This window comes from Rhipicephalus microplus, chromosome X (assembly GCF_043290135.1).
Source record: "Rhipicephalus microplus isolate Deutch F79 chromosome X, USDA_Rmic, whole genome shotgun sequence".
Taxonomy (NCBI): Eukaryota; Metazoa; Arthropoda; class Arachnida; order Ixodida; family Ixodidae; genus Rhipicephalus; species Rhipicephalus microplus.
The window spans coordinates 25,917,167-26,053,109 of NC_134710.1; the positions used below are offsets into that span (position 1 = coordinate 25,917,167).

At 44.2% G+C, this 135,943-nt stretch overlaps 4 protein-coding genes, 3 long non-coding RNA genes and 1 pseudogene across 9 annotated transcripts; 4 read left to right on the plus strand and 4 right to left on the minus strand.

Annotated features, from left to right (window-relative positions):
• Positions 1–513: 513 nt before the first annotated feature.
• On the minus strand, positions 514–12,478 carry eca (transmembrane p24 trafficking protein eclair). The gene is made up of 4 exons (XM_037426690.2): positions 12,255–12,478; positions 11,205–11,425; positions 3,099–3,245; positions 514–891 (listed from the first exon to the last, which is right to left on the minus strand). The coding sequence occupies exons 1-4, from the start codon at positions 12,391–12,393 to the stop codon at positions 742–744; spliced, it is 657 nt and encodes a 218-aa protein (XP_037282587.1). The 5' UTR covers positions 12,394–12,478; the 3' UTR covers positions 514–741.
• A 4,506-nt stretch (positions 12,479–16,984) lies between these two features.
• Positions 16,985–19,918, plus strand: LOC119175740 (uncharacterized). Its single transcript, XM_037426691.2, has 2 exons — positions 16,985–17,329; positions 18,109–19,918. The coding sequence occupies exons 1-2, from the start codon at positions 17,094–17,096 to the stop codon at positions 19,787–19,789; spliced, it is 1,917 nt and encodes a 638-aa protein (XP_037282588.1). The 5' UTR covers positions 16,985–17,093; the 3' UTR covers positions 19,790–19,918.
• Positions 19,919–24,130: 4,212 nt separating this feature from the next.
• Positions 24,131–57,634, plus strand: LOC119175741 (uncharacterized). Of its 2 annotated transcripts, XR_005110342.2 has the most exons (4): positions 24,131–25,961; positions 36,402–36,441; positions 43,906–44,125; positions 56,846–57,634. It is a non-coding gene; the product is annotated as an uncharacterized LOC119175741 (long non-coding RNA). The 2 variants fall into 2 exon arrangements; XR_005110343.2 differs by lacking the exon at positions 36,402–36,441.
• A 2,151-nt stretch (positions 57,635–59,785) lies between these two features.
• On the minus strand, positions 59,786–63,206 carry LOC142777509 (uncharacterized; annotated as a pseudogene).
• Positions 63,207–63,243: 37 nt separating this feature from the next.
• On the minus strand, positions 63,244–77,119 carry LOC142777511 (uncharacterized). 2 transcript variants are annotated; one of them, XR_012888148.1, is made up of 3 exons: positions 75,795–77,119; positions 71,609–71,714; positions 63,244–63,306 (listed from the first exon to the last, which is right to left on the minus strand). It is a non-coding gene; the product is annotated as an uncharacterized LOC142777511 (long non-coding RNA). The 2 variants fall into 2 exon arrangements; XR_012888147.1 differs by lacking the exon at positions 75,795–77,119 and having other exon boundaries at positions 71,609–72,046.
• On the plus strand, positions 67,441–98,712 carry LOC142777510 (uncharacterized). The gene is made up of 4 exons (XR_012888146.1): positions 67,441–69,107; positions 69,618–69,687; positions 98,175–98,289; positions 98,509–98,712. It is a non-coding gene; the product is annotated as an uncharacterized LOC142777510 (long non-coding RNA).
• A 3,113-nt stretch (positions 98,713–101,825) lies between these two features.
• On the plus strand, positions 101,826–103,619 carry LOC142761712 (uncharacterized). Its single transcript, XM_075882007.1, has 2 exons — positions 101,826–102,261; positions 102,904–103,619. The coding sequence occupies exons 1-2, from the start codon at positions 102,059–102,061 to the stop codon at positions 103,112–103,114; spliced, it is 414 nt and encodes a 137-aa protein (XP_075738122.1). The 5' UTR covers positions 101,826–102,058; the 3' UTR covers positions 103,115–103,619.
• A 19,558-nt stretch (positions 103,620–123,177) lies between these two features.
• Positions 123,178–130,051, minus strand: LOC119175743 (uncharacterized). Its single transcript, XM_075882008.1, has 3 exons — positions 130,028–130,051; positions 127,821–127,904; positions 123,178–124,667 (listed from the first exon to the last, which is right to left on the minus strand). Exons 2-3 carry the CDS (start codon positions 127,870–127,872, stop codon positions 123,466–123,468), a joined length of 1,254 nt encoding a protein of 417 aa, XP_075738123.1. The 5' UTR covers positions 127,873–127,904; positions 130,028–130,051; the 3' UTR covers positions 123,178–123,465.
• Positions 130,052–135,943: the final 5,892 nt, after the last annotated feature.

Sequence of the window (135,943 nt, forward strand, 5' to 3'; positions counted from 1 at the left end):
TATGAGGATACTTTGTAACAGGCATGGACTGTATTTTGACTAACCAAACTGATGCCAGGCAAGAGACATTAAATTTCTTTCACAACAAAGGTACATGTATGCAGAGATTACATGAAACTTTGTAGAATGACAGGTTATCCCTATGTTCTGTACAACTCAGATACCTATCAGAGGCATCAAGTACAGCTTAGTTGCTCCAGTTTTTTAAACTAAGACATCTAGACAAGGTATTTTAGTATTTGATGCAGGCAAAACAGTGACATGCAGCATCGTTCAAATCACAATGCACATGCAGCTGTGCCTCTCACAAAACAACATGTATGATGTGTAGCAAAACCATTCAAGCAACATATGTCAAGACAATATAGTAGTGGTTCCATTTTTGTCCACTTTTTCATCAAAATGAAAGACTTGTTTTAGGGCATCAAAGATCTTAAATAGTGAAACACTTTCATTTGCCTAAGCCAGATAAGCCAAAGCAATACCAGTAGCACATGTATTCCACAATGAAAGTTCTTTCCCTGCTTTAAAGAACATTTATTGCAAATGGTGTCCTCACAATGTTGAAATAATTTTTACACTTTTTCCTTACTTTTTTTTGGATGAAGAAACACAGGGGGGAGGTCGCCAATTCTAAAACGCCATCAGATGTATACCAAAAATGTCCATGAGACACCAAAAAAAGAAAAAGCATTCCACACACGGAGGGACATCACTCTAGGTTGCACACGGCATCCAGTTTTACACAAGCTTCTTGGCTTCGAAAAAGCTCTTCAGGTGTCTCATCTGCCAGAATCCCATGAGCAAAAGGATGATTGTCTGTCCAGCCGACCACCACAGAACCCTGGAGTTGGTGCTCTCACTAGTCTGTCGGAAGCGTTCTTCACGGAACTGAAAAGTATCATTCGAGTTGTTGATTCATAATGACAATGACTAAAAATATGGCATTCACCCGGAAACCTAGAGCACTGGCCAAAGTATAGCACACACAATGATTCTGACATCAAGGAATATCTCAAGGAATGTTTTGCAAAGCAGCAAGCCATGACGGCAAGTGGTCCACACTTGCCATCATGGCTAATAGTGGTGTTGACTAACATTGCCCGGTTCAAATGCACATATATTCTCTATAATGTGGACAACGAGATGACCAGTGCTGTAGATAAGTTGGTAGAGCATAGGACGACGCATTATTCAAAGGTCGCAAGTTCAGTCCTTGCCAGTGGTAAGTCATCTTTTCTGACCAGTTTTCTTTCTTCACATTTACATCACAACATCCCCTATACTTTCCTTGGCATGACTAGTTGTCAATTTTCATTAATATTGTGTCTAACAAAAAAAAACGAGCCCTTAAAAATAATTCCACTTAACTATGATATACTTTGACAAAAGGCAGAGAGTACATAGCAAGAAATGAAGCATGTACATTGCTGCGGAGTTATTGAAGATAAATGTGGCAATGCTTTACATAGAAATGTATATTGTGCATCACATGTGCACCCGAGGGCAAAAGTAGGCAGACCATGGGAGCACGTGCCAAAATTGCCATTTGCGCCGTCTAGTGGTGAGCAGTCTGCAGTCAAGAACATTGCTATGGCTGCACATTCACCGGAGCAGTGCTCTCGATAGAAGACTGCTTGCCGCTAAGCAGCACACACGACAACTTTGACACGCGCTCCTGTGGTCGGCATACTTTTGTCCTCGGGTGTACCTTCTCTTGCAAATGCGTCTAATACTTATTTCAGCTATGTATGGTTAACAAGTATGTCAAGCTCTACCGAATGACCGTTCACTAGAGTGTGTCCACTTATTCCATAAGTTCCTGCGTTGGTTTTTCAAAGGAGCACTGGCACAAAACTTAGAAGGCGATATTATGAACGAGTTAGATTTATGTGGAGACATGCACAACATCTACAAAATATCTAGGGCAAATATAGCCTAGAACATATATCAACACGGCGGCAATGCAAACAAACCTACGTTGCGAGTTTAAGTTGGCTGGTTGCTTGGGCTTGCGCTACCTGCGATTTCTTCTTCCATGCCTGCGTCTTTGCGTATGCTGGCTGTCAAAGCAGCGTCCACTCACGCGCGTGGCATCACGTCAGTTTTGAGTGGTCACACAGCCAGCTGTGTTTACCTTGCTGCTGGTGTTGCTCCTGCCTAGCTTGGTGCTCTTTGAAATCAAAACTGTGACTGGGCACTCAAAAAATCTAAAAGCCTCTCTAAATAACCATCATGCACTCGTGTGAACGAAGTTTCCAGCCCTGGTAATGGATTTCAAGCTACCTATTGCAAAAAAAATGTGTCAGTGCTCCCTCACAAAAAAAAATGTTAGGACATATTATTTGCTTCTGCAAATGTGGAGCAGTGCCAGTTCCAGAAAACCAGGCTTAGTGAGGCCAAAACAAAGTCAAGCTTTCTGAAAACAATGATACTGACCCAATACAAACAAAACTACAACTGCCAACATGTGACAGATGCCTAAATGTAAAAGTTATGATCATTTCTAGCATATTGATATGCACTGCAATTGGAGGCTTCTTTCTACCATCTCCAACTTCTACCATCTACAACTACTACTTCAGACTTGCACCAGCCTGCACGTTTCCTATCCTACCATGCCACCCAATTCTCTGCCACCTCTTCTCCATTTTACTAATACCTATAATGGACTAATGGCTAACTACTTCGCCACTAAAGAATTACAATTTCCTTTCCTGGAATGCAACAACAGAGCTGAAAACGTCTGCTCTCTTCCTTACTCCAGTCTTTTTTTTTTTTCCAATCCTAGGCCACAAACAATACAATAAGCTCCAATTACTGGATGCGTCTGAATATGCAGTATACTGCTGCACTGAACTAATGATAAAAAAATAAACTAAGCTTAAACTTCCAAACAGTGGTCAACACAATGGATCATTCATTCTGTGTGCCTCCTTTGATGCATTTGCACATCTAAACAAACATTTCCTAAAAGCAGCCTTGGTTCTACATTTTTCATCAGTTACGACTCAGTTCGCTCCTTCATGCTCGATCCATAAGCATCAACTGTTGTAAGGATCATTATACAGCAGAGAAAGGTTTTCTTCTCATCTTACCCTTTGGTAATTCTGCTCCTTGGTGATCTGGTCAACTTGGTCCAAGAGCTGCCTCACACGCAGTTGTAGCTCTGTAAGTTTCTCCTTCCGTGCCACACTGCCATAGTCGACAGCATGCTCCCCAACTTGGATATCAAGGTGAACCCTCTGCAAACACACAGCACATGGAAAGATGACAGGAATGTCAACTCCAAATATGAATGGAATAAAATAGCACTAAACCACCACAAGACTCATTTTCACAGAAAAAATAATAAATTCCTCCAGTATTTCACCAAAATGGTATGTCCCACTATCTTACAAGAAGCCTTCATACCTTGCAATCAAAATGGTGCAAAGCAGGCTGTAATAATGCAAGAGCATTACATGGCTTATTGTGTGACCTGCCATCTTTGAGGAGCTGTGGCAGAAAAGCGACACACTAATTATGTTATCTTTGCATTGAAATAGAAACTTGACTGAGTTCGTAGGGCTTTATACTTGTAAACGTGTGTGACAGACAAAACGAGTAGCGCCCGTCCTGTCTACTCCTTTAGTCAATCGTCCAAAGATTGTGAGTGTACACATTTAGAAGTGCACCATCTTCACATGGGGCTGCAGTGAGAATTTGAAGCTCCATTTCCCTAGCACTGCTCCCTTCCATAGTGGTGTATTAGCCACTGCGCCACCGTTGTATCGTGCCACCATTGCTCCAGCCAACAATGAATGGCCGCGTGTTTTGATGGGCTCTTCCTGATGGCCAATTCACTAGACGGTGGTGCAGCTCACTGCACTCTCTCCACAGCCACTCACTTCCTTCCAGAGAAACAATACACCTCCGGCACCACATTCGGCAACAATTAAAGCTCTCGCATTCACACAACATAAGTGCCCCCACAAATTTAGTACCGTCATACTTGGTTCATAGTACGCGTCCCATGAGTAGCACTGACCCTGCAATGCTTTCCTGCATGAGTTCATCATCACATAGGTTAATTCACTTTAAAAATCGTGTTTTTCATGTTACAAGAGTAAATGGACGCTGTCTACTAGACTTCGTGTTGCACAAAAAAAAAAAAAAGTGGGGGTGCCATGCAACTGCTTTTTAATCTTTTTAAAAGAAGATTCTTCTTCAAAAAGAAAAAAAAAAGTTTCTTTAATCTGTAGCCTAGGGCAATGGAATTTGTGCTGTATACATAGGCTTTTATAGTCGTTTCAAATATGTACTAAGTTTTATAAGAAGTTACTTAGCTTTTGTTCTCGTTTTGTGCCATCACAATATGTCAATTTTGGTTTTCTTTGTACACACATTTTTTTTTGCTACTAAATATTTATGATTCCGAGCAATCAATGACTTATATTGCTTTACATTAACTGTAGAATGCAAATAACTAACAAGAAAGTGTGCATAGCACATTCTAATGAACAAAAAAATTGTAACGTGAGAAATCTTGAAATGTTCAGACCATACTAATTGCTTGTTTTAAGTTTGTACTAGTTATATAACTGATATCAAACTTTAAAGGGACACTAAGGGCAAATGACAAGTCATGTCATAGTGAACGCTCAAGGTACGACGTCTAAAATGGCAATATTATCAACAGCAGTGCCTTACCTACCAAGAAATTCAGCCACATGTACCGGACAACATGCATTAGGAGTGGGACATTTTTGAAATGATCTCGTGATGTGTGAACATCCAACTACAAGAATCACTAGAAGTCAAACTAGTTTCAATAAAAAAAGAACCTACTGTGCATCAAAAGACGTAATAAAATGTGGCTTGTCTATTTCTGCTTGATTTATAGAAAAAGGAACCACCTGGTGTTATAGAGAATGGCATGAGTGATGGAAAAGTTCGATTTTCAGCTAGTTAGTTAGGCTGGATAGATGGTGCCCTCAAGGGGGTTCTTCATAAAACAGAGCGCACAAAACACAGGACAGAAAGAGATCAGGACAAGCACTCTGATCTCTTTCTGTCCCGAGTTTTATGCACTCTGTTTTATGAAGAACTATGAATAACCAACACGCTCAAACCTTCTCCCTTAGAAGTGCATCCCTCAGTGGCCGTAGTTGCTACTGTGACTCCCACTACTTTCCCTCTGCCTCTAGTGGTGTCGACGGCCATGCAATGAAGGCGAGCAACACTGGGCATGGCAACAGTTGCATCTGAGAGACTGCTTTCAGGCGGGTGATTTGAAGTGCGCTAATGTGATACAGACATTTTAAACCTTGTTTTATTTCAAAATAAGCACTTTCTTAGCACAAAAGTAGCACAATAAGGTTTCTGGACACTGTTAACAATCAACATCGGCTAAACATATGCCCTTAGTGTCCTTTCCTTTAAAAAAGATGCCTGCACTCTGCACACTTTGCACCGCCAGGGTGGTGTAGGCACTCAGCTACTGACTGGGATCGAAGCCTGGCTGCAGCAGCTGCATTTTCGATGAAGGCGGAAAGGCTGTAGACCCGTGTGCTCATATTTGGGTGCACCTTAAAGAACCCCGGGTGGTCGAAATTTACGAAACCCTCCACTACAGCGTCTTTCATAATCATACGATGGTTTTGGAATGTTAAACTCACATATTATTATTATTATCTTCACGCGTTAGGGAATATATGGGCAAAATTTCATCCTGATCTAGCTATTGGAAGTACCAAGAACATGATGTCCAAACTCAAGAAGTTGCCCCAAATTGTATCCTGAGAAAAACACATTTTACAGGTTAAAAGGAGAGCTCATCTACGTCGCAACAATGTTTTTTAAATGCGAAGCATTTAAAACTTTTGGCAACTTTGAGCGTATCTATCTATCTATCTATCTATATAGCCGCTTACACTTGAGTGCTCTCGTGGTCACCCCTATAACTTGGTGTGAACCAAAATTAGCGTGGGAGGGTACGATGGTTTGACGAATATGACACGCTGGTCAAGGCGTGAATAATGACGCAATGTCGTCGTGTACGTCGCCAAACACTTCCCGCCAGACTGTGACACATACCCACGGCCCCTGGTATGAGGGTATGTGCCACAGGTGATTGACACTTAATATCTACCCTGCAACGATGAGAACACACATGGGCAGTCTTAATGCACAAGCGTTAAAAAATACCCGACACAAACCATAAATGTCAGGATCCCAGTTGAAACCGAACCCAAGCATTTTACCACAAAGCTATGCCAGGTCTCGGAACTGCTTTTCGAATAGACGCTAATCTTCGTTAAACGTCAATAGTGATTGCAGTGCTGCCTGCCCAAATTTATAAACACTACATATGTAGTCCTTCAATACAGCTGTCACGTCGGCTTAACGTCAATTGTAGTTAGTTGCCATGCGCTGAAATTGATTTATGTAGCTGTGTCCAGAGTCAGCATCCTCGTGAGCATCACTGACTTTATATCAGCTTCTGATTTTGCTAATACGCATGTTCCATTTGGCATCGTTGCGCAAGTGCAAGCAACTGGTTATATAAACACCTGCAACTCTTCAACATAAGTCTGTGCGTGCAACATTTTTACATATATTTAGCTTCATTTCATGACATTTTGCTCAATAAAAAAACTTACAACATAGTCACCTTTCCTCCGCATGCTTTGCATAATGCCGACTCCCATGTATGTTGTATCTGCCGAATTGTTTTTTAATAATTTTTTTCCGTTATGAGAGGTTGGAAATGATGGTTATTTTGAGCATGTGGCTCAGGTGAACTGCTCATGTGAAATACAGTGGCAAGCAGCTATGGTGACAATTTCCAGTAGTTTCTAGACTATGAGTGTTTTTTATTTTTAAATTTTTAGTAGCCACCTTGTGCTCTTCAAAAGTGGTATTAACCTACTTCAAGTTTAATTGCAATATTCAATTTGTTTTATCATGACAATAGAGAAACTAAACTTGCAAAATTGAATAAAAATTATGTATTTTTGAAAAAACTGAAATTTTCGCCTCGAATCTCCCCTTAAGATAAGAGGCCAAGTGATGAAATTTTTTTTAAAGCAATAATCACTAGTGTTTATTGCCTGCAATATAAAGCACATCTTTTTAGGCACATTTGAGCATTATAAAGCAAGTCCTACTTTCTGTTAATTTTGCATAATGTTATTAAAAGTATGCCTTGCACAAACACTCATAACTTAAGTTGCTCATTGAAAAAAATTTTGAAGGGACATGAACAAAGCCTTGACCTGTGCCATAAACCAAGACGAATGGGATCTGATGCCGAACTTTGGGCATTTAGTAATGAATATACATGTACTGCAATACTTTCCCTGCATCTTTTTTTTTTTCTATGTACCATCAAGACAATGGAAAAATCTAAATGCAAGGCCTCGTATGCAGTTGATTTCTTGTTAACTGCTATCAATTCAATGGCAGGCCATTCCTGACCACACTATGAATATGGTTATACCTATGAGACCTATTATGAATTCTTTAAGCTCATCTAGGCATTTCCAAGTGGCTTCCACAAAATCACCTAACCATCTTGTGCATGAATGACCTGGTTTTCTCTAAGCTTCCACTTTGGCTAGTATCAATTTTCACTTCTTTGTAGATAAACTCACAAGACATGACAAAAACAACGAAAGCTTTAGTTACGTTACCATCACCTTGAAGGAACATTATCTCCTATACCAGAGATTTTTATTCATTTGGGAGTTCAGGGGATCCTTGAAAGTCTGCACCAGCATCACCACTATGATCATCAGCCTGTCTACGCCCACTGAAGGGCAAAGGCCTCTCCCGTGATCCGCCAATCAACCCAGTCTTCTGCTTTCCGTTGCCTTGTTATACTCGCAAACGTTTTGATCTCATCGGCCCGCCTAACTTTCTGTCTCCCCTTTGTGGGTTTGCCTTCTCTGGGAATCCATTCAGTTACCCTTAATGACCAGCAGTGATCCTGCCTACGTGCGATGTGCCCGGCACATGTCCATTTTTAAAGACGATAGTCTTTCTTGGGGACCTTCGACGAAAAAATTTTGGTCTGTCTGTCTGTACATTTGTCTGTTTGTCCGCCCTAACGATACCTCAAATGGCATTAAACGGCCAACCCCATCTGCAGCGCTCACCAATATTGCTCAAGATTTAGCATTCATAGTTGCGCGATTGTCAATTAAAAAGCAATTATTGCGCATATCTGAGGTGCCACAACAACGCTTTGATGTTTCTATGTCTGCCTTTATACTAGAAGAGGCACGCACAAGTAACTCTGAGGAATGTGCTGCACTGACAGTGCAACGCGATGCTCAAAAAGGTGTTTCCAACACTTTGCTACGACGTCACGGTGGTGGCACCTGCCCGTCGTTTTGCTTTCTACACCTTATCACCTCCGAGACTGACGTGCATCTTTCTACGCGGGCTGCACGCCTTCATTTTCGAAGATAACTGCCAGATGGCACTTGTGTCTAACGTGCCTAGATGCGCACGTTCGCCTCCGCCACACGCTCGAGGCACTCTAACCAGCGCCTGCAGAATATCATTCACCGATTTTCTTGCGCAGAACGTCAAATAAACGTTTTGTTCACTCTCTCCAGACGCAAGACTATTGTCTTTTGACGACATTTACAGTGTAACATGTAGATTCGGGCCAATTTTTTCTTCTTGATTTCAACTATGATATCCTTAACCCTGATTTGTTCCCTGACCCACTCTGCCTTCTTGTCTCTTAAAGCTACACCTATCATTTTCCTTTGCATCGCTCGCTGCGTCGTCCTCAATTTAAGCTGGACCCTTTTTTGTAAGCCTCCATGTTTCTGCTCCGTAGGTAAGTGCTGGCAAGATAGAGCTGTTGTATGCCTTCCTCTTGAAGGTTAGCGGCAGATTATCATTCATGATTTCATAATGCTTGCCGAACGTGATCCACCCCATCCTTACTCTTCTAGTTATTTCACTCTCATGGTTCAGCTCCGCGGTTACTACCTGTCTTAAGTAGACATATTCCTTAACAACTTCCAGCGTCTTTCTACCTACCGCAAAGTGCCATTTTCTGCCGAGACTGCTTCACATTGCTTTAGTTTTGTGCATATTAATTTTAAGACCTACTTTTCTGCTTTCAGCGTCCAGTTCTGTAATCAAGAGCTGTGATCCATCCCCTGAGTAACTCATCAAGGCAATGTCATCAGCGAATTGCAGGTTAATGAGGTACTCATCATTTAACTCTTATTCCTAACTATTCCAATCTAGGCTCCTGGAAACCTCCTGTAAACACGCGGTGAATAGCATTGGAGAGATCGTGTCTCCCTGTCTTAAACCATTCTTTATCAGGATTATATCACTTTTTTTATGCAACACTATGGTGGTAACGAATCCCGTGTATATTTTTTCCAGTATGATTATATAGGGTTCATCGATGCCCAGATTCCGTAGTGCCTGCATCACTGCTGATGTCTCGACCGAGTCAAACGCCTTCTCGTATAATCTATGAAAGCTATGTATAGTGGTTGACTGTATTCCGTGCAATTCTCTATCACCTGATTGAAAAGATGAATATGGTCTATTGTGGAGTAGCCTGTACGAAATCCTGCTTGGTCCTTTGGTTGTCTGAACTCTAATGTTGCCTTATTTCTATTAGCTATTATTTTGTAAATAGCTAGTAGTGAACGGACAGTAAGCTGATCGGCCTATAATTTTTCAAGTCCTTCACGTCTCATTTCTTATGGATTAAGATGATGTTGCCGTTCTTCCAATATTCTGATCCGGACGACCCTCGGCACCACACTGACACACAAGCAGCATGGCTCAAAAGAATCAGTTGTTTTTTTATATTCAGGGAAAGTCCACGGCATTTACCAGATGAATTAATGGTTTGGGTGCAAGAGATGCAAGTCGCCCATACTGGTGAGATCAATTTCAGACACGACTATTAAGTGCAAAATTGACAAAGTGAAGAAAACGGACTGAATGCGGCATGTCCTGCCTGTTTTTTTCCTTGTCCATTTTGCACTAATTAGTTACATCTGATATTAAGTTTTGATGCACACATCTATCTTTCATAACTTTGAAACTCCTACCATTACTGATGTCCGTATGTTTCTGTCCTAGAACCACTATTTGATAGAAGCAGCTTTCATTATGTCATTTTTTTTACCCACTTTTTGACTTCGATACACAAACACACATGGACACACACAATATGTAGGTGCTTGCAGCATTTGTTTACAAGGGTGGTACTTCCTGCACATTGATTACAAGCACTCTACGGATGTTGAATACCATAAAATTACAAGTCTACTCAAGAAATCTAAGATAGCTGCTATTAGTCGTTGATATGGCCAACTCAGTGATTAACATTCAGACCAATAGAATAGTGCTTTCATCATAACTGTCATGATCAAGCAGTAATGGAAAAATGTACAAAAATAGAGAAGTGTCAGTAATGATAACCCCCCCTTCTCTGGCGTTCTCAGCAGCAAAGGTAACCACAGGCCAAACTACAAGTTGCAAAGGCAGCACACGTCTATTTCTCTGAACGGCCAGAACAAAAGTTGTTTATGTGCGCTGCACTTCAGTGGGACAAGTGGTTATGTGAATATCGGTATTGCAGCTGAGCTGTCTGAGTGAGTTTGAATATGTCCACTGAAGCAACATGTTGCTGATAAGATAAAGGAAACTGCAAAAGAAATATCGTAGTTTGCTTTTTGTAGCATATTCACAAAAAGGTTCAGGCAATGTGTTAGGCCCAATATTCACGAATGCAAACACTTGGTTCAAATTTCTAATCGATACCCAAACATTGTTGCAACTACATCAAGGAAGACATGGTACTACCATAAAGACTTCCAAGACTGCTTTGCACGTGCTGCATTTCATCCGCGGAGAAATCATAACCGCATTACAGCACTTGATGTCATTTCGATGTATTAATGATAAAGCAAATCTTAAACACCAAACACCACTGTCAAGTAAGTACTTGAGCTGTTTCACACACTCATAGATATCAACATCGCCACAGTGCACCATTGATAGACTGTTTTCCATCGTGCATTTACAAATAAAGCAAGGAAATGCCAACAAGACAATATCCAAGTCTGTCGCCACCACCAAAGGACACAACCACAGCTGTTACTGGATCGAGGTGCTATGTGTCGCTGTCTACTTGAGAAGACGCTCACTACTAATGCCGCAGCGCTTACCAGTTGACTTCCGCTGAACCAGCTGGAAGAATTGGAGTAGAGGCAAATGACGTGTTCACCGGGCGAATGCGAAGTGAAACTAAAGCGCCCTTCGGAGCTGTACACCTTCGACAAAATGGTCTTGTCCTCAGGATCGCGAATTTCCACGTGCATACCGATCCCGGGACTGGACTGCATGAAACCACCGGTCTTCGGATCGTACAGTTGGCACTTGTAGTTTCCTAGAATGCAGGCACAAATAATTACGCAAGTTCATCAGTAACACCGACGAGTCGTCTGAGCGGCGCTACTACAGTTAGCGTCCCGTAATGACAGCGGATATACCCTATTCACCATAGTTTGGACTTTCGTGGCGCATCGCATAGGAGTCAAGCTCGTGGCTCCGATGCTGACGTGGTTTTCTTCATTAAAACAATCACGTTGGCGTGAGCGGCGGGTACCGTAGAATTTGTCACCGACGTCCCTGGTTCTGACCGTAGAGACGCTGGCAACCACTGAAGGCGCACCGCCAAGCGGCTAACCTATGTTGCTGCTCCCCAAGAAACACGGGACGACCAGTGATGGCAAATATCTCGAAGCTAAGGTCCCGATTAGAGTTGTTATCGTGAACTATCCACGCACTACTCAAAGGAAACAACTATATGACACCCTACGTCATTATGAGACGCTAACAGTAGCACTGCCCATCTCGGCATTCGCGTGTTGCTCTGAAAAATGGGCGACGGTCGCTAGAATGACCAATACAACGACAACTAATACAAATAATCTGGGTAATTCAAACGAAGCGATTCGAAGATGCTAACCAGAATGGACTGCTGACGACTAAATATGCGAGAGCATACCGACTACCAAACTGCGCATATGTCCTGTCGTTCAACACGTCCATACGGGCAGCGAGAATACTAGGTCGTGAAGATTGCATTGAGAACGTATAAAGCATAAAACATGACCAAATAAAAAAAGACGCAGCGTCAAATAACTTCGCACTACAGTCATTCAAAAAAATAAGCAGCATCGACTGTCACGGAAGAAGCAAGCCCACAAGCTCACCAACGACAAGCGTTTCCTCGGGCACTTCTTCGATGAAGCATTTTCGTTCCGTTTCAGATATATGAAAGTAAAGTCCCAGTGAATGATGAATGAACGACAAAACTAAACACACAAGCGCGTAATACTTTGTGGACAACATCGTTCAGTCGATGCGACGGCCCCGTGAAATGGTGCGGACCGTAGTACACGTTAGACAGGCAACAAACCGGTCGCCACGTTTGACACACAGGGTGGCTATCCGACACCGCACAAGCGCATTTCACTAAAAACGGCGCGCGTAATTTTGAGCGTACGACTAAAAAGGCAAATTATTACTTTTTAAAGATAATTTTAACCTACAAAAAACGCTTCGAAAAATAGTTTTATTGAAATATGCTGGTAGTGCCTGTTCAATGAGTTTTTCTTGTTTGACGAAAGAGAGGTTGAAGCCAAGTCCACTTCCCTCTAATTCGGCCTCTAATCCTTGTAGGTACATCATGATTAACAAGGGTGACAGAGGACACCGCTACCTAAGCCCCCGTTTTACCTCTGTGGGCTTGGATACCTATTTTTCCAACTTTAGAACTACCTTGTTACTTTTATAGATATCCTTTGAAAGATTAGTGACTCCATCTTCGACACCTAGTGTGTCCAGTGTTCTCCACAAGTCTTCTTGAACCACGCTATTGTACGCTCCCTTGAATCCAAGAATGCTAGCCACAGGGGCATGTGTTCCTTTTCTGCTATTTAGATGCACTGCGTCAGTGAGAACAGATCGTCTTCCAACCTCCTTTGTTTCCGAAACCCATTCTGCAGTTCCCCCAGCAACCCCTCGTCCTCTATCCATGCCTGCAGTCGTTCCTTTATAATCATGTGCATCGCCAGCTTGTAGACAACTGATGTCACTGTTATAGGACGGTAGTTGTTTATGTCCGCTTTGTCCCATTTTCTTTTATAGATAACGGCGACAACTCCCACCGCGGCTCCACATGGTGGTCGAGAGTCAAAACTCGGCGGCAGCTCCGCCCGCGCCTACCGTGACTCCGCGCGTGTTCTGGGGCGTGACTGCATGCCATGGGGGAGCTACGTGCAGAGGGTCAGTATGCACCCGAACTCCCGTCAGTTAGCGAAAAGGCAACGATGGTCGTTCACTGACTCAATACTACGACAAGTTTCGCAAAAACCTGCAAATATGACTTCTGTTGATTTTTTTTTATTTTTTCTATTTATTCTGCAATCCAATGTGTTTAATTCATCTCACAGCGTTGCCGTAATATTCACTGTAACTATTTAATATTCATTCAACAGTTGTCTTCAGAGAAGGCAATGCCATTCCATAATTTGTACGTCTACAAAAATTATGTGTTTTTTTTTTCGAATTATATGACAATCTTGAACAGCTAGCTTGCCAGCGCTAACACGCCATATTATTCGTGTAAAATAATTGCATACGCAATGTTCAATCGCTATTACGTTGTAATTGCACCACTGCAATATTCGTGATATGATGTTCACAATAATCATTTGATGTTCAATTAACACAATTCGTGTTTTGAAAGCTACTCTTTTAGAGACTGACAACTCATCGGCGTGTCAGCCTGCGAGCACAATTTTTTTTATGAGCGGAATTGAAAAAAAAAAAAGTTGACCGACATTACAGAATTGTAGTGATAGAAGTAGATCAGATTGAATTAGCACAATGCAAATAGGCGAATTAACAGATTTTACCAAATTAAGTTCCAACAAATTATTTTATGGCATTTATATTACAGCTCCGTTTGAGACATGCATTGTCAATAGCGATAAAATTGCACTGCTCAATGTACTGCTTAAAAGACAACGCTGTTTTATGCGTTGTAGCACAGTTTACTTGCTGGATTTGCTTTCTTGTTTTGTTTTTCTTTAAAGTGCTGTCCCGTCGCGTTCGTCTAGGTACTCGGCTGCTGGCCCGCAGGTCGCAGGATCGAATCCTGTCATCGGAGGCTGCATTTTCGACGAAGGCGAAAATGCTGTACGTATGCGCCCGTGTGCTCAGATTTGGGTGCACGTTAAAGAACCCCGGGTGGTCGAAATTTTCGGAGCCCTCCAACACGGCGTCTCTCATCATTCATATGGTGGTGTCATGACATGGTCGCCCCACAATTGACGGGACACCCAACAATAGGTGTTCTGTGGTACTATATGCCACTATCGAGTCCGGTTTGGGAGCCTTCTATTGACACACATGGGAGAGATGTGGGAAAAGTGCGTCAGGTTCGAGTCTTGTAGCACGCTCATCTGTAATTGATCGTGCGACCATAGTTTCCCTTCAGGGGGGGGGGGGGGTATTGCAGCGCGCCGCCTAAGTTAGTGTCTGCGGCAAATCTTGCCCCCCCCCCCCCCCCCTTCTAATGTGGGCGCACGGCGAGGGGGGGCACCCCTACCACGCGCAGCTCTACGTCTGTAATAATAGCTGTGGCCAACGCAACAGTTTTTGAACTATCATATAACAATAAAGAATTCAATAATATTCTGTCGGTACCACGCCTTAAAATCACGATATGATTCATGTACGTATACAAATAATAGCTGTGGCCAACGGAGCAGTTTTTGAACTATCATATAACAATAAAGAATTCAATAATATTCTGTCGGTACCACGCCTTATAATCACGATATGATTTATGAGGGATGCCACACTCCGGAAAATCTTCCCAGTTGGCCGTACGATTTGCTGTTGAAAACCTATAGTCGATTGTAAAATATTACCGTGCATTTTATCAAATTTCGCGGCTGCTCGTTGGTCAGGGCAGCAATATCCTTCTGACAGCTTTTATACTAGGCAGCACATTTAATGGCTAAATGAGAAACAATTACGAAGGAAATTGACTGCGCATCTGGCGCTAGACTCGTACGGAGAAAAATGTATCTGTTTTAGTCATATTTCTGATGCCGCCAATCTATAGCTTCGAGGAAAAAAAAACATTTAAATTCATGGAAGAATGCCGCAAGGAGGACGAAATAAACCCGCCGAGTGTGCTATTGCGTCAACGGTCTTCTTATGTTGCGGGTTCGACTGTTGGCTGGGGCGACCGCATTTAGATTAGGGCGCAATGCAGATGCACCCGTCTAGACTAATAACATACTATATTATTCTAATAACGTAATTTTTTTGTAATACTTCAGAAGTCTATACGACTTAACGACGAAACGCGCTCTTCAAGTACGCTTAGAATGTTGCGAAGTAACGTCACAGTTCAAGAAGCAGGATCGTGTTCAAATCAACGAACAATTATTAGGCTCCCGCAGTTTAGGTGAATGAACGATGGTTTGATTAAAATCCACACAATTAAGCGCATGTATGTGTTTTGGCAATTGTGCAGCAGCTGATATATTGAACAGCCATCGTCTCAAGGGATCCCAATCCGCCGCTGTGAACGTGCTTGAAGAGCCACCAAAACCATGCACCTTTCTGAAAGCTGCGAGACGCGTTTGCGGCAGCGTGAGAAAAGGACCGATGCACATGAAGCGAAAAAAAAAAAAAGAGAAAAGAATGAATTCTCTCGATATCGACGCACGCCGTCGCGAACGCGTTCACTGCAAGCTATGCTCGTTACTCAGGGGAAAACGGTACAGAAGAGAGCGAGTGACGCAATTATAACACAAGCAAAAAGTACACTCTCGTGTGACAGTGGGCGGAGCAATGCCCTTATCCGATTCATGTTGCAGCCACTCACATCAATGCGCGAGAGTGGTTTGGGAAAAAAAAACAAACAAAATGAGCGGAAAGGTATTTTATAGATTTGCGCCGATCCCAGATAGCCAAGCGAGATTCCTAAAGCCATGCAATCTGAGGAACATTCGTGCAAGCTACCATGCCGATCAATTGATCGGAATAGCAAATGAACACTTGGCGTTTTTTTCTTAAGCGAAAAAAAAAAATCATCTTGCAGTCACTCTAGCTCTTGGAACTTGTGGTAAACAGCGCTTAAATGAGAGGTAATGCAGTAACAATGCAGAAGTGGACCAATTCTGCTATGCAAATCACAGACAGAAGTACATATGCTTGTCAAGGTTACGCGAAATAAAAGAGCCGAGAAGAATCTGTTTGACTCAAATTGAGATATATCCGCGTGCTTGCATACTAGACGTTGAAAACGCGCATTTTTTTTTTTTTTTTGCCACACAGAGGCACAAACCACGACCCACTTTAGATAAAAAGGCGGAATCAAGGCACCCTTACTGAAAATAATTTCCAGCGTAGTTTCCTTGGCTTGCAGTGACCGCTAATAACCAACGCTTCATGCAACGAGCCCACCCAGTTTTGTCTTCTCGCGCGTGAGCGAACGATATCACGATATTCAATACAGAGAAAGAAAAAGCACAAATGCGGCCATATGCTCCAATATAAGAGAGAACAGTCTCAGAAGCCAACTCGACGCACGCGTACTCGTACGCAACATCTCTCTGCCTGTTCTGGGCATCGTTTCGCGGACAGCGCGGGGAAGCCAACATGTCTTCCATTAAACTGTGTAAAAGCTGCTCTGCACTGTCAAATGTCGCGCGCAGCCTCACATTGCCTCGGATAGCGAAGAAACGCCTTTAATTAAGGAAAAACTAAAACACAGAAAAAAGAGCGCAGATGCATCAGCGACAATCGTGCAAGCAGTAGAAATGCGACTGCTGGCATGCTTCCTCCTCGAGCAAATATATCAAATACACGCAGCAAGTGACATCCGATCCGCCCGACTCGTATTACGCCTTCGCATTCCAAAGCTACGCTAGGTATCCGCGATGCCGTTGAAGATTGCAGGCAGTTCGTACAGTTGATCCGGCGATGGGAAGTGCCGAGAATCGGAGTCGTGGAGATTCCTCGCTGTCATGAAGGAACGCGCACGCGATTTGGGCGTGTGCGCATGCGTGGTTGCCTGTGTGGAGCCCCATGGAACGAACGGCTCACTGATCGCGATGGCGGGTCCGGCGCAAGACGGAGACAAACTTTTAAAGGGCTCTAAAATATCAGTTATTGTAGAGGAGGCTTTAATCGATGTCATTATAGTCTCTTTTAACTATGGTGGCAAGGTATTTCAAGGCGCATTGCTAGACGTCACGAAAAAGTAAGTAAATTTTGCTTCGAAAAAACCCTCCGGGGCTGTTTCCTTTTAAGCGACAACGCCAGATAGGCTTAGTTAGTGACTGCCTGTTGCCTTTAATTTCGCGACTGCACGCGATTTTAGAAGCGACCCGGTGCCGGAAAGTATTTCTTTGTGTCGTTCCGAACCCACTGGTACTAATTTTACTGGTGTGCGTCTAATATTTACGGATTTCGTCATTTTGAGGTGGTGCATGCACAATGCATAGGCTCCATGCCTTGTTCGCCTTTGCAAGGTGTTTGCACAGCGCGTCGCTCGATCTTGTCCCGAAAGTACACCCGCACTGTTTGCAGTTAACGGTTATCGCTCGCGGAGTAACCATTCTGTGTTACTGTTGAGTGATTTGAGTCTGTATCTGTGCTAGCCAGTGGTTTATTGAACCGATAGCTTAGCGTCTGGACACCTCGCTCGTTGATATGTTCCCGTCTATTCACTGTATCGTGTGCCGAATAAAATGTGGGTCGCAAAGCGTTGAAATGTAACGCATTATCACGCATTGCAATTTGTTTAAGAGAAATATTGCTTTACGTTCGAACAAAATTGCGCGCAATGAAACTTAATCTGGGCCCTCCATGTCGGCGTCTCTCACGGCGCAGGTGGTGTTTTGAGACGCGCAGTGGGACAAATAAAATGTCCATTCTGCCTTCTATTGCGTATGCGCACCAAGGGGAGCTAGTGCCAGATAAGACGACTATCATTCTGTTTGCTCGTTTTGAGATGCAGCACTTTTATGGTTGTTTCAGGAATATTCCCTTTGGCATCAGCCCTTGGGGTGGACTAGATCAAGATCAAAGGGGCAGCAGCACGCGAACGCTCGCTGAAGCTGTGGCGGAAAGAAGTGACAAATTTCATGCACTAAAGCAGAGACACACCTACTTCCAAGAAAAACCCAATGATGAACTCCCTGTGCCAAGTCGATCGTGGGCGAAGTCGCGCAAATCAACAGGGCGCAACAGCCGTGACCAAAGTGTGCGCATGCGGCGGCTACGCCCGAGACAGGTGCTTTGCTCACATTGCCGGGCAATCTGCAATGAAAATTCTGAGAATGTGCAGCTTTCAAGTGTTAAAAAAGAGTCACCTCCTGTACTTAGCTCAGTTGGTTGCTTGCCTGTTTCCAAATGTGAACCTGATGTTCCAGCACGTATTCCTTCAAAAACTGGAGTTGCAAATGACGAGGACACTATGATCATACAGACATCCCCATCTCCTCGAACTGAGGAGTCTCCAAGGCCAAAGCATGCTGTCTATGCCAGTGTGGCCGAAAGCCTTGACTTAAAAAATGCCCAGCTGCCAACCCAGGCCGGAGCAGAGGAGTTTCAATCTAAAAGCGAGTATCAGGCTGTCGCCCTAATGCCTCCTGCAATCAATAGAATGATATTGCGCAAGCGCAAGTGGAATGATGCTGAAGATCTTCCACGAAGCAGCACAGACCCCATGGAACTGGCGACGCCACACAACAAGCTCGTTCCTGTTCGAGCTGCCCTGACGAAAACCAGTCCAGTGATTAAGATCTCATTTGCGAACCCTCAAGGGAAAGGCACAGTTGTCAAAATCCCAGCCAAACTCCAGTCCACAGGTGCCAGCGACACAGATGGAGACAGCAGCATAGAGTGCTCGCCTGTGAGACCTAGAGACACAAGTAGCGCCCGGGCTGCCAAGAAGGCTCTCAAGAAGGCTCACAGGGACCACCACAAAGGTCCTGCTCTTGCTCCAGCTTCTCCAAGCCTAGCAAAGCACAAGGTCAAGCATCACAAGCACAAACTGAAGCGTAAACGGAGACATCGTGAGCCGCCGCCTGATGAGCCACGGAATGATGTAGAGAACAGCCCTAACTATGGGCTGGAAGGTAACGAAGTTGTGGAACCAGCTGAAGGCTTACTGGAAGAAGGGCGTTCTCACAAGCTGTCCATCAGCCTGCGGCGCTTGGGTGCTAAGGCATACATGAGGTGCAGCCCAAAGTATGACGACCTTCTCGCCAGTAGTGGTTCCGGCAGCGAGTGTGGTGACGTACCCGAGTTCCCCATACTAGATCCGTTGCGTGAGATGGACAAAGTGAAGCCGCTCATGATGCGCATCAGCACACACAATGTTAAGCGCTGCACCCTTGATGGGGGCCGCGAAATGGCGGTGGGTGACATAGTTTGGGGCAAGATCCATGGCTTCCCGTGGTGGCCCGGCAAAGTGCTGGCCCTGAGTGTGTCACAACGTGACAATGGAGCTGCCATCAACCAGCAGGCCCATGTTGCCTGGTTTGGCTCGTCCACCTCATCCTACATGCCATGCCACCAGCTGAGCCCCTTTCTGGACGACTTCAAGGCTCGTTACAACAAGAAAAAGCGGGGCCCCTACAAGGAAGCCATCAGGCAGGCCACGCTGGAGGCCGCTGCCTGCCAGGAACTGCCCCCAGAGTTGGCTCTAATCTGAACCTCATTGCTGGGCCATTGAGGGTCGTAAAGCACCACCCCCGTCCCGTTTTTACTTGGCTGCAATCATTGCTGATTTCTCTCTGCAAGTCCGCTGCATAACAGGGTATAGAATGTGATTCAGGGGTAATCTTGAATCATTGCAGTATACACATATATATATATATATACATATATATATATATATATATAAATGTGTTACATATATATATATATATATATGTAAATAGGCTCTATTTTTGTTTGCCGGAGAAGTAGCATTTGCTACAATGCACCACTGGCTCTGGGCAGGTTCCGTGGTTTCTAGTCACGAGGGCATATGCCATTCACGGGCAGCAGGTGCTGCCCCTCTCCGGTGGGCCCGCTGGTCCGAGCAGTTGTAAACTTGCTGCGGAATTTGTCACTTGCAGCCATTTCCCAAAGTGAGGATGTCGAGTGCCTTTTCATCTCTTTCAAGCGTTTTCTGGGCCTGACATTTGGCCTCACTTAAGTCATAGTTTTGTGCAGTAATTTGCTTTTTTTTTCATATTGTTTGTTTTCAAGCCTGTTTCCAGGGAGGCTAATGTTAAGCTGTGTTAATCAACGATGTTTGCTGTACTCCACTTTTCTACAGGTAATGTTTCTTTATGCGGTACTTTCGTTTCATCCCTCCTTGACTGCCATGTTTATACCTGTGTATTTGACATTCTCTTTGTATTCTTGAGTGTGTTGTGCTATAGAAGCTTCTTTGTGTGCCATTTCTGCATTCATTGTAAAGTTCATTTTTTGTGAATCACTGCTTTTGGTGTACTATAAACCTTATGCAAAATTGCTGGCATCTGTCGGCCGTCGTGTGCATACTGCCATGTTAGCGGCTCGAGCGTAGCGCAGTATGCACAGTCCGTGTGTGCTTATGTATACGTAAGGTGTATTGACGTGAGGCGTCTATTGGCTGATAATCGCCACGCCGACGTTAATGAGCACTGACATCGCAGAGCACACGAGCCTCAAGCATTTTTGCCTCCATCAAAATGCTGCGCCCGGGATCGAACCCGCGACCTTATAATCATATGGTGGTTTCGGTTAAACCCCACATATTAATTAATTATTGAGTGTGCCGAGCACATCGAATACTTGAAAAACGTTAACAGTCATGCGCAAGTCATTTCACTAAACGGCAGCTTGTCGCACTCCAAAAGAGAAAACGAAAAAAAAAAAAAAACATGAAACAAAGATGCTTGAACACCGTAGCTCCCTTCTCAGAATGAATTGATGATGCACTCTTGCTTTTTTTTAGCGTGTGCCATTACTGAAACGTAATAAACAAAACATTAAATGAATTGTTGGCGCAATAAAGCTCGTTGCGTAAAGGTGGCTTCTGTGTAAATTGTACGAGCAACCTTCACTTGGTAAATGGTTGCTAGCGAAAACGTTGCAAAAACTGCCTTGCTTCGGCGTGCAGCAATTTATGGGAACACGAATACAAATGCTATTGCACGTCTTACTTACTTAAAAAGGAGAACGCAAACTTGTGTTTCGGGACAGTAGCCGGAGCACACGCTGGAAACATCATCAGCTTGAAAAAATAACAAGGGGCAAAGTTTACGGCTCATCTTTCTTCAGCATTCCAAGTTCCTCTCTGTGTGCAGCAAGGGACGCAGCAATATGCCGGCATTGCGATTATCTGCCAATACACGCCGCGCTCGAGTCTCTAACATGGCATTATGCACACAATGGCTGACAGGTGGCAGCAATTTTGCGTAAGGTCTATACTCCTAATTCTCACATGGTAACTTACAACCCAGTGCTCAAACTAGTGTCATCTGTCATCAGAACCACTTGTCACTACCAAGGTAAAGGAAGGTTGTGCATTAGATTTTATAGAAAACATGTTCAGCGTATCCTGAAGTATGCATTTTTTCTGCAATAGTACAACCAAAGCAGCCGATCCTGCAGCTATCTGGGGCGCCTCGTGAAAGAGCTTGGAGATTGCTAGGGGAAACTGTTGGGAGTTGTCTTTTACTGCCATCGATTCAGATTGGTGTTCTGGCATTGGTCATGAGAAATTCTGGTAGTGCATTCAATGTCTGTTTTGTGCTTTTTGCCCGGAGGCTATCTATCAGGCACTGCAGCCATTTATGCCTAATGAACTTTACAAGAGCAAGAAGTGACTGATGACCCGTACTGATATTCTGTAATTTGCGCAGACGATCTTGTGTGCAGCTCCTGTGAAGTTAATCAAGAATGTGTTGAAGCAAGTGTTTTCCCAAAGTCGTGCTTGCATGTCTTTTGAAACCATTGGCTTCCAAAACTGACGATTAGAAAAACCTGTTGGTGGTAGCAGCTGCTGCATGTAGCAAAACTGTTCACCTGCTAGTTCAAAAGGGTTGCCTCAGTTAATTGTGGAACAGTTTTTTGGAAAGGGACTGGCATGCCAAGTACCCATTGAGTTCCATCTGTTGGTGCTTGTGGTAGCCACCCTTTAGTGTGCATCAATACATTAGGTTGGCTGGCCCCTTTGGTGTAAGTTGAAATGTTACTGTTGTGCATTTTGAAAAGTGTGTTAAGGTGGACATTTCGAAGCAGTGTGTCCTTGGACTGAATGCAATTGGGCAGTAGTTCTCATGCAACAAAGCTGGACCGCAGCAGACTCGTGCATTGTGTGATGGCCCCTACTGTGATGACGATGTTGACCTCGACTGATGTAAAGCTGTGTGTCTCCTGCGTTGCACTGACTGTGAGGGATGCCATGGTTGATTTCATGACAATTCACATTGCAGGTATGTTTGACCTTTCCGGTGTGCACAGGCTGTGTGTGTGTGCTCTTAGAGGTAATCTCATTGTAAAAATGTGTACAACAGGTACAAGTGCTTGAAAAATAAAGACTGTATTCACTTGGAACAGTTTGTCCCAGGCAAAGAAGTCATTTTTTGGTGAATGTGCTGTGGCAAGGTCTACAAATTGTAGACTTGCAGTGTGTATATGTGCCACCACACTGTTTTGAGAAAGTGTTTTGGTGCAATACTGGCTAAGTGAGTCCTGGATTCCTCTTTTTTTTTTGTGGCAGATTCGAAGGTTTGCATAGTTGGAGAGCTAACCTGTTCATATATGCCATTCTACATGGTTTAAATGTGAAATTACAGCAAGCATGTTTGACAGGCCTGTTTGTGAGTGGTCATGGTGCTACGGGTACCAATAGACAGTCTCCTGGGAAGTGTAAATATGCTTCCTATAAACCGTAATATTGTGCACCGTGTAAAGAAATTATTTTTAAATATTGTTTTAGCCATGTTCACAGTAATAACTGTTGGCATTATTGCTTTTAATGAGTGTTCACTAGCTAACTTGGTAAACAATGTTTGTTGCTCTAGTAGGATATGTTACACAAAAGTGAGATGATCCTGAATGTGATCAAACAAGAAAATGAACTCTGCCTTGAAATCAAATTTCACAATTGAATGAACTATTGGTCTTGTTTTTGGCTAAGCTCTGTTACATGCTGTTTTTTTAGATTGAAACTCCAGTTGCTGTTGAAGAAATGAGCTCATTCAATGACTGATAGTTGTTATTAGAGGTGCCTTCACTGTTGCACTGACTTGTTTAGTTGCTGCTTTCTTTGGTCCCTCTCTTGGCAGCAGCGAATGACTGCTGCCAGGAGGAAGACTAAAAAAAACATCATTTGTTTAAATCATTTTACAGAATGGTTTCACGACGTTACAGCTGTATTCCTTCGAGTGTTCCATAGGTTTTGATATAATAATTAAAGAAATAGTTTTTACGTTGATTGTTAATTGGGGCCATTTCTTTAATGCAGGGGTCTATTCTGTTGTAAATTTTTCTACAATAATACCTTTGCAGCTTAACAAACCACCTCTTGCACTTGATTTTAAAAATTCCGTGGAATGTGCTTGATGTCTCCCAGAAATATACATTCAAAATAATTTTTCAAAAAGATGTGATAGGAGCAAAGATACTGTAAGCTCCATATAATATAATATAATATATATATATATATATATATATATATATATAGAGAGAGAGAGAGAGAGAGAGAGGAAACACAACTTAGCGGTTGTCTTAATTTTATTACTAACGATTTCGACCCCACCGGTCTTCATCAAAATTTGCTAACAAGTTCGCAAACCCTGACAAAGACCGGTCCAACTACATTTGACCCTTTTGGAAAACTTCTCCAGTGTGTGTGTGTGTATATATATATATATATATATATATATATATATATATATATATATATATATATATATATATATATATATATATATATATATATATATATATATATAATTTTGCATTCTTTTCTAACACTCTTTGTTACGCCAGAGTTGGGGGGGGGGGGGGCTCTTGTGGCAACCTGCTCTTCTGGTTGCCTGCTTCTCGCCGTGTGGGTGGGCATTGACACCATCTCTATGCTTTTTTTCTTTTTCATTTTTTCTTTCAAGTGAAAATGGGCATGTTGGAGGTGTGTACCCTTATGCAGAGCTTGGTGTGCTTGCGAGTTTACGTAATCTTTATGCAACTTGTTTTGAATGGTGTGCATGCTTCAGCAGCAGGCATAACAGCAAGGCAACTAATTCTGCACCTCAAGCTTTGGGACTTGGCACTGCACAGAAGCTTTGTAAGGTTTGTGGACAGTTATAAAATGTAAAACTTGGGAGTTGCAAAGACCTCGATGTTGAAAAGTGTGGCAGTAGCATTCCGCAAACACTCATAGGCTTGCTGGGTTCTGCAGTCAATAGCAGTCTTTTCCCAGAAGTGTGCAACTTGAATCAAAGCTTATAGAGCGTTTCGCCTAATTCAGCCTATTTAACTGCAACTTCTATTATGCACAGTGACTTCAGAAAGAAGCACATCGTATCTGAGCACTGAACTTCACTTATATTGACTCTTGGCCAATAGCAGCGATTTAAACTAAGCAGTACCAGCTGTGATGGCACAATGGCCATAACATTCTGTGGCTGCTTGCAAGGGTTTGTTTGATTACTGGCTTTGGCAGTCTGGAATTGAACTTGTGACCAGTCTAGCTTTGTTTTCTCTGTGAAAATGCGTGTATGCATGTGTGTGCATGTATGCGTGTGGGAAGTGGGGGGGTGAGTTCACACAAGACAACTATTAACTCCTGAGATGCCAGGCAGCAGGCCTACTAGGTAGGCCTGCTGCCTGGCATCTGCTAGTTTCATGTCAACAAGAAATGCTATTATTGCATATTGAAACATCTTTGAGGCTTGCAAAGTGCTTTGTAGCACTGGGCAATGTTAGCTTGTAGTTATGATAGAACTGGGCAGAAGTATTCAGCCTTACTTGGATATAGGTGCGACATATTAGCTTGGCAATAAAAAGGGAATAGCCTAAAAGTTTTGCCTATTGTAGTCTTTATTGTTAAAGACTTATAACAAAGGAGGTGCAAGGTGGGGTGAACACATTTGCCTTGTGCATCATGGTTCCTTTTGTTTCTGATCATTCACCTTTCAACTATTTTGGGCAAGTGTGGCTTGTTCGCTTGAGACAATATCTGCACATGACCATTTTGAAAGAGACTGATGGCAGCATTCACTCGGCAATTTCTTTTATTTTAACAGTCATTTTGCGATTTGCATTCAGAAGATTTTGTCTAGTGACGACTATGCGTGTCTTGCTCGTTGTCCTGGAAGATACTCCTGTCATTATCGTAGAGCTAGCTTTTCAGGTGCTGATTATTGAGATACTGAAGTTTACATTGATGACTTGACGTGTTATATTTGCCAGTTACTTGACGATAACATTATTTGCAAATCATGAAAGATACAAATAGGTCGTGAAACAATAAGCTTTCGTATCCATGGGAGTTAACTTCGTTGACTTGACATGCACATAATTTTTTTTCTATCAAAACATGCCTTTTTAAGCAGAATATTCAATATCACATTGGAAATAAAAAAAGTGTTTTAGACATAACTCTATAAAGTGGTTTTTATAATACCCATGTCCATTTTCATTTTGCATTGCTATAAAAATTCTTCCTTTTTACTTGTTAGCAAGCTGGCAAGTGCAAGTAAAAAATGCGAAGCTTCACTGTCTCACTAATGCCATGCAGTGAAAGAAAGGCGTGGAATAAGCAAGCCGATAAAGAACTGGCGCATCTCTTGAGATGCACTTGAAGTCTGAAAAGCTCTTGGTCTGACTCCTTCCTGCTTTATGTAAGTATCCAGCAGCTGCCACAGGGTGTGGTGGAGCTGTTCAGCTCTAAATTGTTTGGCATTCAGGTTGGATGTGTGAATGAGTTCATTTGTAGTAAGGACAAGGGTGGCGTGGGGCGTGGGTGGCGTGGGGCAGCATTATGTATGTTGTGGTTTGGGTATTCACTGCATACTTGACACACTTAGTGTGTGAATGTTCTTGTTTGGTACAGCATCATTTACTGTGTGTGTGGCAGGAGTGGTAAAATAAGTCTTTGCATTTATTGAGTAGATAAGTGAGTTTTTCATTGCATAACATTTGAGGTGCAACAGATCTAGGGATGTGCCGAAATTGGTTCACCGTTTTTTTCACATCTTACTAGTTTGGGGTCATTTTATGTTTGTAGTGTTAATTTGTATTTAATCTTGCCTCACACATCTTCAAATTGCAAGAATTTCTTCAGCAAATGGTCCAATGGCACACGAATGATCCATAATCTGGTTCTGGTTGGGAGTGTGAATCAGAATGTGTCATAGAGGCACATTGTGCTCCCTAAAATTTGGTGCAGATAGTGTGTGCACCTTGTGTGTAATTTATTGTTTTGTAGAGTAGGCAAATGACTCCTCTAATGGCCTCTCTCAATCAAACAATCAATCAGTCACACAATCTTTATTAGTGGTGTCTAAAATGTAGTACATTGCATGTAAATAAATATGCAGGATGAGGTCCTGAGGTTACAAACTACAGGTGGGACCTCCTTTGTTAATACCATGGAAAAACTAAAATATGAAACAGGATTAACACGAATGAAGTAGGATTAATGCGAGCGTCTTTTATGTGTTACAAGCAACTAAGACATTGCTGAATCTTTATGTTAGCACATTAAAGATTATATACATACTAAGCAACTTTAGAAAATAATGAAATACATCTGTTACATATTGAATAATCACTTTTTAAAATTTTTTCTTACAAGCATGAATTTGCATATCACTTATATCAATTGATATTGAGTTTCATGATGAAATTGATAAGAAAACAAAGCTCATTTTTCCTTAAATAATACAAACTACAGGTAACAAAAGGTTATTGGATACAGCGAGTATAGTTATGTTGGGATTACACAACGAAACAGCAGAAAATATGTTGGTAGTGAGGGTGTGGTAAAGAGTATAAGTACAGTTCGAGACTGGTAGTATGCCAAGCTGGACAAAAAAAAAGGATGTGATGGCATCTGAGGTGAAGGGAAGTTGTGAGGTACATTGCATGCTTTTGCAGTACTTTTTAAATGGCCAAATGTACACTGAAAATTAATTACCCCGTGATGTAATGTAATGATTGAGATGGCTGTGTATGAATGCACATACAGAGCCTTCAGAGTACTGATGCTAAAACACATTCCTGACTTGACCAATGCCCTTATACCATATGAAGTCTTTTTATTAACAAAAAATAATATGTTGGTGAAATTTAAAATGTGTGTCACCTGCAACTTCTAAAAATGATGATCTCTCAAAGGAATGACCATTGAGTTGACAAACAGGTGGGGAATGAATGATCATTTTTTGTTCAGTGAATGAAAAAGCATAAAACAAGTTTGGGAAGGAGTAATGAATCATCTATTATTTATGCACCATTCCATGAGTGAATTTAGGTTGGCCTAAATTCTAGACACAAGAGTAATAAAATCCTAGTAATAAAAAAAAGGTTGTGTCATCAGCCAGCTGTGCGTAAGGAGCCTGCTGTGTCCGAGGAGACAATAACGACTTGCAACAGCAGTGTTTGATTTGGTGTCTTGGTCCGACGCTGCTGTAGCAGTTTCCTCTGCACTGTGAGAAGTGTTGGCACAGTATGTGTGGTCAGTGTGACTTGATGTATCTCTTACGCATTGGGAGAGATGAAAAATTCTTGAACTGGGGTGGGGGGGGGGGGGTCACTACAGCCAAAATGGGCTCGTCTTTGTCGAGGTAGCAATGAAGACAAATCCACTTGATGATACGTTGGCTCCAGCAATACCCCATGTTCAAGGATTTTTCATCTCTTCAAGTTTACATCTTCCCCACTTTATCTTTGTTTAGATTCCCACACACTGGGGTAGTGTCTCATAGTGATGGAACATGCTAGATACATTGCTGATGTGAAGTCACGCAGAGCAGCCTTTACAGGATAATGCAATTCTGAGTCAAAGTTAGTGAATGGTGTTAGAAGTTCTTTGCTCGAATTGATCAGTCATATTTGGTATTGCAGCCACTTGTTCCGAGTTCTTAGCATTGGTAGAAATACAAAGCTTTCATCTTCAAAGGAGCACTGACACAATTTTACTCTTTTTTTTTTTTGCAAGAAGTAGCTGAGGACCCACTTATGACTGGTGACCTCGTTTGCTATGTGACTGTTAATTATTTGGAGATAGTTTTATGACACCCAATTGCAGTTTCAATTTCAAAGAGCACCTTTGTACTCCTGTGCAAGTCTATAAAGGAGGTGCTTTGTGTAAAGGTCTGCAGGAGAGAGCACGGCTAAGAATCATGGCAGCCAGCATGAACTCGAGATGCAGGTGGCTGTTGGTTGTTTACGATAAAACCAAGTTGTGTCGATATTGTGAGGTGAGGTGATCTTGCTTCCAGTTGCGTGGCATGCACTTAAAGATTGATTTAATGTATGTTCCAGGCTATGTTATCCGTTGGTATTTTGTAGATGATGTGTACGTGTGTCCACACAAATCTATCCCACAAGTTATCTTTGCCTCGACATTTTCTTTCGGTACTCCTTTAAGAACAATAGGCCATGATTTTTTTCGCTTTTCTTGTTGTGACCTGTTGAAATGCGGGCAACAGTATAGTTTTAATGAACCTTTTCAGTGTTAAAAAAACTCCCCTGGTGCCAGGTGCTAAAAACTTCACGAGACAGGTGCATTTAGGTTGTGGTGAGCGTTCAACTAGGCTAATATGACTTTCGCAGTTGCTGCTTGTCAGTATGAGCTTCTGTGACAGATTTATTTGAAGCATATGCCAGCATGCATTTTTCTAGCCCTGTTTAAAATGATTGATGAAAGAACTTCTGTACCCAATCCACTGAAGCCATCAAATAAGTTCATTTCGCTTCCTCAGAATACTAACATTGCAATCATAGTATTCTTTAAAGGAAGGGTACCTTTCATAGTTCTGAATTCACTGTTCTCCGAGATGGATACATATAGCAGTACGACTACTACTTCCTTTTTTTTTTTTTTCATTTTTTTCAAATGAGCATCTTACAAGAAAATTGTCCTATGTTTGAGCATTGACATCACTTTGCTGGATGTGACAATTTTCATGCATTCTATTTGAGAACCTACCTTTATTGCAGACACCACTTACCTCAGAAACAAGGTTGATGTGTCTATCATATGTAGCATAAAGGAAACATTGGGGTGCATTAAACTAATGGTGTTAAGACTAAGGAAACAGTGGAGCTGGTGGTGTTTCCCACCTCTTTCCTCACCCTCACTAGTAGTCCACCCGTGACATTTTATTTTATTTATTTATTTGCCAAAACTGCAGGACCTATTCGGGCCAAAGTAGGAGTGGGTACATAGATGTCAATAGCAATATCAGAACTGTAAGAGAAAAAGAAATACTATACAGATGACAAAATATACAAAAATTGCCATCATCTATGAGGAACATAATAAATATATAGAAGCATTTTTAAACATCACAAAAAAGAATATTGACTAGATGAGCAATTAATTGTGTTCATTCACCGTTACCCCATTTTCTGGTAACTTGTTCCACAATGATAGAGCATGAGGAAAAGATTAGTATTGATGTATGTTGATGTGACTGATTGGTTGGCTAACTGTCCTGTTATGATAGCTATGCTAACAGTGCATGAGAAGGTCGATTATGTAATGTTCGAGTGGTATCTTGAAGCAACCATGGTATAGTTGCTAAAGGAATTTTAATTTGGAGACTATTCTAAAAGGGCAGATACGTTCTCAAAACAAGTACAGCTGGAATAAATGAACCTCAGAGCCAAGTTTTGCACCCTATCTATTTGGTTCATTATTATTTTAATACAGAGTCCAGATAAAGTATGCACATTCAAACTTTAGCCTAATAAGGGTTTTATAAGCAGTTAGTTTTATAGTAGGTTATGTATGATGTAGTTTCAATTTTACAAATGCTAACTTATTCAGCTCGTTGCTAAAAGTGTCGTCTATATGGGGTTCCCGATTTCAGTTACTTGTGAGCGTTATACCCAATTACTTTATAACACGAACAATAGTTATTGTATACGTTAATACTAATGGCTTTTATTTGTTCATAACTGTACTACAGACCGTCTTTGATGTGTTGAGCTTCAATCCTCTTTTATCACACCAGGCGCAGATGGAGTACAATGCATTGTTGAGTGTGGCTTGGTAAGAATGCTGATCAATGTCGGCATAAACAACACAATTGTCCGCAAAAAGTCGGATTTTCAGCAGTTACTGAACTGGGAAGTCAATATCATTTGTATACACCAAAAACAATATTGGTGCAAGTACCGAATCTTGCGGCCCTCCTGAGTGCACATCTAATGTGTCGGAAACACCGCCATGAAAATGGCAAGTTTGGCTTGTTGGCACAACAGATGGAAGGACTTGCTCTGTAGTGCACCAGAATAACGTACCAACGAGCCAAACTCGCCACTTTAATCAAGTTAATTTTTAGTTCAGTGCTTGTCAATATCATTTGTGTTCCTTCTATCTGTTGTGTATTTTCTTGCACTGTATTGCACCGTCATCAACTGTCACATATTGTTTTCTTGACAAATAGCACATACCAATGTTGTGTTCAATAGCAATAGTATACTAGCTATCATGACGTGGTGTGAGATTAAATGCTTTCGAGAAATTTAAAAACACTGCATCAATCTCGCCCTTAACATTTAGTGAATTTAGGAAATTGTAGGGTATCTCGGCCAACTGGGTTAGAATGGATAGAGCAGACCTATATGTCTGTTGACTGTTGTGAAGCAGTCGGTTATCTCCCAGATGTATTATAATCACCTTGAATATTATGTGTTTTAGAAGCTTTCAAGCCGTGGGTGTTAAGGAAATCGGCCTGTAATTTAATTTTAATGATAAACCAGATTTATGAACTGGGACTATCCTCGCAGAGCGCCAGTCATTTGGTATTATGCAAGCTTCTAAAGCGGTTATATGCATTGTATACAAATATTCTGGCACCCAGATTGCATATCTCTTAAAGGGGCACTAACACAAAATTTTGCGGCCCAGATAGCTTGTTGAGTCATTCCCAAGAACCTTCGTATATAATCTGGAAATTATCAACAGTGTATACAGCTGGGAAAGTATATTAAAAGAATTTTGAAGTTTGCGTGAGCCCTCGACTTCATCGCGCTATTGACACCCTCGAAGGGGACCCTGAGGTGACCCTTTACTTCCCTCACATCACCGCACTGCAGTCGATAAAACAAGTTATGGTGACGTTATAGCCGCCATTTTTTTTTTTTTGCCGCCTTTGTTTTCGCAGTCTATACTTTTTGGCGCCTGGTTGCCAGTGCGTGGCCGTGGCACATGCTTAGACAGATTTGTGTTTGGCGACACTGCAGTACCATTTCCTATTCGAAAGTAATTCATGATGCGGGCTGTGCGGAAGTGTGTCACAGTTCTGTGTGGTGACGTGGTCAAGATCTGCACACGCTAGTTGGGGACAATTGCACCCGGTTTTCGGAGCTCTCTCAAATCAAAACTGAAACTGATCGATAATGAGGGGCCTGTAGTTAATTATCTGTCGTGTGCTACAGCAAACGATGTGTCGTGTCATGACTAACAGGCCCCCAGCAACACATTGCAGCATAAAAACGCGAGGCCAAAGTTTTTGTCTCAGTACCCCTCCAAGAAAAACGTTTGAAATGCTGATGTACTACTAAAGACATGGCTATACGAGGCTTCACCCTATTCCCTGCTCTCTCTACTTGTCGCCCTCATTTCCCTTTTCCATCTCCTTGTGATACGTCGCTATGGTATGCCTTCTTTCTCTCGATTTCTTTTAGTTTGATTCCATCTCTCTTTCTCTGTCTTGCTTTCAGTTTTTTCTGTAAATTTCTTCAAACGTTTTTTTTTGTATTTCTCTCTCTGTTGTTTCCTGTCTTCTCTTTTTCTCTCTCTCTCTTTCTCTCTCTCTTTCTTTCTTTCTTTATGTATTTGTTCTCTCGTCTATCCGAGTTATTGCATCACATTCCACTCTATGACGCTCATGTTCTTGACGAAGAGAACGTTCACAGTTTATGATGATGACAGTTTTCGTTGACGACTAATGCAGGTCTTTTTTTTTTTTAGCATGAAGAGATTCACTGTAAAAATGCATGGTGGTTTGTGGGTAACGCGGTAATGTGGGTTTGTGGAAATGTAGAAACTTTCTTCTCTGTGCTCCTATCCCTCAAAGTAATAACCTTGTTATGTCCCTGGAGGCCTGTAATAAGTATTAAGAAAAGTTTATGTTGAAACTTGCTTACAGTACAGTATTCTACACAAGGGAAGAACAGAAAAAAAAGTGCTTCAGCGCCACTGAACATTAAAAGCTTGAGGACATAGGTTCTCAAGTTTTTGGATCAGGTGCAGAATGCCTAAGTCGCCTTCAGCACAGCAAACAATACGTGCGGAATGCTTAAGTCACTTTCAGGACACTAAACAAGTGCCATGCGTAAAAGCGAACTAAGATAAGCAAGGGGCAACTAGCTGTCACGGGACACAGCAGATTTTCGCCCCTCAATTATGCACATGTGCACGTGCTGTAAAATTACAAGTAAAAGCTAATTACGAGTAAAGCTGCAAACATTACTTGCAATCATTCATTTATGACGTCGCTGGAGCGCTGAGATACAGTAAATTATCATGTTTGTCAGTTTTCATCTGACACATCGTGCTCACCCCTCCTTACAAATTGCCCAAATTTTGAGGTCACCAGATTGGTAGTGAGTGTCGTGGCTTTCCTATCCCTGTTGTCCATGTTAAAAAGTGCACTACTTGACCTTGCAGTAAAAATCACCAGATTGGCAGTGGCAAGTATTCATTTGCCACCAAACTGAAGTATAGAGAGCTACAACCAGAGATTTTTCATTGACTGATTGATGCTAAAAGGACAAAATTCTCAAAAGTATATACCGTAGAGCTGGTATCATAGTACTCTGTATCCCCTTTGTCTTCGTCCGTAGCGCTGCATCAATCATGACATAGTATCGCCATGCAGATGGTGCAGCAACTTGGAGAGGCAGTACCACAAAAAGTCTGGTTTTTGTTCTCTTTCATCTAGAAAGGATACCATATTCTTCACCGGTGGTGATACGAGGCGATTGCCACGGTGAACTATTCTATTCAGACGATGTATTGCCTGCTCCATTTCGTTCTAGCAGCACGAAATAAATGAGAACGAGTAGGGGTGGAGTCACAGGTAGTCCTTATTTTCAGCTGCTTTTTATTATCCTCGTAATATTGTATGCCACCTGAATCCCCGGCAAAATTGTGAGCCTATGCTCAACACATGCATTTTTCGCATTCCGGGAGCTCCAAATTAGCCGCTGGTACTGTAAGCATTCTGACTCCTGAATTCTTTGTTGCATGTTCGAGAGATGAGAAATTCGTGAACATGTGGTTGTTGCTGGAGCTGACGTTTAGACAATCAGACTTCTCCTGTTTTGTTTGCAAAGATGCATGCGTTGTCACAGTGTGAAGAGTGGTCCCCGCAATAGTAACTGCATTTCTACCGATCTCTCAATTTCAAGTTGTTGAGACTGGCTGCACAAGCTTGGAAGATGTACCTGGAAAATGTCTGTGATAGTTTGTGTTTCCCTATATTCTGTTCATTTGTGGGGGATGATGTATTTGTTGTATAATGCGCTTTGCCAACTCTCTAGTGCCTGCATTTTCTTTTGAATAGCAACCAAGAATCTTCATGGCATATCTTTGTTATGAAGGGGTCCTCCAGATGCCCATTTTTCATGGAGGTACATTTACTATGTTTACTCTGCTCTGTGGAGCTGACTCACCCTCTGGTGCTGCCTATTGTATACCAGAGTGTTATGTCACCCACACAGACTGCATGGCAAAGGTCAGGAACCTGGTTAATTTTTTTGAGGAATACTTATTTAGTGTGTTAATAGAACACTGACATATCTTCAGAGTTGATGAAACATGTTTGCCAAAACATAACACTTACTTGGAAAGTAAAAACAGCGCAAAAATATAGACAAGAACTCAGGAAGAGACGAGAGGGTGCTGATAGTTACTGAAACTCGCTGCACAAGCTTGGACTGTTCAAGTTGTCAGAGCCCTGTCGTCTCTTCCTTGGTCCTTGTCTATATTTTGGCACTGTTTTTACTTCCTAAGCATAAACCACCAACTAGGCCAAATATGAAATTTTAATTTGTCACTAAATTTACAGCTAACATCATTATGATAATTATAAGCATAGGTTGGCGAACTCACTCGTGAGTCCTCACTCGAACCCACAGACTCGGATCGAGCCGTGAGTCTGAGTCTGAGTGAGTCCGGGTGAGTAATATTTTCATGAGTCTGAGTGAGTCTGGTTGGGTGAGTATGAGTGCGAGTTCATTTTTGTGAGTATGAGTTCAAGAAAATTTTGGTGAGTCTGAGTCGGAGTGAGTCCAAAGCGCAAAATGTGTTTCTTGAGTCTGAGTAGGTTTCACTTTATTTTGCCAACCTAAGGTTCTATCTAGTCATCTTCAGCATTACTGTCAGCTTTATCTGGATTCACATTTGTACTCGCATCTACTCACAGGTATTTAGATCAATGTCATTTATACACCATTTAAATATTTATTAATTATAGGTGTGAATTACCCCAGCAAGTCTTCCAGAGAATTTCTTGACTATTTTATCTTATGCTGCTATCTCTTCCAAGGAAAATCTTACTGGTTCGGAAGCAGTCGGAACTCGTTTTTGAAGATACTATGTCAAACAGCACCAAGAAGAACACCCATTATATGAGATATTGGTGTTAAAGAGCATTTACACCACGGCCGCAAAAAGTAATTCTAGGTTTACGGGCTCGTAAGTCGACACACTCGGACTCACTCAGACTCAAATCGAGCCGTAAGTCTGAGTCTGGGTGAGTGATGTTTTGGTGAGTTTCAGTCCGAGTGAGTCCAGCTGAAGAAAATTTTCGTGAGTGTAAGTTCGAGTGAATCCAACTCTGGAAAATTTTAGTGAGTCTGAGCTCTAGTAAGTCCTAAAGCCCTAAATATGTGTCACGAGTGAGCCTGAGTGAGCTCTACAGGTTTCGCCGACCTATGATCATGACAGAGCAATGTTTTGCTGATGTCATGTTTACACATCATAAAATTTCACATCCAATCAGCTGTTAAAAAAACAAAGAACTTATGCAATTATAATGAAAAACCACTTTTTACATGCTGATTTTGTAGAAGATTAATCATTGTGATATATGGAATATTGCTAGCCAGACAGTTTGAGCACCTTTGAGATGTCCGGGCGGTTTGATATCTATGCAAATCATAATCTGACAAATTTCAGCATTCACATGCATACAATGACTCCCAGTGCCAGATTTTTCCCTAGGTAGTGTAAAATGCTCTATGGTTTCAACACCTCAGCTATAACTGTGCAATTCTAAACACAATTGTAAGTCATGGGGTATTTTTCTAGATGATTCATAGTATTGCATGAACTGATAATGCACATATTTTCAATTAATAATTGTAGTTTTATATTTATTGATGTGTTCATCTGATGCAGTAATGGCATAATGCTCAGTTGTTATGTCGCTATTAGTGTTGTCCTGTAAGTTTCCTCAAAAGTCTTGCAGGGTCCCTTTTGTGCAAAAAAATTGCAAGTGTGAAGCTGTAATCATAATGTTACGAGTACTTGGATGTTACTAATGACAGCATTGCACCCTCGGTGTTCCCTCTGTGTACATGCAGTGCTTGCATGGCTAGCTAGCTGTCACGTCCCAGCATATATTCCCCTCAGGATGGAAAAATTAATGCATTCAAGCATATAAACAGCCTGAGTTTTTGTTGGATGGCAGTGTGAAGTGCGATTGGTCTACATGATGTTACATTAAAGGTATCATTGCATAGTACGAGGACCATATCGTGAATGCCAATGCACTTCTGGTGGCTCATTAGAGTAAGAGAGCGATTGTGTTTAGTTGGATGCGATTTTGGTCTTTGTAAAATAATATTTCCAACAGTTTTCTAATGCGCTGGGTTTTCTAGCTTCAGTATTATCATGCTTATACATGTCCAAGGCTGTGTATTTTCACTTACCGTATGTCCCATACTCTTGACATTTAATTAATATAGCTCTTGTTGTCTTTCTGGTAGGCTTGGTACTTTGACCTAATTATGTTAGGTTCAGTGGCAGTGTTTTCTGAAAAGAAGCAAAGCTTATTTCTGTCATATTTCTGAGAAATGCTCAACCATTATTGCAGGCAGTTGAATGCAAGGATGAAGTGATGGACCACAGCATAGGTACGCTCATTATGGTGGCCAACACATTCTGTAGCTTTGGTAATGCATCAAGCTGGTGCCGCCCCTTGCTAGGTGCCAGTAAGATCTTGGCAACTCTCTCTTGACTTTGCTTTACTGCACAGAGGAAAACAGAAACGATGAAAAATACAGAAAAGCACAGACTATCAACTTATCTCGGTCAGGTTAGTTTTGTCCCTGTTTTCTTCTGTGCAGAATACCAAGATCATGAATCGCCAATTTTCTCAATCCCTCCGATTGCCAACACTCTCTCTTGCTTGGTGTACACCCATCGCTTTGGTATTCATGCTGCAAAATATGTTTAAAAAGTTGTTTTCACCTGTAGTATAGTGACATATTAGAAGCAAATTAATATGTGCAGTCTTTAGGTAAAATATTCACCAAGCTAATTTTCAGTCAAGTCACCACTGCACGTGATTTCAGTCAACCTGGAAAACTGGCTGCTTTCAGGATGAGGTATTCTGGTGCCCAACGATCGATCACATGTGTGGCATCAATTAGGTAAATGAAAAATCTGTGGAGTATAACAAGCCTCTTTCTACAACTTTCATAGATTCTGAAAATGGATTCGGTTCGTTTATACGAACAGTCTGAGGAGCCTTGCGGGAGGTGCTTGACACACCTGTCCCAGGCTACAAACTTTAATTAGCAGTTCTTAATAAAGGCTGTATTTTTTTTATAGTGTAATGTCAAATGAACCTTGGACAAATCAAGTTGCATATCTTGATCAAAATGGCTATTTTATTTTGTGTGCCTCACTCTTAGTACTGAATTGACTGCAAGCTCGTCAGCTGAGCTAGTTGCTCCTTGGCTTAGGGCTATTAAATGTCTTGGCAAGTTATGTTTTTTTTTATAGATGGTGTGTAGACATCTAGTGCTTGAGTGAGCTCTGGCTTATTAAAAATTTAAGTGCGAAATAAGACATGAACAAGAAAGGGGAATGACACCACCACGGACAATCTAACGAAATATTTATACTAGCCACCCAACTAAGGCCCATGTATCCATCATATGTACACTATTCTGAAGTGCAAATACTGCATACTACTTCTAGACTTTTTCCTTAAAGGCCAACTCCGGTGATTTTCGAAATTCACTGGGTAAGTTCTCGCATGTTTGCACCATTCATGCCAAATTGCAGGCTTGAGAGTTTCACAAATTTTTTTCAAACGAATTTTATAGCTTGCCTCCAAACACTCACCTTGATTGCCAAAATTAATGGCAACACTGTGTGTGTGACGTTGAGTTTTGACTGGTGGAAGCACGGAGGAAGGAAAAAGGTGGAAGTGATGGAAGTGATGTGCCACAACAGCGTCTGCTTGTCTTCTATAGATTTTGTGGGTTTGGCCAGCGCTTCCTTAGTTGAGTGTGCGATTTCCTTTTTCATGTTGGTGGGCATGGCAAGTGGTGTTGCATTGCTGGCCACATACAATTCACCATATATTCACTATAACAGTGTAATTGTATTAGCTGATTGCCGCAGGCACAAACTTGCACAACGTGGACAGGTAGTGCCATCTGGTGGGCATTATGTGCAATCAGGCAGGTTTGAGCACAGCTGGGCTAGACTGTACCTGCGTGCTCCCTTCTTACGGCCTTCGCAATGGGTGTAGTACATGCCTCTCGCCACTCCTTTGAGGGGAGACTGCGACCCTGCCATCTTCCGCCGCTCCTGAGTTGGGGCGCGCTTCTCCACTCACCGCGCGTTAAAAAACAAGTTGCCTAATTGTTCAAGGCACAGAAATGGTTTGTTTTAACTTACTTGCGCAAGGTGCATCGAGCTTAAGTTTATTGAAAAATGTGTAAATTTAAGAGCCCGAAGTATAGCTCTTCACCATTAAACGTGTAGACATTCTGAGGTCGAAAAATAAATATTTATTGCTCAAAGCACTTGCAATAGTTGAACACTTTCAAGTAAAAAACTTTGCTGGACTTCTCAAATGTCTTGTTCACAGCCCAAAATGCTTCCTAGTCAGCTTGGGTGTGCAGGTGGAAGGCTTGTCATTTGCGTCAGTCAGTTGGTTTGTGTGGTTGACGAGGAGAATTCTTAGGAATTTTTTGGCTATGAGATCTTCAGATTGTCGGGAGTGTCTCTTGTCAACGCTTTCAGGGCAGCTTAAGATGGGAGCGCATTGCAAGTAGGGCTGGACTGCTGTTTGCAAAACTTCTAGCACATTTCTGCATGGCAGGTGTTCAGAGGCCTTATCAAAAAAGACCACTATCTTGTCGACAAGAGCTAGAAACTCGTGCCTCGGGTAGTGTAGTTCGCCCCTCTCTTGTGCTCGCAGCAGCTTGTACAGCTGATGCTGCTTGTTGTTGGTTGTCAGCAGCGCAGCGCAAGAGTCGTATCCGAGGTCTGTAATAAGCTTGGCGATGTAACTGCCGAGGTATGCTAAGTTGGAGAAGGTGACAGATGGAGACAGACAAGTCTTGTACTCCAACAAAGAGCTCAGGTCCTTATCAAGTATATTCGATATCATCGCAGCCTCTTCCTCAACTTCCACATTTTATAACTCGATTTTTTTCGGCCTTGAGATGTGCAACTAACGATGTGGTTCAGAGCAGCGGTGAAGGCTCTAGCATCCAGCATGTCATTCCTGCCGCACATTGACCGCACCCTTCCGAAGATTGCTTTGATGAGGTCACTGTTCAATTTCTTTGTCAGGACATAACTGACGCCTTGCTTCAGGAGGAATTCTGTTGTTTCCACTGTCGACCTTGTTGTACGTCTCGGTGAAGCCAGCTCTCACTGATCCGATGGAACTCTTCTGTATTTTTTCCACATATGAGATAAACTCATCCTTCAGCTTTAGTAGGCGATTGTCACTGCTCCTAAAAATGGGAGCTTTGTGGCCACGTCCATTGAATAAAGTGTCATGGATCTCAAACCATTTATTCATAGACTTCATGAAGAAAACGATTGAACTTGCTCCCTTGAAATCTCTGGCAGCACCCGCAGAATTTTACTGAAGGTGCTCTACGGCTGCACACACTTGAGGGGCGAAAACTTGAACTGCTCGCAGCATATTTATTTTTTCCTAATTGGAAGGGTAGACATGTTTCCTCGTCAAATTTTGGGTGAGCTTCATAGTCTTGTGTTTTTGATGCTCATATAATTTCTGCACAAACGCACCGCTAATCACTCCTGTGCCATCTGTAAGTTCCTGTTCGAGGAACTGGTTTCTAATGTTTTTGAGCATGTGGTACGGGTCAAAACTCGGAAAGATAACGCGGTTGGCGTCGTGTGGATGACGTACAACTGTGTTGAGGTTGCCATTACCCATGTGCTTAAACATCGTCAAGTTTGCTGAATAATTGTCCGTGACAATGCGAATGATGATAAAGCTACATGATTCCACGGCAGCAATGACCTCCTTCGTCCATGCAAAGAGGTCTCTACCGCTCAGTTGCTTCGTGAAGTAGTACGAGCATGGAATTTTGTACCGACTAGTGGTACCATGCAGCACAAAGCAGAGGATTCTGTTCTCAAGGGCTTCTTTCGCTGTATTTGCCATCCTACTTTCTGGCTTGTCCTTGAGGCCAAAGACTGCATCAGCCTTCCTATCATAGATGCACTTTTGTTTTATGCTTGCTTCATTTATTTTTAATGAGGCCATATGTTGTTTGCTGTAGAGTAGCGAGGGCTCGTGAACCAGACGGTCCTTCATAGCATTGCTCATACCGGAAGATGTTGGGCTTGGACCTATATACCTCTGAAGGGTGCACTTTGCTGGCAGTGTCAGAATCCCAGAAGTGCGAACGTGATCGTAGCGCTTTTGGGGACAGAAAGCACCACATCACACACTTCCTAACAACTTCTTCTGGGTACGCTGAATGCTTATCTCCATAACATTCTATTTGAGACAAAAGAAGCACGACCTTTTTCTCTCCTTTCTGTGCATCTGTTGCGATTTTCTTAACGCACGCGTGGTGCTTGCTTTCGAGATATGTGGACGCCTTTTCCTCTTCTTTCAAGACCTGCTGCACCTTCTCACATTTCGAGCAATGGTACGACACTTTGGAGCGTAATCTTCCTATCATAGCCAGGTATCAACTCGCGCGATGAGCATTGCTGTTCTTTGTTTGCATACAAACACTTACTGCTTCTTGTTCAGTGAAAGCATCTTGTGAAGTCGCAACATCCAGGTCTGGTTCGTTAGTCTCCGCTTTTCTCTTCCTTTGTTTGGCGTAGGGGCGAAGCTCGTGAAGCAGGATCTTTGCAGGGCTTCTTTGCACTCGCTATCTTGTAGAAAGAATAGTCCTTGAAGAAAGTGGGTGCAGAGTCGGGAAGAAGTTTTCTGATGTAGCACGCAGGCACATAGTCTACATCGCGGAAGTGTCTACTGCATACGACAGTCGATGCAGACTTGTCGTTGATGATGAGGTTCTCTCTTGCAATATTCTTTTGCCATTAAGCGCACAGTTCAACATTGCTTGGGGATTGGTGAAAAGAAACACCGGGTGTTTTCCCCGAACAGGACTTGCAATACGGAACACAACAATACACTGCTCGTACTGAAGGTTGTACGACTGTCTTCCAGAGTCGAAAAAACACTGCAGACTGAACACTGAGAAAGCTCTGAACAAAATGCAGCCGCAGTGGGCAAATACCAGAATAAAGCAAGTTTCATTAGAGGGAAAGAGAAATGGGCAACAACCTGTTTGTAGAGCCACAAGAGAATTAAAAAAAAAAAGGTGTTTACTTGCCGAAAAGTTGGGATGTCAGTTTCTCTTCCTAAACATGTACTTCCATGAACTCGGAAGTATAGCGCAGAAATGATTTGCACTAGAGATTTTAGTCCGAATGCAAGCGGCTTGCGAGCATAAGCAGCTGCATTCTTCATGGATGTGGCTTGCAGTACAAAGGAATGCAAAGGAGCTCGGGGTCTCCGGAATTAATGTTTACAAATAGTGTTAACACCTTGACAATGCATGCCACTCCTCCATGGCGTGCCGTCCAAAGGGGTTGTTCAGCAGCGAAATTCCACTTTTTTATACTTATATTTTAAACTGTTAGAGATACAAGTCACATACGTGTTTCAAAGAGCTGTCAAGCAGCAGACTGTGGCTTTTAGCCCTGAAAACCACTACAGATGTATTTGTAAAAATAAAAAAATAGAAAATAGCTATCAAAGGAACGGTGTGCTCGTCATTTCTGTAAGCAACATGTAATTGCGGCCTCGCCTAACGAGAGCAAGTGCCAAAGGTGTTTTAGTGCTCGCCTCTTGCAGAACAGATACAGTGTTGTTTATCTCTCTCTGATCATTTCCAATGTTTTATGCTTCATGCATTATTCCTCGTTAGCCAATTTTCCGCATTTTTACCGAGCTTCAACTTGTATTATCGACGAGCACATGCACACCTAAATTATATGTCCAGTTGTCTGATAACATTATTTTTTTTTTAAAGAAGAGATGATCCCTCTACCCCCGACTTCTTGAGTAATCTTCCTTCCCCCTTATCGTTAAGAACCCTTATTCCATGGTTTCACATCGACAATCTCCCTTGTGCCGTGTGCGCGGCGCAGAAGATGCAATGGCAGGGTCGATGCGCCTCTACTGCCGATGGGTGGCGAAACATACTCACAAACTCTCCCATTGTATTCGTGGAGGTTGAGAAAGCCGTAGGAAAACAAGCCCACGCAGGTGCAGTCTACCCTGGCCGTGGTTTGAGCAAACTTTTACATCACACGTAAAAGTGCACTTGGCTGAGTTTCGGTTTCGGTATTGTGACTTTTTGCTAATTAAAAATTATTTACAAATTTGTCAATCATTTTAGCTATCTGGTGTGTGACAAGAGCGTCTCAGAAACATTCAAGCACCATTATCCTGACATGGTCAAAAAATCCCCAGAATTGGCCTTTAATGAGTAACACTTCTTTGCTGGAAATGTTTAATGATGAGTGGCAGACTGTTGTACAGACTATTGATGTTTTACACAGTAGATGTATACAGTATTGTTTTGTGTGCATTTAAGAATGGTGAAGCACAGAGTGTACAAGTGGTTGGGTATGTTCTTTTCGACATAACAAATCTTTAATGAGAGAGTAAGCATTGATGCGATTCTCCTTTCTAGACTGTGTCTATGTTTGCACTGCAGTCTTCAATAATGCATAACCACAAACTAGCTCAAGTTAGCTTTCACATCTGGCTTAACAGAGCAAAATCATTGAGGTATTGTTGTCTTTGCTTCTCAGTGCAGGTCGCGTGTAGGTGTGAGCTATATAAATATATATATATATGAAGTTTCAAACAGTGCTAGCCCACTTCAACATAAATAATGTTATCTGTTTTCACATCTATTTTCAATTTGTATGCATTGTGAAAAGAGTAGCATTAGACCAGCGTGCTTCCTATCATTGTGACCTTGCAGATAAAATTTCATCACAAATGTGTTGTTTTAGGCAGATATGTCATGCATTAGAGTTTGAAATGGCTACAGTGCATTGACAAGAGCAAAATCCTATGTACTCTATAGTCTTGTTTTACATAATTCCTGACATGAGCTGGAAATAGCTTACAGCAGGCAGTGCAACACAAAAAAGTGAGGTTCCTGGAAATGCTTACTTTTTTTTGTTCATCAGAGCAATTTCACAGTTTTATATGAAGCTACAGATAAACGGTTTTTTGAATTCAGAACTATCATGGACTGCGCTTCTATATATCATGTAACTGGAAAATTCAGATATGTGCAGCATTTAGGAACTTCAAATAATCGAGCACAAATTTTGCCTGTCTACAGTGAGCACATGCAGAAGTAATTTTACTGCTAGCATTGAAATACACTTCCATTGGCAAAAAAGAACATATCTGTGCAAGAGGAAACGCTAGAGTGAGAAAATACATAAGGAATGCTATAGCTCATAGAAAAATACAGTGTTCGAAAATAGAACTTCCAAACTGTACATGAATATGCTGAACAATTTGTTTAATAAAAACGTTTCCAGTTTTGTATTTGATTAGAGGCTAAAACGTAGAGGCCCAGGCCTTGTTGTCGTAGGATTACATAAGATAGTGGCCTTGAAACTTTTCACCACGCCTGCGCATTAAAACTTTATCTACGTTGTCTTTCATTTGAGAAACCTGAGGAGTAAGACCATCGCAAGTAAAAATGCTTGCTGCATTCTAGTGCTTGTGCCATGTCAGGGCTGGAAACACTACAGCAAACTGGCAGATGCTGTGGCTTCCCAAGACACTGCACCAGTACAAATAAGCATCAAACGTGGAAACTTAGTATGTAATATAAGTATGAACATGGGTATTAAGACATACAGCTGAATTTTATTTAGGAGCAGTCGGAGGCTGTCTTGGGCAGGGGCACGACATCTAGAAGACCATCCTTATAAGCATATTAGTCTGATGTCTATTTTCGCTCCCGGCCAGGCAGATTTGCCTGGTCAGCTTCCTTTGCTAACAATGATCTCCCAATCTATCTTTTTTTGCGCAGTGGTCTGAGCAACATTCCTGTGACCCTGGTTCCAACGAATGTTGAATCCATTCGCACAAGAAACCGGCGATTGATTCAGGAAGAATTGTGGAACATTTCCGATCATTACCAACTGATCACTGAGGTGCACCAGTTTGGATGTGGAGGCATTCTGTGCTGCTTGCCTGACCAGGCCTGCATCACAGACCTACTAAGATGCACAACATTCGCTTCTCATCCGGTGAGCTGTTTTGTGCCTGCCCATTTGACCTGTGTTAAGGCACTGGTTCGTTGGGTGGACTCGAGCCTTGCACCAAGATGCTAGATATGTTTGCTGTAGCAGGAGCAGTGTCTGTATTCCGGTGTTCGTGTAACGTTGAAAAAAAGAAGCTCCCCACAGAGTCCGTGATTGTGACTTTTGCTGGCACAGTTAAACCGACCGAAATTAAGGCATGGCTTCTCAATTTTTGTGTGGAAGCGCTATCCCCGCACCCAGTTCAGTGTAGAAAGTGTTGGAGGTACGGCCATACCTTAAAAGGATGTAGATCAGATGTGAGTTGCCGCACTTATGCAGAACAACATAATACTAATGAATGTTCAACCCAAAAAGTGATATGTTGTTCATGTAGTAGATCACATGCAGCTGATGATAAAAGTTGCCCTGCGAGGATGCAGAAGCTGCAGATTCCTGAGATCATTGAACAGAAACGATGCTTCCTGCGTGAGGCCCGATCTGTTCTTTCAGAGCGGTCACGCAGATATGCCACCGCTGCCTACCGGACAAATCAGATGCTTGAGTCGTCGTTGCCCGATCTAATAGCATCAATGGTGAAAAGGGCAATGACGAAGTTGATGGATACTCTATTCGTGAGCCTAACGGAGTCAATGGCTCAAGTGGTGAATACTCAATTGACACAAGTCTTGCACAGTGGTAATTAATATGCTGTGACCCTTCACCAGTTGAGGTTACTGAGGTTTCATCTGAACCAGGCCCTTCGAAGCCAGAGCCTGGCATGCCGAACACAGGCCGTAAAATAACTGTGCCCATTGCATAGGAGTTAGATTGGAGCTCTGACTCCGGTTTCTAAGACTTACCAGTGGAACAAATGGACTTTGACTTAAGAAGAATGAAAAGACGCGCTTTTCCTGAAGCATAAAGTTCCTCAGTGAACGCCAAAGCAAATAATATTCATCGAAAAACGACTTTTCAAAAGATAGAATATTAGAAAAAGCAGTGACTACCGCTGGTATTCCACCAAAATAAAGTAATACAGTGGGATTGTCGCTCTATCTTTTCAGCAGCTACCGATTTATTTCATTACTGCGATGATTATTCCCCTGATGTTATTGTTTTACAAGAAACTTGGCTTGCAGAAAAAAAAGTGTTTTAAAATGAAAAATTATTCATAATTTCGCTTAGATTGCCCCTCTCGAGGTGGGGGTTTGGCAATATTTATATCTTCTAAAATCACTCATAGAGCTGCAATTACATATCAGACAATGATTTCAGAAAGTGAGGTTCTAGCGATAAACATTGCTATTTTCGGATACCTTGCATTATCATTAATTAATACCTATTATCCATCAGGTGTGCAAAATGCTGCCATTATGGATACAGCAGTTTCATATTGCCGGCAAGATATTGTATTAGTGGGTGACTTCAACTTTCATTATATTTCATGGGGCTTCATAACTGATTTGAATGGGAAATGTCTGTGGGACTGGACTAGTGAGAATAATTTCTTATGTACAAACGCAAGAACTCAGACTTTTATGGGCAATCAGTCTATTCTGGGCTTGACCTGACTTTTTATAGTGGTAACCTGTGCATCTCATCATGGACTACAATTAATTCTGGTACTAGTAGCGATCACATGCCTATACTGTTTGAGCTGCTATGTCCAGTAACATCCGTGATTAGGCCGTTGGTTATGCACATCAATTTCAGCACATTTGAGAAAGTATTACGAGCGGCGTTATCTAATCGAATAGATGACAGAGAACCAGATACCCTACTGCCACATCAGCGAAATCTTAAAAGACTGATTAGGCCGTTGGTTATGCACATCAATTTCAGCACATTTGAGAAAGTATTACGAGCGGCGTTATCTAATCGAATAGATGACAGAGAACCAGATACTGCCACATCAGCGAAATCTTAAAAGACTCGTTGAATAGGAATAGAATTCACCATACAAAGTTCAAAAAGCGCTTCTACCAACTATTGGTGAAATGCGAACTGCCCGTAGGCTTATAGGTTAAGGAAAGCTGCATGGAAAAAATTACGTTTCAACCAGTGCCCTCGCAATTAGAGTGATTATAAGTATAAAGTCATTATTTCTGAGAGAACCGTTGCCATTGCGAAGGACAAATTTGACAGCGAACAGTCCGAGTTTCTTTCAAAGACGGCCAATAGAAAAGCATTATTTTGCTTTCTGAGAACTAAGAAAGTCCTTCTCGCGCTGAAAAACGTGGAATCTGTGATATCAACACCAGGTGAACTGGAGACTTTTTTTGATATAGCCCAGGCTCTAGAAAGTCGCTTCAGGACTGTTCTCTTATACCAACCCCAATTCCTCTATAGGAGTGAGGATTTTTAAAAGGTCACAGCTGCAGAATTAGAAACTGTAGTAAGAACTATGCCTGATTCTGCTCCAGGTCCTGATGGTATAATGATGTCTGTAATAAAAACAGTACGCAAAATTTATCCCTCTTGGGCTACTCAAAATTGTTAATCATTGAATAAGAAAATCTTGGATCCCTCCTGATTGGAGAGTTGCAAAAGTGATTCGGTTATTGCAAAAGCAAAGTGCTGGCTTTACCTTAGATAATATCAGGCCTATAGAACTGACATTGTTGTAAAACTCATTGAAATAATTTTACGTAGTTGCGTAGATCGCTGAATGTCGGATAAAATGACAATGAGCCCGTGTCGAATTCAATTCAGGCATAGTTGCTCCATTTGATTGCGCACATTGATCTTGAAAGTAAAATACAGCTTGCCCGATATCAGAAACAATATTCTGCTTTAGTCACTTTAGACATCATGAAATCCTATGACAGTGTAGAGCAGTGGTTCTCAAATGGGGGTCCACAGACCCTAGGGGGTTCGCGAAACCATTCCTATGGTCCGCGAGACCCTCACCGGCATTTTTCTTTAAGCGTGACTGTGCCGTGTATTCATAGACTGTCCAAAATGGAGTGATGTGGCACATTTGTTTGATGTTTTTGTAGAAATAAAATGCACCTATTTCACGCTCCAGTTGTGTTATTTTACCTACGTATCTCCCGTCACTCCGCTCTGCTGCAAGGGGTCCCTCATCACTTACACCAGCCCACAAGGGGTCCCTGACCCATTCATGGCTGAAAACCACTGGTGTAGAGCCGGTGGAACTGATCGATTTGCTTCAAAATTTAGGAATACCACAGAACTTTGTGACAATGTCTCTGCTTTCATAAGTGATTGAAAATTTTATTGCTCGCGATTCGGTGTCAATTGTTCAAAATATAGGCAAACGCAATGGCTCCCGCAAGGGTCAGTATTATCACCCTTATTATTTAATGTACTTCTCTGTACTATTCTCATACAGCAGAATGTACAGGTGTGCGTGTATGCCGATGACATCGCACTTTCGCCACATCGGGAGACATTCATATGCTTTACCATATTCTACACATACATAAATAGCCTGGATAAGTGGCTGGAGGGTATTCACCTAACACTCAATACTAACAAGAGCGCAATCGTAGTGTTCGCACAAAATGTCCCAGTGAAAATTTCATTGCTCTACCGACAAGATGTTATGCCACAGGTTGAGTCAGTTAGATATCTAGGAATAACCTACACTGAAAAACTTAACTGGACTACCCATATAGAAAACATCGTTGCGAAGGGGGCATGCGCACTGGAGATGATGCGAACACTGAGCAATAAACGTAGAAAAGAGAAGCGTTGCGTAGAGAAGCGTTGGTCATGATTTATCGCATGTACATTAGGCCAATATTAGAATTCAGCTGCGTTTTGTTACCTGGTGCTTTAGCTTATAAAGTTAGACCACTGGTTCTGTTAGAACGTGAATCGTTACACTTATGTCTGGGGCTTCCTAAATTTGTTGCAAACAATATTCTATATATGAGGAATCACGCCTTCCTTCTCTCATTCAAAGATTTCATGTTCTAACAGTACAAATATTCTTAAAAATATATGCTTCAGCACAGAAGAGGTCACAGTACATTTTAATTAAGCAGCAGACCTCATTTTTTAACCACCAATAGCCTAAACAACGCTGCCCCCAAGTGATTTTTGTACAGAAACTTTTGGACCTATCAAATATTCTACCTCTGAGAGGTTCTTGTACTCAGCACTGCAGAAGCAGTTAGAGTTGAATTTGATGATATATATGCCTCTATAATGCTAAAAGTTTACCATATCAATATCTAAATGGCATTTTAGATCACTTGGCCAATCTAGAAACAAACATTGTGATAGCGACTGATGGTTCCATTTGTGATGAGAAAGCAGATGTGGGAATCGTATCTCTCTCTTTAGATTGGACTCTCTCAATATGATTACCAGTCTTTACTCCTATTTATCAGACTGAACTGTTGGCAATAGCTCTAGCATTGCGTAAACTGCCCCAGAATATATCAACAGTGGTTATTCTAACAGACTGCCTCTCTGTTCTGCTTTAAGCGCACCTAATTTATCGCGTACTTTGGAGACATCTTATTCGCTCATTCCCAGACATGTGCTGCTAGTACGACTAGTGTGGGCACCAGGCCATAGAGGTTTGGCACTCGATGAATGTGCAGATTCTCTAGCAAGGTCATCCCATGATGGTCCTGTTTTTTTCTGTAGTGCCTTCATCGACGTATATCGCAGCAGCACGATTTGAAAAACGTACAACGGGCAATAACTTCGATAAATCTCCATTGTTTTTGTCAGATTTTCCTCAGCTAAAGTTTCTTTGGGAGAGCAGGTGGTGTTCATCTAGAAAGGAAGAAATAGTAATTACAAGGCTTTGTTGCCGGGTTCCCCCATTGAACTTTTACCTTCACAGGTTAGGTATGGCCCAGTCATCTTTATGCCTTCATTGTAATGAAAGTGAATCTCTGGAGCACTCCTTTTGGCATGCCGAAGATTTAAAATACAAAGGAAAAGACTACTAGAAGAACCTTTGCAAAAGTTGGATTTGGCTTTGTCACTTTCGGTTATTCTTTCATTTGGCACAAACATATTTATTTTTAGCCAGAGGAGTGTTTTTAGTGCTCTATGTAACTTTTTACGATAGTCTAAATGAATTGAGTGTTATGTGTAACTTAAGCCATTTGGCTTTTTTTTTATTTTGTTGATCTCAGTGCTCCAATTTTTTTTTAAATCTGGCGAGCCTATATAATTAATCTGCAATGATTAAGCAAATACTTTTCAACCTGTCACCTCAATAAGTGCATTAGTTTTCTAAACAAGGCACTGCCCAACCCATGGCTTATCCTCCAAAGTGGGTGGCGCCAAGATATTGAGGAACCAACCAACTAACCAACCAACTAACCAACCAACTTTTTAGCAGCGGTAGTGGAATTTAGGAGGTGCCTGGACCAGCGCGGCCTCGGACGTCTTGATTTCCATCTTTTTGTGGTGGTTACACGAGCGGACTCCGTCCATAGCAGCACCGTCTGCACCGTGCTAGAATGCTGCTCGACGCAATGCGGTGCAGCAGCTTAATGACCGGCATACCTAGCCTCTGCCAAGGCACCACTAGGCACTCCTCGGGTACATAGTTCATTGCTCAGCGGCCCACGTCCGAACCTGGCGCGTCGCACGGTACGGCTCGGCACCGCTTGGCGATTTTAAATTGAACCAGTGGCTCCAATCATGGCACCTGGATCCTCGGCACCTCAGCCTCCCTGTACCTCGCCCGGTTCCGTGTGCACGCCTATAAACTGTGGCCAGGCGTGTATCCAGAAATTTTTTTCGTAGGGGGAAGGGGGGGGGGGGGGCACCTCTTTGATTTGGAGAGGGTACCCCCTTGAAATGGTCATTTTTTGCTCTCTATACCATGGCAAAAAAAAATTTCGGGGGAGGGGGGAAGGGCACTGGCGCAGTGTGGTACCCCCTGGACTGTGATGCACATGCACCGTTGGGGGATTGGCCAAAAATTGAGTAGAGTGGTTTTATGTCAGAACGTCTCCCTCGTCCCGGAGCCTGAGACTGCACTGGTCTGAGCCTGTCTTTTTCTTTTTTTTTTGCTTGCTTGTTTGATCTTTGTAATATAGCTCTTACCCACTTTCTGGGATCGGCTATGAAACCGGCCGTTTATTATTACAGAGATAAAGATTAGACTGTAGAAAAAAAAAACCAAAACCTGATATCATTTCACTGGGGATTATAGAAAAAAAGTTATTTTGCAGGTGATTATTTAGAACAGTACAGTGGTAGTAGTCGACTAATCATAAAAAAAGTTGTAGTGCCAAATTTTGATCCCCGAGAAATTCACATATGGCTAAGCAGACGTGCCTGCTGCTGTGGGCCAGAGAAGAGGCCCCTATAGGGAAGGAACATTTTCTAAATTAGGATCTAATTCCCAAGTTTCTGAAAAAATTTCAAAACATTTTTCTCTGTGGCTAATGTAACTGTTGTGTCGGGGTTGAGCTGGCCGTGATGACCACGAAGGAGAAAAACGAAGCGCCGCAGCACACCGACGCTGCGAGCCTCAGCCACCCAGGACTGGGGTGCGGAGCCCCAAGAGAGAGAACGTCTGCCTCAAACAACAGCACAACACAACACCACCACTTCCCCCCCTCGAAAAAAGACACTCCTGAGAAAATACAATAGAACAGTATAACCGGGGCAGAACATCGAAGAATACACAGCACACTTTGTACAAGAATACTTAGTACACGCTACACAAGAACTTCCAATTAGTCTAGAACATAGTCCGCGAAATGGCTAGGCTTAGTCTGCTTCTTTCACCAGTGGCACTTTTGAGACCGGCTTGGTGATTGCACGGCATCGCATCTGGTGACGAGATCTCAAGAGGTGGAGAAGGCGCTGGGCCGGACTCTGCGCTTGCGGTCACAGCCTCATTGCATGAAGTAACAGCTTCAGCTGCACCAAGACTTTCCGAAGCAATTTCCGGTTCAACAGACTCTGACATTGGCAAAGGCTCAATGTGACCTGTTTTACCTGGACTCACCTGGACCTATACCAGCTGAAAGACCCTCCCCCCCCCCCTTGAGAAAGAAGTATCTGAGCAGGGAGACCACTTACAAGAATATTCTGATGAATAATGCGAAGAAGTGGAAGAGTGATAGGCAGAAGTTTGAGGTGTTGAAGCCGAATTAATTTGAGAAATAATGATACAAGAGGAGTTCCATATGTTTCCATCACTCAACCGAAAGGAAGTTGGGCTAACCTGTTCCAAGACTTTATAGCTGCCTCGATATTTGGGATGCTTGCCTGGAACATGAACTTTGACTGTGTAACTGACTCAAACTTTCTGAGGCTTATCACCACGAAGATTGTTCAATAATGCGTCATTGCTTGTTGATGGGAAAAAACTGTGGTGCGAAGTTGGTGACTCGGAGGAACTGAAGTGTTGCGATGTAAAGAAACTATGTCGAGAGCAACTCGAGGTTGCCTACCATGAAGAAGTTGAGCCAGAGACACTCCTGTGGTGCCCTGCAGTGAAAATCTGTACGAAGCCAAGCATTCAGTCAAGACTTGCTTGAGGTCAAGACTTGCTGTTCCAACTGCGCAATCTGAATGTGTGCCTTCAGAACGCGATTGAATCACTCGATTTGTTCATTTGATTACGGGTAGAGGACAGATGAATTCAAATGCTGAATACGACTTTGCGAAAGAAAAGTCTTGAACTAGAGAGACTGAAAATGTGAACCATTTTCCATGTCTATTGCATCAGGAAAACCTTGTCTGCTGAAAATGAAAGACAGAAACTTGGTAATAACTTCAGAAGTTACATTTATTGTGTACAAATTTCAGGCCACTTGGAGTGATAGTCAATGACGGAAATAATGAACCGAGCATTTTCTGGAACATTATGCAAAGGACAATAATCTCCATACCGAGCTTTTACCACGGCCGATCAGGCCACAGAACTGACTGCTATGGAGCGAATGAAGGTTTGGCAGTCTTATCTGCCGCGTGACATATGTGGCAGTTCTACGCAGCATGTTCAACTTGTTTGTCTAAGGCAGGCCACCAGTATCTGTCACGAAGGTTCTGTTTAGTGCGAACAATGCCAAGATGCGATTCGTGGGCAAGTTTAATGAGCTTGTGCCGGAAAGAAGCCAGGAAGCTTCTTTCTGGCACAAGCTTTCCGGCACACAAAGCCACAGAGGAAAAGCAAGAATTGGTGCAGTGCATTGAAAATGACATTGATGAACTAGAAGAAGAATGCAAGGTAGTTATATTAGGAGATATGAAAGCGCACATTGAAGATATGGATGGATATACTGACTCAAGAGGCAAAATGCTAATAGATATGCATGCAAGGCATGATTTAATCAATTGCAACAGTCGGGAGAAGTGTCAAGGGCAAATAACATGGGAGGTAGGAAGGCTGCAGTCGACGATAGAATATGCACTCATGTCACATAGGATGTATGTGGCTCCAGAAGTCTGGGTAGTGATCACAAACCCATGAAGCTAAGTTTTGAAAGAGCAATGAAAGTGGGAAGGAGACAAAATGAGCAACTACAGGGGAATTAATATTCAGAAAGGCAAATAGAAATAGCAACTAAAGAGATTGAGAAAATAATAACCCAGGATACTAAAGCAGTGTGGACGTACACAAATCTAACTCGATTGTTTGAGTTAGAGCTTGCTAAGGTACGAGTCAGATCAACCAGGAAAAGGACACACAAACCCAAGAGCTTGTAGGATGAGGAAGTTAAGAGAGCCATAGTAAGACATCGGAAAGCCTCCAGGAAACACAGGTCTACTAAACAGAGGGGTGAACTGGAAGACGATGTCAAAAGAAAATGGGATAACTTTTTGAGCTGCAGAAGGGAAGCGTCCGATCTGATCAGTGAAAAGATTTGATGAAAGGGGGCACGATGAATGACAGAAGTAAACAAAAAGGATAGAAAGGCAGCTGCAAAGTTTTGGAACCATCTCAATTCTCTGAATGATAAGACAAGCATGGAACACAGGTTTATAACTACAGCTCAAAAGGTTAGACTAGAGGGTACGAGGCAATGGAATATATGAAAACAATGATGACAGAAAAATTTAAACACCAAGAAAGCGCTGCATGCAGCATACTGAATGAGGAAGAACGAATTAGCGTAGTGGCTCCACTGGGACAACGAGAGTGGGAAAAAGAAGAGAAGAGGGTTCCTAATAGCACATAAACAGGCCCTTATGGAATCCAATTATGCTAATAAAGAAACTAGAACCAAACTCTAAGCAAACATTAGGAGAGGCAGCAAGCAAAGCAATAATGGATGGTGAAGCCCCCAATAGGTGGAAACTAAGCAGAATGAGCATGATTTATAAAGGAAAGATGGACAAGGCCCATATAAATAACTAGCATCCTATAACAGTGACGTTAATAGTTTACAGGCTGGTGATGCAGATAGTGAAGCAAAGACTACAGACATGGGTGAAGAATGAGGGGGTGCTGGGATATCTACAAAATGGGTTCTATAAATGAAGGAGGTTGGAAGACAATCTCTTTTCATTGATGCAGTGTATTGAAATAGCGGAAAAATAACACAGGCCCCTGTGGCTGCCATTTATACATATCAAGGGAGCTTACGATAGTGTGATTCCAGAAGGCTTGTGCGGAATACTGGACACACTAGATGTGGAAGATGGAATAACTAATCTTCTAAAGTATATCTATAAAAGTACCAAGGTAGTTATAAAATGCGAAGAATAGGTATCCGAACCTATAGTGATACAACGAGGGCTTCGGCAGGGATGTGCCTTGTCACCTTTATTATTTATGCTGTATATACAGAGACTAGAAGCCAAATTAGAGGGGAGTTGACTTGGCTTCAGCCTCTCTTTTGCCAAGCAAGGAAAATACTTTAAGCAGTCATTACCAGCATTGACGTATGCAAATGATATAGTAATAATAGCCAACAACAAGGAAGATCTGCAGGGATTGATAGCCACTTGTGGTAATGAGGGAGATAGGTTAAACTCGAAGTTCAGTAGGGAACAATCGGCAATCATGATTTTTCACGATAACGAAAGCAGTGAGCATAAGATACAGGAAGTCACGCTAGAAATAGTGGATAAATACAAATATTTGGGCGTATGGATAAACAACAGAGCTGAGAACCTAAGGGAGCATGAAAGACACATAATGACTAAGGGTAACAGGAATGCAGCTGTAATGAAAAATAAGGCACTGTGGAACTTCAATAGGTATGACGTGAGAGGGATTTGGAAAGGTGTCATGGTCCCGGGTTTCACATTCGACAATGCGGTCTTGTGCATGAAATCAAAGGTTCAAGCATGATTGGAAATTAAACGTGACATAGGTAGACTTGCTTTGGGAGCACATGGGAATACTCCAAATCAGGGGGTACAGGGTGACAAGGGATGGACATTGTTCGATTGCAAGGAAGCTAGCAGCATTATAGCATTTAAGGAGTGACTGAGAAAAATGGGAGAGGAGCATTGGGCTAGGAAAGTTTTCAGCTACTTGTACATAAAGAATGTTGATACTAAATGGAGGAAGCAAACTCGAAAATTGTCAAGCAAGTATTTAGACAACAGCAGAATACCAAGCCAAAAGGAAACATTGGTTAGAAAGAAAGTGAAGAAACAGAGAGAGACACATGGAAGATTGGAATGCTTACAGAATCATCACTGGAGACCTACCGAACTTTCAAGCAGGAAATTGCAAAATAAAAGATCTACGATAATTCTCGGGGTAGTTCTCTGCTGCTTGAGGCCAGAATAAGAGTATTGCAGACCAAGACTTATCGGGCCAAATACGAAGGGGTAGACACTGTATGCAGTGCGTGTGGAGAGGAGGAGGAAACTGCTGAACACTCGATAATGTTCTGTAAAGGGCTTCTCCCTATAGTTCAGGTGGATGGCACAGAGTTTTATTGCGATAGCAATTATATGGACATTCTCGGCTGGATTTTGCCGCCGGTGTTGTTTCATGCGCCATATATGTATACGTATCTATATATATGACAACGCAAGAAAGAAAAAAAATCCAGAAAAAAGACTACGGCGCACGGAATCGAACGTGGGACCTCCGCTTCGTGAATGCGCGGCATTAACCAATGAGCCACCGAGAGGTACCACCTGCAACGTTTAAATGGCGAGCTGGCGAGCTATTTATATCTACCACTTACCGCTGTTGTCGGGCATCTCGAGGGGGGGAGGAACTATCGTGTTTTCAACATTATTAGCAAGATGGGGCAATGAGCGCATGGCTGCTCATCTCTCACCAGCAAAGAGACAGCAAAGAGACAGAGAGTGGACGCAAAGAGACAGAGAGTGGACGGCAAAGAGACAGAGAGTGGACGATCTCTCGCGCACCCTTATCTCCCAGTGGGAAGGATCATACGTCCGGCTGGCAATGGGGCACTGGAACGATTCTGTTGTAGTTACCGGGCGACAAAGGTCACTGCAGTCGTTGCACAGCCTCTGTTTGTGAAAAGGGCACACTTTTCAGACACAGTGAAGTAGCAACTGAGATGCTTATTTGCTTTCATCTGTACCTGTGAGTACGTTTCATGCGTTATTTGTTCGTGAGAAACGCAGGGCACATTTCTATCTGCTTGACATTCTGCGCGTGACCTTCCAATATGTTGCTATCGTGTTCATTGCTTCGCTTTTGCGGCAAATCTGTGACTTTTTTAAAAGCACTGGGGTTTAGGGACAGTGAAGGCAAAATAGACTTTTAATGGGTAGAAATAGTCAGCAGGAGGCTAACTGACGGGTGGCTACAATAAAGGCGCGAGTGAAATTCAATCCTTAAGCATATAGTGATATTACTTAACTTTATGGCTAGGTGCCGTGAGACCCCGCCCGACATAAAGGGCATAGCAGGATACATCCATCCATCCATCTATCCATCCATTCACAAGTGTTTCTCCCAAAGCTTCCTTCAGACACAGTGAGCAACAGCTCTGGTAGTTTCACAAGTTTCTGATCAATGCTTTGTCATGCTCTTGTGAACAGGCTGCATCACTTTAGCTGTATTAGTGGCCGATCACCGAGCGACACACATTAGCGCAAGGAATGTGACGAACACAGGAAAGAAAACCATCCTGGTCGCGGTGGTTAAAGCCTGTGTTTTTTTTTTTTAGAATGTTTGGTGTTCTTATACTCAGTGAGCCAATTTAGTAACAAAGACATTCATTCGCCTTGGGCGACACTTCAGGGCTTGGCGAGGTGTGTTTTACAAAAATATTATTACGCGTTACAATGTCATTTCAGCATTGACTATTTCACCGCACTCTTTGGTTTAGGATACCATTTTGTAACCTTGAAGTGTCTTCATATTCTAATAAACTTCAGTGGGCCTTTGCGAAAGCAAGTATTTTAAAGACTAGTTCTAAATTTTTTGGGCAAAAGTGACCAGTTTTGACTGCCCTCATTTACTATATTTGTTGCAAACACTATGGCATTGCTGTCATTATGCAAAAATGTAAAATCCAATAACATGATGCTGCTGTTTGGCTTAAAGTATCTTTGTAGAAGTGTTTGCTTGTGATGCTGTAGCACCGTTATTAGACTGTGAAACATATTGCTACAAAGTGTACGTTTTTGTTTTTATAACATGCCAAGCATCAGCACTGTGTCATAAAAATTGCATCTTGTTGCTGTACTATTAAGGTTCTTATATGAATCATCTGCATGCATTTGGGTGCCCTGTATGTTTAGCAATGTGATATGGATGAAATCTTGCAGCAGGCATGGCTTAACAAGTTCGTGCAGTATGACACGTGTAGTATTCTCTTGCAGATGAAAATGAAGCAGCCTCCGGAAATCCAGGGTCACATCCTAAACAGGCTACTTCAAGGTCTTCTTCATGTTTCACCTGCCCAAATGCACCTTGAACTAGCTACCACTTGCAAGTGCAGTTCTAGTCGTATGCAAAGGAGGAACATAAGGTCTACTGTACTTATATTGACATTGAAGTTCTAGTGAGGTTCAGATTTATAATGTAGATTGCAAATTGTCAAAACAATGCCATGCATCACTTTTTTTACTGTGCAAGATAACTCATTGAAAATATGTGAACATGAAATCAGTCATTGTTATACATGTTTATGGGGTTCAATAATGTAAAGTGCCTCTAATAAAACAGTCACAGAAGTATAGAAAGAACCTTAACTTCTTATTAGAAGAACATTTCTTTGCTCTGAACTTTGTCTGCAAATATTTCGAAGCACTCATGAGTGATGAAATATAAGGCAGCACACATATGACATGATAGAGAATTGAGCTCCAATTGTTTGGTGCTCATTATCATGTTCATTCAATTGCGTAGCAACATGAAGCACATGGATATGCAGCCAAATATAAAATAAATAGTGCCGACTCTGTAGGTGCCTTCATTATATAGCCATTTGTGTGACATACATTTATTAAAACAAGGAGCGTTTTGTCCATGCAAAAAAAAAAAAAAAAAACTGTACTAGCCTCTAATAAGCATCATTGTGTTCCCTTTTACTGACCCACTGATGGGGAAATTGTACTCATGGTATATTTAATACTTGAAATGGTGAATATTAAGAAGTGAATGAATGATATTGACTTTTGGATTTACTTTTGTTGCCTTCTCAGCCAACTTAGCGTCGGTCCTTTTATTCGGTCCTTTTATTCGGTTGTTTATTGTAATAGCAATTATATGGCCACTCTTGGCTGGATTTTGCCACCGATGTCGACGTTGGTGTCACTCACCATATATGTATACGTATCTAGAATGCAAGAAAGAAAAAAATTCAGAAAAAGAAAACACCGGCACGCGGAATCAAACTTGGGTCCTCTCCATCGTGAGCGTGAGGCGTTAACCACTGAGCCACTGAGGAGCTTTTTTTCTTTCTTTATTACCTGTGTACATACAACATTCACGAACAAATGTACATCAAACAAAGGACAAACATGAACAAAGAAAGGTAAAAAGCGTCAAAGTTAACAGACTTTTTAAAATTCCTTCATTTGTAGAAGGCTTTCTCACTACTTGATGAAGCCATTCGGCCACCTCTTGTTGAACCTTGTGTTATTCCACGAATGAACAGACAGATTTAAAAAAGTATTGCCGAATCGGACATGCATTAACATCAGCATGGCGCACCTCTATTCTAGATTACCATATACCCTGCAGGCCCAGTAACATAACTAGGTTGAAAGGTATTCCTTCGTCATTTGATGCTGGTAGAAATCTGATACCGTAGGCATCAAGAGGCAGATCCTTTTTCAAAGTCCTTTGGAAAACATCCGAGAAAAAGACTGCATCCCAGCAGTCCAGGAAAACATGTTCGATTGTTTCCGGCATTTTGCAGAGAAGGCAATCAACACCCCAAGGAACCAATAAGCCTTTTTCTTGCATCCATGTTTTCACGGGCAAGGTTCCAGTGTGCAATTTAAAGTAAAAGAATTTCGCTCTAGGTGATGCCTTCATTTTTTTTTTACACGGCTTAAGACATTCTGGCCTGGGCCTACACGGTGTAATGTTCTACATAGACGACAGGAAGAACTGTTTCTACTAGATTTTGTATAACTTCTTAATCAAAACTGAACTGAGGTATTCCAATGAAAAACGTGTTTTAGAAAGAGACATGAATCAACAACTTCTTTTAGGTAACTTCTGATGCTTGTTTTCATGTGGCCAGATGCTACCACAAATTTCGGCAACCGTCTTCCAAGCCTAAGCTGTATAACAGTACGTATGAATGGGTCTCGATTATTTCGAAAAACATTAACCGATTAACTAACTGACGAAGGTACAAATGACACAGACGAAACCCACCAGAGGGAACTTGTCTGAATAAGTTAGTTCTACTTGTTCGCTCCCAAGAAGAACCCCACAAGAAAACAACAAATATGCGGTGAAGCTTGCCCCGCCGCCGTTGTCTAGTGGCTAAGGTACTCGGCTACTGACCCGCAGGTCGCGGGTTCGATTCCCGGCTGCGACGGCTGCATTTCCGATGGAGGCGGAAATGTTGTAGGCCCGTGTGCTCAGATTTGGGTGCACGTTAAAGAACCCCAGGTGGTCGAAATTTCCGGAGCCCTCCACTACGGCGTCTCTCATAATCATATGGTGGTTTTGGGACGTTAAACCCCACAAATCAATCAATGTGGTGAAGCTTCTGTACATTCACACGTGAACAATGCAATACTTGAAGGACATACTAAAGCTTACTGACTAGAAAGATGTTACAAAAGGTCGCTCAGGCAAAAATTGATAGCTGGAAACCTCTGAGTTGTTCAGCTTTTTCTTGTAGCTCCACTGCCTGATGCCGCCAGTACGATTCACTGTCACAATAATATTCTAATGGCACACCTAGGTATCGTAGCGAAGTAGTAATCCATGAAATACCAGCCACAAATTGTGGAGTCACAGGCCATTCGCCGTGCCAGTAACCCACGCACTTGCTCCAGTTTACAAAACTACCACTTGCATTACAATAAAGGTTCACAGTTTTTATGGTGTCAGCGATACTATCATAATCTTTACAAAACACAGCCGTCACTGCTTTTCCACCTCCAAGTGACAAGAAAAGTCTTCGACGATTTCTGGGTCTGTGCGCGTATTACCGGCGCTTTATTGAAAATTTCTCTAACATTTCGGAGCCAGTATCACGCCTCACGCGTGATGACACACCATTTGCCTGGGCTGACGAACAGCAGACTGCCTTTGCAAAACTACAGCACCGGCTGGCTCTCTTCCCCTCCTGTGCTTGGCCACTTCGATGAAGATGCTGACACTGAAATACGCACTGATGCCAGCAATGTTGGTCTTGGAGCTATTTTGGTACAAAGACACGATGGCATTGAACGGGTAATAGCCTACGCAAGTCGCACACCGTCTCGCGCAGAATCTAACTATTCCACATCAGAGAAAGAATGTCTCGCGGTCATTTGGGCAATTACAAAGTTTAGGCCATATCTCTATGGAAGACCATTTAAAGTGGTGACTGACCATCATGCTTTGTGCTGGTTGACCAATCTACGAGACCCTTCAGGACGATTAGCACGATGGAGTCTGCGCCTACAGGAATTTGATGTCACCATCGTGTACAAGTCAGGCAAAAAGCACGAAGACGCCGACACGCTATCACGAGCACCTCTTCAATCCGCCAGTACTAGCACAGAAGAAGACGGCGTCTTCGTGGCAACTCTCAGCGGACCGTATCTGATGTCTCATCAACGAAATGACGCCGATCTAAGAATGATCATAGATCACTTAGAAGGTGGCACTGCACCCATTTCTCATCCGTTGTCGTGAACGTTGCCATCATTTTGCCTACGAAATGATGTCTTATACAAAAGAAACGCCGGTGCCGGTGACAGATCTCATCTTCTCGTCGTGCATGAAGCCCTCCGCGATGACTTCTTATTAGCTTGCCACGACGAGCCCACATCTGGCCATCTGGGCTACTCGAGAACTATGGATCGGGTGCGACAACTCTACTACTGGCCTAAAATGTCTGCCTGTGTCAAACGCTACGTGAAGGGATGCCGTGAATGCCAGTGTTGCAAGACACCACATTTAAAGCCTGCAGGCCATCTACAACCGATCGATCCACCACGTACACCGTTTGAATAAGTGGGGATGGACCTCCTAGGCCCGTTTCCTTTGTCTTCTTCTGGCAACAAATGGATCATTGTCGCAACCGATTACTTGACGCGTTACGCTGAGACGAAGGCGTTGCCACGAGGGACCGCATCTGAAGTTGCCAATTTTCAACATCCTCATGGAGAGCACCATGAAAGGGATTCGGCGTTCGTGGTTTGAACAGCGTGTATTGCAATGGCGTTGCGCCTTCCATACCGGCTGGGTTGAAGCCGCTCGGGACGGCGCTGCCTGGAATAGTTGGGGCCGTCATCTCCTCTGAGAGAAGTCCGAACTCAGGGTCCAGTCCACGGATCCTGCGGCTAGCACGGTGAACAGGCGTAATCACCGGTATGAGGCTTGAGCTTCTTGTACTGGGAGGGGTTCGGTGCATAGGGTACCCAGCACCTCCACCAGTTGTCACGCGTTAAGAGCTCGAAGGAACGTACAAAGGGACGCGACTGTCAAAATCTCAGAGACAAAGAAGGACGTGTCCGCTGGCATTGGTTGCTCGTCTTCCTCTTTCTCGTTCACTGGCACAGAACTGACCCACTGTTCACTGGCACAGAATACCAGGTGGCAATATCATCTGTGTATGCCAGTACCCGTACTTCAGCTGCTTGTAGGTTGTACCCTTCTATGTTACTGCTTTTCATGGCTTTTTAGCAAAATGACTCTATATAAATTGAGAATAGAAGGGAAGACAAAGGACAGCCTTGTCGTACATGTCTGACATTAATTTGTTTCCCAAAAACTTTGTTGATGATTAGCCATGTTTTACATCCAGTATATGCCATTCGAACTGTATCTCGAATTACTTTACCAAAATTGACATAGCCTAACAAATTTCGTGAGGTACTCGGTCAAATGCTTTTTGTAAATCTATCTGGATGATTGCGATGTGATCGTTTGTGGCATCGCAGCAGTCCAATACGCTTCGTGCCTTGTGAATGTTAGTGAATATAGTGTGCCCTTAAATTCCACATGTCTCGTGATCACCTACAATGTTATTATTAACTGTCTGCAGTCTCCTTGCTAACACTTTAATCGAAATCTTGTAGTTGATATTTGATGGACTGATTGGCCTGTACGATTTCACTTCACATAATTTAACTGCGTCTTCAGTTTTTGGAATTGATATAGTATGAGATAGCAGAAAAAAAGGTGGCAAAACCTTTATGTATAAAGCTTTGTTATAAATGAATCGGTTATAAATGAATCGGAAGCTTTGCCCCCATATGTTGCACTGACATAACTGATAAAGCCACCTGGAGTCTCGCTTAATAGCAATATTGCCGTGTATGTGTGCTTGTAATGGCTGCACATTAAAATTCTGGACTTCAGACCCTTTGGCCTTTCACACGGTATCTCTGTGCATATCAAGCACCATCTGTGTGTCTTGGTGTTCTTTTAAATGCATGGTCATACAAGCCGTGACAGCTTCTTTGCTTGGCAGAAGTATTGCATGTTTGAGAATACCGACCAAGATCATAATAACTTCCTTAAATATATTTGCCACTGTCGTTCGATGAATTCCAAAAAGCACAGCTACCAAGATGAATGATGTGTCATGGTAGAGTTTCATGAAGCACAGGAAAGCAGCGTCCTCATTAGAAATGCAGAAGTTTCTAGCGTTTCCCGAGAGACGGGCTTCAGTAAGCATTTCACAGATGTCGTAGAATAGCTCGAAGCAACCTATTCCACTCATCAGTGGAGCTTTCTCATTTTCTACTTTGCTAATGGTGATTAGCTGTTGCCTGCTGGTGATACGAAAATTCAGTGTGTTCACCTGGACTCCTACGCCATTCAAGTGCTGTAGCTCCTTAGGAACACCTGTTAAGAAACAGAAATAGGGCAGACACGGTGCCTTCACATACAGTAAAGGTATATGAAGGCACAGAGCATATTTTAAAGGACAAAACTTACTAGCTTCAACAGCTTCATCATTGTGTATTGTTTCAAGAACTTCGAATGGCATGCTTGCTTCATCTTCATTTGTAGAGGCTGGTAGGAAAATAATGCGAGCCTTAAGAGCGAGCAGGCTCAGTTGTCACACTACGTGGATTTATGCGCCAAGACTGCCTTTATACTTGCAAACAAATTTGGAACAACCTGGAAACTAACGCTACACTGCCGTAACAAGAGGGGCTGGAGCTTGGAGAAATAAGTTGTTTCCCAAAACTAACAAATGGACAAAAGGTTATCTCTGTATTCTTTTATATGTACTGTGGTATTCCAGAATGCATCTGAGCAAGAGAGAGCGAAATATATTCATGGGAAACTGGAGAGATTTGCCTGGTTTTTCACCTGACAGGCTTCAGTTGCCGAGTGATGACAATGATATACACAATGATAAACACGGATAACAGTCACATAACACATAAAGTGGCTCACACGCACTGCAGTATTTACAGCGCGTGTGAGTGACTTTATATGTTATGTAACTGTCACGCAATGCTTCTGTAGCAGGTAATAGCAACAGCGATGTGACCGTTCCACTCTATACATTCAGCAGGTACAGCTTGTTGCAAGGTTAATATTATTGCAACGCCAGAGGTAAAAAATTATACTGCATACTCACTGCATGGTTCTCCCCCTTCTAGCATTTTCGTGAACATTGCTTCACTGTTATTGGCTGACAGGGCTGCAAAAGATTTGACATATTCAATGATGATAATTCAGTTTCTCAGAACACAGCGTGTTACAAATGAATATATCTTTTTGTGCAGTGCATCACTAGTGACAGTGAACATGAGGAAATGTTTAATAATCCCCGAGTAATTCTGCCTCTCTGGCATTCACAAATAATGCATGGAGTAGTTAGTGTAGTTTGTGTAGGTCAGCTGTTTGCATTACTGTTTTGACAGCTGCTTTGATTGGTAAGAAATGGCATCTAGAAATGCAAGGTCACACAAGCCCGCGTTGTATCGCAGCCCAATGTCTATTGCTCGTGCATTGTCTGATGTGCTTCCTTTTATGCCAAGCTTGCTGTCATGTCGCGATATTGAGGCCAACCAAGGCCCTACTGAAAAGGACCTTTTGGTGAAATTGCTTGAAAGACAGAGTAGCATAATGACTACCATGAATCAAAATAAGATGGAATCTGACATAACCGATATGAAGGATAGACTGGGCAGTTTAGAGATTAGCGCGTCTGTTTTAAAGTCCTTAGCACCTGAGCTTGATAGCATGAAACCAACTTTCACTGCCTTGGAAACACAAGTGTCATTTTTGCAGAATAAGTTAGATGATCTTGAAACTAGGGGTCGTCACAATAATTTGATTATTTATGGAATACAAGAGAATGACACTGAAACATTGGAAAGCCTAACAAAAATACTGCAAAAGAACTTATTCAAGAACAAGATAGGACTCCGTGTTAGTGGCAACAAAAGGTTCCACAGACTAGGCAAAAAGACTGGCAGGAGCCACCTAGTGATAATAAAACTTGTGGATTATAGTGAAAAAGTCACCATTCTTAAGGCTTGCTCAAAGCTGAAAGGGACGAAGCTTTTTCTAACAAAAGACTTCTCATTCAGCCTAAGCCAAATCAGGAGGAAATTATGGCATTTGAAACAGAAGAAAGAAAACAATGCTAAGGTCAAGTTAATTTTTGACAAGCTGAGTACAGATGGTATAATGTTTGGTTGGGACGAAACCACATATAAACACTTTTCAAATTTTTAAAAGGAAAGTACTTGTTAATGTCAGCAGCTGGCCCCTCGCAATATTTATCATGAATTTCTACAGTGTTGCCAATAAAACTGCACAACTAGAGAGCATGTTTTTACTAGAGCCAGATATAGTCGCACTAACTGAAACTTGGTTAAGCGGGGTACATTTGCCAGTTAATTTGTACCAAGAAATTATAAGGTGCTGCGTAAGGATCGCGACAGAACAGGTGGGTCAGGGACATTGCAGTACTGTATAAGCCGTCGATATTACTACATTTAATGCCCGAAGCTCCAGATGTAAAAAGCATCTTTTGTAAACTATACATGAATAACCTCAAATACGTTCTTGGAACCATCTACAGGCCTCCGAATTCCATTGTTGATTACTTGGATCGCTTGTCAACCTATATAAATTCATACATATTAAAGATGACAAACTGATTGGCGATTTCAACCTGCCAAATATAAACTGGGGAAAGTTTTCCTCGTATTCAGCTCAAAGTGCTGAAAATGTCATGGCTGATCTAGCTTATGAATTTGACCTGCTCGAAGTTGTTAGGAATTCACAAGAATTAAAGATCATCCAAGAACCATTCTTGATCTATTCCTTCTTAGCGGTAGCATAAAAAAAAACATCTCATCTTCTGTAATACCAGGTATTTCAGACCATAAAGCGGTTGTTCTTACACTTAACAATGTCTTGACCAAACAAGGTAATAAAGCTCAATCCTTTCCTAAGTTTTCACGAGCACAGGATGAATGCATAATTTATATGCTAGCTTTGAATTACGATCACTTTGCGAGCTTTAGTTGTGTGGTTGACCTCTGGCATTTTTTCAGGAGTTTGGTTCTTGATTGTGTAGAGCGTTTCGTTTTTAAAATAGTGAAGAAGTCTGAGCGTCGCAATCCCTGGATTACGCGAGAGACATTACAAATGAGACAGAAGTTTCAGCGGTTGAAAAAGAAACAAGTGAAAAGGCATAATGATGAGCAGTTGCAAGAAGCAATTGATAAGCTGTTTTCAAAAGTTGAAGAAAAAATTCTCAGAAATAAACACTACCACCACAACACATTATAGCTAGACTCTATTTAATCATCTTCCGAACGGTTCTGGAGCGTTGTGATGCCCGCTTCTTCATCTTCTGACTTCTTTTTTGTAAGTGGTAAAAGTGTGCTTGTTGAAAAAATAGTGTGTGCTGAATATAATGACCATTTCAAAAGTGTATTTACAAGTGATGATTGTTGTCTACCATGCTTCTCTCCAAAACTGTCTTCCCTTCCTGATCTTGCTATTTTGGAACATGGCATTCTAAATTTACTGTTAAAACTTGATATAAAAAAGAAATCCCCAGCACTTGATGGTATCACGAACTGTGTTTTAAAGTGTTCTGCATGATGGTGTGCAAAATACTTGCATGTTCTGTTTACAAGATCTGTCAATGAAAGAACATTACTGGAAGAGTGTAAAGTTGCTAGGTGAAGCCTTTGCGTAAATCAGGGGACGAAGCTTGCATAAAAAACTAGACTAATTTAATTAACTTCAACTACCTGCAAGTTCTTGGAGCATATCATTTACAAATGTACAATTAGTTTTCCCAATGAACATAAAGTGCTAACAGATATGCAGCATGGTTTTAGAAATGGCCACTCGAATATCATGCAGCTCGTTGAGATTGTACATGACTTCGCTAGCACTATGAACAGGGAAGAAGGAATGTCATTTATGGATTTTAGTGAAGCATTCGATAAAGTTTCGCATGTTAAACCTTTCCAGAAGCTGCGAGCTGTGTGAGAAAATGACAAAATTATAGGATGGATAACAGCCTATCTAAGTGGCTACCGTCAATTCCTTGATGGCGATGGAACAGTGTCAAATATAGTTCTTATCAAGTCTAGCGTCCCACAGGAATTCGTCCTAGGACCACTTTTCTTTTTTTTATATATCAATGATGTAGTCGCTAACTTATCCATAAAAGTCAGGCGTTACGCGGACGACTGCGTGCTATATAAGGAAGTAACGACTGAGGAAAACGACGATAGCTTAAACAGGTATTTTAATAAGGTAGTTCACTGGTGTAAGATGGCAAATGTGCATCAATTTTGAAAAGACCGTGTACATACGGGTCACATTAAAAAAGAAGCCTCTAATATATTCCTATGGCACGGAAGACCTTCTTTTGTCAGAAGTTACTCAATATAATTACTTAGTCCTCCACATAGCAAGTGATCTCTCGTGGACAAAACACCTTCAGAAAGCGCTAGGAAACTGCAGGCGTTAGTTGTTCCTTTTAAGGCGTGCATTAAAATTGTCCACACCAGCAGTACGTTTGTTGGCATATGAAACACTCGTCCGTCCTGTTTTAGAATAAGCCGTCAGCATATGGGACCCGCTCACTAAAACTGACATATAAAATTTAGAAAGCTTACAGAAAAAAGCCGTTAGATTCATCTACAATACGTAAGGCCACACTTCAGTCACTAGCCTCTTATCTCAAAGTGGCCTACCTGCTATAAGTTTTCTAAATCTTGTATGTAATCTAAAATTCTTTTTTCAGTTGATGAAAGGTCAGTACAAGATAGACACATCAAATCTTGCATGTACGACAGGTTACGCTACTAGGCACACACACTCACTAGCCGTTGCTCCATTCACTACACGTCTCAACTGTTACAAGTACTCTTCCTTTCCAAGAATGATAGTCGATTGGAATAAACTGACTGATAAAACTGTTATACACGACTCACTATCAGAATTTGAGTCACACCTTCATTAGTAATCAGTTTTCTTGTCCAGCCGAGATGTTTCATGAGCTTTTGTTTCTTTTTTTTACTTGTGCTAATGGATTCTTTGTTCGATTTGAAATTTGTTGAAATAACGTCGCTTGCCTTTGTTTTTCTCTAAAGCATGTGTATAAAGATATTCATATGTTCGATTCTCATTGTTATTTTTCTGTTGAGTTCACCTGTTATGTACTGCGCTGCCAAGGTCTCGAAGAAAAATCACAGTATCTTTAAATAAATAAATAAAAGCAGGAGGGGGCGAGGGGTTGTGGGGCAGTTGCTGGTGTGGTTGGAGAAGGGGGCAAGTGCCGCTTTGTTGCACCCTGTGGCGGATGCAAATTACGACTGCAGTCAATGCCTCTTAGTTTTTCTAGGAGATGTTGCTGCAGTTTGTCCTAATAATTTTGGTTCAATGAGATAGACATCACGTAGCAGCCATCATTGTGAATCACACAACGTTAAATAATTATCACTGGTTTGTTATACAGTGCTCAGGGCCGCACTGTGGCAAAGGCACGCTAGTTTCTGTTCTCGCACGCGGCATAACAAAAAACTCAAGGAGCTCCGCTTTTCAAAATTGCTCTCACGTGAAAACCTTCAAAGAATGTGCAGCTTTTTGTTGGGGCACGCGGGCCCTTCGGGGTGCAGGATAGGTAGTAACGAGGAAAGCAACCAGGGGGACTCTTTGACAGGTGGTATAGAGAGATACGATTCCAAAGTGGCACCAATATCTAAGACACATAGAGTCTGGGGGAGAAATTGACGTAGGCACAAGGGCTGAGCAAATTCAGTTGTAGGGTATATTAATCTGCAGGGTTGAAGGATAAGGTTGAAATGGGGAGAGATAGAAGAACTGCTGAGGGAGGAGAAGCTGATAGTATATGGGTTTGTAGAAGCAAGTCTTAGGTACATGAAACAACCATCTAGCAATCTGGACGACGCATGGGAATATTGTAATAAAATAGAAGGCAGCAGAAAGGAGGGAGGTATTGGGGCATTCATTCATAAAAGTGCAGACTGGCAAAGGGTCAAGCAAGAGTGTGGGGAATATTTATGGCTAAAAGGGAAAGTGGCAGGGCAGATCATGCTCCTGGGTTCAGTATACTTGCGGGCAGAGTCAAAAGCAAGAGAGGAAAACCAAGAAATGGCGCAGTGCATAGAAAATTACATTGATGAACGAGGACAAGAATGCGAGATAATTATAATAAAAGATATGAATGCGCACATAGAAGATATAGATAGAAAGACTGACCCAAGAGGCAGAATGCTAATGGATATGCAATAAAAGCATGATTTAATCATTTGCAACAATACCAAGAAGTGCGAAGGGCAGATAACATGGGAGGTAGGAAGGCTGCATTCAACGATAGATTACGCAATGATGTCACATAGGATGTATGATCGGCTAAGAGTGATGAACATAGATGAATGTGGGTCCACTAGATTTGATAATATTGTGTAATGTAATAATTCTTTCATAATAATTAATATTTTTTGATAATATTCGGTGATAAGATTTGATAATATTCTGTAAAGGGCTTCACCCTATAGTCCAAGGTAATGGCGCGGAATTTCTCAAAGCATTGCGGTTTAGGGACAGTGAAGGGAAAATAGACTTTGAACGAATAGAAATAACCAGGAGGAGGCTAACTGATTGGTAGCTACAATCAAGACGCGAGTGAAATTCAATACTTCAACACATAGTGATAGTACTTAACTTTATAGCTAGGTGGCGTGAGTCGCCGCCCGATATAAAGGGCACAGCAAGATAAATCCATCCATCCATCCACAAGTTTTTCTTCAAAAGCTCCCTTCAGCCACAGTGAGCTATCTGCGCCGGTAGTTCCACAAGTTTTTGATCAGTGGTTTGTCATGCTCTCGTGGACAGGCTGCATCACTTTAGCTGTATTAGTGGCCGATCACCGAGCGACAGATATTAGCACAAGGAATACGACGAATACAGGAAAAAAGACCGTCCCGGCCACGGCAGGTAAAGCCCGTGTACTATGCAATGTTACTGCACATTAGAGAACACCAGATGGTTAAAAATTTCTTAAGCCCTCCGCTTCGGCGTGGCTCATAATCGTATCGTGGTTTTTTCCCGTAAAACCCCAGATATTATTATTATTCTTAAGAACGATCTGCCAAAGTGGAATAATGGCTAGGGTGCTCGGCTGCTTACCGCAAGGTCTCGAGTTTGACCCCAGCCGCGATGGTCGCAATTCAATGAAGGTGAAATGGTAGAGGCTGGTGTGTTGTGTGATGTCAGTGCTCGTTAAAGAACACCGGATCGACGAAATTTTCGGAGGCCTGCACTACGGCTTCCCTCGTAATCATATTGTGGTTTTGGGACATAAAACCGCACATAATATTGTGAACGAAGAGTTATATTGTATCTATATCGTTGATTCACTGTGATTTTCTTTTTCACGAGTTAATTTAAGCCTAGTGAGATCTAAATTTACCCCTGAATACGGACGATAATGGGCTACATTTGCAGATTTCGAGGTATTTTTGTGACAAGGGCATGCTGGCGAAAACAAAGTTGTTGGAGCAAGCCAAGAGATATTGTGAGTAGCGAAAAACTATGTTTTTCTGTTTCCCTCTTAAAGAAAAAAGAAAAAAAAAACCTCTGCATGTGTATTAGATGTGCCCCGTTAGACAAGTGTAGTGTATGAAGTGAAGCAATGTCTATGGCAAAGGTAGTTATGCACTACAAACTACCTCAAGAATTAATTGTATGAAGGCAGATGGTTTTACATACATACAATCTATTAGATACATGTGATGAGTGTGGCTGTCCTATTAAGGACAGCCAAGCAATTTGGGAAGCAGAAGATCCTCGTCTTGATGTCGCTCGTACGACAACTTTACATTGCATTAATAATGTTATTGGGAATAATTAAAATGTAGTGGCTCTAAATTCAGTGTCAAGCCAAGATTCTTCTCGGAGCAACTAAATGCTGTGCATACACAGCCCTGATTGGACAAGAAAGCACTGCCTTTGGCTGCACTGTCAACAGCTTGTGAAACGGAGTATAGATTGGAGCAGAGAATAAGCTTAAATTCTGCTTTGGAGCGATCTATTTTGATAGGTCAATATGTAAAGTGTGGGAAAGTATCTGAAATAACATGGTTTTGAAATCATTCAGCAATGATAGCCATCTACTGCCATGCCAAATATAGAGTTGATACATGTCTCAAGAACCTGTAAACGTTAGCTATACACAGCCACTATAATCTAATATATATACACAAGGCTATATGTGACACACACTTAACCGTTGCCAGCAGGAAAATTGAAAGCAAATAGAGGAGAGGAGAAGACAGGAAACAATAAAAGTGAAAAAAAAAGATGATGTGTATAGAGAGACGAGAAAAGGTGGCTACCGGCTTTCCCTTGGTGGGTCAGCTCAGGTGTGCTCTCTACGTGAAGCCGGCCAGGGGTATGTTGCCTCTTCCAAGGGGCTTCGAAAAGGTCCGAGCACCCAGTTTCAGCTTAACTCCCACCACACCTTTCCTCTAGACTCAACCCACACAGCTAGGAGTGAGAGGGTGTGTCACCAGTCGCTGTGATGTCATAATTTTTACGGCATCTACTAGGGCCAACATAGTTCCTAATCGGTAAAGACAAAGTACATTGTCTGCCGGGAGAGCCAAAGACTGAACACACCAAGTTTAAGAAAATTTCATCCAAGTTCCAGCCTGTCTGCTGCTTGCCTGCACATAGTCTTACGACTAGTTCCATGATAATAATAATATTCTAATCTTTAAAGAAATATTATTGCTCATATGCCCTCCCTGCTGTAATCTCTGATGAGATTGGCAGTATTGTTAAATAAATAACAATAGTTGCTGGGGTTTAACATCCTAAGACCAAGATAAAATTATGAGCGATGACGCAGCGGAGAGCTCTGAAAATTGCAACCAACTTTGATTTCTCAACGTGCACCTAAATCTAAGCCCACGAGTCTCAAGCACTGTCCCTTCGATTGAAAATACGGCCACCGCGGCCAAGATTTGACCCAGCCGCGGTGAATGCGTTGCGCCAAGGTAATAATCTGTGCGTGAGTAATTTGTGCCAAGGTAATAGAGAGAACTAAAAAACATGTCAGGGAGATGAATGAAACTGGTTTGATTAGAAAGGCAAGTCACTTGTGCATCAGCACACCTTTCACTATTTTATCATCCGAAGTAACAGTTTCTGAGCATGTACACTTGATGTTGGCATATCAGTTTTGTGATGTCATGAAAGAAACTGATGTACACTTGATGTTGGCATATCAGTTTTGTGATGTCATGAAAGAAAGTGCCAAAATTGTGGAGTTTTGTGAATAAATGATTAGTTGGATGTAAGGGCTTGTGTTGTCATCACCTCTTTCTGTCCATTTGTGCACATTTAAGTGTTCTGATCTGATACTGTATTGCAGCCAAATTGATGCCCCTTCCCTCCCCTCCACTCACATACACAAAAAGCTTAGTCATTCTTACCGATGTTTTGTTCCTTTCTGTTATGCATACCCTTTCTTGGAGTCTCCATAAAGAAGACTTGCAGAAATTGGGGCACCTTGTCCCATTGTACTTTTTAGGACACGACCTGTGAATAATGTGTTTTTTTAATAAAGCCGCAGTCGCATCACAATGACAAGAGCAAATTATACTTGGACTGTTTGAAGTAATAGCACCCTTGTGAAGGAATGTTGTAGCACCTGAAAGTTTAGCTGGAAGCTTATCGATGGCTGCAAGAGCAATGTTAACCCCATATCTACTTTCTTTAGCCCGTGCATTAAAATATGCGTTTCTTTTTTAGTTTACTCCTTCCCACAGTTATGTTTGAACTTGATTAACTGATGGACTTTACTTTTTAAGCATTCTGCGGCGGCTACTCAAACACAAGGCCAAAAACACAATAATTGTTTTGATCAAAGGTTTAGCAACAGTTTTTATTATTAAGGGGAGTACTGCCAGCACAGATTCTCAAATGCAGAGGCAATGCCTAGAAAATGTTTGGCACCACTCTGAGGCTTTCTTTTTTCGCTAATTAACCCAGCCCTGTGCTTGCTGCAAGTTCATTATCCAGGAAAACTTGCTATCTCACCTGCTCACCTAACTTCTTGCTTCCCTTTTTTACAAGCATAATATCCTCCAAATAAATGCACAAAAGCGTAATCTGCGCATAAAGGCTGGCGTTAACTTTATGCAGACACTATTTCATGATTGAGGACCTGAGGTACGACGTGGCAATGCTACGGTCTAAAACAATAAAATGCTTAAATCAAAAGATTTAGCAACAGTTTTATTATCTATGGGAGTATTGCCAGCACAGATCCTCAAGTACGGAGACAATGTCTAGAAAATCTTTCACATATTTCTGAGGCTTTCCTTAAGAAAATCTTAACTCTCCTCCATTGTTTGCGAAATGGTTGCCCACTAGAAGGGCACAGTGTGCCTTTTCAGTTGACAGTCGCATTTTCACTGTATTGTTATTTTCGGTTCTCTGTCCCTGCATGTCTCACCTTCTTTCCTGTTGAATTTCGGTAAACTAGCTCAATTTTCTGTGGTGATGTGCATGCATTAAATATAAAAACAATTGCATTACATGTGAACGTTGTGCACTTTCTTAACATAGTACAGGTAATCTATACTGCAGCCCTATCACTATCGCTGCAACGAGCACTGTTGTGTTGGCAATGATGTGGAAACTAACTCAATTGAAATAATTCAGAATTGATGTCAATTACAAGATTTAAAAAAATTATGAGGAAACCAGGGTCTAAGAGCAGCCGCATCACAATGCTGGTTAGCGCTACACGCTAACCAGCATGTAGCTCACGAAAGGAAGCGGTAACGGTTGTTCAACGACGGTGTTCCCGTCGATGGCGGTGCTCGAAGAAAAGAAAAAGCAGTCCTGTGCCGAAAGTGCCTTCACTTACGCCGCCACCGCTACAACCACCGCCGCCACGACCACAGAGACCTCCCCCGCCCCCACCACCTGGTGGGGTACGTCCAGAGGTGCCGGAAGACACTGTGGTGCAACAGAGAACATCCGGCTCTAACTGGCCCGCTTTACCGCGGGTACACGTGTCTACGGAACCACAATATCGACAGTCAACAACGGATATGCCCCCAGAAGCAGTCAGTCCGCCCAATAGGTACACGTTTTTTTCTGTATTGAGGTCATTCATGAGTGTTATTCGCACTCTATTAGATAGTCTACAGATCCCTGCCGATAAATGCGCGCTGCAAATCTTGGACACACTAGAACGAGTTCTTGCCGGACTTCAGTAATAAGATGGCGCACCATAGACCACATCAGCCTTTCCGAGAAAAAGTCAAGCGTGCTTCCATAATTCAGTGGAACGCAAGAGGTCTACAGTCAAGAATGCCTGAGCTCAGACAATTCATTTTCGAAAGTAAGTTTCCCATCATCATCATTTGTGAACGGAATTTTTCAAAAATACCTCGACTGTCGGGATATGAATCGTTCGTTTCTTCATCGTGCATTGAGCGAAGTCAAGTTGCTGTGTACATCCGTAAAAACTCACGTTCTCCAAAGAGTAGAGTCTCACAATGGAAAACACTGCGTGTGTCTATATGTTAAAAAGAAGAAGTTGGCGTTTACGCTGATAGGCGCATATATAGCGCCGTCACGTCGACTAGATCTACAGATATTAAATGGTATATTTACAACGATTCCAGCACCTTGGATATTGATTCCAGCACCTTGGATATGGACAGCGCTGTCTCCTGGACATTTTCAATAAGTCTTAGTATGATGGAATGGTGCCTAATGAGTGGAAGTGTAATCGTCTGGTGCCTTTGCTGAAGCCCGGAAAGTCTCCATTCGATTAGGCATCATACCGGCCTATAGCACTAGCAAGCTGCGTTGGCAAGGTGATGGAGAGGATGCTGCTTATACGCATGGAATGGTACCTGGAACATTATAACATCTATCCTGATGCTATGGCTAGATTTCGACGAGGTCGGTCCTCAGTTGATAGCGTTATTGACTTAGTGACCTCTGTTCAGCATCAGAAAGCTCAGAAGCGGCTGTCGGTAGCTCTGTCCTTAAACGTGAAGGGCGCCTATGACAACGTGACCCATGAGGCTGTTCTCAATGCTCTTGAAGCAGCTGAACTTGGAGGTCGCGTCTTTCGATGGGTAAGAAGCTACCTCACAAAGAGATCCATTTTCGTTCTAACCGAAAATGGGTCTACGAATAAGTATTTTACAAGTCGTGGGGTGCCACAAGGCAGTGTTTTGAGTCTGACTTTTTTCAACCTGGTTCTCGTGGGGCTCACCGGAATGCTGCCACAGATGGCTTATATATCTCTCTACGCTGATGATATCTGCATTTGGGTGTCTGGCGTGACACGGCCTCAAGTGCGCGCAAGAATACAGGAAGCGGCAACAATGACATCGACATACCTTCGCCAGCAAGGTTTGACTATCGCGACAGAAAAATGCGCAGTGGTGGCGTTTACACGCGAACCGATGTATTTCTACCCATTGTGCATGGATGGCAGATCAATGCCATATAAGAGCACTCATAGATTCTTAGGTTTCATCGTAGATCGTGAGCTAACCTGGAGTCCGCAGGTCACATACCTGAAGAAAAAGCTCATTGGCATTGAGAATGTATTCAAGTTCATCGCCGGAAAATCATGGGGCCCATCCGTGCATTCCATGTTGCAGCTTTACACAGCCCTCTTTCTCGGAACTTTCCGGTACAGCCTTCTTGTCCTGTCCAACACGTGCAAGACTAACATCCGTGCACTGCAAAGCGTACAAGCCCAAGCACTTCGGACATGCCTCGCCTTCCAAGATGCTCATCGACAGTGTCAACCATTGTTATTGCACAAGAACAACCGGTTACAACGCATATCATTGTCGAGACGCTGAGAGCGCACATTCGGCATTTATCACGGCTACCGTCACATCATTTGGCGTGTTTGACAGCTCGGAGGCCCCATTCTTCGTACTGCGGTATTGTGACAAAACATCAGGACATACTACCGCCTGGCTTCAAACTTGCGATGCATGCAGAAGTTGCACTATGGAGTCTTCGTCAACCTGACGTGCTCTTATCAGTTCCTGGAATCGTTAAGAAGGCACGCATGTCAACGCTAGCCCTGAAGCAATTGACTTTGCGCCTGTTGGACGAAAGGTACTTCGACCGCAAACATGTTCACACCGATGGCTCCACTAATTCCAACAGCTCTACAGGAGCAGTGGTTGTTCCATCTGAAAATGTGTTGCTTCAGTACAAGTTTTCTCACACCATGACGTCGACAGCAGCAGAGCTCGCAGCACTTCAAGGTGCAGTAAAGTACATTCTTCGGCAGCAACCTAACCAATCTTTTGCGACTCCAGGTCAGCCTTACAGTCACTACGGTTTGTTATGCAGCACGAGTTACACGAACAATCAGTATATCAGATAAGGCACGACTACCACGAAGCGCTCAAGGAAGGTCACGATATTGTATTTCAGTGGTTGCCGAGTCATTGCGGAATCGTCGGCAATGACCGCGCAGATGAAGCTGCTCGATCGGCTCATGACCAACACCAGCGCACGCCCATACCGCTCTTGAGAACGGATGCTGCAAAGCTACTACAATCACTTGCTCGCCGTATAACTCTCCTACAATGGAATACGCAGGGTTTCTCCAACACGCACCTGTATTCGATCGACCCAAATTTGCAACTTCGTTTGCCATCCGGGCTCCCACGATGCGCTGAAACTTTACTGTGTCGCATGAGGTTGGGCGCGGCATTTACAATTTCGTACTTTCGTCTCCTTGGAATGGCGAGCACTTCGGCATGCAACATCTGCGCCTGCGAGGAAACGCTTGAGCACATTCTATGTCATTGCCCAGCATATACCAGACCGAACGACGTATTATGGAAGCCAAGCTCTGTCAGCTGAATTCACGGCCGCTTACAGAAGAGAAGATCCTGGAACCTTGGCCGACGTCTTTCCATACGCGCAAACCCACGAAAGCCCTCTTGTACTTTTTAAGAACCACCAGACTTCACGACCGCTTGTGAAAGAACTGTGCGAGACCGTGCTGTGTAATCTCGAGCTGACTATTCATGCTTCTCTTTCTTACTCCTCTTCTTTTCCATCTCTTTCCGTTCTATTATTTTTCTTTTCTCCCACCCCAAGTGTAGGGTAGCCAACCGAGCCCAGCTTGGTTAACCTCCCTGCCTTTCCTCTCTTTTTATCTCTCTCTCTCTCCCTCTTCACCTTCGCAACAACTTTAAAATCTATATAATTCCAACTTGTAAATAAGCGCGCGGTAGAGATTATCACAGGCGTTCGAAAGGTTATACTCAAGGGGGTTGGAGAGCTCGCAATGCCTACTGGGACATTAAAGCTGCTGACGGCAGCTTGTAGACCCGGATGACGTTTCCAGACTAGAAGGAATAATAAACGTGAAGTTTCACCTGCGTCTTCCCCCGTTCCCCTCTGTTCGTCGAGTGAGAAATAAAACGAGCTCCGCGATGGATACAAAGATGAAAACGAAGCGATGACGTGCTCCTCGCAAAGGCCTGCCGTTGGTCTCCCGGCTTTTCGGTGGTGAAGAAGGGAACAGTTCATTGAATGCAACATCAGGGTTATCTGGTCTCCGCTGTTCGCGACTCCAAGTGAGCGCTCGCCACCTAGCGGCCACGCTTGGAAACGGCTCTAACAGGGTCAACCTTGAAAGCAGACGTGTTACCAGGTGGAGCACGTTGAGAAGCAGCCGCATTGATTGATTGATATGTGTGGTTTAACGTCCCAAAACCACCATATGATTATGAGAGACGCCGTAGTGGAGGGCTCCGGAAATTTCGACCACCTGGAGTTCTTTAACGTGCACCCAAATCTGAGTACACGGGCCTACAACATTTCCGCCTCCATCGGAAATGCAGCCGCCGCAGCCGGGATTTGAACCCGCGCCCTGCGGGTCAGCAGCCGAGTACCTTAGCCACTAGACCACCGCGGCGGGGCGAGCCGCATTGTTCCTTGCTTTTCGACATGCAGCTCGCGCGAGCCTGAAAAAGAAAGGGATATCCAGAGACCATTGCAGCGGGTTGCAATGCGTGGCTATCATGGTGGAACGATGGCAACGTATCACTCTCTTGCTTCCTGACGGATCCGGACGATACGCGATGGAGAACTCCGCACAAAAACAGCAACAACATACGCCTTGGGAAGATGGTGGCGGACACGGTGTTTGTTTTAATCAAATCGCTCACGACGACATAATCATCCTCGGTGAGTACCCCATTATTTAGCTTGTGTACATTCTTATCAAAATTCGGGCTTCTCTAAGCACCGAATATAGTCTCGCTCATATAAGCAAGTGGTTGGGGAATTCGTTGCATTTCGTGTGTGACTATTTACCGCATATACTTGTTTTCTGTGTTAATGGTAGTGCTAGTCATTCCCGAATCGAGCTCCTGTAATCCTTCCTCCCGAACAATCTTGATTTATCATGTGTGCGTACGTGCGCACACAAACACAAAGGTCGCGCGTACGTAGCGTGTGCGTATATATGTATGTTTGCACGTAGATACATCATGTCCGTCCATTCGTAAGGTGAGTAGTGTGCGTGCATATATTTGCTTTGAATATCAACAACTGCCGACACGAACAAGCAAATGTTAGGAAGCACACGACCTTAGTCATTAGAAACCTAATAACATGGATTGGTGAACGGAAAGAAAGGAACGCTCCTATTACAATCGAAGCTACGGTTCGCCTTACCTCCTTTCCGTAATTATCTGAATGACATGCGTATTCAGTTCACTACTCCTGCTGAAGTAATTTCGATAATTATTGCCCTTAAAACTACTAGTATTAAAAGAAAAGCGGCGCACAAAAAGACGGAGACAAAGAAGAGAACCACACACAGCGCTGCACTCACAACTGAAAACTTTCCGCCTTTTTGTGCGCCGCTTTTCTTTTAATATGAATATACACCAACTCGCCCAACTTTCTATTCTGTTAAAAATACTAGTGCTGGTCTTGATAATATTAAAGTTTACCATAATAAAATTATTGCATGATCCATTGCTCATGATCCATCATCAATCTCAATTTCAAAACTGCTGTTCTTCCCCGCGAATTTAAACGCAGTTGCGTCAAATCTGTTTTTTAAAGATAATAATGCAGTGTTAAGGAATTAGAGACCAATTTGCGTTATCCCATTTTTAATAAAAATATAAAAAATAATCGAAAAGTCGATGAGGAGAAGGAATACACTATAATTGAAACCAGCAGTTTGATCGGCTGGGCCTCCCACATGCGAACGACGAGGTCTTGCCTCTTCGCAACCTCGCTGGCTTGAGCACAGTGGTATAACTCTTCTGACACTTGTCAATTACCTTTTCAAAGGCGATTGATCAACGTGATTTTCATAGGCCTACTTACGGCCTTCGACACTATTAATCACCCCATTCTCTTAGCAAACTCGATTGTGTTCGTTGATTTCAAGTACTTCGTACTCGACTATGATGAGATGGCAGTGAGCCGTCCTTATGGAGTTTATGAAAAGTTACTCACGATTTAGAGTACGACGTACTCCACTATGGGAGAGCTTAAAGCCGTCCCTGAGATATCTGTTTAAGCACGCGAACAACGAACCGAGTGATAAAAGACAACGATTTCACGCAGCGAAGCCGGGTATCTAAAAGCGGTCTTTCAAGGTGCTCTAGTTCAAAGCTGACTTGTTTTCGCTGTTTTACAATCAGTAATGTTCTCTTAGACCACAAATTCACCGGTGGTAAGCCGTTGTTCATATAAGAAACATACTTTTTATTGAGCTGACTTGTATTTACGAATATTTGTGGGGTTTACGTCCCAAAACCATTATATGATTATGAGAGACGCCGTAGTAGAGGGCACCAGAAATTTCGATCACCTTGGATTCTTTGACGGGCCCCCAAATCTGAATACACGGGCCTACAACAATTCCGCCTCCACCGGAAATGCAGACGCCGAAGCCGCGACTTGATACCGCGACCTGCGGGTCAGCAGGCGAGTACCTTAGCCACTAGACCACCGTGGCGAGGCGACTTGACTTTACATTTGTTGTCTGTGTATAAACTTATGCCAATCTTCTTTGATGTAGCAACTGAGATGTTGCGTTAGTGTACAACTTTTCACAGGTGCACTCTCGAATCAGTGAACTGCAGGCATGGAGGAAGAAAAAGAAAGGAGGGGGCAATGTGTCCCACGAATGAAGTCAAGTAGCCAAGTTTAGCCCGCCGTGTCGGCCCAACATGTGATGAAAACGTCAGTGCCTGTGGGTTCATTACCCTCGGTAGTGGCCCACTTTTGAACCTCCTTCGTGAGCTGGCCGGTCTGCGCCAAACAACCGCATTTTCACACCTCGGCCAGAGGGCGCTGCTCCGCGTGCGTTTCGCCATCTTTCTATCGGTCGGTCGGTACCCCGCCTTCTGCCTGCGCTCTCTCAGCGCGTTGACACGCTCTGCACCCGCTCTTTTCTGATCATCCTGTACGTGCAGCGTCACCTGTGACTCTCTATGAATGTTTAAAAGGGGTATAAAAACGTTTTCATGGTGTGATTACCACCAGAAACGCGAGGGATTAATCGACAACGTTAGCGGGACCAAGCAATTAAGTCTTCTAATACGATGTCATTGAACTTGTCATATATGTGCGTGGCGATGGTGAATAGCCGCCTTTCTTTCACATTTGAGGTTTTTAGTTTGACGTTTTTGTGGTCCGCCCCGCTCCGGGAGCACCCGCGAAGCCGCAGCGGAGCGGCGGCTGATTTTTCTCTTTTAGTTATTCGTTGCCGGCAGCGAAGCGGACCTTCCACAGTTGCAGCACCCTTTGGTCGTTTTCATCGTCGGTAAACAGAACAAAAAACATTTTTTTTTCACGTATAGAAAGCAAAACAATAACGTGTAAATTATCTTTTCATGAAGTATTTAGAAATCCACTTTCAATGTATTAACCATCTATTTTTTTGACAAACAAGCAAGCTCTGATTGGATAGTAGCCGCTCAAAAGCCAGCAAGGTTCCGTTCCAGATCCATTGCAAGCATTCACTGTAGGTCCGTTCGATTCGCCTGCACCACGTGAACCAGTTCACGAGGTGCTGCACCTTACCATTCGTTTCAGCGGTGCAGCATTGACGACCGCTGAACCCTGCCCTTCGTTTCGAAAGGTGCAGAAAAGGTGCAGCACCGGTTCACAATTTTCCTGCACCTCCTTCGCTGACAGTGCCGGCTTGGTGCAGGCGCGCGTGCAGCTGAGCAGACGACGCAGCACTTAGGCGTAGGTGGCTTAGGCGCCGTACCCGCCTCTACAAATGCGGTGTGTTTTGCCAAGATGTTTGCGCTTCATAAACTGCCCGCATGTGCGTTTCGCCATAGGTCGGTGTTTGCTGAATGGCGTAAATTAACCGAAAAGAAATAAGGCCAACACCTTGTCGGCACATCGTCATTTGTTTCGGGTGTCGTGCTGTGCCTGCACCGCTGAACTCACGCTGCACAATTTCTGAACTTCGCGTGCACAGCCGTGAACCGGTTCCGACCGGTGCAGGTGAATCGAACGGACCTTGTGTGTTCTTTGCGCTTTTGACGCGTGTGTGGTGGCGGCGTTTTTATTTTTCACCGTTGAAACTGTGTTTTCGCGGCTTGCGCCGGGCAGGTGACGGCGAAGCTGCAGCACTCGCGGAAAGCATGCCATCTCCGGAGGAAGCCATCTTGAAATGAACAAAGTTGCTGCACGCACGAGAGAGGGCGCCCGCGTTGTCCCCCTTCCGCTTGCAAAAACGGCAGCGACGCACCGCGCTCCGCTTAGGCTGCTCGTAAGCTCTCGTAGTAGGTAGGTAGTAAACTTTATTCACCCAGTTGACAGGAGAGAGTTGGGGACGGCTTCAAGGGCCGGTCCCTTACAAAATCTAGGAGGAGTCTCTAGTCCGGGACCCCTGTGGCTTCTACTGCAGCACGCGCTCGGGCCACTAGGGCACGCTGGTCCTCTAGGGTCGAGCAACCGAGCAGGGCAGCCTCCCAGCTCTCTCGGGTAGGGAGGGAAGGGGAAGGAAGTGGCGGGACCGCCGGATTTGAGGGGCATGCCCACACCATATGGAAAGTATCCGCGAACGGATGGTCACAGTGCGGGCATTCCCCAGAGAATGCCGGATTGAAATGTTTGAGTATCGCCGGGCACAATACTGTATTGGTATAGAGACGGAGGAGCCAGCGCTCGTCCTTCTTGGGCAGGCCCGATGCTGGGGGTGGGAAGCGGAGCCTGTTCGATTTGTACATAGCGGTGATTTCTCTGAAAGAGGTAGCCGGATTGGGTTCTGGAACATCAGGCGATGGAGGGCGAGGCGGGTCCCGGTAATTAAGCGCGCGGGCCGAGGCATCTGCAGCCTCGTTTCCAACTAGCCCCGTATGAGCAGGAGTCCAGATGACGGTGCGTGGATTTGGGCGATCTAGATAATAGCATCGTTTAAGGATATCGGCGGCGCGATCATTGATGCAACCCCATGTGAGATTTGGGCACGCCCTCCGCGAATCGGTAATAATTATCCGAGATGCGGGGTCCGCTGCGGTGAGGGCTATGGCGACCTCCTCCGCGTGTGTGATGTCCGGTGCTCGAAAGGTGAGCCCTTGAATAGGTACGTTTTGGTGAACCACAGCGGCCGTGTACCACCCGCTGTGGTGGGGGCCGGATGCGTCCGTGTAGAAGACTCCCGGGCATGAGCCATACCGTTGCTGTAGGGCTGTAGCCCGCGCTGTACGCCGCCCATCGTGAGTCCCATTTGTCATGTTTTGGGGCAGAGGCGGAATGATCAGTGCACCACGCCAATCCTCGGGGATCGCGGTACGCTCTTCCACCTTGTGGGTGTTGGAAATGTGGAGGCGGTGTAGGAGGTTGTTTCCATCCTGAGACCTACTAAAGCGCAGGTACTGGTTATTGAGATGAGCCTCTTTAAGTTCCCCATACGTGTTTGTCATGCCCAGGTCTGCGAGACGTTGGTTCGACGTTGAGATGGGGAGGTCTAGGGCACGTGTGTAAATTTTGCGGAATATACAGTCTAGTGTATTCTCGTCGCATTTACGCAGACGCAGGTAAGGTGTCGAATAAAGGATCCGGCTGGTCACGAAAGCGTTGGCGAGGCGCAGAGCAGCACGGCTCTTGAGACCTCCTCGCTTGTTTGAAACCCGGCGGATCATGCGGCCCACCTGATCCCCCACAGTGCGTAGTTTGCGCAGAGTGGTGTCAATTTTGCGGTGTTTGTGTATGAAGAGTCCCAGGACTCTGATTTCGTCGCGTTCCGGAATGGCCCTGTTACACAAGGTGAGTTCAATTTGTGTCGTGTCATTCGGTTTGGGGCGAAGATGCACGTATTCCGATTTGGTGGGTGAGCATTCGAGACCGCAGCCGCGGGCGTAGCTGTCAACTATCGATGCGGCATGTTGCAGGCATGTCTCGATGCTACCAAGGGAACCCTGAGTTGCCCATAGCGTGATGTCGTCGGCGTACAGAGCGTGCTGCACGCCTGGGACATCGTTTAGCAATGAGGGAAGGTGAGCCATGGCAAGATTGAACAGAAGAGGAGAGAGGACTGCTCCCTGTGGTGTTCCGCGCGTACCGAGGGGGTACGGTCCATGCTCCTTGTCTTGAATACGTAGGTATGTCTGCCGTTCTATGAGGAATTGGCGGACGTACCTAAAAGCATTATGCCCACAGTTTGTTTGTGATAGGTTGGTAAGGATGATGTCATGGGTAACGTTATCGAAAGCTCCCTTGAGATCTAAGGCGAGGACTACCTTGTCGTCACTGGGATGTTCGACCGGTTCGACAACGTCACGATGGAGTTGCAGGAGGATGTCCTGAGCAGAGCGATGTGGGCGGAAGCCGTACATAGTGTCTGCAAAAGTGTGTCGGGCCTCTAAGTATTCAGAGAGCCTGTCCCGGACCATGGCTTCCATAAGTTTCCCTACGCATGAGGTTAGGGAAATTGGTCTGAGATTGTCGATGTTTACAGATTTGCCTGATTTAGGGATGAAAGTTACTAAGGCCGTTTTCCAATCAAGCGGTAGGGGTTCGCGCCCCTCCCAGATCTAATTGAAGTAGTCAAGGAGGTGAATGTACGCCGAGTCAGGGAGGTTGGTTAGGAGCCGAACCGTCACTCGATCCCGACCTGGCGCTGTGCCTCGTTTCATTTTGGACAGGGCCGCCTTCAGATGGTGGAGCTGAAAGCAACGATCCAACTCGGCGTTTTCCGTGCCTGCATATGAATACGCCGGTCCGATGGGGTCCTGTTGGCTACAGAGATATTTGTCTCTGAGAGCCTGTACCAATTTTTCCGCGTCACCCGCATAGGCGTGAAGCGCGCGCTGAAGGTGTTTCTGTGTTTCTGTGCGTGTTTGGCTAGGGTCGATGAGAGCCCTAAAGAGACGCCAGGTGTTGCGGCTTGACATCTGTGTGGCGGCAGTGTTGCAGCGCTCTACCCAGTTTGAGTCGGCGAGCTGGGCCGCGTACTCGTCGGCCTCTAGGGTGAGAGCCGCTATGCGGATTTTGAGCTGTCGGTTGTGTTTCTGTCGGCGCCATCGGCGCACTAGGCTGTGCCGAGCCTCCCAGAGATACAGGAGGTGGTTGTCCACCGCCGGCGTGGCCTCTGAAAGTTGAACCGTCTGCTCGATTTTGTGGAGTGAGTTTACGAGATGTTGGGACCAAGTGTAGTATCCTTGGTGAGCTATGGGGGTCGGATTGGAGTATACCAAGCGAAATTTGGTCCAGTCTGGAAGTTTCGCTTGGTGGTGGGGACGAGTAAGGGGGTGTGTCCGGATTGTGGTAATGACAATGCAGTGGTCACTACCGAGGGTTTCCTCGGTATTGAGCCAATCTGCGTGTTTGATGTTTTTGGTGAGTGTGAGATCGGGACATGTGTCTCGGGTAACAGAGTTTCCAATGCGGGTTGGGTGTGTGGGGTCCGTCAGGATGGTTAGGCCCATGGTGAAAATGAGTTCCGCCAATTTCCGACCACGTCGTTCCTCCCGACGATAACCCCAGTGAGGGCTGGGGGCATTGAAATCGCCTACTATGACTAGTGGTTCTTTGCCTGCCACCGTGTGAGCTTTGCTAAAGATGTTGGGCAGTTTGGGTGAACTGTAGATGTTAAGAATGTGTATGGATGGGTCCTGCTTCCTAAGAGGGAGGAGAGTCACCATAGCATACGAGTAAGCCGGGTTGCATTCGAGATCCACCAAACTGGCGGTGTAATCTCGATGCACGCAAAGTGCCGTTTGCGCGTCCCTTTGATACACGGTATAGTTCCTAAGGGCGGCGTGTTCGCCCGGTTCCTGTAGGGCCACTACCGCGGGTAATTGGGGATAGGTTTCTAAGTGGTGCCGGAGAGCAGCCCGCTTAGTGCGAGCCCGAAATCCCCGGCAGTTTCATTGGAGGATTGTGAAGGGGTCCGAATTAACGCTGGCGCGGCGTGATCTAGAGGCGTTGCCCGCCATCATGGGTATTAGAATTTTGGGTAGCCTCCAGGAGAGCAGAGAGATCCAGAGGTGCTCCACCGCTCGGTCCGGGGCTTGCTGCTGATGTTGCAGTCAATATGGTAGGCTGCCTGTCAGCCTCAGCCCTTTGGGGAAGTGGCCGGGGCGTCTGAGGTTTATTAACCCGCTTAAGTTTTGGGGTGGGACGATGGGTGCTGGAAGCGAGTTGGGGCAGCTGGGCCACTATCATGCCCGGGATTCTGGCGAATACGGTTTGGAGGGCGGCAGCCAAGCGATCCTCGATAGTAGTTACTATGGAGGCCACCTGGCCCTCCAGGCTATTTAGACGCGCCTCAATCGGAGCGAGGAGTGCCGTGGTGTCCCTTTGTTCCGAGGGGGCACTATCCATCGCTTCCGGCGCCTGCCCGGAACGTGTCGAGTTAGATGGAGGCGGGCGGTTTGCGAGTGCCTCCATTGCACGGGTCAACGAGGCCACTTGGGCCCGGAGCTGTTTAATTTCGAGTTGTTCCCGTGTGGGGGCGGAAGAGGTTTGAGGTTTGGGTGGGTTCGGGGGGTTCCGGATGGGGAGGCTGCCCCGCCCGAGTCGCTCACCTCGGGTCCTTGTCGGACGTGAGCGGCCCATGTGGCATCCCCTTGGGCAGCAGGCTGGATTCCGGGTGACGGCGGGTGCGGTGTAGGGGAGGCAGGTGGGCCCTGGCTCGAGGTGGACCTCGCGGCGGGAGGTCCGGCCGGGGTGGGGCCTCGCTTTGAGGGCCCGGGAGCCCCCGCGCCAGGATGCGGGGGTGGAGGAGAAGGTTTGGTGGCAGGAGGCTGGGCCCCCTGCGGTGAAGTCCCGGTGGTCAGCCTGCTTGGCTTCCGTGTTCGCCGGTGTTTGCGTTTCTTGGAGCCGGTTTGGTTCTTAAGAGTGGATGGTTTTGGTGGTGGTGCCCTGTAACGTTCCTTACAGCACCGGTCCCCGGTGACGTGGGGTCCGGCGCATAGAGCACACTTCGGCGTGCATTCGTGAGGTGCGCGAGCACCATCTATGAGTGGCACTGTGTTGCCACAGGTACCACAGAGGTCCGGTTTAGGGCCAGGGCAAGCGTCGGGTCGATGCCCAACTGAGCCGCACTGGTTGCAGGCTGGTACAGTTTTTCTGTATGGCTGCACCGGGATCAGCAGGGCGTCATAGGTGACGTACCTGGGCTTCACCTTTCCTGCAAAAGTGAGCCGCACCTTGTTGGAGGTGCCCAAATGCCGGATGTGCAGTATTTCGCCTTCCGGCCAGTAGAAGCGTTGGCGAAGTTCGGCTTCAGAGTCAGAGCTGCGCACTGTCACCACTCCGTAGCAGGAGTCCTGGGTGTCCGCGCGGAGATACCCGAACAGGGGCACCGGTCCGACGGATGAAGGAACTGTCAGTTCACCAATTAGTTTGTCCGCAATAAGCGGATGTGGGGTGTAGGCCAGGATGAGGTTTTGGTCCTGCACCATCACGACTGTGACCAGCCGGTTCGCGTTCGCTCCGAGGTGGGCGATTAGCGCGCTGCCGGCTCCGTTCTCGGGGAAAACGGCAGTGAGGGAGAGTTGTGTCCGTGCTTTCAGAACAACAACAAAATCAGTTTCCTTCGGCTTCGGCAGTGGCCGAGGCTGCCACGAGGGCCGCCTCCTCCCCTGTTGCGGGCCCGCGGAGCGCGGCGCAGGCGGCGGAAGTGTGGAGGAGGAGCGGTCTGCCTCGTCGACAGCCGTGGTCGGGGAGGCCGCATTGGCGGACGCCGCCACTGCCGCGTCGCTCGCTCGCTCGCGTCTCGCCACCGCGGCAGCAAGCGCGGTGCCACCGTCGCCATCTTGCGCGTAGTTTCTGCTTGAGCCACCAGAAGACGCCACTAAGTCACGTTTGGAAAAAAGGGAGGAAAATGCACTCTCCGCCGTCGTAGCATGCAGTGGCGAAGAGCCTGTTCCTGCTGGAACTAATCCATTCTTTTCGGGGGTGCCGCTGCTCCCATATCTCCTTTGAAACGTTTCAAATGTGCGTGACGCCCTCCCCCCCCCCCCGCTCCCCAATAACAACAACAGCAACAAAAAAAGGCACGGACCCGAGAGCCTTTGTACTCCCGTGCAACTGTCCCGAAAAGAGGTGCCTCTCTCTCTCCTGGTAACGTATAACTATTTACAATAGAACGGCGCTGAACCGCGCTGCCGCAAGGGTTGCTGGAAATAATGGTTTGGTTTCTGAACCGACTCTTTCTCTTACTCGCTAAAAAAGAGTAGAAAGAAAAAGAGTAGAAAAAGAGTAGTTCTCCAGGAAGTTCTTCAGTGGCCCTGAATACCGGCAGTGTTGGGTCGCGTGGAACAACGCCGACCTTGTGCACGTGCATAGTAATTATAGATTTCTCCACTGTCAGCAGCTTTGGTTCGACGGTGAATGTAGTGTGGGTGTCGCGCATGGTCCGCTTGATACTTATGTCGCTACATTCAGAAGCTACCCAGGAAGCTCCTTTCCACTACTTCCTGGCTATCATTACACAAAGCCCCTTTTCCGTGCCTTGCAGTGAGCCAAAAATGGTGATTTTGTATGCATGAACGACAGAAGGGCTTTGCCTTTTTGCTAGCGAGAACACTATGAGCCTCATGCATCCCAAAACAGATGTATGGGGCGCAGGTGGCTATCAGTGGCGCCTCTATAGGCGGTGCACAAGGCGTATACACGAATGCGCTGCTCAGCTTTAGCGAAACATATGAGAGACAATTTTTTCATCTATAAAACGAGTCCTCCTAGCACCGCACCGAAGAGCGCAAGTCGTAACACAGATGCGAATTGCGTCCTTTTGGGAGTATTGAATAATAAAATGCGTAAGGGCTCTTTCTCAGCGAAACCCAACCTATCTGTATAGACCAAGAGTCGACACCCGAAAACTAGCTCAGCTTTTCCAGGAGGCTGTCCAATAAGGCACACGGAAGCGATTGTTCTTGTACTAAAATTATAATTTCATCCCGCAGGTTGGCTGCTAATGGCAAAGTCGGGCAACATTGGGCAATGTGCATTATTTTCAGCTGTCTAGATAGCAGCAACGTAAAGTAAGAGATAAATAAAACAGAACACAGAGAGAGACGGCGGAGTTGAACGAAGAACGCATTCAGTGCGAAATCTCCACCGAAGCATCGAGAAGGTTGGTCCTGACAAGGACCGTTTTTTTTTTCTGGCTTTCTTGCTTCTGCTAGAGGTGGTGGATATCGCCGCATCCTTTTTCGCCATCTTAGGAAACGGCACACTGCCATGCACGGTTGTAACACCGGGCACGAGTGTCTTGCGTTGGCGTCCGCTGCTCCTATTCCCTGTAAACACACAAACATGATACGAACTGCTGAAATAATGCTTTTTTCTAGAATGGGCTTATATTTCGATGTTGTTAGAATCACTGCATAAATATAGTGCAGTGGTTGTACCATCAGTTCCGCGACATTTCTCACAATATGCTTCAAATAAATTACAACATGACAGGCGCAGAGAGAGCTACTTTTTCAGGAGCTCAGATAAAACGTTAAAAAAATGTCTTTAGGAACGGTGTTTCTCGGGCATCAATACAAATTGCTCCGTGCTATGAACAGCGACGAGTTAGGCTGGTCTAGAAAGTGAATTTGTTTCAATGCTATCACAGCAAGTTGATCCCAAACAAATCACACTCGGAATAGCTGACACAAGGAAACGCAGCGACACGGAAAGATAGTTACCACTCATATTTTGATAAGGCGCGAAGGGAAGATCGCCGCTTATATTCCGCTTTATACCGTTGCAAGCTCAGTTACTTACAGGCATATTTAGTCCTTCTTGTACTAGGCTCTTTTGGCCTTCGGTGCTTCTCCATTCTTCGTTTTCTCCTTAGCCTCAATGGCAAGTCTGTTCCACTCCGGACGGCGCACGTCCATGGACCGAGCAAGTCTGGAGTCTACAATCTCTGGAAGGATGCAGTCCTTGTAGAAGCGCAAAAGAAATGGTTCCATTTTCGCTCTCCAGAAAGCATCATCCCTGCGTATTTCCTGCACGTGTATACCTTTTGTGGTGTACACTACAAAGTCACAGATAATCCGCCCGGTGATGTGCAGCTGGCCCTGCACTTGATAAAAATAGCTGTGCGACCTAGAGAGAACCGGAGCGCCATCTCTTTGTTTTTTCTCCGAGAAGTTTCTTGCTGCTTCCAGTGGTTCATGTTCCTTGTACTTCAACGGGCATTTGACTTCCACAATTCGGTCTGTTCCAACCAGCCCATCCGGGGTAGCTGCCAAAAGCCCGTGTTTCAGGTCAATAAAAAGCCCACATGGCTGAACAACCGTTTCTTTTTCTGTTGCATACAGTTGGAGTGCAACACTTTCGTGTTGCTTCCCGTGCTCTGTTGCGGCGGTTGTGAAGCCTTTGGGTTGAAGGAGCCGCTTCACCAGCGCATCACAAGGAGTGCTGTCTTTCCTTGTGCAGACAGCATAAAAATTGGAGGCGGTGAGACGGAGCCTTCTTTGCTCGTGCCATTCGGGACTGCTGGCTTGCCCACGCGTCTCTTCTTCGATGCTTGCTCGCTTGCTGTCATCCACCTGTAGGTCCTGCAGCTGCCTTTCTGTGTTCGCAGACAATACGGCAGCCGACATGTCTGGCTTTTGACAACTTGGTCCATAATGGGGTGCCGAATTGCTGGCTGCGTGATTGCCGTATCTGCGCTCACGGTGGCCGCTCTCCTCAAATAGCCGCCTTTTGCGTGACATCGTCTGCCTTTTCATTTGGAATCTCCTCTGCGTGTATTTCTTTAGGGTTGCAGCTGGGCTTGTGCAAGTGACAGCCTTGCTTGCTTTCACGTGCCATTCAGGTCCCAGTTGAAAATGAAGCCCCGCACCTTGACAGCGATGCTCATAGGAGCCCTTCTGGCAACGATTTATCTGCTTTCCTCCAGAAAATTTAGCCACAAGGGACATAATGGCTTCAGCAAGATTGCTCGTGTCATCTGTGATGAGACGGTCTGCTTTGTCCGCAATCATGTTGGCTGCAGACATCAGCTTCACTTGTTGTATTTTAGGAACTGCTTGATACACGTTATCTGCCTTGCTTCCATTGCAAAAGTAGCTTTTGCAGCCATCGTGACTTCCAAAAACATGTAGCGGCCCATTCCTGAGGTCTGAAGCTAGCTCTTGAATAAGTCGTGATTTTTCTTTTTCCAGGTCTTCTGTGCTGCCATTGCAATCGCGCAGAATTTTGGCGTAGTGGCTCACAGCCTTCCGAGCTCCATTCTTAATTCGCTTGATTCTAGGAGCCGACAGCAACGAGCGAGTGCCCTTGCTTTCCTTAGCGATGCTATAAAGTCGAGAAGTATAGCACTTGACCACATGATTGGCGCACACGTTTTTCTTTATGAAACGGCCATATTCTACTTTAGTCTGAAGCTGGTAGTATACTGACGAGTCTCCGTCGCCAATGAAAGTGCGATACTGCACACCATGCATTTCAGTGCTTCTTTGGAACCCTTCCACAAGAATATCGGCCTCCATGGCGCCAGAGCTTTGATTCCAGTTTCTGTAGCATGTGTGCTCTTTCGTCTGGCCTTTCTTGGAATAATATTCGCAAGTGCTGCACAGCTTGTTTCTCACGCCCAAGTAAAGCAGCTTTTGCGTGCGCTTTCCTACGATGACAGCCAGACCTGAGTTGGCAGAGTACCTGTGGCCATGACTCCTGTGGGACCAACCGCCATCCACAACTACGGTGATCCATGGGGTACTGCCATCCTCGCAGAAGTGTCCTGCAGCCTCTGCGAGCCTTTTCTCTTGTTCGCCAGCCTCAGTCATTTCCTTCAGGAGGGCTACCTTCCACAACTGAAAAACAAGAAAAAAAGACGGCAGAGCTTTCAGCTATGTCTCAAGTTACCTTTGGCGGCTACATTCGCCTCTAAGCACCACATTTTGCAGGGTACTAAAAAATTGCTACAGTGTTGTCATTTCAATGAAAATTACTCGTTCGTAAGTGGTGCCCTAGCAGCCGCGAATAGTATTGAAGCGCAAAATGACATCGACTCCCTAACCGAGGGCATGAAACGGAAGCTTACCCACGATTCGTTTGATCGAGACAAACTATCCCTGAAAGCTTTCAAAGGCGCCGACTAATATGAATGAAGATATATTTGCGGTGACGCACCTAAATATTTCTTCATCTTGTCGGCGTCTTTCTAAGTTTTTACCGCTGCACAAGTACTGTATCTATGCGAGACTATCCTCCTCACACCGCTTTTCACCGTTTTCTGCGTGGATATTTGAATGGGTCTACGCAGGTATTCTCCTGAACAGCATTGTAGCCACCTTACAGAATTCAGCAAGTGGTTCACTCAAAAGTATAGAGGAAAGGTTGCGCTTCTAAGGCACCTTGTGAATTAAAATACTGGGATACTGGGTGATTCATCGATGTCTTGATGTATATACATTATAGCAAAATGTGTCTCTTACCTTGCCAATGCTTTCCTCTCGCCGCAGGAACGATCCCTTGCTCATTGCAGGAATTTCCATGACGGACATTGCCTCTTCTAGGTGCGAGTGTCCAGAACCTATGCTCATAAAACCCCACACTGCAGCATCATTGACGCCTAGTGCCGTCTTTTCTGTTAGGGGTGTTGGCTCCGCTACAGGATCAGTGGTGACCTTCCTGTTTTCGGCGCATCCATTGCACTTGAATGTATATTCTGACCAGAAGCCTACTCTACGCTCTGTCTGCAGTTCAAAGAACCCACCATGTGGACTGGCGCAGCGATGGTTGCCGAGTTCTTGTATGGCCTTTATAAAATGAACAACTGAGACAACTCTTCTTCCAGAGATGTTCATGCATTGCGACGAAGTTTCATTCGAAGCATTTGAAAAGCAGAGATTTGGCAAGTGCTCGTCCACCCCTAGGCCGTCCCAGTAGTCTGCAGCAACCTCATCACAGACGTCAGCAGTCACTTCCGTACGAGGAATGGTACCCTCATTTGCAGTTCTCGCTCTGTAAAAATGAAATAACAAACCATTCGATACTCAGGATAGAAAATAAGATCAGCATTTTCATTGTTGCGTAAGCGCGTCATCGTGCTTGTTTCCATTATCGTACAGGAATAAAACTTTTGTAAACTTATCTGTCGAAGTGAAGTGAGAGCAAAAAAAAAAAAAAAAGGCTCACTGTGCCCGTGCCATGCATATGAGCAGTATATGACATACCACTGCGAGAAAGGTACGAAAGAATGCAAGGCTTACCTTTTCGTTCGCAAGGTGTTGAGATGTTTTCTGCGTTTCGCCGATAGTACCGTTGGCTTTCGCGAAAGGACCTTTCTCAGCTTCCCCATGATATGGAAGCGCAGTTTGACTGCAGGGCTCGAAGGCGCCAAATCACGCAATGCTTCAGTATCTCGCAGGACGCACGTCAAAGACAAGTGAAACACAGCGTTGAAAGCCGCAAAACTCACAAGCGAGCTACCACTCAACCAGACTGGCTGAGTCGACGTCGAAGTGGTGGTGATGAGTGTGGAGAACAGACGCTTATTTATGCAGCCCTTGAGGGAGCATGGCGTAGCGTCTCGGAAGTCCCGATTGGAGCACAAACACTAATAGATATATGGATGGAGAGGGAGACAATTCGTTTCGTCTGATTTGTAAATGGATTTGTGTCTCCAGTTTGAAAGAGGTGAGAATAGTGACACCCCCGCCGTCACTGTTCCCACTCTCAAGAACGGGTTTTGTTCGCGAATTCGATCCTTCTCTAGAATCCTACACTCCCAGGAATCCCGGTAGCTTTTTCAGCTTATCCCTTTCTCACAGACTGGAGAAGGCTGCAGGTGCCGAATAGACTTCAGCATCGAGCGGAATTTCCCATCCTTTCGTCCATGTGCTTGTATACTTGAGAAAGATACAGTTTTTATCATCTAGTTCAGATAAATTCACAACAGTCGCAGTTCCGTTTTTTCACATTAGTATTCGTAGTAGTCATATATCGATGCTTGCATAATGCACCCCTTTATTGTGTATCGCTTAGCACAAGTGCGTCCCACGTAAAACAGAAAGCCGTGCTTCATTTGCAACCACCGCCTAAGCAACTAAATTGTTTTATTCACAAGCGAACACGTGAAGCAAGCAATGCAACTCAAAGAACACTGCTTACATGTGACTGTATACTTTGTAAATAAGTGATTGTCACTCGGTGAAATAATGAAGATACGTATATGCGTATATATAAATTCTTTACTGTATGGGTTTATTTCAACACTTTAGAGCTATCTCTCAATCGGCCATGTGACCATGTCTATTTGTTTGGTTGCTTCCCCAAGTATACTCCACTCATACAACTATCACGCAAACAGCAGCACTTTCCTGGTGTGCTTCGGAAATAACTTTTATGGAAATGAATTTAGAGCGAACCTTGAACAAGAACTCTAATAATACCATATTCGATTAGATTTCTAATCGAAAAAGGAGGTATTTAATTAAGTTGATTTGCCTTTGGCAGTATTCGATTCAATGTGGAAAGTTAATATTCGCGCTCCCCTACAAAATAAACAGCACAGTACACATGGTTGGGAAAGTTTAGAGGCCTCATCTAGCGCGAAAAGTGCCCGTCGCCATCTACGTGAGTGCTACAAAAAAAAAATCGTTGGTTGACGTCACCTTATGACGTCACAGATCACCAAAATTTCACGTGAAATATTCAAACACACATACACTGCCAGACACTCGTCACCTCCCTGCGATGGGAATGCGCGCTTCAGATAATGTCCTAGGGGCTTCAAAAATATGGGGAGGCAAGGTCCAGTTCTTTGTGTCCTTCAAAAACGCTTCTACAGTCACCTGAGTACAAAGGCGAGCAACCAAGCAATTCCTGGAATCTTTGGCACAATAGCCTAACCTGCTGGCTATGCATTCCTGATGTACAGTGCAACACGCTTTATTCTTTTCTTCATTTCTCTCTCTCCTTCTCTTTCTTTCTTTTTCAGCAGGATTTAGCCACTGAAGTCTAAAGAAGTCCATCCGTGTTTTGGCGGCTTAGTTATGTTTAGAAGCGCCACTTTTGACGAACGTCGGAACTGACGTGAAACAACGTGATGTTTTTTTTTTGACAGATGGCGCTACCGTCAAAAAGTGTTGGCGAGCTTTATTATTTTTGAAAAATCTTTTGTTTCAAGCACTGCTTCGTAAAGTTAGTGAGTACTGGTGATTACAAGACACTACATGGTCCTGCTAATGTGCAATACTTGTTGTGAATTAGCCTACAAAAGACAAAAAAAGGAAACTTGCACGAACCTGGCAAGCAGAAAAATGAGCTAAATTCACTGCTGTCCTACAAATTTTCTAATTAACTTACGACAATTTTCTCTTCATAGAAACCTAGGGAAAGGCTTGCTGATTTATTATTGAAGATTTCAGAGTTTCAGCTTGGATAGTTTTGTCCCTTCGTCGGTAATGCCTGACCAAGTAGCGCCATAAATTGCCGTATTGAAGGAGTAATAATTCAAGAACTGTTCATCAGAACACAAAACAACTTCGCGTACACATAATGTACATTGTAGCCTGAAAACCCATTCAATATTGTTGTTCTGCACAAAATAGAAAAAAAGTTATTTACTCATAAACTTTCATTCTTTTGCCCATTTTTATTAGAGCGTGCATCAATTTCTAATTGCTTTACTGGCAATATCTCTTCATAGAAACCTTGCATAACGCTTCGTTAAAAGGCTCAACAAATTTCATTTCGTTATGTTGGACAGTTTTGCTGCACTGGCAGTACAACGGAGGCTTGTACAGCAAAAACGCTGTTTTTTGCTCACACTGTTTTAATTGCCATGAAATAACACTCCAGACTAGGCGAAAATACTAGTTGTCATTAGAAAGCGGAGAACGTAAACTTTCTAATGCAATAAAACTCATATTCTTCCATTGAGCAGAGCAAGCACAGTGAGCCAGTAAACAACGACTAAAATGTCGAGCTCTTGCCACTGGAGTGGGACCGCCACCTTAAATGTTCTGGGCAGCTCCGGCCTGCTGTCCGAGGGAGAGATGGTAGTCCACATCATGCTGTGGGGGTCGTATCCGGTGTAGGTGTTCGCCACGGTGACGGTCGTGGTGTGGGACCGATCGCCCATTTTGCCGGGGGGCGCCATAGCCAGTAGGCCGAGCGGGGCCGCCTCCGGCGTCGTAAGCGGACCGTATTCCCTGCTCCGGTAACCCGCTTAAAGCCTTAGCAGAGGGCGCATGCGCACTCGCGCTCCCGCTCCGCTTACCTGCTAAGCCGAGCGTAAAAACGTCAAACTAAAAACCTCTATTAAAAGTGAGGTGACGGGGCGAATTCTATATTTATTTTACCGGTAAAACGCAAATTTGCTGCGGCAGTCGTGTCTTGTCGGAGTTGTCGGAAAATCACCCCCAGGCGTTCGCGTGCATATGTATATAGCGTTCGTATTTCGATTGCTTCGATGCCGAGTTGGTCGTGCGGCTCTAAATTTATGAGGAGGTCAGTGTGAATAGCCTAAACTTCCGTCTCCCGTGTTGAGTCGCAGGTACCATATTGCAAGGCACAGTGTTAGGTTTCATAAGAGTTTCACTTATGCCGAGGTTTTCATTGAATGATGAAACATCGTATCGTAAGTTCAATGCCACTTTGAATTTCTTACATCTTCTTTGAAAGCACATAGATGCGCACACAAAAAAAGAAATTTCATGTCCACTTTGACTGTGGATGTTCATGCTTCCTGCAGTGCATGTTTCATTTCGGATAATATCCATCCTGATCACGCAGCAATTAATTCTAATGTGGCTTTGATTGTTTTGACAGCTCGCTTGGTTATTGTCATATTACACAATTTCCACTAGGATTGAGCATGTTTTTGCTTACACCAAGCATTAACCCTGATAACCACGTCTAATTTTGGGACACAATCGATAATGTTACAGCTGCCTTGGTTCTTTCTTGAACTCGTTTTTATAGCTGCCGATGTACATCACCCGCGGTAAAGGCTCATGCAATAATCTAATATTTTACATGACAAAACCATATTATCATTAAGAGGCCAAGCTCCGCCGCTTTTCCATTTGATATGTTTGTCTCGAAAAACCAGTGCCCAATCTCGAAATGTAGAGCAGTTTTCTTTTTGCTGCAGCTTCAGCTTACAAACGCACTTCCTTTCCGTATGAGCTCGGTCATCACGTTTCCCTAAATGCCCTGTCTGCCATTCTTCTTCGGTTAATATTTGGTAATAGTGAGCACGACAAAAATGTCTTGAACAAGACCGCGGAAGTATCGACGAACTGCCACAATCCACTCTTGACGCCCCTGCTTCTCGCACCATTGGAAATGGTAGAACTTCACGGGCAGTTTCAAGCTCTTCGGCGTTGTTGAACTTTTGTAGCAGCTCACAATACAGCAGGAGTGCTTGCCTGTTTTCCTGCATGATGAAGGAGCGACGTCGATGCGTGCAAAATGGGAAATAAAAGCCCCAAAGAGTACGTTTTCCCTGCTCGCAATGGAAAACCAAGCAAGAGCGGCCTTTCATAGCAATTGGAGCTTTGCCCTGTCTTCGCTAGGCCGGCGAATGGCGCTGCGCTAACTTGAGCCTGCCTTCCGAAGTTACGACAAGTCTCGTTACTTGCGTTATCTCACAGCAAAACATCCCGTGTTGGGCCGACACGGCTGGCTTCGAAACGGGTTGGCTTGCCAGGGCTGGCTGCGTGACTTACTGCTTCTTTATTACTTTTAATTTCCTCCATGACTGCAGTGGTTGACGGTATGTTCTCGCTGTTGCCATGGTGCCTTGGGCATCGTATGCCATACCTGCACACATGGTACGCTTGGATGTAGTATGTGTTATAGGTGCCTCTCTCCGATAACAAGATACTCTCGTGTCAGGTCAATCTATGTATTAGAAGAATAGATTACCTGGTAATCACTCTGTCGTGTACGAGTGCACGAACAGTCAGCCAAAGAGGAACGATTTGGGTGAAATTGTGTCTGCCCTACAGTACGCCACGGGATGAGTGCAGGTGTGATATGTTCGCGTGGCATCGCTTTCCATCGTCGTCTGAATTCGCGGAAGTAGCCAGTGTCATCCGTAAATCGAAATAACCTCCGCGTGTTGCAAATTCTGCAAATGCCGATGCTGTAATATTACCTAACATAGTTATAACACATGCACATAATTCATGAATGAGCGGAAGCTTGTAGCTAACGTGAAGTTTCAGCTGCGGACGACAGCGTCCACAGCCACGCGCTCCCCTGCTCTAGGTAAGTGTGCTTACGTCTGTACGTGATTCTCTGATGGTATCGCACTTGCTGCTTTATATAGTAGGGACGACGAAGCACCAGCTTTCGCCGACTCAGAGTTCCTTCTTGCCATCAATGCGCGCCGTTAAAATGTTCAGACAGCAACTCGTCGGTCAGTGGCAGTGATGCTATCGCACAAAGTAATTCAAGCAAAGAAAAAATTGCCGGACACAGGCATTATCAGGGATCTCCCACCAACGGTTAACGTGCCGGCTCACGTACGCGCAACCCAAGAGGGTTATTTCGCCAAACTTGCACCTTAATTGATATGTGGGCTTTGGCGTCCCAAAACCATGATATGATTATGAGAGACGCCAAAGTTGGGGGATCCGGAAATTTCGGCCACCTGGTGTTCTTTAACGAGCACCCAAATCTGAGCACACGGGCCTACAACATTTTCGCCTCCATCAAAGATCCAACCGCCGCAGAAACTTGCACGTTAGATGGCGCGTATTTTAATGGGGAGAATAATCAGAAGCAGTTAAGAGAGATTTTCGCACAATGCTAAAAGTGGAAAGACAGAGAAGAAGGAAGGAAGCAAAGGTAGAAGGCAGAGAGGTTAACCAGAAAGACATCTGGTTGGCTACCCTACTTCGAGGGATTGGGAAGGGGACAAGAAAGAAGGAGGAGGGAAGAGAAAGAAGAGAAAATGGAGATAAAGGAAGAAGGGAAAAGAAAGAAAATAAAGGGGAAAGGATCAAAGAACAAGGAACGTAGAAAGAGAGAAAGAAAGATAAAGAAAGAAATAAAGAGAGTAAGAAATAAAGAAAAGCGAGAGAAAGGAAGTAAGAGAACGAAAGAAACAAATATTGCTTATATTTATCGCATATTTGACAAAATCAAACATTGTAATTTTTCACAACGCAAAGTGTCATATTAAAAAACACTGGTGCATTGCCTTATTAAGTAGACACACATTCTATGCTAGGACTTCATGCATACTTCACCATTTGTATTGATAACTCAGGCCTGATTACTTCCTTTGGCAGCTTTGCATTGAGAGCGTCAAACAAGTCGTTCACCTCTTTAGTGAAAACTGCAGTGTCTTTGCTGTTCTCTGGTCTGGGGACCCCTTGGTTCCTGTAAAACTCCAACCCTATTGCTGTTCCACGGCTGAGAAGCTGCAATTAAGGGTACAACAGTGAGACACGTTAGCACTATTGCACTATGCTGTTTCCACACGGCAGCAAATTCAACAAAAGTAGTGTTAACTAATATTAGAAATGTTTTTAGTACCATTCCTTTCTGTGTCATTTCAATTGTGCCTTCTCACCTGTGCAGCAAGGCGTACATTCATCTTGCGCATGCAGTCTGGGTCAATGTGGGCTTGCGTCAATTTCGGCACCACACGAAGCTGCTGATTCTCTTCTACTCCGTGGAGCAGGCGGTAGTGATGGTAGGCGAGTTTGCATTTTCCAGCTTAGAAAAACACGTGCAAATGAATTGCAGAGCATGTATAAGTTTTCCTTTTTATAGCTTATCTGTGCAACGTTGTGCTTGTGGAGATGGTTGCATGTGCACTTAGTCATGTGTGGCGCATCACACAAGAAGTGCAGATGCTTCCCAGGAAGGCAGGGATGCTTCACTTTGTTAACCGCAGCTTTCCATCTTCCAGATATCCCGGTATGCGCCCACATGTCCTTGTTGCTCCCGGCACCATCACTGACTACTGCAATCACCACCACGTTTGGATGAAAAGTTCAACGACATCCTGGAGCACATGTCTGGCATGGACATCACCTGGTGCAGCTCCTTTGCTGGCGAAACTGGCGATTGGCTGTACCCAGTTACTGAATAAAGGAATCTACATGAGCACAAAGGCATGGACTGCAAGGTCTTTTTCAGTAGTGTCTTTGCCGTAGTCGACAATACCTTCAAATGTCAAATTGCTCTGATCAAATTCAACTGTTTGTCGCACTTCAATTTCATCCAATATTAATGTTCCATAGCAGTTGAATCCTTCTTTGTTTTTCATCTGGCTAGCAATCTTCTCAAGAGCTGTCTTGTTAAAGTCAAATTGGCATGGCATGCCTTTCAGAATTCGACGCAGCCTGTTCATTGATGGTAGGGGAAGCAATTTCATATTGTTGATCAGACGATGGGCTTTTGGGCTTGAAATTCTCAGAAGGCAACTTTTGAGCCATTCCTTTTGGTAGCACATCCCTTTGTTGGATTTTCTTTCGAGTAATTGTGGTGGTGGTAGTGGTTAGAAGATGAGAAAAGGCACCTAATTTCTGCAACCCGGTCGGGAGCACGGCGCAGTGCCCTAATTGTACTGCTGTTCGTAATGCTATACATTGGGCATGTGGCAGGTCCTCCTCACTTTCTACATTTAGCTTTCTCGTCAATTGCCTGTTTTCTTTTTTTAGTGTGTGCCTCTCGTGCTGCATATTTCTTTTTGCTGCAGAACTGCGGGCCAGTTTTTTTCTGAGGGCAACATTTGCTTTCTTCAGCCTGCTCTTGTGGGGGGTTTTGAATTTCGTTGCCACAGCCCTGATCGATTTGTGGGGTTTAACGTCCCAAAACCACCATATGATTACGAGAGACACCGTAGTGGAGGGCTCCGAAAATTTAGACCACCTGGGGTTCTTTAACGTGCACCCAAATCTGAGTACACGGACCTACAACATTTCCGCCTCTATTGGAAATGCAGCCGCCACAGCCGGGTTTGATCCCGCGACCTGCGGGTCAGCAGACGAGTACGTTAGCCACTAGACCACCGTGGCGGGGCACTGCCACAGCCCTGTTTCTCTCTCTTGTGCACATGGTGCATACTGCACTGTATACGAGTATAGCACATTTGTTACTTTGCACCTGTGCTTTGTTTGTTGTGCTGTTTTTGTAACCTTCACAGAACTTAAATTTTTCAAGCCTCTCCACAAGGGCCACCAAACTGCTCACATATTTTGTGTTTGTAGTGCAGTGAAAGATCTTTGGTGCCGCTACCTTTCCAGCTGCATTTATTGTGATGCGTCTAACTCTTTCCACAATTATTGCCTTGTCGATAAGAAGAACTGCATTAATAACAGAAGTCTTGTAGACTGCAAATGTATTATCATTAATGTTTTGGGTGGTCCATCCACAGAGCTGCTCACTGCCTAATAACTTCTGCAGCTCTGTGATTGGGAACCAGCCATTCAATTCTTGGACACCCTCTGCAGCGTCTGTGCTAGAGCCAATGGGCAATTCTGCCTCGTGCCAATTTATGAGAACGGCATTTTCCTTGAAGTCCCATCGATCTCTCCGTATCTCCACCATTTCCCCCTCAATATTGGGAATCCAGCTTTTCAAGATGTCCTCGGACGAGAAGTGTTTTTCGCAAATGAGACTGTGGCCTCGGAATGCTTCGCCCGTTCCTAAAAGTGCCTGTTCCCATTTCACTCGCAGCTCCGGCGTCTTAGGCACCTCGAAGAAATGCACTGACCTTGTGTTAGTGTCGTCACTGGGTAGGGTGCTTTTGCCGCTTGACGAGCAACCGGGTACCGAGCATTTTCTAGGCATACTTCATCCTGGTGTATGAGCGCGTGAAAGTGTCAAACTTCAAGGGGTCTGGTCAGCTGCCGAGTGTCTCCGGCAAAACACACGATGCAGCCGACATGCTTTAGGCAATACCAATTCCACTTTATTCGGTCTTAAAATGTCAGCACGATAAATACATCAATTAGTACACAACGCATTTCAAGATTCCAGAACAGATCTGGAGTACGTGTAAGTCGGTCAACGGCAGCAGACAACGTTGCCGGAGCAGCCAACGCCGGTGCCATTGGAAAGACTCCACGAGCATCGCACCTGAAAAAAAAAAAAGAGCACTTGCAGTGCTAGTTGCAAGTATATACGAATGCTCAATGTTCCCACTCTCTTGTCATCGCGCTTTCGTGATTATATGAAGTCTTGGGCACTAACTAGTTACTAGTAATGCGTTACCGGTAACTAGTTACTTTTCAGTAACTTGTAACTGTAACTAGTTACTTTGTATTTAGAGGAACTTTTAACTGTAACACTGCTAATTTTTTCTGAGTAACTGTAACGGAAAATACAATTACAGTTACTCTTCTTTTTGTAAAAAATTATCCAACAGCCACACTTGTTAGAGGCCGACGTTAAACGCTTTTCAATTTTCAGCACGTGTACACCTGCATACGACGTTCATTGTGTGTATTCGCTATGTCGAAGGTGTATCAGATCCTGTCCGGAAAGTTAATCGCACTCTGGCCATACCAACAGTTTTTAAGCCCCGTCGCCAAGGCACGTGAAACTGAAGTACCGCACACCTGCAAATGATCAGTCCACACACCTACACACCTGCAGACAGTGCTGGAATCGTCAAGAGACTTCGGCGAAAGGGGCAGTAAATGGGCAGTAAAAGATGAGGAAGGGCGCGGAAGCAAACGTCAGTTTAGTCACCCATTCAATGCGTTTGTAGACGGAGCTTGTTGAACCCAGCTGGGCAATAGGAAACTTTGTTATTAATAGTTCAGACAGAGTAACCCATGACAATCATGCATTCACCCGGCCTTTGAAATATCGGAGCGGTCCGGACCTCTGTGAAAGCGCCACATCTGCGATGGCGGACTACTGGTGCCACGAGAAGGTGGTACGTCCTTATAAAAATAGCTAGATGCACCGCAGAGAAACGTTGCCGCAGAGGAGCCACGCACGGCACTACTCCTCCTGTTTGGAAGCCATGCCTGTCGACTCGGAGCAGCAGTTGCCTTGGCCTTCCTACTGCGAATATTTTTCCGTGTTGAAGACGACGGCGGCAAATATAACGGTGTTGTGCAGCATTTGCAGAAAAGAGTACTCTACTAGCAAGACGTCTTCGTCAAACCTGAGGAAACATATAGAGGTAAGTTTCACCATTATAAATGTCGAGATTACAGTTTTGTGCGTGTTTCATTGTACGTAATCAATTATGCCGATCAAGTTGAAGTTACTGTACTGAACCTAAACTTTCGTTGTGCGCAGAAAAACATCTGACTGCACTGAAGGAGTTCGACTCCAAGAAGAGAAAAGTCGAGCATGGTGCCACCGCGGCAGACAAAAGACATGCGGGCGGTAGCTCGACGCCGACCCTGCAGTCCTGTCTTGCAGCAACAACTAGTCGACCCACGGATCTATCACAAAGTCGCTTAGACAGGCTCATTGTGAACTTCGTAGTCACTGACATGCAGTGCTTTTCAGTCGTTGGAAATGAAGAGTTCCGGTGCTTGATTAACGCACTGCATCCATCAGCAACGGTGATGAACAGGAAGACATTGGTCAATCAGATCGACATCTTCTACAGGGAGCAAAAAGCGTCTCTCATCGCCGCCTTAGAGAAGGCATCGACGGTCTGCTGCACAGCTGACTGCTGGACAGCCTCAAACAGGTGAGGCTCTTAGTGTAGGCTATAAACAGCACGCTGCACGTTTGCTTTTCGCAAGGTCCTAATTTGCGAGGTTCCCTCGATCTCATAGAACAACGTAAGCTTCGTTCAGAGATTTTGTCACCCCATGGATACGGGTGCATTACATACCACAGCTTGCCGCGAAATGTACTTGCGAAATATTTGCAGAGCTGTGTCGCTTCGTGAAATTTGCAAAATGTAGAGCCCGGGAAAACAGTCATTTATGATATGTTTCGTAAGCCAAATAAGCAAATTGTGTAAGTACAAGCTTTAAGCAGGCGAGTAAGCATAGTATGCATTTTGTGTGACACAAGGTTTTGTGTTAAACAAAAAAGAAAAAAAGAAGACATATGAATCCGAGTAAATCAAGGCTCAAGAAGCAGATCTAGCTTAAACGCTTATGCTGACCTTCCTATTTAGTCAAAGTGGATTCTAAATTATATGGCAATGGTTTGTAAACATGCAAAACAGTGCCCGCAACGCAATGCAGCTAGGATATTTGCGTCCACGTAATTGGTGCGGTAGTTGCAAACTTGTGGAGGTCCCTTCCTCCATTCTAATGACCAGACTGATATCGCTAGTTTTAAGATTAACCATTCTCTTTTTCTTCTTCAATTACCATAGAAGCTTCCTGGGTGTGATGGTTCACTACATAGATGAAGAGTCTTTGGAAAGAAGATCCGCAGCGCTTGTGTGCCAGAGGCTCTCAGGTCATCACATCTACGACGTAATCGCCACAGCGCTCCACGCAGTATTTGTGGAGCACGAACTTCTGCACAAGATATGTGTCGTCATCACGGACAATGGTTCGCACTGTGTGAAAGCCTTCAGGTAGGTTAAAAGGCTGCTTCTGTTTTAATCTCATTGTGTACACCGAGAGAGAGAGAGAGAAGTAAATGTTCATTTTGAAACAGTGTTCCGAGCAATGCCCGATGTCACCCTGAGGTGGGAGGGCTCCTTAGTCCAGGAACCCTCTGGCTTCTACTGCCCTCTTGGCACTGGCAACGAGTTGTTGTTGCTATTACAGGTCCTCGAGGGCGAGCTTCGCCTCCCACGTTTCGGTTAGGTCTTCGTTCGTCCGTCCTGCTTCGTTATCAGTCGTGTGTTCTTGCAGATTACGTCTGGCAATACACTGGCATGCAAGAAGCAAGTGCCCCAGGGTGTCCGGTACGTTGCAAAGCGGACAAATAGAGCTATATCTCGTTGGGTAGAGACGGTGCATTAGGGCCCCATGTGTGTATGTGCTGGTTTGCAGGCGTCTCAGTATTACACTTTCCTCTTGAGAGCGCGCGCTCAGGAGGCAAGGAAGTGTTTTTAATCATCACTACCAGATGACGCGACGATCTACTCACTCCCGCTATGTCGGCCAATGGCGTGTCCAGTTTTCGGAACGCAGTTTCGCAACTCGTATGATTGAATACCTTTGGCTATAGTAACACTGGTACTCGCATGGGCTGAATGTTTTTATTAGCAGATATGGCCAAGTTCAGGGTAAAGAGGCGGTTGCAACGGAAGTTCTGACGCCATCGACGCGAATGTTCCAAGCTTTTTTATTCCTGCATGGTTCGAACCAGCAATAAAGGAGTCGCTGTTCGAACCGTCGGTCATGCGGAACCTTGGGAACTTGAACGAGACCCGTTACTGCACGGTAATGTGATAAAGCAGAAAGTTCTATCGAGCTGTATTCTGGATATGCGATTCGCCCTTGCCGACACTGGCGAAAGTGGGGAACATACCACTGCCGCCTTATTGCATTCTGGCTACAAAACATATCTGCAAAGCTTTGTGAAGCTGCTGAGAATGTTGTATCTAAACCAGTGATGAGTGCTGCTGCTGAAGTACTTCGTTGTGTTGTTCTGAAAGTAATGAATGTGTCGTGTCAGTTCAAAGTACAGCCGGCCATTTTTCTAACCTGAACGCGCGAGCGTCGACCGTCCCGTCGATAAGCGCCGTTAACGAAGCATGGCGGCGAAAGGAAGGACAATACGCACATGTTCCTGATTAGCAGTCATGTGCAACTGCTTCCTGCATAGCCGTCCAGGGAACCGGACAACAGGATGCCGGAAATCGGCGTTTATTGACCCAGGTCTAAAAAAAGAAATGGGTGGCTGTATGTAGCATTGTTGAATTCACCCTTGTGGATACCAACGGATTTGAATTGCGGAGCTCCCCCCCCCCACCCCCGCCCCTGCAGAAATAAACAGGGTGGTGCCGGGACCAGCGCGTCAGTTCAAATTGACTGCAAGTTCTAACTAACCTGGATGGAATTGATGAGCCTTTTCTGTAATGGTAATCAATGTTAAAATTGTTATTTTGCTGAATGACCAATGCAGCTTTCTTAAATGGAGAGAATGATCTCTATCGCAGTGCAGAAAGAGAGAAACTTCAAGAAATGCGAATGGTGAATATAATACTTTAAGTTGTGTCGGGAAGCAAAGAAAGTACACTGCATTTCATAATGTTCCTTCTGGATGTTTTCAGGCTGTCTGCTGAGGCTTGGCCGATTTGATTACCACATTTGACCGACTTGTATACTCTGGCAGAGCGAAAAAAGATATTTGAGCACTACTTACTCCCAGTGTCTAGCTGGGCTTACTCCAAGGTTCAGTGGCAAGTCACCGTCTCCTACGTAATTTTTACATTGTTTCTGTGTTTAATTACCTAAGGGCTGACTGTTTACATTTAGTGACATTGTAGCAAGATTGCTTTTCACAGGGAAAGCTGTTTTAAATCACAAGAAGGGTTGCGTGTGGTGCCGTAGTTTTCTGCTGCAAGTGTCTTTAACCACTATGGCGTGAAATAATAAATAAAACAGCTCACCATGGCGGCCGGCGCGCAGTGCAAGCTCGTTAAGATGCCGGCTTGATATCGACGGCATAGCGAGGCGTTCTTACCGCTTAGACGTTGCAGCCAGTGAAATGCCGGTGATGCTCAGAGAAGCCACCTTCGGCGGAGACGGGGCGGGCGCGTCGCCGGCGCAAATCTCACACCGGTGTCCAGCCAGCCCAACGTGGTCGAGCGAAGGCTACTTCGGTACGCTTCGAAGTTTTAAGCCTGTGTCACATGCAAGCGATCTTGCTCCAGAGCGGAGCGGAGCGGCAGCAGGTTTCTATCGCGACTACTGTTCGCTCTAGTGAAATTCGCCAGAGTTGGAAAAATTCGCTCGCGGCAGAAGCGGCAGAGCGACTAGTGACGTCGTTTGACACGTGATGCCAGGGGCCGAGTTGAGGAGTGAACGCGCGCGCTGCGGGGAACTCGCTTCACAGAACTCGCCCCGACTGAGTAACAGACGACATCCGTCCTCTCCCCGGGTCACAAATGTCTCGCGCTGCGTTCAACGAGTTGCTCATTGCAGAATTTGCGAAACGACCTCTTCTTTGGGACGTCCAGATGTAGGATTTCCGCAAGAAGTGTAAGAAGAGCATTCTTTGGGAAAAAATAGCCGAGCTCCTTAAGAAGTTGCATACTTTTGTAAAGTAAAAGTCGTCGCTTGAACTGGCCATGTTCACTGATGAAGTCGAAGTGCAACTGTTTTCCTCTTGTTACTCTCGACGATGCTTCCACCGGAGAGACAATCGTGTGCGTACTCTTTTTATTTGAATAATATTATTACTATTTTCTTTTTTTTTTGCATTTTCATCGAATGTTACTCCCACGTAGAGGAGCCGCATGACACGCCGTACTTCCGTGTCGCAGTAAATGTTGCTGGTTTCACAAACAAAGAATTTTGGTGATGGCACATAGATGAAAGGGTTCACACGAACGAGAGAGCAAGGGCGGGTGCTACGGCAGTTGACTTGAGAAGTAGCATTCCACAAAGGTCATTGAAAAGGAATTTCGTGATGTGACTCAACAAAAAGGGGGTGCGAGGCAAAAGTGTGTTGCGTGAAATATGTGATACCTCGGCTTTCCTGCTCACCACCGCATCATTTATTGACGCAAATTTCCACTAAATGAAGACTCGCTGCGTAGTCCATGACCTGGGCCGCGCACAAGTGTATATACAGCAGCCCAAACCGGAACAACGACCGTATCACGTAAGCCATACTACCTGCCGTTGGTGAAACTCTTCCTGGGGTGCTTTACTGAATCATTGAAAAACCTAAGAGGCTCACTATTTATAGCGGAAGAATGCGAATTCGGGCGCCAGAAGAAATGTAGACCAATCGGAAAATCCCGTTGAAGAGTGTGTTCGCAAACGCCACAGGGTGTCCACAAACACGGCCGAAGCTTACCGATAGTTATAGCGCGAGAACAAAACGATGACATATAGACAAAAAGGGACAAGAGACAGTTGTCTCCTTCGTCTCCTTCTTGTCTCTGTGTCTCGCGCTATAACTATCGTCATGGTATACCAACTAGCCCAAGCTTGCACACTTCGAAGCTTACCACTTAGAGCTTTTATATAAAATTTTATTTAGCCTCAAGCGAACTGGTACTGGGCTGAAATAAACCGCGTTCGGGGTCCCAAAGTTAAATTGCTGAAAGCAAGAGCAATTAATTGGAGAAACATAGGAAGTGCTGCGCAAAACACGCTCGCAGTTCTTCAGCATTCACCTAGCTGGAGCAGCTGTCTAATAAAGCCGTAATAGCGAACTCTTTCATTTGCTTCTCCATGGTCAGTTACATGAGCGCGCAACAAAAACCATAGGTTAAAAAGCCAGGACAAAAAAAAAAGCAACTGCAAACGTTGCTTATTTGTTATAAGATTCATGTTACATTTAGTTCAGTGTACAGACGCGTAAAAGTCGAGCGGCTATTGATGATGAACCTCACAGCACACGGGTGCGAAAGGAAGGACACTTGCAGGAAAGCGCGGCTTTTAGATACCGCATAAAACAGCGGTTAACCGGTGCCTTCTACGGAAAACACTGCCCACCAGAGCGGCGGGCGTCGCGCAATATTAGCGGTAGCAGCGGCGCATGTGAAACGATCGCACGTCCGCGCGTCTTCACGCCGCTCATCGCCGCGACCGCCACCTGGCATGAGAAACAGGCTCGCATGAGAAACAGGCTTTAGACGGTGAGATCGTACTCCGCCTCGTTCGGCACTCGCCTTCGTGTTAGTCATTTCAAAGCTGTGGTTGCAAGGTGCAGAAGACTGTTATTCATCCCAGCAGCCTTTATGTTTTTGTGAAAAACATGCTTTGCTTCGCCGGTGGTCAGTGCTAGTTCGTAGAGCTCGCCACGACGATGGGCGCGCAGTGCGAGCTCGCTAAGATGCCGGCTTGATATCTACCGCATAGCGAGGCCTTAACGCTTAGATGTTGCAGCCGGTGGAATGCCGGCGACGCTCAGAGAGGCCACCATCGGCGGAGACGGGGCGAGCGCGTCGCTGGCGCATATCTCACACCGGTGGCCGGCCAGCCTGTCGTGGTCGAGCGAAGCGGACTTCGCACCGCTTCGAAGATTTTGACGGTGAAACTTCAGGAGCAATCGCTGACGATCGATGGGCGCGCAGTGCGAGCTCGCTAAGATGCCGGCTTGATATCTACCGCATAGCGAGGCCTTAACGCTTAGATGTTGCAGCCGGTGGAATACCGGTGACGCTCAGAGAGGCCATCATCGGCGGAGACGGGGCGAGCGTGTCGCTGGCGCATATCTCACACCGGTGGCCGGCCAGCCTGTCGTGGTCGAGCGAAGCCGACTTCGCACCGCTTCGAAGATTTTGACGGTGAAACTTCAGGAGCAATCGCTGACGATCGAAACAGCTTAGTTTTGTTACCATTAATTTATTCTTCAAAATTTTTTGCAACTCGGTCCTTTGAAGCACGGCATTCGCGGCGGTTTGTTGAGGAAATGGACCGATGTCCAGCGAGGTTCAACGGTGTGAAATATCTTGACATTTTCACCGTAAACATCGACCGGTCGTTGCAAATCTTCACTGCACTGTTAATTTCGTTGCCTGTCGACAAATGCTCCCATGGTCAGCCCCAAAAAGCACTGGTGTTTCACACCGACGAGCAAACAGATGCCCGTACACACACACACATACACACGCGCGCGCGCACGCACGCGCACACACACACACACACGCACACACACGCACACACACGCACGCACGCACGCACGCGCGCACACACACACACACGTCACGATCGAAAAAGGTTGTTAAAACTCCCACAGGGAGTTGGTAACGACGTGACCTGAAAATTCCTGAGAGTTTAACAAGGTCATGTCGTTCATAAACTCTGCCGATAAGCAGAGGGGTTTTACGACAACATGTGCCAAAATCACTCCATACTAGGGTGTAAATAATTATGCCAAGAGAGTTTTTGGGGCTCATGTGTTGGAGAAACCCCCATTATTTTTGCTTACAGTGTGGGACCATATTCACGAATAGTCATGTCAACAGGAGAAGTTTGGAGAAATGTGACGCTGCACTTCTGAAACTAGACATGTTAAAAATTGATCCAGCCAAGTATTTCGAAATGGTCACACACAATATACTCTTCACGCTCGCTGAGTACGCTGCTCTTGGTGCGATCATATGTAGAGGTATTAGATCGGCATGCAAAAGTTAAACCACAAATTTAATTGTAAATGGAGAACTCTCACAGCACATAGAAGTATTTCTCTCCGAGCGAAAAAATGTGTCCTTCAAGTCCTTTGCTTTCTGCTCTATTTTAAATGCGAAACAATTCTTAGTGAACTTCGGCGTCTTTGAGAGTATCTATCTATATATCTAGCTGCCTACGACTTTTCACTCTGCAGGCCGTTTGGATAGTGGTATCTATACCAAACTTGGTATGACGTAACATGAGTGTATGATGAGCATATGTGACTAGTCATAAGATGAAAATCATGGCATGCATGTCATAAACGTCATGATTTACATTTCTTGGTCTTGCTTATCTTGAGGTGGTTCAGTTTACATGATATGTTGCAAAACTGGCATGGTATGACATGATTTGTGAACACAAGCGACAGACCGTAACATGAAAACCATGACATGCCTGTCATGCAACAACATGACTACATGTCATGCTCATGATGCACTCGTGGCCATTTCGCTAGCGTCAGATATACCAAATTTGGTATTACGGTACGTGAATGAGTTACGAAGGTATGTGACTGGTGCAAACATGATAATTTTGATATGCGTGCCATGTAACGTGACTACATGCTACACTCATGATGCGCTCGCAGCCATTTCACAGGCTTCACACGTGCCAAACTCGGTATTACATGACGTGAACGGACGACATAGGTAAATGACGAATCCGAACATAATAATCATGACATGCGTGTTATGTAACAACATGACTACATACCACACTCATGATGCACTCGCGGCCGTTTTGCTAGCTTTACATATGCCAAATTTGGTATTACGGGACGTCAATGGATGACTGGGGTGTGTGACTGGTGCAAACATTGTAGTCATAAAATGCACGTCATATGAAAGCATGACTACATGCCACAGTCAAGGCGCCAATACATTTGGACGGGACCGGGCGAGAATGCGCTCCAGCTTTGCACGCCAGGCGCCATTTCTGCCATATACTAGCAGGCGCGTGCCGCACTGCGTTGCTTTCACGCATGCGCGTTTTAGCGCATGTAGTGTCCCTTCGTCAAGAAAAGAGGCAGACACAGTGTTGTATGGGTAACGCATCTGCGCGAAATGCAGCATGTTGCATTTCGCGCTGGTTGCCTTCGAACCGCCCGACGGATGCTGGCCGCACCGATCGCGCCTGGCGTCAGACTATAGAGTACTCGCCTTTTTTTTAGCAAAAGCACGGCGACGCTACGTTAGCGTAGCGTCGTTGTGCCCAGCTTGCGCGCGTCAACATTACGTTGTAGTATATTCTGCCTTTCTTGATGCAATCGCGGCCGTTTCGCTAGCTCCCCATATACCAAATTTGGTGTTAGGTAACGTAAATAGATGACAATTGTATATGACTGGTGTAAACATGATAATCATGACATGCGTGCCATGTAAGAACATGACAGCATACCACGTTCATAGCGTGCTCGTGGCCGTTTCGCTAGCTCCACACATGGTAAATTTGGCATCACGTGACGTGAATAGATGGCGAAGGTAAACGGCACATCCAAACTTCAAAATCATATCATGGAAGTCGAGTATGGCATAATTTACCTCCCCCTTGTAACGTTGTGGTGATTTTAAAGTGACATATCAACCTTCCTCATTCGTGCTTCGCAAATCAACGACTCCCATGGTACGTGGGATTTGCCATTTTTTTTGAACCACTATGTCAAAAAGTGATTCACCACGGAGGGATAAATGGTCTCAGGTTGAAGTCATTTTAAGTGTGTGTTTTGGCATACGCCGACGATATTGTCTTTTCTTCTGTTGATAGAGAGAGTGTCACTTCGTTATAAAAAAACACTGAAAGGTTTTGTGACACGAGTGGGAGCTTTATCAACAAAGAAAAAGCATTGGTTTACGGCATGGTAATTCGTAGCTCACGCCCAGTTCCTTTGGAAATAATCAGTGGCTCACAACACTAAGTCGTTATCTACGGGTAAATTGGACAGGCATAAAGACAGTGAAGCGTTTTGGCATGAAATGACGGAAGAGCTGCGCGCAACAGCCGAAGGTTGGAGTGGTCATGACTTATAGATTTTCTCCCGGTAAGCTGTATAACGTGTTTCTGGCTGCTAAACTTATGTACCTATTGCAAGTACTTACGTGCGCGTAAAATCAATCATAAAGTCCACAGGATATTCGCCACGTTCATCTGGACCTCTACATCGGTTCGAACAGCTAGAACGAACTTGTTTTGGCGTGCTAAGCAAAGAGGGCTGTCTTTGTACCATCTGTTTCTTAACCCAGTAATATTACGTTTCATGCTAATAAGAGGCCAGAGAGACGCTTCTTCATGTTCTTTTTTTCAAAAAACGCTATTACACCACATTCTTGACTTTTTTGTATCTTCAGACAGGTGAAAACGACACACCTTGTCACCGTTTTTGCGTGAACTCGTGTTCTCATATCGTTTCTTAAAGGCAGGTTTTCGATATATTACCTGACTAAAAGGGAAAGAAAGCGCCTTATGAAAGACTTAATGTTGTAGGCCCGTGTGCTCGTATTTGGGTGCACGTTAAAGAACTCTAGGTGGTTGAAATTTCCGGAGCCCTCCACTACGGCATATTTCATTTTCATATGTAAGTTTTGGGACGTTAGCTCGCACATATCAATAAATAAATCTATGAAAGACTTAATACTTATTGTTTTTTTCAGTGCACTTTTACTGTTCAGAGTATCAAAAATCATTTGAACAAGACGTACTAAAGCGAGTGAAAAACATGTGGACACCACCCAATATTAAATCTTTCTTGTTCAAACTTCATACCAGAACCTTGCCAACGAAACCATGACCTGGAGAGAGAGGGATTTATGTACCACGGGGAAGCAGCTGTCTCCTGTAAAACAAACATGAGAGCATTGGACATGTATTTATAGATTGTAAGTATGCCATTTTTTGCGACGTTTTACAGGCGACTTTTACTAAATTCTTTCTCGCTTTTGAGAAAGCAAGCGCACTACACAAGCGTAGCGCGCAACGTATTGCGAATCAATCTCGAAGGCGCCGGATCTATTCTCAGCCATGGTAGCTGGATTTTTCACAGGAGCGAAATGCAAAGAATAGAAAGGTAATTAGACATGAGTAAAAAAAATCCAGATGGAATGAAATATCACGCAGTCCCCCGCTGCTGGGTGCCTCATTATGTTATTGCACTTTAGGCACTTGAAACATCAGCAAATAATATGAAAACCAATGCTTTCGCCGTTGCCCCAAAAGTGACACAAGAGATGTGTTTTGTCAGAAAGTTTACAATTCGAGCGAAATTGGAAATAAGGGGATAATGCATTACAACCTAATCAGTATTTCTCTGGCCTTCGATACTTTTTGTTTGAGACAGCGTTCGCATTAGTGATGACATTGGAAATGGTGAAGCAGCATAAGGGGCCTAAGGCCAGAGTGCTTTCTGTTTTACGAAGCACATGGGGAAGTCTGCTGGTGGCAGCAAGTTCGACAGTTGGGTTAGTTGTTATGGCTCCTTATTATTGAAAGCAGCACGAAAGACTGGACAAGAAGTGGACACTAAGGACGCTTACTCGCACATGACATGTTTATTAGACGCATAAAAAAAACATCAAAAAGTGACCCGAAGGTTCTAAACGAACTGCGCCATCACTGCGATGTGAAAATCTGGCCAACATGCACAAAGGCAGGAAAAAGAAAAAAAACCGTTTGGTAAGCAGTTTTCACGTCTTATATCAAGAAATGCCGCGACGAGGTACGACAACAAAAACGAAACACAAAAGCCCTAAAAGCAGCTATCTAGCCCACCTCCGTAATTTTTGTTTTCGACAAACTCACTGATGCAACTCTCCCCAGTGTTCCTATGAAAATTGTTTTTGTAACGTCGTACCCCGATCGCGCATGAACATTTCTATGAAAAACAGGCATGCACTTACAGACCTTACAGTGGGAAGCTAAGTGGGGTCCATTGCTGGCACAAAAATACTTTTTTAAAGCCGGTGTTCAAGGATTATTTGTTACAAACTTTTAATAAAAGCTGCAGTCATACTGACATGTTTAGGCAAAAAGCTTTTCAAAAGAGAGTGTAGCACCTGCGTGCTTTGTATTTTTACAGATGGTTTTGTTGTGTTGAAAGATACAGAGCACTTAGCATCATCTCTGTATTCAGAATCATGAATATCTGTTTCCTAACTACGGCCAGTGCAAGGAAAATGCACATCCATATGCTCCGCTCTGTTATCTCATAAATGAGTTAACTGTACGTGTACTTGATTTTCTGCTGTCCTCTTGCCCGTCCGCTTTCTGTTTCAGTGCAATTTATTACCACAAATAAATTTTGTTTTATTCTCTACTATCAGATGTTTCCTACATGTCACTTTCTCCTTCTTGATTGACAGCCGTGATGTTCTCAAGCTAAGTTCAGAAAAAAGCAAGCCCTTGATTGACAGTGGTTTTATAATTATGCTAATTACATCAAGTGCCCTGAGTACACTTAGTGATAGACAGCTCACACGTTGGTCTATTTGAAAAAAAAAAAAAAGTCGCCTGACTCCGTTATCATTGACTGCTGGCGTACGGTTAAGCTCTCAGTGACATAAATGACCTAAACTATCCCGCTCGTCTAGCAGCTGAATCATTATTAAGCCACTTGCAACAAATATATTAGAAATTGTCAGCGTGGTTGACAAGTGACATCAAAGCTGAAACTTATTAGTTTTTGGAGTTCTTGGTTGAGACCTGACATAGTATTGGCGTAATTATTAAAAATTGACCTGAAATTGTTGTGATGCATTCGTGATAAATAAGCAGAAAGTGGTTGTGCTCTCATATACAAAAATGATTTATTCGGTAAAAATGTGCCGAAAAAAATGAAAATTCGCATAACCAAAAGTGAGAAGTCACAGCGACCTACAGGTAGAAAAATACAGCAATCTAAAAAACAGCAGAAATGAAAAGTTTAGGCATCTATCTATGACTTGCTGAAAAAAAATTGATCCATAAAGGCGTGGCATGATACGAGCTAGGAAGAAGAAGAGCTGAAGCAATTTCGAAGGCTCTCATGGAATCATGGAAAGCGGCTGCCCATTATCTTCTGGCAGTGAGACTTATAAAATGAGACCGCATATACTATTGCAAAAGAAAGATTTACGATTGTGCCTTGGACTGACCAAGTTTGTTGCTAACAATGTGCTCGAAATGAAAGCGCGTGTACCTTCAATGTTAAATAGATTCAAAATACTTAATATCAAAACAATTTGAGAACCATACAATTCGTCACAGAGGGAATCGTTATATGCTTTTATTAAAGCCAAGCTTATTTTTTGAATCTTGGTGGTTGCGATTCCACTACACACATATCATGCTCGTTCAAGCGCTGCTAGAAGCACTGAATGTCAAAATGAAACATATTTTCTTAAACGTAACTTCAAATTAGAGCTTAAGATAGAATTTGAGTATATTTACCCCTTTAAGGCGAAGCCAATGCCATTTCAATATTTAAATGATCGGCTTCAAGATTACCTGGAACACGTGAACATGAACAAGACAATTGCGACTGATGCATCTTTGTCAAATGAAAAGGCTGGGGCAGGAATCTTTTCGTGTTCTCTTGACTGATGCTTTTTGGTTAGGCTCCCAGATTACACATCAATATTTCTATCAGAATTATTCACTATTGTATAGGGACTTAGGAAACTTCCTTCGGGTTAATCAGAAGCAGTCCTAATTACAGACTTTTTTCGATATGTGGTTCTCTTTTTTCGGGAACCAACTTACCTTTATGCATATGTTTCGACAACTCATACCGACAAAATTGCAAAAAGTTTCAGTTGTTATGGGTACCAGGCCATCGTAGTATATATCTCGATGAGATGACAGATGCACTAGCCACAGTATCTCTTAGCGGTTCCCTTGTCCCGATTTTGCCTGATACTGCTTACGCGACAGCAATAAGGTTTAGAAACTTTTGTTTGCATAAAACAAACTCTTACTCATTGGGTGAATTTCAAGATTTCTCACATATAAGTTGCTGCTGGAATAGGCAGTCGTGCGGAACATGGCAATTGGAAGTTACTTATGCCATATTGCATTGCAGAATTCTACAGCTAAATTATATATATAAAGTTGGTCTATAGGCGTCACCTTGATGCCAGGTTTGCGAAGAAATAGCAGCTATAGATCATTGCTTTTTATTAAGTCACCGATATTTTTATAAGTTGAAAAGATATGTTGTAGCTCTACTTGAAACATTAGGATTACAATTAAATGTGGCAGTAATTTTTTCGTATGGCAGCATTAACTAAGGTTATAGCCACAGGGACGTTTTCTCTGCGGTATTTGACTACATAATTTAAACAAAGAGATTGCCATGTTATGCCTTTTTTGATATACCATTATTTTGGACCCACCTCTACCTCTGTCTCAAATTACATCTGATAGCCTGCATCGATCCTTGCTCAGATAGACTCCTTTTTCAATTTTGCTTTTCGTTCTTTATATATATATATATATATATATATATATATATATATATATATATATATATATATATATATATATATATATATATATATATATATATATGAGATCCAACAGACAATAATGCCAAAGAATGTATAGGGGAAGTTATTAGACCCAATTGTATTGTAATTGAAACAACGCGTTGGAATCTCTACTACTGAGATACCACGGCGGCTATCCCCCAGCCACTTTATTGAGTTTGTATGTGAATTAAACGTGGGAGTGTCAGTCATTGCCACTTGTAGCCATGGCGGTGAGTGTGGCACACCCTTTATGAGTTTGTGTGGCACCACGTAGCACGGGAACTGATTACAAGCTGGCAGCTGACCCATATTCTCTCGTATACTACCTAACAGCACGAAGTCTGCTAGTACGAGACCCTCGTTAATGAATAACGGAAAAAGTGTATACTGAAGGGCTCGTTTCCGTGTTTTTACACAATATAATGAGATTTATTGCACAATAAAAGCAAGGAATGTATTGGGGAAGTTGATAAACCCAATTGTATTGTAAATGTGGAGAAAGAAGAGTGGTGCGGGTGAAAAGATAACTTGCCGTGAGCAGGAACAGAAACCTGCGACCTTCAAATAACGCATTCGATGCTCTACAAGCTATCACGTTTACCTTGGAATATCATAAAAATTGCGTAACCATTTTCACTGTGGCTGTGGCAGTCATAGGCGCAACAGCACGGCTTAGCGTCCGCACAATGCACAGGGAACAAAGCGTGGGCAACGCTTGTTGCGCAGAGCCACGAATGAAGTCATGTAGCCAAGTTTAGCCCGCCGTGTCGGCCCAACACGTGATGAACACGTCAGTGCGTGTGGGTTCATTACCCTCGGTAGTGGCCCATTTTTGAACCTCCTTCGTGAGCTGGCCGGTCTGCGCCAAACAACCGCATTTTCACACCTCGGCCAGAGGGCGCTGCTCCGCGTGCGTTTCGCCATCTTTCTATCGGTCGGTCGGTACCCCGCCTTCTGCCTGCGCTCTCTCAGCGCGTTGACACGCTCTGCACCCGCTCTTTTCTGATCATCCTGTACGTGCAGCGTCACCTGTGACTTTCTATGAATGTTTAAAAGGGGTATAAAAACGTTTTCACGGTGTGATTACCACCAGAAACGCGAGGGATTAAGCGACAACGTTAGCGGGACAAAGAAAATCAGTCTTCTAATACGATGTCATTGAACTTGTCATATAAGTGCGTGGCGATGGTGAACAGCCACCTTTCTTTCACATTTGAGGTTTTTAATTTGACGTTTTTGTGGTCCGCGCCGCTCCGGGAGCACCCGCGAAGCCGCAGCGGAGCGGCGTCTGATTTTTCTCTTTTAGTTATTCGTTGCCGGCAGCGAAGAGGACCTTTCACAGTTGCAGCACCCTTTGGTCGTTTTCATCATCGGTGAACAAAATGAAAAAACAATTTTTCACGTATAGAAAGCAAAACAACCACGTGTAAATTATTTTTTCATGAAGTATTTAGAAATCCACTTTCAATATATTAACCACGTATTTTTTTTTTTTTTTTTGACAAAGAAGCAAGCTCTGATTGGATAGTAGCCGCTCAAAAGCCAGCAAGGTTCCGTTCCAGATCCATTGCAAGCATTCACTGTGTGTTCTTTGCACTTTTGACGCGTGTGTGGTGGCGGCGTTTTTATTTTTCACCGTTGAAACTGTGTTTTCGCGGCTTGCGCCGGGCAGGTGACGGCGAAGCTGCAGCACTCGCGGAAAGCGTGCCATCTCCGGAGGAAGCCATCTTGAAATGAGCAAAGTTGCTGCACGCACGAGAGAGGGCGCGCGCGTGTTCCCCCTTCCGCTTGCAAAAACGGCAGCGACGCACCGCGCTCCGCTTAGGCTGCTCGTAAGCGGACCGTATTCCCCGCTCCGGTAACCCGCTTAATGCCTTAGCGGAGGGCGCATGCGCACTTGCGTTCCCGCTCCGCTTAGCTGCTAAGCCGAGCGTAAAAACGTCAAACTAAAAAGCTCTATTAAAAGTGAGGTGACGGGGCGAATTCTATATTTATTTTACCGGTAAAACGCAAATTTGCTGCGGCGGTCATGTCTTGTCGGAGTTGTCGGAAAATCACCCCCAGGCGCTCGCGTGCATATGTATACAGCGTTCGTATTTCGATTGCTTGGATGCCGAGTTGATCGTGTGGCTCTAAACTTATGAGAAGGTCAGTGTGAATAGCCTAAACTTCCGTCTCCCGTGTTGAGTCGCAGGTACCATATTGCAAGGCACAGTGCTAGGTGTCATAAGAGTTTCACTTTTGCTGAGGTTTTCATTGAATGATGAAACATCGTATCGTAAGTTCAGTGCCACTTTGAATTTCTTACATCTTCTTTGAAAGCACATAGACGCGCACAAAAAAAAAGAAATTTCATGCCCACTTTGACAATGGATGTTCATGCTTCCTGCAGTGCATGTTTCATTTCGGATAATATCCATCCTGATCACGCAGCAATTAATTCTAATGTGGATTTGATTGTTTTGACAGCTCGCTTGGTTATTGTCATATTACACAATTTCCACTAGGATTGAGCATGTTTTTCCTTACACCAATAGTTACCCCTGATAACCACGTCTAATTTTGGGACGCAATCGATAATTGGTCAAATAAGCTTAGGTTGTTCACGTGTCGCGCTTGAAACCATTCGTGTGCCGTACACCACCGTCATAAACAGCGGCCTAATTGGCCGCTTCCGCGCGAGGGGGAAATTAGTGTAAGCACAATATTGACAACGTTTGACCTTCATCTTCTTCATCTGTATATAATCATCATCACGAAAAACGTCGTCTTCGTTCGAAGGGTTGATCAGGTGATTCGGCCTAATAAACGCCGTCGAGACTCCAACGCTGCTACTGTCTTACAGTATGAACGTGAGTGAGTGAACAACAGTATAAGTAGTCGTGAGTAGGGGCGTGATTGAGTGCTCGTGTGTAATTGGCCATCAGTGGGAACATGAGTGCAAAGGGCGAAAAAATTGTGCTGAGAGAATTGCAGTGACTTGTCCCTTACAGTAGCAGGCTATGCTTCCTACATGGTTGTGAAAAAACCACTTGTGCCATTTCCAAAAGCATGAAATAACACACAATACTGGGTCATATAAAACTTTATAAGTGCAAGTACTTCATACTAGTCGGCGAATTCAAGATATATATTGTGGATTCAAGAACCTAGCTTTGTCGTCGAAGAAACCCTTGCCATAGGCAATACGAATAAGTATGCCTGAATAAAAATAGTTTACTATAGACGAAAAACAATGACAATTCTTAGACAGCGACACAAAACACTCACAAAGAGCGGTGACTTTAACGTTGAAATTGTGAACTTTTTCACCGAGCTTTTTCTCGACTCATCATGTCACTTTCTCACCCCATACACATTACACGGGGCAACGCTCGGGCAGCATATGTCCGACACAAAAAAAAAGACTTAATCCACCCAATAAATTGTAATTGGGACAGAACAATATACGTTCACCTACAAGTACAGATTGTTTATTCTGGAGCGTGCCATCAACGTAGACATCACATATCTTAAGACGATGTTTTGACAAGTCGCCATTACTTCCTTCGTGGAGATGCATATATATTTTTATCGGCGAAGCTCCCTATGGTGTGGCTTGTGCGTCCCCGTTGTGTGTAACCGCCCCTCGATAATTCTTGAACCGGTCATAGAGGGCGGTACTTGTAGTGTACGCTAAAAAATGCAAATGGTACGACAGAAGAGGGCTTACTTGTATACAAGAAGCATTGACGTCACACATACGGAAGGAGAGAGAGGCGATCACGCGACTACGCTCACGTGTTCTTCGGCGGTGCCATAAGCCAGGGAGCGCTCTATAGTACAATAAAAGCGCCATTTTGATGCGCGCGCTTCCAGTGCTCGGTGGCGGAGGATGAACAAAGCTTCTGAGCGGCGTGCGCGCAGGGTGGCGGCGGCTTGTGGTCGAAGAAGAGACCCCGACGTGCGGTGGCGCGAGGCAGACGCGTACCGTGGAGCTTCGTGGCGTCGCAGCGAAGACCCTGCAGTACGAGAAGGGGAGGTCGAAGTGGCACGGCAGCTGCGTGCGGACCCAGCTTCGCCTCACTCTCCATCATTCAGCCCGTGGATATGCTGTCTTTTTTATTCTCCGCCAGACCTAATCGACAGATTCGTTAACGAACTAAGCAAGCTTCAAAACCTTATGAAGTAAGGTCGGGAGAAATGTGGGGCGAAAAATTCGAAAATATCAAAAACGGCTTTTTGAACTTAATTGGCTAACGCAAAAGCGCAGAGCAGTAAGTTCTTTCTTGCGATCACTAGGCCTGTGGTATGGACTAGCTGCGTCAAATGAAACCTGAACAGCGGCCAGCCATCGCAATGGTATAGAGCGAGCTGTCCTTTTATCACCTTCGGCTGGCACGCATATATGCGCAGAGCTGCCGAACAGGATGCGAGCGCCTGTATATTGTAATAACTGAATACGCGTACAATATCGTCTCGAAGGCTAGGACTGTTCGATTTTCATTTTACTCAGATAGTGCATTGCTCCCACTGGGGCGAATCTATATAAATCCCGAAACAATTGTCGCAGATGCCTCGTTTTGCCGACACCTGCCGGAAATAATACAGAGTGTAGGGCAGGACGAGACAACGAAAAAAAAATGTGTGCCAGCACAGCTTTTGTATGAGGAGCACTCGAAAATGGTAATCTCAGGACTCGTGCAAGGAGCATTCATGGACCTACTAAGTACACTAATCGCCCAAAATCTTCTAAAAGTTTTGGGCTGTCGTGCTCAAACTCTGCTCGGCTACCAAGAAGCACCCCACTTTCTTTTGAGTTTAATGAACTTCTTTACTTTTACATCACTATTGTCCGCTTTTGCACATGAAAATAAAGTAGCCACCACCAACCGGTATTTTTTTTCGATAGCAGATAAGCTGGAAACTGGTGGCCATTCTACACCCACAGTTTACAGATTATCCGCTATTTTTTACACCCCGTCCACTATTCTTTCTATATGGTATGAAGTATTGCTTTCAATGCATCAAGTGGTATTTCCAAAATATGAGCCAATAGGCGCGTTAACTTGAGCAGCTGGAGCGTGCTCTAGCCGGCGGAGTGCGCTCCTGTAAACTTAATGGTTAAAAAGCGACTTCCGGTGCGTAATAACGGAGCGCGCTCTCCGCGCTCTGACTTTGAGACGGTGCACGAAAGCGCGCGCCTAGTGTGACTTCCGGAAAAACCACAATAACGTGCTTCCGGCTTTTTTCCCCGCTCGTTCCTACTGCCGCAAAACAGTCACACCGCCACCGCCACGCTGTCGGGTGCCCAGAGGCAATCGGCTGAAATCGCGGTTTAGTTAAGCTAGGGTGGCTAGAATCGAAGGAAACAGGCCGACGCATTAATAATTGCTTGAGGAAGCACGTTTACTCTCTAAAAGGCTCCATTCCTAGTCACTCGACAGACCAATGTAAAAAGTGTGGCTGTCAGCCAATTTTTGACAAGTGTGTGATTATAGGTTGATATAAAAATCGGCGCGAGCCCGAGATTAGCGAAGCCTTCGACATTCAACAATTTGGTGCTTCCTGTGTCAGCGTTTTTTCGATTTTTCTTCACGGCTATGAAATTAGTTATCTAGGGTTCACTGATATGACTGGCTCTTGATAAGGTGGGCCGTTTGGCACAAGTATGTGCAAGTTTGCTGTTGTTGCGTGGTTATGCACACATTACGTTTTCTTATATATTGCAGTTGGTTTGCAATAAACTTTGGTTGTTAGTTAAGCGCTTTGTTCTCGTATCTGCTATCTCCTACTGTCGTTTGTACTGTTAAGCACTTTCTTCTTCTGCCTCCATTGAAAATGCAGCCGCCACAGCCGGGATTCGATGCCGTGAGCTGCGTATCAGCTGCCGAGTGCCTTATCCACTAGACCACCGCGGCGCGCGGGGTTTTAGGTGAGGTTAAGCAAACTCACCCAAACGCATAAAAAACATAGGCCTGCAACACGTGGCAACGATATGAACTAATACAATATTAAAATAACGAGCAGTTTCTATGTAATCTGCATTTGCATAGAACATTTTGTCATCCTTCAGCCATACGGTCATCTACACCACGATTTCAGATGTCGGCTTAATGGGCCTTTTCTGGGTAGGTAGTCTGGGTAGGGCCTTAAGGAGGCACGCACCATAATTTTTGGCGCACAAACTTTGACTACAAGTGCAGACCAAGCGCCATCCAGTGCCCAAAACAGGCTAATGTTTGCGCCAAAGACAGGCACAAACGCAGGCCTCCCAGATTACGTACTGGCATGTGGTGGACCATTTTGGAGTCCAAGAGCTACCAGTTTTGATCTCACTCTTCGGTGGAAGAGTGAGGTTTAGTGCTTTGCTAGGCTTACTAAACTATGTTCCGTAAAAATGACAGATTCCTTACCGTTTTTCAAAGTTGAAACGCTATGATATCATACATTGCCTCTAAGAGGGAAGAGCATTAAATTGTTCAGCAGGTGCCTAGCGGAAGGAAACGCTCAGTCGTATTCAGGCTAGGAAGGCGACAACAGCATAACTAAATTTCAATATTCATCATGCTTCCGCAGATCCATTCGCCAGCCTATTCCCATACAAGTGTTTCTTAATCAAAACGTTGAAAGCAGATGACTGTATTAGCTGTCTCATGCGAGAACGCTAGTAAACGAGGTGCCAATAAGTTGGGGGTCTCACGCCTTATAATAAAGAGCAAATTCATGTATTTCTGAAGGGCATGCCTAAGACAGCCAACCCCGTTTACCATATCTATTTTCTTCGGTAACTATGGTTCCGTTAAAACGACATAGAAGCTCGGGACAACATTTTTTAGCCTGATTTTTTGTGTTTATCAGCAAACTGCATCCTAAAAACCCCAGAAACTCTACCTGTAATAGGGTCACTGCAAGAAAGTAATGCGGCATGTTCTTTATTATTTTGTCTGTGATTTGCGAGGGTCTTTTTGTGGGATTTCTGGAAAAACCATAGATGAGGCCTTTAAAATTGTAATTTTTTAATAGTCCCAATTCGTCAACAAACTTGAAATTTTAAGGCCGTTTAAAAATATGTGTTGGAGGTAGAGCTATGGTATTGACTGGCAATATTGTGAGCATCACGTAGTAATAGGTCACCAAGTTATGAAAACCTAGCTGTCTTATTTTAGGAGAAAACAAATGTGAAATATAAATACTTTTCAACATTTTTACCTGTTCAGACATATTTCACAAACAGCTTGCCTCAGCCTACAGGCTTGAAAAAATGCCGGTTCTCTCTTCATTTCATGTATATTTATTAGAAAAAAAATCTTTGCCGCATTAGTACTTGCGTTTACATGTAATGGTCAACTTTCGAGACTAGTCCCTCTGTACAAAATATGTTCGATATATTTCATCCTAAATTATTCAGTTAATGAAAAACGAAGTTCACTCTCGGGCTACTAGGGGTCGTGTGCACCAAATATAAATAAAATAATCAAATCTAAAGATCAATTTTCAGGCCCGTGACGATTTTCAGTGGAGTCACCCATTACCAGTTTTCTCACGTCGTTTCAGCGACACCGTCACGGCTTAAGAAATAAGCAATAGTGCAGGTGAAAATAACTGAAGTTGCTGATTAAGAATGGTGAGGGAGAGTTACGTTAAGCTTTTGCGTAAGGAAACTTGAAATAGGTCAGTTAGCGATCTGTAAACGACAGGATATGCCGTTGTTTTCGTGATGATCTTCCATAGTCTGATGGCGGTATTTTACCGATATTACTTATATGAGCGAAATAATTCCGGCTTAATGTTATGAGGAAGTGGCCATCATTCATGCATAAGTTTTGCAAATGAAGCAATAGCCATGAACAAATAGCCATATCGAAGAAATATTCTTTATTCATGATTTCAGAAGTAATACCAAAACAGTGAGTGTTAAGCAAAAGAATTCATCGCAACATTACACATTTGGTTTGGTCTACCACTTGATATGTAGCCAAACGTTCGTCTACTCAACATGTTTAACTGTAAGCCATCAATTCAACCAAACGTTTGTCCAGCCAACGAGTCATGCTGAAGGTCATCTTTTCTGCCGAAGGTTTGCCCAGCTAAAGAGTACAGCTGATGAGCATCTTCTCTACCGAAGGTTTGTCCAGCTAATTAGTCAAGCTAACGGCCATATTCCCTGCCAAAGGTTTGTCCAGCTAGTGTGTCAAGCTGACGAGCATCTTCCCTTCCGAAGGTTTGTCCAGCTAAAGAGTCAAGCTGGCGGCCATATTCCCTGCCAAAGGTTTGTCCAGCTAGTGTGTCAAGCTGACGGGCATCTTCCCTTCCGAAGGTTTGTCCAGCTAAAGAGTCAAGCTGGCGGCCATATTCCCTGCCAAAGGTTTGTCCAGCTAGTGTGTCAAGCTGACGGGCATCTTCCCTTCCGAAGGTTTGTCCAGCTAAAGAGTCAAGCTGGCGGCCATATTCCCTGCCAAAGGTTTGTCCAGCTAGTGTGTCAAGCTGACGGGTATCTTCCCTTCCGAAGGTTTGTCCAGCTAATGAGTCAAGCTGACGGCCATATTCCCTGCCAAAGGTTTGTCCAGCTAGTGTGTCAAGCTGACGGGCATCTTCCCTTCCGAAGGTTTGTCCAGCTAAAGAGTCAAGCTGGCGGCCATATTCCCTGCCAAAGGTTTGTCCAGCTAGTGTGTCAAGCTGACGGGCATCTTCCCTTCCGAAGGTTTGTCCAGCTAAAGAGTCAAGCTGGCGGCCATATTCCCTGCCAAAGGTTTGTCCAGCTAGTGTGTCAAGCTGACGGGCATCTTCCCTTCCGAAGGTTTGTCCAGCTAAAGAGTCAAGCTGGCGGCCATATTCCCTGCCAAAGGTTTGTCCAGCTAGTGTGTCAAGCTGACGGGCATCTTCCCTTCCGAAGGTTTGTCCAGCTAAAGAGTCAAGCTGGCGGCCATATTCCCTGCCAAAGGTTTGTCCAGCTAGTGTGTCAAGCTGACGGGCATCTTCCCTTCCGAAGGTTTGTCCAGCTAAAGAGTCAAGCTGGCGGCCATATTCCCTGCCAAAGGTTTGTCCAGCTAGTGTGTCAAGCTGACGGGCATCTTCCCTTCCGAAGGTTTGTCCAGCTAAAGAGTCAAGCTGGCGGCCATATTCCCTGCCAAAGGTTTGTCCAGCTAGTGTGTCAAGCTGACGGGCATCTTCCCTTCCGAAGGTTTGTCCAGCTAATGAGTCAAGCTGACGGCCATATTCCCTGCCGAAAGTTTGCCCAGCTAATGAATCAAGCTGTCGTCCGCCAATTCTAGCTTCTTCATTGTCTGCTTTTCCTGAAACAGGGCTGCCTCCTGCTCTTGCTTCTTCGGCAAAAGCAATAGCTAGGACGCCTGCAAAAGCAAAGAAAATGTAAGGAAATACCACCATGTTACTGATATCGTGACTTGGAATAGCGTTCCCCACACACACAAAAAAAAAACGGGGACTGAAAACAGATACTTCATTATCGAGTTGTAGCTATATACTCAAATAACTTACGTTTATATATAAATCAGAAATAGTTCTTTCAGCATGATTCGGTGTCCTAGTTCCCCGATTATATTGTGGTGAGCTTCTCATACTTATATGGTGAAGATTTTAGCATTGCATGTCGTAAATATGAGTATCATGCCATTTTTACTGTTGGTACTTTATGAATATTAGATTATTAGAAATAAAGGTGGAACTGCATGGCGCTATTTCAGGTGTGATTGTGGCAAGCTTGGATAGACGCCCTTTTTTTTCTTTGACGAACGCCTTTACGAAACCCCACTGTTATGTCACGTATGGAGCTTTTCGCGCGCGATTGGTGCGTCATCAGAGGGACGCGTGCGTCATTTCAACGTAGGCCATTGGAAAATTGCGCTGCCGCGTCTTACTTCTCGTAGTAGAAAACGAAACTGCATCGCGCGATCCGTGGCCCGCTCGTCCGACTGGCGGAGTTGAGGGTGCTGACGCATGTAAATACGAAGCATATCTTAGTTAGCTGAGACGATATCTATCTATCTATCTATCTATCTATCTATCTATCTATCTATCTATCTATCTATCTATCTATCTATCTATCTATCTATCTATCTATCTATCTATCTATCTATCTATCTATCTATCTATCTATCTATCTATCTATCTATCTATCTATCTATCTATCTATCTATCTATCTATCTATCTATCTATCTATCTATCTATCTATCTATCTATCTATCTATCTATCTATCTATCTATCTATCTATCTATCTATCTATCTATCTATCTATATTTTTGTGAGGTCCATACCAGATTGGTAATGATATATACACCAAAATTGATATGTAGTCACCTGACCTCATGACAAATATGAATGAATAGTCATATCATGAAAATCATGACTAACTTGTCTTATGTGGTTTAGTTTACACGCCAGAGGCATTGTGCTACTTCAGCTCTTTCCTTAAATCTGTACATTCGAATATAGATGTGACGAGAGATTCCTGCTTAACGAACATAAATGACAGGTGATAACATGAGTATTCTGACGTGACCATCATGCACAACGTCATTTACATAGTACGCTCGTGGCCTCTTCACTAGCTTGATATAGACCAAATTTGCTATTGAATGGCATGACTCTATGAGGGTAACACCGATAGTTGGGAAAGTTGGCGTAGGTTGATGGCTAAAACCAGCGCAAATCGCGAGACACAAACGAAGAATAGAAAAGATGGCACCGGTGCTTGTGTATTCTTCGTTTGTGTTTCGTGTTCTTGCACCACTTTTAACCTTCGACTTGGTGACGACCCTAAATAACAGGTGGTCATGTGGAAATCACAGCATGCCATGTGCAACAGACTTGCATGCCGCGCGCATGACATGCCTACGGTGGCTTCGCTAGCTTCATGTACACGAAATGAGGTGTATCGTGACGTGGCTATGTCGAACATCAGACGCATGTGGTAATATGGAAATAATGAAATTGAATGTGCAACATGACTCCCATGCCGCGCTTATGGTGCACTCGCGGTACTTTCTCGAGCTGGATATACATAAAATCTGGTATAGCGTGACGTGACTGTGTAATGAATATAAGTGAATAGTATTATAAAAATAATGACATGTGCAGCATGACTTTCACGTCACACTCATGGTTGGCTGAAAGCCTATTCGCTCATTCGACATGCGCCGAATTCGGAAGGACGTGACGTGACTGCATGACGAAGATAAATTGCAAGTGATAGTGGGGAAATCATGCCATGTTATGTGCAACAAGATTGGCATGCCACGCTCATGGTAAACTCGCGGCCATTTCGCTAGCTTGATATACACCAAGTTTTTTTTTATTTTGACGTTCCTGTATGACGTACATAAGTGGTAGCTGGTAACATGCAAAATATGACATGTTGTGAGCAACACGACTTGCATGCCACGCTCATGGAATTCTACCGGCTAGCTCGCTAGCTTGACATACTCTGAACTTGGAATTGGAGGAAATGTCTGTATGAGAAACATAACTGAAAATAAAGCGAAAACCGTGAAAGCTGTGTCTTGTACAACATGATTTAAATATCACGCTCATAGTGCACTAATGCTCCTTCGCTAGCTTGATATATAACAAGTGTCGCATTGCATGACGTAGCTGTGTGGCGAATATGTGCGTCAGATGTTGGCATAAAAATCATGAAATGCATGCCATGTAACACGCCATTTACATGCCATGCTCCTAATGCGCTTGCGTCCAGTTTGCTGGCTTGTTTATAAAGAACATAAATGGCAGGTGGTAAGACGAATATCAGGACAGGCACTTGATTTAAAACGTGATTTATATATCATGCATATTTATGGTGCACTCCCGGCCATTTTGATAGGTTGACATACATAGAAATGGCTATTGCATAACATGAGTGTGTTAGAAACATAAATTACGGATGCTAACATGTAAACTCCGATAGACATATTATGTGCAGCACGACCTGTTTCTTGCTACTGGTTTCGCATTACATCAATTCCCACAACGCATGTGATCTGCCACCTTTTTGTTTGGTTTCGTCCAATGCGTCCAGACTGCACTGACCACCATGCATCGGGGAGGAATTTTCCTTAGCTGGCGTTATACTGTCGATTGCTTTTGACGAAAATCTAACCGACAATCTCGGAACGAGATCACTACTGTTTTGTTACTGTGCGGGTGCACTTGCACATGCGGTAACGTGGGTGTTCTCTGCATATCCCTTTTCTATTTCGCCAAATGCATGTATGCGGTTCCACCTAACATTCACTTGCCAATGTACTGTTTTCAAATGTGCGCGTATATTCATACAGTGATTCGCTTTATTGATATTTTAGGGCTTTTGCTTTTTGGGTATGCTATAAACACACTTGCCTCAAAAGGTGTGCAAATTTTTTGCAACTGACATATTTCATGGCATACATGTACAGCATATACCAGGAGCTGTTTTACGAAAGATCGGTACACTTTAATAGAAGACCAAAGCCTGCTTGAGGGAAGAATAGAATAGTTTAGACTCACCATAAGTTATGCCGGCGAACGCCACAAGAAAGGTAGCTATATGTCTCGCCATGGCACACAGAATACGCTGCTCTATGTCCTTCCCTAATATGAAAGACATTGTTTAAAGAGCCACGTTACTTTGTGAAATGATTTCTTGCTAGTGTTTTGGCAGGTATGGCGCAAAGGCATTTGCGATTTTTTCAACCCATGATTACCGACTAACGTTTCGAAGCGAAGCACGTGAAGACTCAGTGCTGTTTAAAAACAAAATTCTCGCCTCATCAAGGGAATGCCTGAAAGGATTCTTCAATCGCGTCACGCAGCACATAACTAACCACTCCTGTAGGCCTCGCATCAGCTAAATATTTTCTAAGGTGTTTCTTCTGATTAGAGGCAATGCCTATTCAACTTGAGCCTATAATATTGTAATGCGTTTGAATTGATTAGTCCAAAGTATAAAAATTATTGCCTTCATTTGCGACTCCGCTATTGCTAGTTGAAGTAAATACAGGATAGCATTAGTCTTTATTTAGCTTTCCGTCCCATACCGTTATTGTCGAATATCTGATACTTCAGTTCGATGTCAATATTTGCCATATTTTTTTCTATTTTCTAAGTATGAGAGTTTAAAGTTCACATTGAATTCCAATCACAGAGTCGGAGTAGCCGATTGGCTCCACGTGCGACTGCTCGACTTTGGCGTAAAGCAACGCCTACAAATCTGCGATTGGAACACAACCCGCCCCAAAGGAGAAAGGCATCAGTGGAAGTTGTATATTTCAGGTGCTATGTGTCGGCAGTAACTGTTGTGTAGGTATGACCATCTGCAGCCGAATTTGCCGATTCCCACTGAAACACAGCACGTTGGCCGTCGAAGTTACTATCTGAATAATAGCTCCTGCAGCAACTGGGTCTTTTCGAATAGGAGATGTCACTATCGAGCAGTGCTAGAAACGTCATTATAATTGCTCAGTTCTACATGCCGTCCACCATTATCATCAAAACACGCGACTTTCGGCACAATCGCGGGTGTCTCCGAGCAGTCAAATTTGTTAAACGAAGTGCGTGACGCAAAAGTCCGACCCTTCGTTAATTTGGGTTTGTCGGCCACAGGGTTAGACAGAACGGGAAACGATCATTTACTCTTATATATGAATTTTGATGGATATAAAGAAAGTACTATTTTGTCTGACGGTGGAGCACCTGTAGTGATGTCTTTAAGGAGCCTACCGGAGACTTGTTTGCTGAACTGCTGCACTGCAAAAAAGTGGCCACGAAATCGATAAAAATGCAGGAGCATTCTCCCGCTACTGGCCTAAAGCTTCACCACTTTTGCGCTGCCCGTAGAAAAGAAAAGCTTCTGCTACTCCGGAAAGCAGGTAAGCCAGAGTTTAAAACAGCACTGAATAGAAATAACGTCGTGATTCGCAGACACACTTAAAGAATAAGACGACAACAATGGGCAGCATTCCGTGCAAGCTCTAGTTGGGCAGCAACTTTTTTTCTGGCACTCAGTCTGCGATTATTTGTGTTAGCGCGTGTTGCAGGTATGTTTTTTTTTTCTTCATTTACACGCGTCGAGTTGATGCTTTCCCTAGGAGGACGAATAAGTTCGGACTGAGCCGCTTCTTGGCCTCACTCAGGGAGCATTACAACACAAGGTTGCATTGAGCGTTTATAAATTGGCTACGCAAATGGCATTCTTGAAGTTTGAATGAGTGCGTGGCGGTACTCTCCGGGAAGCCAGCTTAAGCCCTGCCAAAAATGTTTTTACTAATAGCGAATGCATGTCGAGGAGGCTGCATTCTCAGAATGACTTGTATGGTCTACCACTTGGTGAGTAAGCCGTCTTTAAGGCTTGGGGAATATGGGTGGCTCGTAATCGCATCACGCGATGTACAAACACTGCTAGCAAGCTCCAAAAGCTTTACTCAAACGGTGGAAATCTTCTAAAGAATACGGAATAAGCGACAGTTCAACTTCATTTCACACATGGTTTTTTAGGTCAGTGATCATCAACTTTGGGCCAAACACTAGTTATACTACCGAAAAAGACGTCCTAAAGTCCTTCGAGACCGACACTGTAAACGAATAGGAACAAATTTGTGCTGTATTAATGAAGTGTCTTAGAATTGCTCAGGTATGGAAGAAGCAAAGGTGAGAAAAGTAAGTAGAAACAGGGCACCACTAGCACTGCTGGAAGAATCTCCCTGACAGAGACTTACCAAAGCTCCCGCTTCGCCGAACTGTAGAAACTATTACTTCCACCGCGTTTTATATACAGAGCAATAGTGTCATTCCCCTCTTGGTAAGGCTAATTAAACCGATACTTCACATGCATTTCAAAGCAACAAAAACTGGCATAGAAGTTATCAAGTAATTACCGGTTTGTGCTATGTAGCAACACCGCTAAAAACTTAGTTCTGCAATTACAATGATAGTTGCAACGGTGAAAGACCGTTTTTTCAATTATAAAATCTGGTCACGCGTCTCATCAAAATGCGAAAAGATCTAAACTCCATTTGCAAATATACTAGTGATATTACAATATATAGGTTTCAACGCTAGCGAGCAAGTGACATCGCTTTGGGATCGTCGGACAGGTTGAATGTGCAGTAAGCAAAAGTTTTGCAATGCGGCATCAAAAGCATGGACGACAACAACTATTTAATTGTACTTATCTCATCCATGAATGAAAGTACCGCCATCATACTGACATAAGTAATAGTGGCGGCAGAAGCTATTTATTGGTTGGCCTGTGAACAATAATGTCGCTTACGCTTGACTGACTGATGGAACGTGGAATGAGAACTTAACTTCAGAAAGCTTCACGATGTGGCACCGACTGCATGATTAATGACGCTTTCTTCTCTGCTTTGTCTGATCTTTGTTACACCTAACAGTATGTTGTTTCTCACAAATACCATGCGTTAGTAGAAAGGAGCACTACATCTTGGGTAACCATACAGTTGGTGTAAAGATGTCATTGAATGCAAGCCTTCGAAAAAAAATTTTTTTGTTCACCTTAGACGAATGAAAAGCAAATTCAGCGTCCTATTTGTTTCTTCTCAGTTAATGTGCTGATATGACTTATTTCCAATACCGCCCCTCACTTCTCGTAGTATAGCAGTGTGCACTGTGTACAGATGATAACAACGCTCTGAACGTTAACCATAAGGCAATACATTAGCCATTTTCCTACCTAAGACGAGCTGATCTCGTTCACAGAGATCGAAGTACTAATGTACTCTAAGAGAAAAAAAAATCGCAGCATATCCACGGAGTGAACGACGATGAGCGTGGCGAAGCGTCCGTCAACCCGTCCATGCTTCCACCCGTCCGTTCGTTCTTGCTTCTGTCCGTCTGCGCGACCATCCGTACGTCCATCAAGGCGTCCGTCCATTTGTGCATGCGTCCGTCCGTGAGTCCGTCCATTCGTCTGTCCGCCCGTGAGTGCATCCATCCGTCCGTAAGTCCGCGCGTTCATCCCTCCGTCTGTCCGTGTTCTAGTCTGTCTGTCAGTCCGTACATGCGTCCGTCCGTCAGAGCGCCCATCTAGTGAACGCTTCGAGTACCGCCATCTCGCATTCCTTCTGCCACATACCCGCTCCGCGCGTCCGTCCATTCGTCCGTCCGTCTCCTAGTCTGTCTGTCTGCCTGTCCTTCCATGCGTCCATCCGTGCGTCCATCTAGTGAACACTCCAATTACCGCCATCTCCCACCTCGCGTGCCCTGTGGCACATGCCCGCTCTAGAGTGGGTATGTGCCCGGTGGATACGTACAACATCGGAGGATGTACAGACCAACGCCTTAAGGAGCTTCACTCCTAAAAAAGGAAGACTCTTTAAGAAGGGTCACAGCACCCTGAGTAGCTTCGTTTATTCATTTGACGCATTTCGGGAGGTAGATTCTGAAATAGACAGTTTACTTTTCTGCAAAAGTGAGTTCACTCTCGTGAAGCGCACTTTGAGTGGCCCCCACAGTGAAGACCTCTGCTTATATTTGCCGTGCCTATCGCGTGGCTGGTGTTCGGTGCTTTTTAGATATGCTGCGCCGCGACATGGCGCTGCTGTTTGCCGGTGGCACGACGGTAAATCTGGCACCTCCTTTTTGCCTCTAATGTCTTTTGGAGTGTGTGGCATGACTTGTATTATTCTGTTTGAGAAAGAGGGCTCTCATTCGGTTGCGGTCATATCATGTTGTTCGCAGAGGCTTTGTGCCCGAAGTGACGCTTCGATGGAGCTATCTTCGGGGAGCTACAAACAGGCACGACATGCGCCTGCCAGAAGTGAGTGTACTGCATTTGTAGGCGTCTTACATTTTAAAGACGATGTTCTTTCTTGGGGACCTTCGACGCAAAAGTTCTGGCCTGCCTGCCTGCCTGCCTGCCTGCCTGCCTGCCTGCCTGCCTGCCTGCCTGCCTGTCTGTCTGTCTGTCTGTCTGTCTGTCTGTCTGTCTGTCTGTCTGTCTGTCTGTCTGTCTGTCTGTCTGTCTGTCTGTCTGTATATTTTTCTGTTTGTCCGCCCACAACGGTACCTTAAACAGCACCAGACGTTATACCTTAACGGCCAGCCCAATCCGCAGCACCCACCAATATTGCTCAACATTCACCGTTCATACTTGTGCGATTGCCGATTAGAAAACAATTATTTCGTGTATCTGAGGCACCATAACAACACATCAATATTCTGTTTGTATTTCTTTTACAAGAAAAGGCACACATAAGTAATTCTCAGGACCGCAGCGTTTATCATGCTGCGTTGCCCATGCAATGCATTCACGAACAGGCAAGTGTTACCAACGCTTCGCTAAGACGACAAGGTAGTGGCACCTACCCGTCGCTTTGCGTTCTACACCTTATATGTTCCAAAACAAGTGCGCACGCCACGCGCTTGTTCTGCAAGATAACTGCCAGATAGCGCTCATGTCTCATGTGTAACGTGACTTGATGCGCTCGTCCGCCTCCGCTGCACGCTCGAGGCACTCTAACGCAGCGCCTCCGGAATACCATTCACCAATTGTCTTGCGTAGAACATGAAATAAACGCTTTGTTCACTCTCTCTTGAAGCAAGACTATCGTCTTCCGACGACGTTTGCAGTGTAACATGCAGATACGGGGCCATTGTTCTTAGTTTGACGTCTGAAGCAGCTTTTCAGAAGTAGGCTGCACGCCATTCTCAATAGTATATAGCCTGCGTCCCTGGGGCTGTCGCGGATGCCCAAGAAACACAGTCTATTAAGTTGAGCCTGTTACGCGCGTCGTTGAACACGCTCCCGTAATATGAGCCATGCAATCAAGCATCATGCTTATGAGTTTGATGGTGTTTGCTTGCGAATGTTTCTTTGTGAATTTTACGATCGTTTTCTTGAAAATGTCTGTTTGAGATTTTTAGCTGATAGTAGATTGTGTCTGTACTGCAGATAGCACGCAATATGGTTTCGACACAAGCTGTCGTGTAAATCCTCGTAGCATTTGCATTGATATTTAGCGTGGGAGCACGTCCGCGCGTGGAAACTGAAAGGATGTTCTTCACGCAAAACAACACGGTGCCGTTAGCAAAGAAGTTTTTTTTGATGTTTTCAAACCGGTGTTTTCAGGTGCACATATAGTAGGATTCCTTCAGCACCTACGCGTACTCAATTAAGTTAGACTCGCCTCGCCGGCAAGCTGAGAGGCTCTAGGCTATAGGACGGCGTGTGATCTTTTATCGCGATTGCAATTATATGGACGCTCTCAGCTGGATTTTGCCACCGGCGTTGGCGTCGATGTCACGCACCGTATATGTATAGGTATATATATATATGAAAACGCACGAAAGAAAAAAAAATCCAGAGAAAAAGCAATCCGGCTGGTGCGCGGAATGGAACGTGGGACCTCTGCGCCGGGAAGGAGAGCCGTTAACCACTGAGCCACCCCGGAGCACGTTCCTGACCGTTCAAAGGGCAAGCTATTTATATCTACCACACATCTGGTGTGTTTATCGGCATTACCAGAAAGATGGCGCAATGAGCGCATATCACCACATTGCGCCGTGGCACCCGCTCGAATCTCCTACGTGTACTTTGCCTGGCTTAGAGAAGTGGAGCGACGCTCCTTCGCGCGCCCTTATCTCGTGGTGGCAAGTAGGGGAAGATCCTACGCCTTGGCTGGCCTCGGTCTTTACATGGAATGATTCCTCGGTAGTCACCGGGTGCACAAAAGTCTTTGCAGTCTCCGTTCGCGAAAAGCGCACGCTTTTCAGCCTCAGCGAAGTAACAAATGAGACGCTTATTCGCGTGCATCCATACCTGTGAGTGCGTTTCTTGCGTATTTGTACGCGAGAAATGCGGGGCACGTTTTGATCTGCTTTCTATTCTGCGCGTGACCTTTTAAATTGTTGCTATCGCGTACGTTGCTTCGCCTTTCTGGCAAGGCCGTGACTTTTTCCCTTGTTTCTGTTTGAAGTTTTCGTGGTTTGCCTCCATCTGGGATAAACCTCTGTGCTCTGACAAAATAAAATGAGCAAAGGTGACTGTATGAGTTATTCATGGAAATTCTAGCATATCATGTCGAATGTCCACGCAGACTGCGTCCGTGCGTGCTGAGCGTCGTTCGGGAGCTTTACTTTCCGTATGTTTATCGAAGCCTTTGGAGATAGGTTACATTTGGTAAAGAAGTAGTTAATAACCACTCGCGGCTGCCCCTGGCTGCCGGTGGGGGCGCTTGGGAGTCGGAATACGCCAGGGCAAGTCTGAGCTTATTCCAGGAGCAAATTTTCAAGCATTTTTTCCAAGAAGGAAGTACTTTTATCCAGGCATTGCCTAGATCTATTGCAAAACGGTGTTTCTGTCTTTTCTTACTTGAGAAGTTTTGTTCGTTGATAAATAGTTCAAATTGAAGCAGTAGTAACATCTGTGTGTACAGTAGCTGCATGCGACATCAGGGGTGGTATTATTTCAAAATATAATGTGTGCACGTCAAGGTTATTCCAAGAATATTGCATCGACTCTCTTGCCTCTTCCCTACGGTTAAAACCACACTCACAAAAAAGGAAGGTTCCACTAATGTTTGTCACCTGGCCATCATAGAATTTCGAAAGTCTTGATCGCCGTAGGACTCATGAACGAGATACCTGTTCCTATAAAGAGTTGCTTTGTTAGGACAGGCGTATATAAGAGGCGAGTTGCACCCCCGCGAAGGAGCCTAAATATATTTGGGGTTCTTTTTTAAAGAGAGACTCACATCACATTGTGCTGCAAGCTCATTGCTTAGTGATCATTCCGAGGATGTTAAGACATCCAAACGAGGCAAGATCTGTCGGTGGAAGCAACGGCGTTCGGCTGAAACTGAATAGTAAAAAAGAAAAAAAAAATCACGTTGTGCGTAAAAAGTCAATCGTCACGAATAACTTTTGGATATATGCAGAAGAGACCAACTGGAAAAGTTTGGCAATACTGCACTATCGCACTCCGAAGCAAGTGGCTTCTCAGGACCATATCACCACCCACTGAAAATACATGGTGCCCCATTGTTAAATATAAACACTCTGAGAAGGCATGAATATATTAGTTCTACACTATAGTTGTACTAAAGTCTTCTCGTGTGTCTAGGCTTCATGTTATTTACATTACATTCTTCTTATTTACATTACATTTGTTCTAATAACTTCTCCTATACATACACAGGCATTATTGTCTGTTAGATCGCATTATTATTGTGTCAAAACACGACAAAACGAGCCTTTTAGGTATACACCTCTTTCTTTTATTCATTTACGAGGGTTTCGTACTGGCAGACTTTGTGCCGTTAGGTTGTATAAAAGGAACTATTGGTCAGCTGCCCGATAGTAATAAGTTCACGTGCTACGTGACGCCACACATGCTCATAAAGAGTGTGCCACTCTCGCCGCCATTGCTACAGAGGGCGCTGACTGACGCTCTCACGTTTAAATTCACATATAAACCCCCTAAAAGTCGATGCGGGTGGGGCCACCGTGATAGCTCAGTGATTAGAGCATCGAACGCGTTATTCGAAGGTTGTAGGTTCGATTCCTGCTCACAGCAGGTTATAATTTCTCCCACTTTTCTTTCTTCTTATTTACATTACATTTGTTCTAATAACTGCGCCTATACATTCCTTGGCATTATTGTCTGTTAGATG

What these genes read in the sequence shown, in the direction of transcription:
- LOC142761712 (XM_075882007.1), top strand. Translation starts at nt 102,059, where the DNA reads ATGCAGTGCTTTTCAGTCGTTGGAAATGAAGAGTTCCGGTGCTTGATT. An exon ending in TGCTGGACAGCCTCAAACAG is followed by an intron (nt 102,262 to 102,903) that starts GTGAGGCTCTTA and finishes CAATTACCATAG; the next exon opens with AAGCTTCCTGGGTGTGATGG.
- eca (XM_037426690.2), bottom strand. Translation starts at nt 12,393, where the DNA reads ATGTTGTCCACAAAGTATTACGCGCTTGTGTGTTTAGTTTTGTCGTTC. An exon ending in CGAGGAAACGCTTGTCGTTG is followed by an intron (nt 11,426 to 12,254) that starts GTGAGCTTGTGG and finishes CCTGCATTCTAG; the next exon opens with GAAACTACAAGTGCCAACTG. An exon ending in GGTTCAGCGGAAGTCAACTG is followed by an intron (nt 3,246 to 11,204) that starts GTAAGCGCTGCG and finishes GTGTGTTTGCAG; the next exon opens with AGGGTTCACCTTGATATCCA.
- LOC119175740 (XM_037426691.2), top strand. Translation starts at nt 17,094, where the DNA reads ATGAAGGAACGCGCACGCGATTTGGGCGTGTGCGCATGCGTGGTTGCC. An exon ending in TTGCTAGACGTCACGAAAAA is followed by an intron (nt 17,330 to 18,108) that starts GTAAGTAAATTT and finishes TGGTTGTTTCAG; the next exon opens with GAATATTCCCTTTGGCATCA.
- LOC119175743 (XM_075882008.1), bottom strand. Translation starts at nt 127,872, where the DNA reads ATGGCGAGACATATAGCTACCTTTCTTGTGGCGTTCGCCGGCATAACT. An exon ending in GTTCGCCGGCATAACTTATG is followed by an intron (nt 124,668 to 127,820) that starts GTGAGTCTAAAC and finishes TTGCTTTTGCAG; the next exon opens with GCGTCCTAGCTATTGCTTTT.